Consider the following 142,420-nt stretch of genomic DNA (forward strand, 5'->3'; position numbering starts at 1 on the left):
GCTGCCAGCGACAGTGGTGGAGGCGGATACAATAGGGTCTTTTAAGAGACTTCTGGATAGGTACATGGAGCTTAGAAAAATAGAGGGCTATGGGTAACCCTAGGTAATTTCTTAGGTAAGGACATGTTCGGCACAGCTTTATGGATGAAGGGCCAGTATTGTCCTGTAGGTTTTCTATGTTTCTAGTAATCTCTCAACTTATGGCAATCACAAGTACTCACTATCCCAAAACCTTAATCCATGAGTAGAAGACCAATGCATGTAAAAAAATATACAACTTTAAATCATGCATGATTCTCACAAAATGAAAGGAAGGTTATAAAATAAAAAGGGCAAATGAATTTCACCCATCTTCTGTTCAGAATGGCCTACACTCTCAGATGTTAGACCAGCCAAGAGGATTTGAATAGTCACATTTATTAATTTCAAATACCATTACATCACCAATTTTCCCTTTCAACATTTCAACTTACTGCCTTGTTTTTGGTTAAATGCTTCAAACTTTTTGTAATTTAAATAACTGCCCTGCAAAGTAAATATAAACATCCTGTATACCAATGAATGTCATGCCTGGGAAAGCATCTACTGGCAGAGATGTAAGCTGCTCAACAATAAACCATCGCGTAACTGCATCCAGTTGGACTACAGTGCTTAAGACCGCTTGGTAGCATACCCAGAATAAGGCTACTGAAGATTTCTCCCCTCTAACTTGTGGGTAACTGATGTATTTCTCTCGAGCACAGATTAGTTTCCCTCTTGCGAATGACTGCACTGCTGTGCAGTTAACTTCTAAAAAAAACAATGTACCTATATCCAACTATGCCCTGTGCTGATGGAAACAGGTGAGCTAGTGTCACATAAGAAATCACAGTGCACACCATGTATTGAACGTTTAAAAGTTGTACAGGTTGAGGAAAGGAATATTGTCACTGTTAGGAAGATACAGGAAAATGTATGTGAATCTGTAGGAGCAGCAACTCTGATTTTGTACTAGTGTATATCTCTATCTCAAAACACAAGATAAGGACAGGGCTCCTTTTTCCACTTAACACACAGGGTAGTACGATCATGTGAATCTCACTACCTAATATTAAAAATAAACCCAATTGAAAAATTGCACCATTACCTTCAAAGTGCAAATCTCCTCCCCACCACACCCAGCTTGTTTCTCAATACTAAATGCACACATTTCTGTGACTGTTCTGTAAAAACATTGTTGACTTTACTCTCATTTGGAACCATCTTCCCACTATTCTATTAGATTGTATTACTGTAATTCATTTCTACAGGAAGGACATTTCATGTCAGGAAGCAGCTGTCAATAAAAATCCTTCTCTCTACAGAAGGATCCACATTTATCCAAATAATACTCGACCTGATGATTAAGTTTACTGACCCTAATATTGTGCTAACTGTAATACCACCTGCTCACCACAACACAGTACGAGATTAAAATAAAAGTTGTGCGTATGTTTTAAATTTCAAATGGCTGCTTAATTCTCAGAGGATAAGGAAATTCAGTGCTCAGGAAACAGGATTTGATTTGAACAGAATATGCTGTTAGCAAAGTGGATTTGTATTAAGCTGGTCCCATAATGAAACATTTGGAAATATAGACTAACATCAGACTGAACAAACTTGGTAAGATAGTGGCATGCATGTAACTTGACATCAGCTAGACAATTTGGGCTGTGGAGGTGACGAGAGAGGGAACAAGAAATGAGCCCAGTAGAAAGACGTGTCAATGAAGAACAAACTAAAACCTGTAAACACATTTCCACATTGTAAATTCATACCCATCTAAAATTAATAGTAATCACCTTGCACTGTTAGTTGTACTCCTTCTGCATTTGTTGTCTATTTTAGGACGCCAAATTGGATTGTTTAGGCAAGAGTGGTTTTATTGAGATACAGCAGAGAAAAGGCCCTACCTGTCCTGAGTTGCACCACCAAGCAATCCTAGCCCAATCACGGGACAATTTACAATGACCAACTAACCTACCAACTCGCAAGTCTTTGGACTGTGGCAGGAAACCAGAACACCCGGAGGAAAGCCACATGGTAACGGGAAGAGTGTACGAACTCCTTACAGACAGTGGCAAGGATTGATTCTTTTCATCATCTGTCTTCAACAGCCAAGATTGGAAGCAGATACTTGAAGCCTGGTGTTATAGCCAATTTAAAAACAAATGGCTGCATGCCCCCTGTTCTCCAAGTGATAAATGTGAAACTTTTGCAATTCAAAGTTCTCAAAACAACTTTATAACAACAAATTTGCTGCTACCTAGCTGGATAGGAAATAACATTGCAACAGTACTCTTTCAGTCAGTGTGTTTTATATCAAGATAAAGATATTAATGCTGGAGGATGAAATACGTTCACAGATGTGAAACATTCCGGAATCAAATATACCATTTGTTAGATATCTGCCTTGGCAACATGTCTCACTATGAGTATCAGATCAGGTATTCGGTATTTCCAGCTCCCACACTAGTCAATTCTCATTTCTTTCGCTGTAATTGCCGGTTTCATAATACTAAATTGTGAATGACACTACTTAAAGCTGCTCCCTCAATGTAACATATCAGTAATGACTTGCAAAGTTAGTTTGCTCACAATATAAATTAGTTATAAAGTCTCTGACATGCTACACCCTTCCATTATAAACAATTCCTACAGAATTGCATAATCGCTTTGTCCATAAAACATTCATTTATATTTCTTTTAAAACATCAAAAAGGTAGAACAATTATTTAATATGAAAATGCATATGACATTTTGTGTATGTGTGTTTCTCTTTAGATAATTGTAATGGGGCTTAAATGTCAAGCAGCAGCACGCGAGGGTCTTCAACTGCAGATTTAATTTTTCGGAGGAAAAATACTGCTTCTCTTCCATCAATCAAGCGGTGGTCATAGGTTAGGGCCACATACATCATGGGGCGGATCACCACCTGTAATAAGAGGAAAACAAGCATGAGAAGTTGTATCTAAATCAATTAACAGCGTACTTAGCCAACACTCAATCTCCAGTGCAGGCCAGTTCTCCTACACATTTAGAACCAATGTAGAATCACACCACTTTCCACAAGAGTGTACCAGGACAAGGCATTTAGTTAAAAACCCACTGAAGCCTCTCAAGTCTAAAAGGAAATGAGATCAAAATAAAAGCAGGAGGGCACAGTAGCGCATCACTTTACAGTATCAGCAATCGCTGATCAGGGTTCAATTCCTGCCACTGTAAGGAGTTTGTATGTTCTCTTTGTGACTGTGTGGGTTTCCTCTGGGTGTTATGGTTTCGTCCCACATTACAATGATGTGCAGTTAATGTTAGGGTTAGTGACTTTGTGGGCATGCCGTGTTGCCACTGAAAGTGTGTTGACACTTCGAACTACTCCCAGCACAAGCTTTGGACTGTGTTGAAAACAATGCGAAAAACGATGCATTCCTCTATATGTTTCAATGTATGTGTGCCAAATGAAGCTAATCTTTATCTTTCTTACAAATATCCTAAAAAATACATTATACCTGTAATATCAAGTTGCAATTCATTTTGTAACACGAGCAGCAATACTTGAAATCCATCCAAAACCATTCGACTGATAAACTTTAATGATGTTATTACTTACCTGACCCTTGATTGCAACTGGCCTCTCAAAGATTCCATGCATACCCAGGATGGCAGACTGGGGTGGGTTGATAATTGGTGTGCCAAACATCGAGCCGAACACTCCACCATTACTGATTGTGAAAGTACCTCCATCCATGTCTTCTATAGCCAACTCATTCTTACGTGCCTAGACCAGTGCAAAATGTGCCTGTTAGGTTGTTCAATTGCGCCAAATTCTTTTCTCGTCTTATCTAATCTCACTTTGAATCACTCAAGGTTCTAACAGTGTAATAGAATTCATCCATGATTTTCTCCCCCTCCATACAAAAACTTAGTTCAACCATGAACTGTTTCAGCTGCTTCCATCTGGCAAACGGTACCACAGCATTAAAGCTAGGACCAACAGGCTACAGGACAGCTTCTTTCTACAAGCCATCAGATTTATAAATTCACATGTCTGTACATTGCGATGAATCATAGCGAAAGGATTTTTACTCCCTCACGTTGTGGGATGAATGCAAAATTTAAGGAAATTCAAATTCCTATCTGATGTTTTAAAACTTATTTCAATTCTGTAAAAAGTACGTTACTCCTTAGTAAGGATCTCGTTAGAAGATGATTACTTCTAGCTGAAACATTTCATTGTCCTTCCAAAAGGGCTTTGATTTGTTATTTCCAATTCCCACTTATTCAAAAGACCAAAGTATCATGGCTTACACTGAAGCAATTCAGACACAAAAATCAAACTTTTAAAGCATCTAATATTTTCTGGAAACTTAGTCAGGGAACAAGAGTTAATTTTCACACCTGGGAAGCAGAAGTTAAATAACAAAATCAAAATATTATGAATTTTACATTTCTCAGATATAAAAGAAAAAAGCAAAATGAAGAGTTGATTGGAAATATAGATGGGAATTTGGGGAGAGTAGGCTTCAGGGAAATTAGTGGGGGGAAAGGGGCTTTTTCTGTGTGTCAGAATAGACTCAGTTGGTTAAATGGCCTACTGTGTTGTAAGGAAATATGCAATTCGGAAGTATGTTCTCTGGTTCCTGATACTTCCAGTGAGAACAAATGTTTACACCCCTTTGTCAGGACAGCTCTGAATCCTCTCCAGACAAAGAACAACCACCTTAGCGTCTTCAGTCTTATGCAAGTTCCTTATTCGCTACTTCTTGCCTGCACCCTTGTCAAGATTTTGATGTGTATGCATGGTTCCCAGAAATGAGCTCAGTGGTTGAATTTGTGTTTCATGAAGGTGTCGTATGATGATTTGGAGATGGTGTAAATGGGATAAATGGGGTCAGTGCCTGATAGTACTTCAACACAAACAAGCAATAATGTTTTGACAATCACCTTGTCTCCTAGCTCATTGATTGCTTTCTCAATATCAGCATAGTTCATTGTTTCAACATTTCGGATTACAGGAACCACCAGACCCTATGGAATGGAAGAAAAAATAAGATTACACACTGTTCTTACATAATGCCTATAATTTAAGTAAATTTCTCAAGCCCTTTCTTTACAGGAAATATAAGAAAATGAACCGATCACATTTATCAGGGAAAATGTATTTTGGCCTGAGCAAACCAAAAGCCCATTTCTATAAATATAGTAATGATTAAATTGAAACTCAAATCTACAAATAGATTTAAGATATTTTAATAAAAGCAGGGCTAGGTTTATCAGATTTCAAGAGGAACATAGGGACACTGAAATCAGAAACAGTAGAAGCAGTAACACAAAATGCTGGAGGAACTCAGGTCAGGCAGCATCCATGGAAATGAATAAACAGTCAATGTTTCGGGCTAAGACCCTTCATCAGGATAAACAGGTAGAATCAGTAAGATCAGGACTGATCTGAATTTGCTTCAACTCCATTGTACTGCCTTGCAAAAGAGGGGAAGACGCACAAAACGCCGGAGGAACTCAGCAGGTCGGGCAGCATCCGTGGAAATGAACAGTCAACGTTTCGGGCTGAGACCCTTGGTCAGGACTGTAGAGGGAGGGGGCAGGGACCCTATAAAGAAGGTGGGAGGAGGGTGGGAAGGAGAAGGCAGGTAGGTGCCAGGTGAAAAACCAGTAAGGGGCAAGATGAAGGGGTGGGGGAGGGGAAGCAGGGAGGGGATAGGCAAGAGGGGACTTGATGCTTCAAAAAAGATCACCCCACATTTTTCACAACTCCAATGAGAAAAGCCGAACCTGCTAAATCTTTCCTCATCATTTATTCTAGAAAGCAATCTTCTCTATCGAGCCTCTAATGCAAGCATACCTTCCTTAAATAAGGAGACCAAAACTTCAAAGGTGGTGTGGTGTCTTGTCAATGCCATGAACAGTTGAGGCAAAACATCCAGACATTTATTGCAAGGAATATGAAGTTGAAGGTTGACCTTCCTAAATACTTGCTACAACCCTTGTAGTTTCAATGAACAAGATCTCTGTTTCAGGTAGTGGTCGGGTCAGAGACTACAGTACATAAGCGCAACTGTCAACCCACCACATCCAAGCCTATCATCAAGTACAAATTATATTAACCTTGTTCTGTGGCCTCCTATGCACCATGATTGAAGTACACATCTCAAAGCTTCTTGTAAGTATCTGCCATCACCAAAACCCTCAGGCAATGTTCAAGATTCCAACCACCATCCATATATTTAAGAATTCTATTAAGAATATATTTAGTTATTTTATATATTTAAGCAATCTTCCACTTTTCTATTCTGTGCATCTCCCAATATTCTATTCTATGTACCAAAATTTTCTCTAGGCACTTAACTTATAATAACCTACTGACAATTTGCTTTCCCACCCCTACTTGCAGTCGCCAAATATATTAGCAATAAAATCAGTTCCCTTAGTCAGGGCCAAGTACTGATCCCTACGACATCACAGAATACCAACATGAAAGTTACGTGCTTATCCTACTTCTGCTTTCCATTAATCAATTCTCCATGTATGCTATCACTTCAAATCCAGCAAGCTCTTACCTTGGGCAATCACCTTTTAAAAAAGGACACCTTCCTGAATTTGTTCCGGCAATTAAAACACAGTATATCCAAATATGTACTATTATCCACCCTGTTTGTTGCATTCTCAAAAAAAAACTATTAAGATTGTTAATGCAATCTCATGTTTATAAAGCTCAGCTTGATTTTACCATAATTTTGAAATATCCTGCCACAAAATCCTTAATAATGCATTCCAGAATGGAAAATAATTAATCTATAGGTTCCTGCTTTTTGTATTCCCTCCTTTCTTCAATAGCAACATAACACTTCTGGCTTTCCTCAGGAACCCTCTAGGACAGTGAATCTTTTAACAATTACAAACAAAGCATTTGCTATTTCTGCAGCCACTTCGAAGACCAAAGAAAGCAGCTCATAAGATCTAGGGCACTAGCCAGCATTTGGAGACAATTTTTTTTTTAAGTGACCTTGCCTCATCATGTCCATGATGACATTTTACTCACATTTGATCCATATCTTTCTATTTCTTACCTATGTGGATACTAGTCTAAATGCTTCTTAAAACATAGCAATTATGTCTGACTCCACCACCTCCTCCTAGAGCTCCTTAAATCCCCTTTTAAAACTCCTTCCTTTCACCTTAAGCATGAGCTTTCTTCTTTTGTGATACCTCTATGATGGGAAACAGATATAGATTTATCAACTCTATCCATGCTAATATTACCCTTATTAAGTTACTGCTCAGCCTCGTTAGCTTCAGGGAAAACAAAATCAACCCATCTATACTCTTCCCAAATATCCTGGGGAAGTTATTTGCATTATTTTGCCAAATATATTGTTCCACTTGCCCTTGGTTTTTCAGCACTTTTAGGATGTACTTAATGTATTCTACTATGAAGACACTTGTAAGATTTTGACAATGTTCTATTCTTACCATCTAAGGGACCAAAATTTTTAAGCTATCTTTTGTATGTCAAAGCTCTAACTATCAGCTTCAACATTAACGGCCAGTTTATTCGCAGTCTATTTTCACCCGTAACCTTATGCTGGTTTCCAAAACTTTTTCAAATGTTATCTTATCATTAATTTTCATAATATTTTGTTTAACTTTGAAATCCTCCTCAACTTCTTTAAATAGCAAAGATAGTTTGTCCTTCTCACCAAGTTTATTCCACAATCGAATGCATTTTGGCTGAGAATTGTGACCCTTAAGTCTTGTAGCTTATCCACCATTTCACTTTTTAAATAATTTTTCCAGTCCTGTTCTACCTTCATAACTTTGTAACTATTTTTATTCACATTCGAGACATGTGCTTCAAAGCCAGGTTTCTCATTCTCAAACTAAGTCATACAAAATAGAAGCAGTCTATTTGGGCACTGATCCACAATCTTCTAGCACTTATCCCCACAGTCGTCTGTACTTGGGCAATTTAAAGTGCCTTGTCTACACACATCAGTGTTGTTAGTGACTGCTTCCAGCACTCTCACAGGCAATATATTTCAGCTATGCATGCTTCAGATCCTCTCTAAATCTCTCACCCCTTAACCTAAATCTATGATATGGGGAAATGTTTCCTACAATCTACTCCAAGTATGGCCCCCATAACTTTGTATATGCCAATCACATCCCCTTTTAATTTCCTCCACTCCACGGATTACAGACAAAACCTCCCCAGTCTCTCATCATTCCAGGCATCATCCTGGTAAATCTCCTCTGGAATCATATGAGAGAACTGAACTGCAGAAAAAAAGGCCCTTACTATGACAACCATCATGCCAATCTATGCTCTTTGCATTTACCGGTAATGAGACTATAAATCTCTAATCCTTTCCTATCTAAATACTTGCCCAGATTCCTTTTTAACTTTGTATTTGCCCCCACTCCTCTTCTAGCAGTTCATTCCAGTGAACCAACACCCTTTGTGTGAATCTCCTATAATTTTTCTCCCCATTCACTATTAACATGTGTTCTCTTGCTCTACATTCCCCTGCCCTGGGAAAAAACACTATTAAACCTATCAATCTCCTTCAAATTTACAAACAAAATAAGATCACCACTGAAACTGCTATGTTCCCTTGACAATAAAGCAAACCAAGTTTATAGCCCTCCATTCCAGTAATGTTGTGGTGAAATTCTATTGTACTCTCTCTATCACTATTACATCCAACAATATTCCAAATGCAGCCAAAATGTTTTCCGTTGCTTTGCTTTTATGCTCAGTGACTCAACCTATGAAGGCAAGCATGCCAACTGCCTTCTTCACTACTCCAGCCACCTGTGTCTCCACTTCCAGTGAGACATCCCTCTGTACATCAATGCTCCCAAGGTCCCTGACACATCACTACATGTTTCATTAGAATTTGACTTCCCACGATAAGGTTAGGAGCACTGCATGTAGTACTCCAGCTTACATCTGATCTAAGTTTTCTAAAGCCAGAGCAATCTCCTTAATCTTATATTCAATATCCAAGCAAATGAAGTTTAAGAATACCACATGCTTTCCTAACCCAGCTGCAGTAGGTTGTAGACTCAGCCAGCTCCATCACTGGCACAACCCTCCCCACCATCCACGACATCTTCAGGTGGCGGTGCTTTAAGACTCTATCCATTAAGGACCCTTACCATCCAGGACATACCTCACTAGTTTTTGTTTGCACTATTTGTTTATGTTATCATTCACAGTTTTTTCTTTGCACTGTACACAAACCAACAAACTTCATGTCGTACAAGTGATTCCGATCTCCAAATTTACTGATCATGCAAACGACTGACATACACTATTAACAGCAAGGGTCCAAGCATTAAATCCTGTAGAATATCACTAATGATTAAGAAAACCATCAAGCATTTATATTTACTAATCATTGGATAAATTGCAGAAAAGATTTTACCCAATGTTTTGGATTCCAAAATACCCAAGGTTAGAATAATTACGAAGTGCAGTGGATTCCAATTAATTGGTCCATCGGTTAATCTAGGCATTCACTTATTTGAGACGACTCTTAAAGAACAAATCCTAATCGAGAAGATAGTAGGAATTTCCTTCATTTATTTAGGACACTATGCTGCTTAATTAGGACAGGAGACTTGAACAGTTTCTTATTAGTGCCAGTCACGTGACCTTGTGTGGCCACTAGACACTACACCGTGCTTAGAGTCAGCAATTTTTAAGTAGCCAGGGTTACATGTGTTTGTGTTCAAAAAGCAGTGATTTTTGTAATGATACTTGGCGAGCAATAAGTAGTAAGGCAATTTAGAATTGTTTTGGTCACTATGGTTTCAAGCATTCAGGCTTGGAGATGCGAAAAATAGTCAGGAATGAAAATAAAATGATTTCACTACTTCAACAAATTACCAACTATGAAAATGTATGCTGTATATGCCTTGTGCTGTGTACGACTGTTGATACTGTATTTTGCACCTTGGACCTGGAAGAATGTCGTTTGGCCTGGCTACATTCATGGAATTCTTGTATGATTGAATAATAATTAATCTTGAACTTGAAATTTAAAGGTATCAACAAATATCTTGAATTTTACAATGAAATTGAGATTTGGAGGATGTAATCATCAAAAACATTGTATGAAGACATTCCATTATCTGCACCAGGTGTCTGCGCTAATTTCATTCACTTACAGTCAGTCTAAGCATAGAACATAGAACAGTACAGCACAGTACAGGCCCTTCGGCCCACAATGCTGTGCCGACCCTTAAACCCTGCCTCCCATATAACCCCCCACCTTAAATTCCTCCATATACCTGTCTAGTAGTCACTTAAACTTCACTAGTGTATCTGCCTCCACCACTGACTCGGGCAGTGCATTCCACGCACCAACCACTCTGAGTAAAAAACCTTCCTCTAATATCCCCCTTGAACTTCCCACCCCTTACTTTAAAGCCATGTCCTCTTGTATTGAGCAGTGGTGCCCTGGGGAAGAGGCGCTGGCTGTCCACTCTACCTATTCCTCTTAATATCTTGTATACCTCTATCATGTCTCCTCTCATCCTCCTCCTCTCCAACTCAGAGGTCAGAGTCCAGTAGTAGAAGTAGTCGTCAAAAATTGGGGTCTGCCTCGGTAGCAATGGATAACCATGACTTCTCCTGTGCCTCATCATGCCCTTCGCTCTCCACAAGGCGTTGCAGAACCGCCTTGTTGGCTATTGGATCTCACTGTTGATCTCGTCTATCCAGTCCGTCGGAGCTGACTTCAAACGCTAGGACAAGCATGTTCCTATTTTGCCGGGGTACAAGGCCAGCCGGCTACCCACACCTGGCTTAGCCTGCCTGTCGAAACAGTGTGCCAGGGTGTGGCTGCTATCACGTGCAAATAGCTACCTGAAGCCACAGGTGACAGCTAAGCGTCCAGCGGAGAACAAAGGTGAGTGAGCTGCCGCAGAATGGACACGAGTCCCTTCACCAGAGGTTTTATAGTACTGTAGTAGCATTGCTAGTGTTCTAATTTGTTGTGTATTTCATGTAAGTACATAATTTATTAAACAGTAGTTAGTTCTTTTTCTACCTTGTTAATTATTTCCATTAAACTTCAGCTATCCGGGTCAGCCACTTAATTGAGCCAAAATATACTGGTCCCAACATTTCCCAATTAACCAGAATCCACTGTACTTCACTGTGCACAAATATTTATCTTGAAATGAAATTCAGTGATGACATTTATGAAAATTTGATCTTGATCCCAGAATCTCTATCCCACATTGATCAGAATGCAGATGATAACCTGGTTTGTACTGGTACTGTAATAGGTACTGGTTTGTAAAGCCTTCAAGGTTAAAAGTAAACTCAAGTCATGCAATATATTAAATTGGTTTATTATTGTCACATGTACTGAGGTATAGTGAAAAATTTTGTTTTCATGTCATCCACATAGATCATTTTATTACAACAGTGTATTAAAATAGTACAAGGGAAAACAACAGAATGCAGAAATTCAATGATGCTCATTCTGCCCAAAAAATAAGAACTACCCAAAACATTTCAGCATAAAATTTGCGAATGAGCAGAAGGCAACAGCTATTCTATCCTTCTCTTGCGAATACCAGCGGCCAATTCATAGCCAATAAATGCTTACCTTTGGCGTTGCTACGGCTACACTGATGTCGATATAATCCCTGTAGATGATTTCTTTGGTTGTATCATCAATAACTAGAAAGAAAAAAATAAAACCACTGACATGAACTGAAGTAATTGTTGAATTTAGAAGTAACTAGACAACTGGGTGACCTGTTGGGGCACCCTTTGACAGAAAGGTAGTGCAGTCTGATGTGACGTGCTTTGGAAATTAAAGAAGAAAAACTCAGTTTATTAAAGAAGAAAGACGCGTAGCAAGACAAAAATAGCTCCTCCTCACTTAACGAAGGACACTTTTGATGACAACATTTCTGGTTGATCTGCCACTCTTCAAGAATACTCTAACGTTTTCATTTCTTTTTCCCCGGCTTAAAGTCACATACAGCTGACCATGCTGGAATACTGGTTTCTGCAAATAAATCAACACATTCCCTATGGTTTGGCCTTGCGCCTTATGTATAGTCATATGTATAGCCTTATGTATAGTATAGCATGACTGTATCGGGAACCGGCTCTGCTGAAGAGGGACATTTTCCCCTTCTGATAAATTGAGAGTAATTCTCGGGATCATGACAATGTCGTTTTTGAACAAACCGATGTTTATTGATGAGATTGTTGTGCAGTTCTTCCACCATCATTCGCGTTCCATTGCAAAGCCTTGGTGGATCCAAGTTCCTCATTGAAATGATGGGAGATTCCCTCTTCAATTCCAGTTTACGTGGTGGCAACTCAGGAAGTTTGACCGAATCAAGGAATTCTGTCGGAAAATGAATGGTGCTAGCTCCTTCGCTTACAGCAGTGAAGGAACAGTATTCTTTCATGATTCCAGGGAAGCGTCTAATGCATGCGAAGTTTATTTTCCGCAGCATTTCATTGAGAGGAACCAAGATAGAATTCCTCGAGAACACTTCTGCAGAATTGTCGAATATCGGGTAGACGAAATCAATGCACTCTTCCATAGTTTTTGCTGGCAGAATCATATCTTCAGGTATTTCCATTTCATCGTTTTCATTTTTCTCAATCTTGTCTTCTCCAACATCCAATAATAACTCAGAATATCATCCTTCTCCCTCACTCAATCGCATGTTTCTCTTCAACTGAAACTTGATGAAGCTTCTCCACAAGTAGGATTTTTTATGCATGAATTCTCCATATCGAGACTTCTGGTAGAGCTCATGGAGTGAAGTCGTGTTCTTGACTTGCTCCATTACCTCTGAGTTTTTTTTCCTATGATCAGCTACATGTAAGCTAACCATTAAGGCACCAACTTTTATAATACTTTGAAACAAATTGTGTTTTTTGATATTCCGATGTTTTTAAGGTCTGCTATGTCTAAGAACAGGAAAGACGGCAAACCTCTGGTTAGACCAAAAGGTACCGATCTTCCTCCGACTGAACCACCGTTAACTTTGAAAGCTATATCGGATCTAATTCAAACGGAAATTTCAACGTCTATAACGGAGCTGATTCGTGCGGAAATTTCAACTAATCTCCAGAAAATTGCCGATGCAATTGATAAAATGCAAACATCTATCACGGAACATCAGTCTGCTATATTTAATCTTCAAAAATCCACGCAACAAAATGAACTTAAGATGGGGAAAATTGAAGAAACAATTAGTGTAATGAAGAAAAAACTTGACTTTCTGACTTTTAAAAACTCTGACTTAGAATCCAGAATGCGACGGCAGAATATTCGAATTATTGGTATTCGTGAAGCCGCTGAATCTGACAACCCTATAAAGTTTTTTTCTCAACTTTTAAAAGATGCATTTCCTACCGTATTTCCTGACCAACCACCATTATTGGATCGGGCTCACAGAGTTCCATCATATTCGTCTAAGTCAGATAAACCTTGGCATGTCATTTTACAATTTAATTACTTTCAAGACAAGGAGAAATTGTTTCGATTCGCTCGACCTAAAGGTTACATTGATTTTTTGGATCTTCATTTTCGGTTTGTGGAAGACTTAAGTAAACAGATTCGGGATCAACGTGTTCGTTACAGATCTGTGATGTCGGAACTCTACAAGATGGATTTAAAACCAGTGCTGCTTTACCCTGCGCGTTTAAAGATTGGCACACCTGATGGGGCTCCCCATTTTTTTGATTCTCCATCGGATGCCCAGACTTACCTAGATCAATTTTCACCTTCAACATCTTAATCGCAATTTTTAATTATCTCCATTTGATCGGAGGCTGTTAATCTGTTGAGTTTAATTTTTTTTTTCTCGCTTTATACGATGGCAGAAAAGTTTATTTTCGGTTTAATTAACAGGATTGTCAAACTTTTTTTTCAACTGCGTCATTCCTTCTTTTTCCCTGGGGATTCTGGGTGGTTATTCCCTCAGCATCATTTTACGTATTTCCTTTGAGGCCTTAAACTTTGTAGTTTTCAAATGTACTTTTTGTAGTTTTTCTTAACTAGTCTATGTTAATCATCTCATTTCTTTTTTCTGTTTAATCATAGAGTCTGTTGTTCATTACGGTTTTCTTTATATTTACTGGCTTTTTCTTTGTATTATATCGTGTTTGTCTTAATCGGTCTTTTTTTTTATTCCTCTACTGTTTTATAACTAGCGGATCTTTTTATACTTACACTTTTTTAGTGAGCGTCTATCAGAAGTCATGGGGGTAGTTCTAGTGCTTGCTTCTTTCTGGCTGGTCTGTTTTAGATTTAGCTTTGGGGTCATGGGGTGGGGGTGGTGGGAGGGGCTTCACTTTTTGTTTTTTTCTTCTTGGGCTACTTATACTACCGAAGCATTGGTTGCGTTCTCCTTCCCGTTATCTCTTGTTTGTTCTGTTCCCTTTCCGGGTTCGTGGGTCGAACCTATTGTCAATCCTTTTTTTTGCGGGTTGACTTTAGGGTTTATGGAGTCTACTATTAATTTTGTCTCTTGGAATACCAACGGTCTTAATCATCCAATTAAAAGGAAAAAAGTTTTTAAAGTATTCCGGAGACTTAAAGCACATGTTTTATTCTTACAAGAGACCCATGTGCGGAGTGGGGACAGACTACGTTTTTTTTAATTTTGGAAGGGTCAACAGTTCCATTCGAACTCTAACACTAAGATTCGAGGTGTCTCTATTTTTATAGACCCCTCAGTTATTTTTGTAGAACATGATATTATTTCTGATCCGAATGGTAGATTTCTATTGGTTAGTGGTCTACTCTTTAATAAAAAGGTAGTTTTGGTTAACATTTATGAACCCAACATGGACTGTCCGGAATTTTATAAGTCATTATTTAATCTGTTCCCGAATTTGAATGAGTTTTCACTAAACTGGGACGGAGATCTTAATACTTGTTTATCTCCAGCTTTGGACCGTTCGGCTCCTTTACGGACCTTACCCAATAAATCTGCGACTTTGATTAACTCATTCCTCTCTGATTCCGGGTCGACGGACATTTGGTGTTTTTTGCATCCTCAGGAAAAAGATTTTTCTTTTTTTTCACATGTTCACCATTCCTATTCAAGAATTGATTATTTTTTTTTATTGACTCTCGTCTTACTTCTTCAGTGGTTAAATGTGAATATGACTCTATAACCATTTCGGATCATGCTCCACTTAAGCTTTCTATTAAAATTCAGGCCAATACACAAAATAATAGACAATGGCGTTTTAATTCGCTGTTGCTTCAGGACTCGGATTTTGTTAACTTTATGAATGAACAGATTGATCTCTTTTTTACAATCAACTATACAGAAGATATTTCTATGAACATCCTTTGGGATACTTTTAAAGCTTATATTCGTGGTCAGATCATCTCGTACTCTGTTGTTTTGAGGAAGAAGCTGAAGCAGGAGGAGCTGGTAATTGTGGACAAGATTAAGGAAATTAATAAGAAATATGCTACAGCTCCCTCTGAGGAGTTGTATAAACAAAGAACTGAACTTCAAATGGAACACAGTTTATTACTTTCGTCCTCGATTGTAAATCAATTAAAGAAAACAAGAAGTGAATTTTATGTACATAGTGACAAAGTTGGGAAACTGTTGGCTAATCAGTTGAAGACTAATTATACTAAATTTCAAATTAATCAGATTTATAATCAAAATGATCAACTGATATTTGATCATGCTGAGATTAATGAATCCTTTTTTGATTTTTATTCCTCCTTATATCAATCAGAGTCTTTACGAGACTCTAAGTATATGAATGACTTTTTAGATAACCTAGATTTCCCTAAGATCTCACAGGATACATCTTCTATGCTAGATACTTCCATTAGCACTGATGAGATTAAGAATGTTATTTTTTCTATGAACCCGGGGAAAGCTCCTGGCCCTGATGGGTTTACCGCGGAATTTTATAAATTTTTTGCACCTTCATTAATCCCTTGGTTATTTAGGGTTCTGGAGGCTTCATTAAAACTTGGTGAACTTCCCAAATCCTTCTATAGAGCGTCAATCTCTTTAATATTAAAGGAGGATAAAGATCCTGCTCAATGTGCATCTTATAGACCAATATCTTTATTAAATGTTGACTCTAAAATTTTTTCTAAATTATTAGCAAACAGATTAGAAAAAGCACTTCCTTATATTATTTCGGAAGACCAAACGGGTTTTATTAAAGGTCGTTACTCTTTCTATAACATTCGCACACTGTTAAATATTGCTTATACTCCTTCACAAAACATTCCTGAGTGCATTATTTCTTTAGGCGCTGAAAAAGCCTTTGACAGAGTAGAATGGCCATACTTATTTAAGGTGCTTGAAATGTTTAATTTTAGCTCGAAATTTATATCCTGGATTAAATTGTTATATCATTCTCCTATGGCCTCAGTTCGTACTAACTCTTTAAGTTCACCCTTTTTCCCTCTTTCTCGAGGTACTAGACAAGGTTGTCCTCTTAGTCCTTTATTATTTGATATTGCATTAGAACCTCTTACAATTGCTATTCGAGAATCTCCAAATATTATTGGGATAACTCGGGGCCTAAAGTCCCATAAAATATCACTCTATGTTGATGACTTACTTTTATATATTTCTAATCCTCAAAAATCCATCCCTGCTGCTTTAGATTTATTAGCACAATTTAGTCTCTTTTCCGGTTACAAGTTAAACCTCAGTAAGAGTGAACTTCTCCCGATTAATAAGCAACTTCCCTTGTATCATAACCTTCCGTTTAAATTGATTAATAATTATTTTTCATATCTTGGGATTAAAATTACTTGTAAACATAAAGATCTATTTAAGACCAATTTTTTACCCTTAATTGATCATATTACTCAACTTTCATTTAAATAGTCTCCATTATATTTAACTTTGATTGGTCGTATTAATGCAGTTAAGATGTTTATTCTGCCAAAATTTTTATATGTATTTCAGGCATTACCGATTTTTGTTCCAAAATCTTTTTTTGACAAAGTTGACTCTAAAATTTCTTCATTTATTTGGCAAATTAAAAACCCGAGACTGGGTAGAATACATCTACAGAAAGCTAAGAGAGATGGAGGTTTAGCATTACCTAACTTTAGATTCTATTATTCGGCAATTAATATTCAACATATGAAATTCTGGTTACTTGACCAAGATACACTATCCATTCCTAAATGGGTAGCATTGGAATTACAATCTGCTCAAGGTTATGCACTTGGCTCTATTTTAGGTTCTTCTCTTCCTTTTGATTTGAAATGCCACAAACAGGTCTGTAACCCGATAGTTAAATATACCTTACGTATTTGGTTTCAATTCAGAAAATTTTTCGATCTTAACCAATTTGGGCTTGCGATCCCTATTTTAGGTAACATTTTTTCCTCCCTCTTCCACGGATCATGCTTTTCAAATTGGGAAGACTAAGGGTATTTCACGGTTTTTGGATTTATTTTTAGATGGTTCCCTTATGTCTTTTGAACAATTATCTAATAAATATAACTCACCAAGAATACATTTTTTTTTAGATATCTCCAAGTTAGAAATTTCTTAAGTACTATACTTTCTTCCTTTCCAACGCTCCCTCCTACATATATTTCAGATACTATAATTAACCTTAATCCATGTCAGAAAGGTGCAACGGCTATTATTTATAATATTATTATGAAACTTAGGAAAGCTCCATTTGATAAGATTAGGTCAGATTGGGAACAGGAATTGGGTTTTAGTATTTCGGCGGATGACGGGGTGCAGATTTTACAACTAGTCAATACTTCCTCTATCTGTGCTAAACATTCCCTAATTCAATAGAGCACATATGTCCAAAGATAAATTAGCTTGTTTCTATTCTCATATTAATCCTTTTTGTGACAGATGTCAGGGGGAGATAACCTCTTCAACTCATATGTTTTGGTCCTGCCCTACTCTGGAAACTTTTTGGAGAGACATTTTTAATATTATCTCAAAGGTATGGAATATAGATATCTCTCCCCATCCTATTACTGCCATCTTTGGATTACCTAAAATTTCCAGTAATCTTTCTCCTTCAGCCCGTAGAATGATTGCATTTCTTACTTTAATGGCGAAAAGATGTATTTTACAACATTGGAAAGAGACTAATGCTCCAACTACGTTCTTTTGGTTTTCCCAGACGATATTATGCTTAAATTTGGAGAAAATTAGAAGTAATCTTTATGATTCTTCAGTTAAATTCGAATAGACCTGGAGATCTTTTATTCAACATTTTCATTTAATGTAATTTTTTTTCTCTCAGTCCATATTTATATTCCCTTATTGCTTTTTAACTGTTTTTAATGGAGGTCGGGTTTGAGGACGTGATTGTTTTAAGTTGTTTAACTCTACTTGATTCCTAGTTAGCCCATTGCTTTGCTTTTTAGATTAGTTGCACGGTGGGTTTTTTTTGGGGGGGGTTTTCTCTCTTTATTGATATATATAAAATCAGTATACTATTATATTACCTTGTTATTTTATGTTTAAATTGCACTTTGTATTAATTTTTTCTGTATTAATATTTCCTGTAATATATTATATTCTAACAGTGTATGAGTGCCTATATGGTTTACCTTTTGTGTACTAATTCAATAAAAAGATTTAAAAAGAATTCTCCATATCAGCATCATTTCCACCTTTCACAACTGCTAGAAGCTGATGGAAATCACAACAGCAAATGGTTAAAATACCCCCAAAGGCCTCATTCTTGCCGCATACACCACGAAAATACCAGTCCACGGCTTCGAAACTCTCCCTCCTAATTATGGGGCACTCATCCCAGACAATAATCCTCACATTTTGGAGTAAATTTGCAGTATTGGTGTTTTAAAGCTATGTTACAAAGGGCATCTTCATTGACTTTGAGGAGTATTTTGGATCTTGAATGCGCTGTCCTACCACCAGGCATCAATGTTGCTGCAATACCTGATGGTGTTACAACAATAGCAACACCTCCGTCATCCCTAACTTTAGTGAGGATCAAGTTGATGATAAGTGTCTTGCCCGTTCCTCCTGGTGCATCAATGAAAATCATTAAAGAGAGTCCTTTCCAAGCAGTCGCACACGTATTCATATATTTCTCTTTGCTCATTATTCAATAGGGTACTCTTTGCCGCATATTCTCAAGTTGATCTTTCCTTTTCTTCTCTGTCTCTTCCTCTCTCCTCCTCCTCTGCCTGCTTTTGCCATTCTGGAGACGTGCAGCCCTTTCATCCTTCGTCTCTTCATCTCTTCTACCATCTGTTCTTTCTCTCTGGTCCTGGAGTCGTGTGGCCCAGGCCTGATCCGATTCTTGTTCTCTCCTCCTTCTGTGCCTGTTGTTGTCATTTTGGAGATGTGCATGCCTCTCCTCCTCTCATCTTTTTTGTCCTGATTCTTTGATCCTGGAGTCGTGCGGCCCTGGCCTCATCCGATTGTCGTTCTCTCCCTCTCCTTGCCGCTTCCTGACAACGTTTGGTGTCATCTCTTGACCATAATATCCCCCTTCTCTTTCCACTCGGCATAATTAGGCTGTCCATATTTTTTTACCCTAATGCTTGATGGAGGATACGAAGCAGTAACACCAAAGCCTTCAGGATGCTGATTTTTCTTGATGATGTGGTTGGCACTCTCCTAAGTGGACGTAATAGCCCTGCCCTATTGTTGCGGTTGGTGTCGCTGCTGTGAGCATCGTGAGGCACTGCTGGGGCTGGCCGTGCGCATGCGTTGTGGTGTTGCGTCGCCATTTCCATGAAAGGTGGAATCGGCTCTGTGAGCATCGTGAGGCGCTGCTGGGGCTGGCCGTGTGCATGCGTTGTGGCGTCGCATCGCCGTTTCCATTAAAGCTGGAATTGGCTCGGGTTGTGGAAAGTGGGGCCTGTTGATTGACGAGTGAGCAATTTTATACGAATATATAACCCTGAACCTTGCATACATTCTGTAAGTTAGCGCATTTTAAGTCAATTTAATCAAAAAAAAAGTGCTGCTGTAATGCACCGTTTGGGCTAATTGGAGGTCACAAACAGAGCATGAGAATTTTAGTAGTATATACATAAGGAGTTTCAGTGGAATAAAATACTGTGGGGATGGTTTTGCCAAGTTGATGAAGAAAATTCATACTTACAATGTAAGCTAAATACTTAAATTCTTAAGTGGACAGTTTACTGGTGTTGTTTCCCAAATACATTGTTTCAAAAGTTTCCATTTCCCTGACCTTGGGTAATTAAGAGTTAGCAAGTTGTGGACATGTTGTATTGACATCAGAAGCATGGCAACACTTGCAGGTTACCCCCAGCACATACCAAGACTGTTGATCAGTGATGCAAAACAACACGTGACAAACAAAGCTAATGTTTAAATTTTCTTTAATTATCCCCTGTGGCACTATATTTGAAGCTCTACTCATTACCACAGAAATAACCTTGCCTGTGTCTTGGCCTTTGATTTCCAGTGTAAAGCAGGAAGTCTGGGAACACATCACTCCTTTCACCCTGGAACAGGATTTAAAATGGAGTAGCCTATGCAAGTAAATGGGTAGAGAATATATTTTATATGTGGGGGGAAAAGCTACTGCCATCAAATTCATTTGACACATCGCGCATCATCCACCCAAACGAGATTTCTTAAGTTTGGCCAGGCCGGGGGTCATCACCCACTATATTAAGCCGCTAGCCGAAGCAGGAGTTGCAATTGTGGGGGCTCGTCCGGGATTGATTCCGTTGGATGCTGTGTGATTAACCCTGAGCAATGAACCAGTGGGGCAGATATTTGTATTCCGGATGAATTGTTAATTCGCCTGTTAAGTACTGTTGAAGTTGCAATTATGGGCAGAGGTTTGATAAAATGGCTGGCACAGCTCTCGTTTTAATGCAGACCAGCACTGAGGTAGCTGGGTGGTGGAGATTTCAAAGACAGGTTCTCTCATTTCTGAGGAGTGAGGGGAAAGAGTGGTCGGATTTGGAATGTCTAATTAGTCCACATCCCCCGGTGAAGAGTGAGAATTCTGAGTTAGTATCCGTCCTTACTTCTCTGGTGAATAAATGGAAAAATCAGATTCAAAGTCCTAGCTATGGCAGGCTCCGCCTATTCTCTGGAAAAAAGTCCATCCCTAAAGGGCAGGAGGAGTACGAGACTTGGGCGGAGCTGCCCTCTTAGTTGTTAGATGAGTGGCAGTGCTTTGATGATGAAAAGCGACAGAGATTGGTTGAAAGTTTAAATGGGCAGGACGCTGACATTGTGAGAGCTGTCACGTTGAAGTCTCCCGTAGCGACAGCTGTCAATTATCTGCAAGCACAAGCACTGGACAGTGCTTTTGGTCCGACTGGAAGCCCAATGGAGCTCCTGGTGGGGTTTTAGAACATGCTTCAGGAGAAGGGGGAGAAGCTTTCTGCTTTTATTTTTCAGCTAGAGAGGCAGCTAAATTGCTTGCAGCGCAGAGGGGTCATTTAGGCAGCTGAGGTGGATCAGTTATGAATGGACCAGAGAGCCAGGAGCGCCCAGTCCCATGACCTGATTGCTTGGGGTCTCCGACAGTCTCGTAAGACGCGCCCCCAAAAGAAAGTAGTGACCCAAAAGAAGAATGGGAAGGTATGGATGTGTGTGGACTATAGGACTCTGAACAGGCGCACTATCCCTGACCAGTGTACGCTGGCCTGCCTGAGTGGTGCAAAGTAGTTCAGTGTGCTGGACTTGAGGAGTGGATATTACCAGATCCCCATGAGTGAGGCCGACAAAGAGAAAACGGCATTTATATGTCCCCTGAGATTTTTCCAGTTCGAAAGGATCTCGGGAGCTCCTGCAACCTTCCAGCGGATCATGGAGAAGACGGTGGGGGATATGAACTTGCTTGAGGTATTGGTACATCTGGATGACCTCATAGTATTTGGATCCACCTTGGAAGAATACGAAGTGAGGCTGCTGAAGGTGCTAGGCCGCTTGAAAGCTGAAGGGTTAAAACTTTCCCTGGACAAGTGCCAGTTCTGCCAAATGTCTGTTAGCTATGTTGGGCACATAGTCTCATGGAATGGGGTAGTTATAGACCCAGCTAAGACCAAGGCAGTTACCATTTGGCCAAGACCCCAGACTGTGAGCGCTCTGAGCTCATTCCTCAGGTTCTGTGGTTACTATCGGAGGTTTGTGAAAGACTACGCAAAATGAATCACCCTTTGAATCAGCTTCTGTGCGGTTACCCTCCCTTGGGGAAGAAAGGGAGGGGGTAAAAGGGACAGGAGAGTGGAGAGTATCTTAGCCCATTGGAGTCCTTTGGACCTAGGTGGGATGCAAAATGTGAGAAGGCTTTTCAGTCACTGAAGGAGCTGCTGACCCAGGCACCAGTGCTGGCTTTTGCGGACCCCCGATTACGGTATGTACTGCACATGGATGCCAGCTGAGAGGGTTTAGGGGGCGTCCTGTATCAGGATCAGGGCTCTGGGTTGAGGCCTGGTGGGTTTGTTAGCCAGAGTCTGTCGCCCTCCGAGAAGAACTATCCCACGCACAAGTTGGAATCTCTGGCATTGAAGTGGGCGGTGGTGGATAGGTTGAGTGACTACCTCTTGGGGCCAAGTTTGAGATGAGGATGGACAACAACCCTCTAACTTATATCCTGACCTCAGCGAAACTGGATGCCACATGCCATCGGTGGTTGGCGGTGTTGTCTGCCTATGATTTCAGCTTGAAGTACTGGCTGGGAAGCAGGAACATTGATGCTGATGCTTTGTCCCAACGGGCGCATGAGGGAACTAGACAGGGACGAGGAGTGGGAGAGCGTTCCTGCCCCTGGGGTGAAGGCCATGTGTCAGTTTGCCATCACCGTGAAGGCAGAGGAATAGGGGAGGCCAGATCAAGCAGTGGATCAATTGAGGGCTTCTGATGACACCATCCCCCAAGTTTATTGTAACCTGAATGCTCTGAAGACAAATCAGCTGCCGGAATTGAGTTCTGGGAAAAGTGGCTGCTGCTCAGCAAGATGATCCGTGCATTAGTACCATTTGGGCAGCGTCCGTGCCTCCATTACTACGAGAATGGCCTTGGTGGAGTTGAGAAAACAGATCTTATACCGGGTCACATCACCCCCAGACCGACCCCGGTGTTGCCAGCTGGTTCTGCCCGACAGTATCGGAGGATGGCGTTGAAATCACTTCATGATGATTCAGGACATTTGAGGGTGGAAGAGACCTATGGATTGCTCAGAGACCGGTTTTACCGGCCCCGAATGAAGTCGGAGATCGAAGAACACTGCAAGTCATGCATTCGATGCATACGACGGAAGACACTGCCTACGCGGGCTGCTCCCTTGTCCCATCTGGAGGGTGCGGGGCCTCTGGACCTGGTGTGTATGGACTTATGGATTTCCTGTCAATAGAACCCAAAGCCAGCAACACAGCGAATGTCTTAGTCATCTCGGACCATTACACCAGATATGCTCAGGCTTTTCCTACCAAAGACCAGAGGGCATCTACAGTGGCAAAGGTGTTATGGGAGAAGTATTTCATTTATTATGGCCTTCCCAGGCAAATACATAGTGATCAGGGATGAGATTTCGAGAGCAGACTCATCCGTGAGTTACTGGGCATGCTTGGAGTCCAGAGGTAGAGGACCACGCCCTATCACCCTCAGCCAGAGAGGTTTAACCGGACCTTGCTAGACATGCTCCGGACCCTGGAGATCAGCAAGAAGAGCAGGTGGAGTCAACATATTGGGCATCTGGTTCACAGTTATAATTGTACGAGAAATGAAGCTACTAGGTAAAACAAAGGTCAACGGGCAACCTTGCCTCGCAATATTATCTGATGTTTGGGCACAAGGCAAGGTTGTCCACTGACCTTAGTTTTGAGACTGACGGGAGTGACTTACCACTGAAGACTTAACTAAGTATGTGTCTGACATGAGAAGAGAGTTGAAAAGGGCTTATGAATTAGCTGGGGTCGCGGCTGCCCAGCAGAATCAAGGAAATAAGAAAAGGTATGATCGAAAGGTGAGGTTCTCCCAACTCCTGTCGGGAGACCGGGTCCTTATAAGGAATTTGGGGCTACCTGGAAAGCACAAGTTGGCTGACCGCTGGGTGGCTACGCCCTATGTGGTGGAGAGTCAGATGCCAAACCTATCAGTTTTCTGGGTGAAACCCGAGAATGGGAAGGGCCTGGGAAGATTCTCCATCGGACCCACCTGTTGCCCCTGGGTCAAGAGGTGCCGGTAGACCCAGAGCTCAACTTGGAGCCTACACCTAGTAAGAGGACTCTTTGGACACGCGGGGGGACTACCGGGCCCCCAACAGGCGAGGTTAGGCCAGCCCCCACCCCTGAGAGGGATACTGATTCGGAGGATGAGGACTTGGACGTGTGGTATATGCTGCCTTTCGCTAACTCCCCAGTGATTGAGGAAGAGACTCCGGCCCTTCTCCCGCTGAGTCAGGTGAAGTCGGGGGGGGGGGGGCGTCTATCTGTGGGCAGCCTGGGTTAAGCAGGACCCTGAAAGGAGAGGAAGCGGGGTCTGGACACGGGACAGCGGGCTCCGAGTCACGGGGGGCACGAGTGATAGGTTGGGGGAGGACTCACCAGGTAGACCAGAAGTATCCCCAGTAGCATCTGAGCCTGAAGAGTTAAGTAAGGAGGTACAGAGGTCTCAGGGAATTGGGAGACCACTGGATAGGCTGGCCTATGTAGCACCAGGGGAATAGGGCGTAATCTCTACCGTTTTTTGGAGCTATGTCACTGCCTTTTGCACCTGGATTGGGTTTTGTGTTTTGCAGGAAGGGTCGACTTGACGAATTATTTCAACATCATGAGGACATGACTAAATTTGGTGGGGGCGGGGGGGGGAGTGTAACACACTGTAACGATTCACTGGTAATGTAATGGCCTCTCTGTAATGTTCACTGCTGAGGTATGGTTTCTCTGTAGCAGCAATGTTTGGGTTTTGGCTGGAGATAGTAGGACTGTGGCATGCATGTTAGCCAATTAGGAGATCATTGCTCTGTCTTGTGAAGCTGGAAGAGAGATCTTCGCGGTCTATTTGCCAGGGAGAGATGAGGAGAGAAGAATGGAGAGATTTGGTAGACCGCCAGATGGGGTGGACTTGCAGTGAGGGTCCGAAGGGCAGTGACGATTGGAGGAGGTCAATGGTGGAAGATCGACCTATTAGTGAGCTCCAACTTTGCGCAACAGATTGTTTTATAAGATTGGTCCTTTTTTTCGTTTTCTATACTAACCAGACAGTCAAAGTAAGAATTATCAAGCTTAATCGTTTAATCGCATATTGTGTACTGTTTGTTATTTCGGGGTGCTGAGTTGTAACAAGGGACAACCACCCAAACAAGATTTGTTAAATTTGGCCGAGGCAGGGGTTATCACCCCCTATATTAAGCCGCTAGCCGAAGCAAGAGTTGCACATTTTTTCCAAAATAAAATACAAAAATATTAAAGATTGACATTCCATTTTATAGCAATGAACAGGAAAAATAATGAAAATATGCTGGTGCATGGTGCAGGTTGCATATCAAGTTTCAGCAATAAACTGAACATTATAGCTGCCTGAAATAAAAACAAAATATGCTGCAAAAACTCTGGTGTGGCAACATGAGTGGAAAGAGAAATAGTTAATGTTTCAAGTCAAACATCATTGCCACCAGTGGTGGAGGCAGATACACTAGTGAAGTTTAGGAAACTACTAGACAGGTATATGGAGGAATTTAAGGTGGGGGGGGGTATATGGGAGGCAGGGTTTGAGGGTCGGCACAACATTGTGGGCTGAAGGGCTGTACTGTGCTGTACTATTCTATGTTCTATGTTCTATGCATTCATCAGTACTCTGACATTTGCTGTTTTTACCATAGATTTCCAGATTCTACAGTTTATTTGACTTCAATATTAGTATCTTGTTGAGAGTTAATCCTGAATCAGTACATTACCACTGTTCACTTTCATTCAAGGTTTCTCAGTGTCAAATACTGGCAGCTTTTTGTTTGAATGGAGAGAATGGGGAGTTTTTTTTAAACTTACATTTATCCCTATGTAAATAGCTGGGAAGATTTCAGATGACTATTAATGTCATTTTCTGACTAATTCTTTCTTAAATTCTACTGACCAAGAGTCACCCAATTGTTCTTCATTTAAAACCACTGAATCAATAATCCTTCCTGCTTTACTACTCAAATATGTGCACCGATATATGGTCCCGTCAATTACAGGTCGCCCTTCTATAATCCGGCACCATTGGGGCCTGAGGAGTGCCGGATTAGCAAAAATGCCAGATTACAGGAGGATCATATTAAGCAATAGCTAATCGCCTCATTATAGCTTTAAAATATCAAAGGATTCGAAGGTTCATTTAATGTCAGAGAAATGTATACAATATGCATCCTGAAATGCTTTTTCTTCACAACTATCTACGAAAACAGAGGAATGCCCCAAAGAATGAACAACAGTTAAATGTTAGAACCCCTAAGATCCACCCCCCAACTCCCGTCCCTCCTGCGCGTAAGCGGCAGCGAGCAACAATCTCCCCTCCCCACCGGCAAAAAATAAAGCACCTCCACTACCAGCAGTCAAGCATGAGCTAAGCGATAGCAAAGACACAGACTTGCAGTTACCCCAAAGACTATATTGCACTCGCAGTTACTGAGGGAATCCTCATTAGTTTCTTTTCCTCCACTTAGTAAAATGCTTAAATTCAGCGGGTCACCACATCTGATCTGAGGTCATGGACAGAAGAGAATGGAGCGCTGGCCGGGCGATGCTGGAGGGTAGTGCGTGACTGCCGGCAGGCGGGTGAGAAGGTGGAACCGGACCGATGGGCAGGTGCTGGGCGGCCGCACCTCATGCAAGTGTTATTAATAAATTCAGGAAAACAAGCAGCCTGTCTGTGCTTACAAGCGCGTGCCAACACGTGAACCAATCAAGCTCAACCAAAACAATGCGCAGCAGATTGGTATGGTGGCCCGGAAAATTTGAAATTACAGTTGCGCGGAGAATTTGAAATCAGTGCGGATTATCGAAGGAACCGGATTACAGGTAGTCGGATTAGTGAAAGTCAACCTGTATTTTTCACTCACCAGCGTTTACCACTGGCTGAGTCTGCAGTGCAAAACTGGCTGCCTTAACAAATGCAGACATGAAACCCAGCTTCAAGTTGTGCTTCTTGAGGAAGGTTTCTTTATGCAAAGTTCTCATTTCTTGGATGTTGCTGCAAAGAAAAGAAAAACAATTTTCTTTCAACAACAACATAAACTACAAATAGTGCTGACCAGAGTAAGCTGCTACAAAATCACAGGAGGCAAAGCTCTACTAACACAAGATATGCATGAAGACATATAGATATATAAGATATTCAACCATATAAGATATTCTTGATCATCAAACCAAAGTTTAAACATTCTCCATTTTCCACGTTTCTTATACAAAAATGCCAAGCAGTGAGTGCTATTAAATATTTATAAACAGTCAGTCAATGTGGGCATTTTCCTAAAAGAAAACTGCTACGTTTAAAAACTGCTAGGTTAATACACAGTAGGGGAAAGTGAACAACCCAATTAACAGATCCACAAGAAACCAACCTAGAACTGAACAAAATCGTGAAAAAAATGCCATTTGTTACAAACAACCTAGATGGAAACAACAGTAAAAATATGTTGTAAGCATTTCTGGAAAGAATAGCCAATATTTTAGGTACAACGACATTGTCAGAATTCACTTCAAGTCAAAAGTGAAAGCAGTGTGTTCAAAAAAACATTACAAATACAGATTTATTAATAATTCCACTAGGTTAGAGCACCTAGTTTTTCAGAATTCAATTAGATTTCCAAGACATCTCTAATTGTGTGCAATCATCCTTACTTTTATCTGAAATGTTGATTACATGTTGAGCAATTATGGAACTTTCTCTGTGAATCGTATGAGCTTTTTGAAGAAAAAAAATCAAGGATAACATTACTACAAATGGAAGGTTAGACAAGAGTTTACAAGCATATGTGGAGCAGAAAGACTGAAATTAGACGGAGTTTCCTTTCTTCCCTCAAACCTCAAAAGTAACAAATACTTGGAAATGGCTTCTAAATAAACTTTAAGGTTTATAAAACTGAGATAAAACAGACTATACATTGTAGAAATAGGTCTGTCACCCCTAAAGCCTACTCCTTCATAGATATTAGCAATCTCTCCCACCTTGAGAGGTGCTAAATTTTTATTTTGTTTTGTCCTTTGTTATATGAACCTTAAGACAATAATAAATAGAATTGAAATATTTTCTGGTCTCAAGCTACACTGAGCTGCTCAATATAAAGCATCAGATCTTCTGCCTTCATTCTCTACATTTATTTTAATAAACTTATTATCAACTTTTATTTTTCACTAATGACTTTCAGCTTAACAATTGCTCAGCGCCAATCCTACATTAACAAACTACACATCACAGATCTTGTGTCACAAAATCTGGTGGCATGCAAAAGTTTGGGCACCCCTGGTCAAAATTTCTGTTACTGTGAATAGCTAAGCAAGTAAAAGATGACCTGATTTCCAAAAGGCATAAAGTTAAAGATGACACATTTCTTTAATATTTTAAGCAAGTTTACTTTTTTATTTCCATCTTTTACAGTTTCAAAATAACAAAAAAGGAAAAGGCCTGAAGCAGAAGTTTGGGCACCCTGCATGGTCAGTACTTAGTAACACCCCCTTTGGCAAGTATCACAGCTTGTAAACGCTTTCTGTAGCCAGCTAAGAGTCTTTCAATTCTTGTTTGGGGGATTTTTGCCCATTCTTCCCTGCAAAAGGCTTCTAGTTCTGTGAGGTTCTTGGGCCGTCTTACATACACTGCTCTTTTGAGGTCTATCCACAGATTTTCGATGATGTTTAGGTTAAGGGACTATGAGGGCCATGGTAAAACCTTCAGCTTGCGCCTCTTGAGGTAGTCCACTGTGGATTTTGTGGTGTGTTTCGGATTATTATCCTGTTGTAGAAGCCATCCTCTATTCATCTTCAGCTTTTTTACAGATGGTGTGACGTTTGCTTCCAGAATTTGCTGATATTTAATGGAATTCATTCTTCCTCTACCAGTGAAATGTTTCCCGTGCCATGGGCTGCAACACAAGCCCAAAGCATGATCGATCCACCCCCGTGCTTAACAGTTGGAGAGGTGTTCTTTTCGTGAAATTCTGCACCCTTTTTTCTCCAAACATACCTTTGCTCATTGCGGCCAAAAAGGTCTATTTTAACTTCATCAGTCTACAGGACTTGTTTCCAAAATGCATCAGGCTTGTTTAGATGTTCCGTTGCAAACACCTGATGCTGAATTTTGTGGTGAGGACGCAGGAAAAGTTTTCTTCTGATGACTCTTCCATGAAGGTCATATTTGTGCAGGTGTTGCTGCACAGTAGAACAGTGCACCACCACTCCAGAGTCTGCTAAATCTTCCTGAAGGTCTTTTGCAGTCAAACTAGGGTTTTGATTTGCCTTTCTAGCAATCCTACGAGCAGTTCTCTCGGAAAGTTTTCTTGGTCTTCCAGACCTCAACTTGACCTCCACTATTCTTATTAACTGCTATTTCTTAACTACATTACAAACTGAGGAAACGGCTACCTGAAAACGCTTTGCTATCTTCTTATAGCCTTCTCCTGCTTTGTGGGCATCATTTATTTTAATTTTCAGAGTGCTAAGCAGCTGCTTAGAGGAGCCCATGGCTGCTGATTGTTGGGACAAAGTTTGAGGAGTCAGGGTATTTATAAAGCTTTGAAATTTGCATCACCTGGCCTTTCCTAATGATGACTGTGAACAAGCCATAGCCCTAACAAGCTAATTAAGGTCTGAGACCTTGGTAAAAGTTATCAGAGAGCTCAAATCTCTTGGGGTGCCCAAACTATTGCATGGTGCTCCTTTCCTTTTTTTTCCCCACTCTAAAATTGTACAAAACAAAAATAATACATTAATCTTGCTTAAAAATGTTGAAAAGAATGTTTCATCTTTAACTTTATGACTTTTGGAGATCAGTTCATCTTCTACTCACTTAACTATTCACAGTAACAAAATTTTGACCAGGGTGCCCAAACTTTTGTATGCCACTGTATCATTAAACTTTCAGAAAGCTCAGTAGTACGATCTACACAAAATACTTAAGCTCATTGCAGAAGTGTGCTTTTGATAATAGTGTAGTAAACCCAATAAAAAGCGGCTAAATTGCAACCCCCTGAAAAACACAGAAGCAAGAAGTGAGTTTCGATGCACCCTAGCTGAGAAACTACGGGAGTTGGAACCTTGTCTGAGTTCAGAAAATACCATGGAACAACAGTGGACCTATATCAGCTCTGCGCTCTATGAGGCAGCAGCCCTATCCATCGGTCATAAGAGCAAGAACCACCAAGACTGGTTTGACAATAACTCAGACACCATCCACAACTTGCTTAAGGACATGCACAAAGGACACCGGGCAACTTTAGACAACCCGTCATCTACCAGTATCAGACAGCATTGGCAGGCAGCTTGGAGGAAAGTGCAAAAGGCAGTACGGGCCATACAAAATGAGTGGTGGACTGAAAAGGCACATGAAATCCAGTCCTTTGCCAATAATAATAACATGCATAATTTTTACAATGCTGTCAAAACCATCTACAGCCCAATAAATCAATGTGTTACTCCCCTGAAAACAGCAGATGGTCTAACACTTCTGAAGAATCAGAATACCATTCTGCTGAGGTGGGCAGAGCATTTTAACAGCCTTCTGATGCAGACCCCACCATCCTGGACGAACTGCCTGAACTTCCTCCTATCCATGACCTCAGTCTACCACCAACCTTCCAGGAAATTCTGTCAGCTGTCCATTCCCTTAAGAACAAGTCCCCTGGCACTGACAATATCCCTGCTGAGTTACTGAAGAACGGAGGGTACATGTGTATGCGTACCCTCTACCAGTACATCACCAAGGCCTGGACTGATGAGAACATCCCACAGCAATGGAGAAATGCAAACATCGTTGTCACTTATAAGAACAAGGGTGACAAGGCCATCTGCGGCAATAGTAGGGGCATATCACTCCTTTCTGTTGCTGGAAAGGTCCTGGCTAAGGTGATGCTTCAAAGACTCATTAGCAACATCACTGAGTCAATGCTGCCGGAATCGCAGTGTGGACTTAAGAAGAACAGGAGCATGATCGACATGATCTTTACAGCCCGGCAGTTTCAGGACAAGTGTCAGGAGCAACATCAGGACCTATTTATGGCCTTTGTCAACCTCTCCAAAGCATTCGACACTGTGCAAAGAGAGCTCTTATGGGATGTCCTCCTTAGGTTTGGCTGTCCCAATAAATTTGTTAACATCCTCTGCCAGTTCCACAATGGGATGACTGCTCGGGTGACCATAGGAGGACAACAGTCCAAACCCTTCCTTGTACACACAGGGTTGAGGCAGGGGTGTGTACTAGTGCCAGTGCTCTTTAACATCTTTCTCTTGTGTGTTACCAAGCCTCTCCACAACAAGATTGAAGACAGCAGCAGTGTGGCAGTGAACGTCAGATTAGATGGCAACCTCTTGAACATCAGGAGGCTCCCCGCAACCACCAAACTCCATAGAGAGCGGGTCCTGGAGCTGCAGTATGCAGACAACTGTGCTCTTGTGGCCCATACTCCGAAGGATCTTCAGACTGTCCTTGCTGTGGCGGAGAGCGTACAGCAGGATGGGGCTGTCAATGCCACCAAGACAGAAGTGGTTTGCCAATGGAGTACCGGTGTCCCACCCACTCTACCTACCTTCACTGGTGGTGATGAAAAGCTGACAGTAGTGCCATCTTTCAAATGTCTGGGGAGCATTCTCTCTGCGGATAGCAGCATTTTTGACAACAATATCCAGAGCCACATTAAACAGGCATCAGCTGTCTTTGGGAGACCTCGGTGTAGAGTCTTTCAGAACAGGAGCCTTCGTCCCTCCACAAAGGTCGCCATATACCAAGCAGTCTGTGTCACCACCCTCCTTTATAGCTGTGAAGTTTGGGTAATCTACAGCCGTCACATCAAGTCCTTGGAGCGCTTCCACATAAGCTGCCTCCAGCACATCCTGGGAATTACCTGGCGTGAGCGGGTGCCTCACACTGAAATACTTGTAAAGACCAACTGAAGAAGTATTGAGGCCAATGATCACCCAGCGTCAGCTGCAGTGGCTGGGGCACGTGATAAGGATGCCCCCATGTCAGCTACCCCACAGAGTGCATATGGCCAGCTACATCATGGTCAATGTTCAGCTGGAAGGTCGAAGGAGCACTATAAGGATCAGATGAAGAATGCTTTAAGGAAGTGCAAGATCAGACCCGAGGACCTGGAGGATGTTGCTGCTGACCGTACCACTTGGTAACAGCTGTGTAGGGACGGGGTTCGTGTTCTGGAGATGGAAAGAACAACCAGAAGACAGAAGAGAGTCAGGAGAAATGCAGCCATGGTTGCCACCACTACCACATATACATGTCCCACCTGCAATAGAGCTTGTGGGCCGAGGATAGGACTGTATCTATGTACTACTAAAACTCTCATGTTCTGTCTGTCTGTTTGTCTGTTTGTGACCTCCAATTAGTGCAAACGGTGCATTACAGCGGCATTTTTTTCGGCTCAATCGAATTAAAATGCACTAACTTACAGAATGCAGGCAAAGTTCGGGGTTATATATTCGTATAAAATTGCTCATCCGCCAAAAGTCAACAGGCTGGCTTTCACCTGAGACCCAATCGGCCATCATGGAAATCAGGACGCGACAGCCCGACGCATGCGCACGGCCAACCTCAGCAGTGACACCTACCGGAGCAAAAGGGCAGGGCAGCTCTAATTCGAGGGGTCACATTCTGCTAATCATCATCAGCATGTGCAGGATTGGAGCAGATCTAACTGCCACCCGTCAATAAGAGATAATTAGATCTTTGTAATGACATACTTCGAGACACCCATAAAACCCTTTGCTACAGTCAAAGGACAACGGTGACTATATCACATCCATTTAGGAGAGCGCCAACCATATCATCAAGAATAATCAGCATCCTTTGGTGTTAGTGCTTCGTATCTTCTATCCAGCATTAGGGTAAAAGAAAAAGGTCAGCCTAATTTTGCCGCGTGGAAAGGGAAGGGGGACATTATGGTCAAGAGATGACACCAAACGTCATCAGGAAGCGGCAAGGAGAGGGAGAGAACAAGAATCGGATGAGGCCAGGGCCGCACGACTCCAGGATCAAAGAGTCAGGACAAAAGAAGATGAGAGAAGAACAGACAGAGGAGGAGAGGCATGCACGTCTCCAGGATCAGAGACAAAGAACAAACCGCAGAAGAGATGAAGAGACGGGGAATGAAAGGGCTGCATGTCTCCAGAATGACAACAAGAGGCACAAGGGTGGCAGATAAACTAGAAATGATGCCATCAAAAGTGTCCTTCGTTAAATGAGGAGCAGCTATATTTGCTTTGCTACACGTTGTTCTTCTTTAATAAACTGAGGTTTTCTTCTTCAATTTCCAAAGCAAAGCGATACCAATAGCATTCAGGAAAATTTAATGTTCATTCTGGTCACATCAGATTGCACTACCCTTCTCTCAAAGGGTGCCCCAACAGGTCACCCCGTTGTCTAGTAGTCAAAGATCTCACCGTTAAAGGAGTGGACGTCGTCATTGGATTTCGTGGACAACCGAAGAGTTCATTATCACCTGAATGCCTTTTATAATTGTTCAGGACCCTTACTTTTTTATGTGGCTGCACGGAAATTAGCTTTAGGCTTTCAATGAACATATAGTGACTCCAGCACTGCAATTTCATTCCATCTCACCCAAGCAGAATCATTCCTTTTTTGTTTCCTCTGCCCCACAGCAAATTGCACTGCCCTTCACATTTTCAGACTCAAAGAGAACTTGTGTCATTACACTGATGACAGTTGTGATACACCTTTACAACTCATGATTTTATTTCTCCTCCCTCACCATCTGCAGGGCACAGAGTTAGCAATCATTAAACTGTTCAGCCAACTTAATACTATTTATTTGCAAAACAGACACCCTGCAATGCAAGAAAAATGTCTGGTGGTGGGGGAGGGGCAACTGAAGATGGCAATCTGTAATATCACATTATATTTAAGATTATGGGAAAAAACTAATCCTCTATATCCATTACAAGAGACTTTATTTTACAGATCAATAGAATCAGGTACACCAACCAAGTCATGATTAAAATCTAGATTTGTCTATATAATTCAACTACCTGAAAGACTCTTTATATAGGCACACAGTCCTATGTGGGAGGGAGGCAAGTATGAATGAACCCTGAAATTTCTGACATACATAAATGATATTGAGAACCTATTCAACTATCAAACACAATTTTGATAAGATTTTTATGCCACTCGTACACAGCACAATTTCTAATGGATGTACAAATGTCACATCAAACCGTAAGAGTGAGGACTGGACAGAGGCAGCATGGAAATCCCAGACGACATTCATGGAGGTTTTTATCCTCTCTTGGCTCAGTAGGACATAGAAATAGAATTCTGGGAAACAAAGTCCTCTCATTTCAACAGTTTTCATCTGTCCAAAAAGATACACAGCTTGGCCATGCCATAAATCATGAATTTCTAACCACACCCATAAGCAACAACAAAGAATTGGTATGCTACAAATGCAGAAAAATATGGACCTGCTGGCCTCACAATGCGGTGTTGAAAAATTTGATGCTGCTGTTTCACATAAATGGTGCAAAGGTGTTCCAAACAAAGTGAAATCTATAGAAGGCAGAGTTCCCTGCAGAAAGTACATGTGTTTTCTCACTGGTTAGATATTTCAAATAAAACTAGCAATGAAAGAGTTAAAAGCCAGTGAAAGTGGATAGTGTGCTCACTGACCAAATAAAAGGCATCTATATCTGTGTTTTCCCCTTAACCCTGTTTGTTTTCCTGCACTTAAGCTCATTATATCTAGGATTACTTAACTAACACTATTATGCATCCCCAAGATGCAAGAACACAAGAAAAGGAGCCAGAAATGATAAAATCTTTTAGTCTAACAATATCAAAATTCCATTGCCTCATCATTAAACTGCTTTTATTTGAAGACCGAGCTTCTCCCTTGGGGGTTTATCTCTCTCCTTCATCTCTTCCCTCCTTCTCTTCAGTCTCCATGCAGATGTTAGTCTTACAAAATGCATTCTTCACTAATCTGTTTAAATAGGTTGTTACACAACACGATCCTGAAGAGCTGTAACCAAAACTGGCTTATTAGACCCTTAAAAGAAATGCTAAAAGCATTATTTCTAACACAAGAGACAAATATTTTCTCAAATTAACATGGGGCAGTCGGTGCAACTGACAACAAAAAGCACTTTAGGAACAAATATTTACACGTTTGTCATTAAGTGGAGATTATTTTTCAGTTTGGCATAGGGTTTACAGACATTGGAAGAAAATTCCCTAATTACATTTCAAGATGTAGCAGAGTTACTTTCAATTTAAAGCCAACACATTGTCCTGTAACCTTCTGTGTACAACCTTTCCACAAGACTCATAGGAAGACAAAGGTCAAGAAAGGGGAGAGAAGAGGACACAGCAGCAAAATTGGGGAAGACAACACTGTTGTGCCCTGAAATGATAAAGCATGGATTTGATACAATGATTAACAATCTACAACTGTTAACCTCAGCTATTTCATGAGACCACAGAAATAATGGAGTGTCCCAACAGCATCCAGCCGGTCACATCAGCAAAGGTTAAGCTGGCTATGAACAGTTGAAATATGAGGTATCAATGGGTGTAAAGGTATAGACACATCACTCACTACCACTCTTGCCCTTCAACACTGGATGACAAGTTTTCTACATCTGCTTCCAGAAGCAAAACATAAAAAGGTTTTAGCAGTTCTGGCTAACACTTATTGAAGAGTCGCAACGTACTGGTACTGAGCGTCAATGTGAATAGTGCAATGGAATCTCACAACTCCAATATTCGAGAGGTAGGAAAATTTCCTGTGTTTAACACAAGTCAGCAATGAATCATACAGTAAACACTAGGTTTTCTCATCAAACAAATAAGCATATCAAATAAATGACAATTACAGCTATATGCTTATACCACTGATGATGATTGTAGGTACAGAATCCATCTTACCTCATATCAATCTCATTAAATGTCGTCAGCATGGCACAAGTATTCTGAGCCTCCTTTAGTCGCTGTGCAATTCGCTGTCGCATTCTATTCATTTTAACCTAATAATTTGAAAGTTATTTACTGAATTACTCCATTTTAATTAATCAACAGCTTGCACATGCAATAGAGCAACTTTCCTGATCTATTTCATCCCATGTTGCTTCAAGGGAGATGTAACAAACAAAATTTGATACTGCATCATATAATATCATTAAGGCAGACAATCAAGTGCTTAGTAAAATAAGTTTTATGAAGCATCCCGAAAGAGAAAAGATATGGTGCATTCCAGAATTTAGAGCTAGTGCAGGGCCAATGCAGGTGAGAACTGGAGGGTTGCAAGGCTGGAATTAAGTACCAAAATTGGCAGGCCAAAGGACATGAAGAGAACTGCAAAGAATGTCAATAGAAGCCAGGACACACAGATGTGATGTGAACTGAGACTTCATCATGTCAGGATGTGAGCCTTGTTGGCTATACTACCGTCTCCTGCTTATTCCTAACTGTCTGTGAGAAAATGGTGGTCAACAACCTTCTTGAATTCCCTAGCTCTTTCCATCAATCAAAGTAGTTTTAGTTACAAACATCCAGGACTTTAAGTCAATGATGATAAAAGAACAGTACAATGTTTGCAAAGTCAGGGTGGCATGTTAAAAGGAGGAAAAATTACAAATGGAGGTGCTATGCTCCCAAGTGACTACAGACCAACCCTTCTTGCTGGTAGACACTGTGGGATCACCATATTTCCATATTACAAAGGAAGCTATTTCAATCATCGGCTATGCCACTTTGCAGAATAATCCTATTTGCTATTTCTTCTCGAAACCTATGCACCTTACATTCTCATTAACTCATCCCAGGTTCTGCCGCCATCTGCACAAACCTATCAAGACTAAATAACCTTTCAATCCGCATGGCCTGGAAAAGTGGGAGAAAAATGGAGCACCCTGAGGGACGACTTGCAAACTCCACACAAACTGCAGAGGTCAGGAGTGAATCCAAGTCGCTGGAGCAGCAGCTCTACTAGTTTGGGAAGTGCTGCTGGAGGAACTTAATACAAGTAACAACTATGCTATTAGTGGAGTGTAAGAATGTGTAGTGTGGGAGGTGTGGCGGGGGGGAGATGTATGGAAAAAGGACAGAGAAATGAATGGGGTGCCAGTAAAATGGCTTACTTTGCCTTGGATGTTGGGATTTTTTGGGCATTGTTTGTACTGCACTTATCCGGACAACAGCATTCCATCATGCTCTTCACTTGAGCCTTGCTAATGGTGGAAAAATCAGGAAGTAGGCCATTCACATGACACCCAATTAATGTGGGCTCATTAACACAGTATGTACTTGACAAAAAAATTAGATCCTTGTCAATTATGAACCCACCAGAGCAGTAAAAGTGCAAATGAGTGTCAACGCCATGTGTTCTTTTTCTGAGATGAACAATTCCAGCAACATGCATGACACAAGTGTTTTTGCCATTTATTAGCTCTTGTTTGAATACCATAAACAAAAGAGACTATGCAGCTGTTGGAAATCCAGAGTAACACACACAAAATGCAGCAGCTCAGGCAGCATCTCTGGAGAGGAACACACAGTCGATGTTTCGGGCTGAGACCCTTCATCAGCACTGCGCATGTTTGAATACTGCCTTGCTTTGATGCACATAGACAAGGTATAACCATCTTCAACTTTGTGTAATTATAAGCACAACACATTTGCATTTTTTCCATGTTCTGCTGTTACTATCATGAAACGGGGCGGGCAAAGCATGCTAAGTTGAATTAGAAGGAAGTACATGCTGGATAGAAGTTCTCCACTTTTGACTCTATTTCAGAAGAATGAGTCCATAAAGCAGATGAAGTGATGCTTCCAGAAAACTGTGTTAAAAACCTCTTGCAGTGATTCCTTGTGACTGGGCTAATCCATTTCCAATTAATGGCCTCCTATGTGCACCATCTCTCTCCAATATTGTTTACCCCTCAATGTCCAGTGGTTTTCATTTTACCAAGACTCATTAATGCGACAGTCAGTGAAATACTAAACACAAGAGATTCTGCAGCTGCTGGAAATATGGAGTAACACACACAAAATGCTGGAGGAACTCAGCAGGTCAGGTAGCATCTATGGAGGGAAATAAAAAGTTGACTTTTTTGGACCAAGATCGCTCAGCAAGAGTGGAAAGGAAGGGGCAGAAGCCGGAATAGGAAGATGGGGGGCGGGGGAAGGAGTACAAACTGTAGGTGATGTGTGAAACCAGTTGAGGGGGAAGGTAGATGCGGGGGAGGGGGAGGATGAAGTGAGAAGCTGAGAGATAATAGGTGGAAGAGGTAAAGGTTGAAGAAAGATTCTGATAGGAGAGTGGGCCATGGGAGAAAGGGAAAGAGGAGAGATGCTCGATGAAGCGGTTCCCCCAATCTACATCAGTTCTCCCTGATGTAGAGGAGCCTGCACCAAGAGCACTGAATACAGTTGATGACCTCGACAGACTTTCAGGTGAACTTTACCTGTGTGCCTGTTGGAGTTGTTTACTGTATCCATCTGAAGGACCTGTTTCTGTGATGTAATGCTCTAAGAATAGAGAGCCACAAACTACTAAGATGATTTTTTTTTCACTGAATAAATGTACAGCCCATTTTTCCAAGTTAGCCAGGCAATAATTTCATGATTATCAAAGAATTCTACAAAAAATGAAACTGCTTCACAGGAAAAGTTTCATCTGCTAGCTGATAAAATAGCATTTAGAGTTTCAATCCAAGTACATCAACAATGCAATCACTCATACTATTTGTATACAATGCCAAATACTGTATATAACATGCAATTGCTATGACAGCATTTTATTATACCTACTCTATGCTCTGATCTGACACCTTTGAATTCCACGTCTGAAGTTAACTGTCCAACAGGAGCTGCAGTAGGTTTCACTGCTGATACTGGAACAAAAATAACAGTACAACAAGGCAATATTAGAAATTACGTATATGCTATACCCTCAATTATATCCTGGGCATATCATCTCATATTTTGCAGATAACACTGCAAAACTCCATTTAAAGAAACAATTGTAACCATGCTGCCATTAGCAAATTTACTAGTTACAAGTTAGTGATCCATGATTGCAAAGAGTGTTATGAGTTACTAGATACAGCAAAAGATTTGCTAAAATTAACAACCTTTTGCTTTCACTGCTTTATTACATTATCTTGTTTCAGTCAATAGTACAGTTGCTTCATTTGAAAAGCTGGGAATTCAAGCTTCACTCTGGCTTGAGTGCATAATCTTAGTGGCAGTTCAAAGCAGTAGTAAGGAGAATGCTGTATGATAAGGCACGGGATTGGGGAAAAAGTGAACTCATTATATATGGTTCAGTGTTGTTCCTTTGATGAATGACACCAAAAACATACATTGTAAAAGGAAAATAATGCTTTGCATTAATAGAGTAAGTTTCAGGAACTCAGGACATTCCAAGACAAAATATTTTTGAAGTGTGATCATATTTGAAAAATAGAATATGAGAGCTCTAATTTGCACAAAATTCTGACCTCTGCAAGGGATTGGCAGCTGTTGGCAGACCCCGAAGGGCAGCTGAAGTTCCCCAACCATATCGCAGCCACCACCCTGCCACCAGACATTGTCCTAGTGTCTGAGTCTACTAAGCAAGTGGTGCTGCTGGAGCTGACAGTCCCATGGGAAGATAGCAAGGAAGAGGCCTTTGAAAGGAAGCTCTCCAAGTACGCAGGACTGGTCAGCAACTGTCAGCAGGCTGGATGGAGAGCGAGGTGTCACCCAGTGGAGGTTGGTTGTAGGGGATTCGTAGCCCATTCTTTAGTTAGAGCCTTCAGCATTTTGGGCATCGAGGGAGAGAGGAAGAGGAGAGCCATCCGCAGTACCACCGATGCGGCAGAGAGGGCCTCAAGATGGCTGTGGCTCAAAAGAGGGGAGCCATGGAGTCATAAGTAGCTAGCCATCTGGACACAAGCTGGGGTCTGATCAGACCCGGCTGGGTCACCTGGAGGAGGTTGTATGATGTTGAAAGACCTGAAACACCCGATGATTTCAGGAACATCACTGAAGATGTGGCCAGAAGCATCAATAGATGTATGTACACAATAGAAAAATAGAATATGAGAGTTCTAATTTGCACAAAAATCACAACAAAATGTGACAATTAACCAGATAATCTTGATTTTTAATGATGTTATGTGAAGGATGGTTGACAATCTTGACAAACTGGATCACTCTGCTACACCCTGACATAATGTCACGATATTTGTTTTTAAACATCCACTTGAGAGATAAGCATTAGTCTAACATTCTTTCAAGCACCCAGCCCTCTAACGTCATAGCATTCTCTCAGGACTACACCAGAATGTCACTCTAATTGACTGTGCTTGGGACGCTGAGTGGAACTTGAAGTCACAACCTTTAATCTCAGGTGTGTGTACAACCCACTGAGGTAAGTGCATAGGATCTCATTGTGCATCTTATGGCAAGACACCGTTTAAGAAATGACATTAATATAAAGTGGAGTATGAGATTTTTGAGGTATGAAATTACTGGTGTTTTTTTAAAGCTTACCGGGTTTACTGTCCATGGGTTGTGCATGTACAGGTGGCACGGGTGGCATTGTGGTTGGAATTGCCCCTGCTGTGGCTGCTGGAGGTGGCGGTGGAGGTGGAGGCGGTGGCGGCGCTGTGGTTGGAGGTGGAACTGGAGCTTCTGCTTTAGCAGCAGAGGGGGTTGCTGGCTTGGTCTTTACAGCACCACCTGGAAAAACAAAAATAAAAATTTTAACATATTTCAACCTATGATGTTTTTCAAACATTGTGTAATATAAAGGATACTCCACCTTCTGTCTTCCTGAGTTTAAACAGAGGCGTTCCTCCTTCCACTTTACCGCCGTCAGGGACCAGGAGCTCCTCAATGATACCAGAATGCGGTGCAGGGACCTGCACTGATGTCTGTAAAGAAAAAGTATTTATTGCAGAAATTATACCCTAACCAGATCAGATTCTCAGTGTTAGCACGGAAATTCTCTGCAACCTTTTTGATTCTAGCAGTCAACTAAGAAACAAAAATATCTTTACGTTCAGTATTCAAGACGGGGGTGGGGGGGGGGGAGGAGTTGGTTCAGAAATCAGATCCAAACTAATAACACAGCAGACAGATCTTCTAAGCTTGTTTTACAAACGACAATAAAATACTCAGATGGCAAATCCACAGATAATCAGGAATTCTCAGAAAAACTGGCTTGTGGTCTCTGATAAATGAAACATTGACTCTTTATTCCCTATCACTCTACTGGCTCTGTCATCTGAACCCCTACTAAGGAGCCTCAGTCCGTTATTCAAACCTTCATAATTCTTGGTTTGAAGCAATCTGGGAATAGATTAAAGCTTTCCCCACTAGAATACTGGAATATTAAGGAACAAATTATTTGTTAGCTGACAGTTATATTGAAGAAATCTCAGAGATTTAATTTTAAAAAACAGGGAAAAAGCAATTTACAAAGAACAATCAAAAATATTACTAACTTTATCAGTTTCAATTTCACAAACTACTTCATCTTCACCTACTTCATCACCAACACCTGCAAAGAAAAACAGGAATTAATGCATATTTTGTGAGGGAAAAGAGATTGCAAGTGTCATTCTCTGAATTAAAATCAAAACCTCATACTAGTCTTAGAAATCTTCTAAAACACCAATTGATAAATTTGTAAATTCTAGTTCCAAGAATACACATTAGCTTCTTGATCCTTTTTTTTTTACATACAAACTTAAGAAATTGGAGAAAAGGTAGGTAATTCAGCTCCACGTTTCAATACGATCATGGCCAATCTAACTTAACACCATATCCCTCGGTTCCTCTAACATCTCAAAATTCATCATCTCAAATGCAATTAATGACTGACATTTATAGTCCACGGTAAGAGAAGAATTCTTGAGATTCACCATTCACCGAGTGAAGAAATTCCTCATTTCAATTCTACATTACTTGTACCTCATTTTAAGACAGTTGCAGACTCCACAGCTAGGGGAATCATTCTCCAGTTACCGAGTTCTCCAATGGAGAACTCTAAACATTTTTACATGTTTTAAACGGGGTGAGCTTGCCCTCCTTTGATTACTGGAAAATAGAAGTCTAGTCTACTTAATTTCTCTTCAAATGTCAGACCTGCCCTGCCACAAATTGATCTGTAAACTTCTGTTGCATCCCCACATAATAAATATATCCCTTTTAGGAAGAGAACAAAAAGTGTACATGACTCTGTATGTGGTGTGGTCTATCCAAGATCCTATATAATTGTACTCTAATAGTTTTAAACTCAAATCCTCTTATAAAGGTCACCATTCTCGTAATTGCTTTACTGGATTGTCTGCCCCACCATGGCATTTTCCCTGTATACTTTTATTACTGAGTTAAATGCATAATGCCAAAAATGACAATGATCTCAAGACACAAATACCAAAGAAACTGGTTCTGATTATCAGTAAAGAAAACTTCTGCTCATCCACAGCTAGCTATCGGACAAGTTGACAAATGAGATGTAGCAAATAGATGGAATGAAGCTGCTGCAAGGTAAAACTAAAATTCCGTGAGTTTACATGCAATCTAATTATTTTTTACAATGGTGTCACTGTGAGGAGGCACGCCAATGAGAAATAGAGGGAAGCCAATCATAGAAGCTACAGAGGAAATAGAGTGGGGACAGGACAATTTAAGCCAGAAAATCGTTTAATGGCTATCTCAGCAAACGTAAGAATGTAAATAGATAATGCCACCCAGTTGTAAAATCAAAGAACATTGGAAAAAGATCGATGTCGAAGGAGGATGAAGAAGTTGTCTTTAAGGAAAGATGTAAATAAATTTCACTATTTCTATTTAATATTTTAATTAGCTTCCAGCATCCCAACATGCTAGAAATTTTCCACAAAATCTCTTCCAACTAATTGAGAAAAGAACTGCAATTGCTGGAAATCTGAAATAAGAACAGAAAACATTAGATTGAACAACAGCAAGACAAAATTTGCACTTCAGATCAATAACCAAAGTCAAAATTGCATCTTCTGGCATATGCAGTTGCAATGAGAAGCCTACTTGCAGCAGTACATATGCACATGGCAGTAGAGACAGCAGTCATGAGAAAACCATGAGCTAAGCGTTAATTATACAAAGTTATACAAGAAAGAACATGAGTAGAACAAAAAGTGGTAATGGTGTTGATATACAGAGATAATGATTCCTTAATGGCAGAATGAATAAAGGCAATGCTTATGATAAACTGGGGACTAAAAGTGACTGAATAACTAAAAATGATGGGGGTACCAGCTGAGAGAGGTGTGAAGTCATTAATTAAAGGTGATCTGTCTGGAGGATATCAAGCAGAAGGAGATGAGCGAGGATATAAGACAGAGTAAACAAATTAAACAATGCTAGAGTATGAGATAAAATACTGGAAATAGTCAGTAAGTCAGGCAGATAAAGAAAAATAAGTTATCATAAAAGACTAAAGGCCTTTCACCAAACAGGCCAATTCTAATACAAATTGGAAGAGCTATATAACTCTGAAGTTGTTGAATTCATGTTGAGTTACTTGAGCTATTGCAAGTCTAGTGAGAAATTGTCGTTTCTCAAGCCTATATGAGGGGTGATTGATAAGTTCATGGCCTAACGTAGAAGGAGTCAATTTCAGAAAACCTAGCACATTTATTTTTCAACATAGTCCCCTCCTACATGTACACACTTAGTCCAGCAGTTGTGGAGCATACGAATCCCTTCGATGAAGTGGTCCACAGCAGGGGTGATTAATAAGTTCGTGGCCTAAGGTAGAAGGAGATGAGTTATACAGCTCTCGTTACATGCACGTGCAGTTCAACTCTGAGTGAAAATGCAGAAAGTTTGAAGTGAATAACACATCTCCTTCTACCGTAGGCCACGAACTTATCAATCACCCCTGCTGTGGACTACTTTCTGGATGTCCAAGACGCTGACTTCTACAAAGAAGGGATCTGTGTGCTCCACAACCGCTGGACTAAGCGCGTAAATGTAGGAAAAATAAATGCGCTAGGTTTTCTAAAATTGACCTCTTTCTACTTTAGACCACGAACTTATCAATCACCCCTCGTATTAGGATTCCTTTGAAATGTAAAAGGTCAGTGGAATTTTATAAGGAATGCATCTGACAGTGATAGATATTAAAGATCTTTCAAACACTGAATCTAGTGGACTTCAACATCTTTCAACTATTCAACACTACATATAATGAAGCAAACATTCATATTGCTCTAAAATATACTGTACCTTTTTCCCACCTGACATCTCCCTCTGTGACAGACTCTGCAAATGCTGGTGTATTCACCGTCATCACTTCATCATCTATGAAAGTAATCAGAATCAGATTTATTTTCACTGGCATTAGTTATTTTGTGGCAGTAAATCAGGAACAGATCAAAAGTGCATTAACTACAAATTGTGCAGATTGACATAGTTTTGCTCTTTAAAGTTATCACTCAACAAAGAAATTTCCAGGTATAATCAACCATACATGAATACAGCCAAACGAGACAGCATTACCCTGGGTCCAAGTGCATAACACAGTACCAACAATTATACACAGCACAAGGCACATACAGCACGAAAAAAAAGATAGCAAGCCCATACAAGATATCAGTAAAATACCGTCACACAGGAAAAAAAAAACATAGTCCAAGATCCTGAGTCCATAAATGCTGCAGTAATCTGCAGTCGAACACAATTGTCTTCTGCCAAGCGAACACTGGGTAGCAGAAACTCCAGCTTGGATGCCACGCCACCCCATCTCCAGTGGTGTGCATCGGAGCACGTCGATTCTAATGCCTCTCTCCTGGGCGGTTTTAAACAGGCAACACCTCAGCATGAGGCCTAGACCTCGCTACGACCAAGGCAATGCTGCTCCACTGCTGTCAACCAATAAATCAGTGAATCGGACTTGCAGCATTCCACAGTAACAATGTCCAACAGGTTCTTGCGATGACAAGAAAAGCAACTAAATCGATCACTCGCTGTTAGACTGCACACTCCCCTTACGCACCAACTCTGTCACAGGCAGCAGCATGATCCAACTTCTTCAGTTTCTCCGTCAAAGAGCAACTCACTGACGGGGGAGACCTGCAGTACACTATGTCCAGCAGGGTCTTGCAATCGTACAAAATATATTTTAAAGAAGACAATAACACCCTTTGTTCACCCTGTAGAAGCTGCTGCGACTGAGCCTGTCGCCATCTTAGCAGAATCAAACAAAGATGGCAGAAGCAAGCTGTATGCAGAAGATTCAAAGCAACTGAATGAATAAACGTAATACAAAGCATACTCAGACTTCGTGCTAACCCAGCATGTCAAACACCCAAATAAAATGTTTTCCTTCAAGAACAGCTTGCCAAGAACTCTACACAGTGAGAAACTATATAAAAAGATTTTAAAAACAACACTTTCAACTGACTGCAGTTAAACAATGCAACTGAAGTACAACTGAAATACATAAAATTAAGTAAAACAACTCATGACCATAAACTATTTATTTAGTGTGCTTTGTTAAAGCAAATGATCAGATATTGTCTTTAGGTCACATTAACTGCTCCCCATTTTGAAGGCTGGAAGGATATCTGATTAGAATAAATAATAATTGTGGATCAGAGTACACAGATGGCCTCTTCCGAATAGCCCTTCACATAAAATAATTCAATACTTACTGAAAACTGCTGAGGTTCTGAAGTGTCGTATATGGAAGATGCTAAATTTGGAGCCATTTTCACTACAAATAAATGAACATAATTAGAAGTATGCTCTATAAAAGGTACAGATCCATTATACAATTAAAGTTTGGAGTATTGTGACCGGTTCTGCTCGCCTCATCATAGGAAAGATATGGGAGCTTTAAAGAGGGTTCAGAGATTTACCAAGATACTGTCTAGATTAGACACAATGTCTTATGAGGAACAGATATGCTAGCAATGGCTTTTCTCCTTGGAGCGAGTGAGGATGAGCTAAGACTTGATAGAGGTGTATAAGAAGATAGAATGAACAGCTGGCAGCTATTCCCTGTCACGGCAATAGATAATACGAGAGGGCATAATCTTAGGGTGATTGGAGGAAACAGTGGGGGGGAATGTCAAAGTGGTAAGTGCATGCACATTGCCAGGGGCTGGTGGTAGAGGCTGATACATGAAGGACATTTAAGAAGCTCTTGGATAAATACATGAATGAAAGAAAAATGGGGTCTATGTGGCGAAGGGTTAAATTTATCCTGGAGTAGGTTAAGAGGTCAGTACAACATTGTGGTTCAATGTTAAGATTCACTCACAACAATGGAAATTCAACATATTTCATAACCCCAAATTTTATACAGGGCTCATCAGGAGTGCAAATTATATTGCTGGACACATGTGCCTAGAATAAATTAATAATTTTTAAAGGGTTTTGATAGATACTTGCTTATGCATAATCATATCTTAGGGTTTTAAGAAAACAATGTCATGTACATCAATTGTAGGTATAAATTTAAAAAGTACCAGCTGCTCTTTTACATAATATAGCTACTTAAAAAATTAAATCTCTCCATACAGCTGCAGTCATTGTGCTTCCTCTGAATGTTCATGATTCATAAGACCATAAGATATAGGAGCAGAATTAGGCCATTTGGCCCATCAAGTCTGCTCCGCCATTCAATCGTGGCTGATTCTTTTTGCCACCCCTTCACATCTGTTTTAAATGGACGCTGCTCAATCCTAATTATACCTATCGTCCTAGACAGCCCCACCATGGGAAACATCCTTTCCACATATACTCTGTCTTGGCCTTTCAACATTCAAAAAGCTTCAACGAGATCACCACTCATCCTTCTAAATTCTAGTGAGTACAAACCGAGAGCCATCAAATTTTCATTCCCAGAATCAGCCTTGTGAACCTCCTCTGAACCCTCTCCAATGCCAGCACATCTTTTCTTAGATGAAGAGCCCATAACTGTTCACAATACTCAAGGTGAGGCCTCACCAGTGTCTTATAAAGCCTCAGCATCACATCCCTGCTCTTATATTCCAGACTTTTTGAAATGAATGCTAACATTGCATTTGCCTTCCTTACCACTGACTGAACCTGCAAGTTAACCTTAAATGTATTCTGCACAAGGACTCCCAAGTCCCTATGCATCTCAGATTTTTGGATTTGCTCACTGTTTAGAAAATAGACTGCACGTTTATTTCTACCACCAAAGTGCATGACCGTGCATTTTCCAACATTATATTTTACCTTTCTATGCATATAAAACACTTAAGAAACATATGTTTCAGTGCCGAGCCTCAGGAATAGAAATTCCCGAGTTCAATCCAGTGACAGATCGCTCCTGAGCACGCTTTCCATCCGTGCTGGGTTGATGTGGAGGATCAAAAACCCAAAACCCCAAAACCCAATAATTAAACCACTGCGTTGCTGAGTAATAATTGTAGCTTTCATCGGGGCAGGGCCTTTCTCACTTTATCCTTTACTTTTTCAAATGACTGATGGCGTTTCACCTCTTTCCGATCACTATTATTACTTTATTTTAAATCGTGATCGTGATTATTTTCGTGAACAGAAATATTGCCGATTCAGAGCTCCCGCCGCCGGGTCCTAATGTCCACCACACTGAGACAAGGTTAAATAAGGTCCGGGGTTCCGCTGGGTCCTAAGATCCACCAAATTTAGACAGGTTGAATAAGGGACTTGAGCATCCGCGTGTTTTGGTATCCACGAGGGGTCCTGGAACCAATCCCTCACGGATAAGGAGGGCCGACTGCATTTGCTACCCTTTTTGATTCTGCATCCCTAATCCATTGATTAGGCAGGCTGCAATTTTGTCCTATCATCTGCCTACCCTTCCTGACAGTCTGACTGCACACAAGCTTTACTTTTTTACCACCCATCCTATTCTGAGTCTCTTCAGTCCAGTAGCCATCCTCCTGCCAAGTTAGTTTAAACCCTCCTCAACAGCTCTAACAAACCTGCCCGTGAAAATACTGGACCCCCCTCAGGTTCAGGTGCAACTCATCCTTTGTGTACAGGTCATACCTCCCCCAGAAGCAATCTCAGTGATCCAAGAAGCTGAAGCCTTGCCCCTTGCAGCAGCTTCTCAGCCACACATTTATCTGCCAAAGGGTCTACCTGACGAAGGGTCTCGGCCTGAAACGTCGACTGCGCCTCTTCCTATAGATGCTGCCTGGCCTGCTGCGTTCACCAGCAACTTTGATGTGTGTTGCTTGAATTTCCAGCATCTGCAGAATTCCTGTTGTTTGCATTTATCTGCCAAATTATCTTGTTCGTATCTCACTGGTACGCAGCACAGACAGCAATCCAGAAATTACTACCCTGGATGTCCTGTTTCTCAGCTTACTACCTGGTTCTCTAAATTGTCTCTTCTGAACCTTTTTGCTTTTCCTTCCTATGTCATTGGTACCAATATGTACCAAGACATCTGTCTGCTTTACCTCTCCCTCCAAAATGTTGACGCAATTCACTTTGTTTGAAAAAATACATTTGCAGTGTTAATAAACAGTGTAACATTCTTCTCCACGATCTCTGAACAGACTGAACGTACAAAGATTACAAATGGAAGTCCTGTAACTAATGCTAATGTATCCATGCAAAGTATTGTTATTTTGTTATTCCATACATGTACCAATTGCTTTCAGAAATTTGTACTTCCTGCCCTGCTTGTTTCTTTTGGTAAATATTTTCTCTTGTTTATGAGTGGGTCGGTGGACAATATGTGAGTAGCAGTGCAATAATTATCTGGATTTTTTTTGTGCGTAGTACACAGAACTAAGCTTTTATTACAGGGAAAATATCCAACAGCATTCTTATTACAAAGAAAAACATCCTCTTTAATTTAGAAACCCAAGGAAAAGATCCAATATCCCTTTGGGCAGACCACATGACAAAAGTTAATAACAAATAATCAGTTCAGAGCTTGCTTCATAAATGCCTGACAAATGCAGCTGATCGGAAGGAACATTTTAAATTTGGAATGGGGGTGGGGGGGGGAGAAGAGAGTTGGTAAAAATAGAATCAGAAATTTTTAAAAAATCACTAAAACTGAAAGCAACAACATTCATTTTCAATCTATAATATTTTTGTACTTACGGAAGCTGCCTGCTTTTATCATAAATGGATCGATGACATACTAAAAGACCTAGAAAAGACACATTTAATTGTGGCAAACATGCAATATGTATCAAAGCACAAGAAAGAATGGAAAACTATTGTCAATGGATATTTGTCTACTCACTTCAGCAAGCATCTGTAAGTACTTAAAGGTTTGCCACATTTTAAATGAAAGTAGAATGCATTATAATGATATACAACTTCATATCACTTATGATTTACAGAAAGATGAGTGCAATCTGTGAATAAGAGTAGAAAATAATGGAGACCAGTGCTACTAGAATATTATCAAACTTTAAGCGTAAACAGCACTGAAAAAGGCTAAGATATATGCTTCTGTTTATGCTCTGAAAAGTTCCCCATCATGCTATTTGATTTCCCTTTGGGTAGGGTACATGACAAAACCTGACTGTCATTTTTTTGGTTACTCTCACACTCTCGTCATAAGGCATTCATGCATTTTACCTCAGTTTATTCCCATACAGTAGCATATTTGGCTTTCTAATTTTTGAACAATTAATTTTTCATCTGACTTAATGAAGTTGAACTCTCTCCACACAAATGAAAATCCTTCAATAAATTCTTTATGTGAAGATGCATCACTTTGATGGCTGCAGCTCAAACTGTGATATTTTCCAGAATGCAATGTGTAGTAGCCAGGCTTTTATTCACTGTCATTCCCAATACAAAGGGAGCGAGAGTCACCTGTGCCACATGCTCAGATTACACCTTACTCAAGCTTGGTATCTTCTTTAATACCAAAAGCTGGAGCAATCTTCACCCAATTGTTAAGATAGAATACAAGTATATTCAGTTATTTGACAGAAACATTACACAACTCATTATTACACTAACTCTGAAACTAAGAAGAAATTGTTATGGATTATCAGAATATCTCAATCATTACAACATAGAAGTTAAAATTTCGAACCAGTTACATCAAAGAGGAATAAAGAGTTAAGAAAAATATCAAAACCTACAATGCAAGTCATCATCTGAAAATTCAGTAAGAAATATACAATACAATAGCTTAACTTATGAAGCCATATCCACTTTCCGCTGTCTTATTAAAAAGTAAGCATTTAACTTCCACTTATTTCCATTTAAATGCAACCAGCTCACCTTCTAACTTCCAGATCTTTATAACCTGCAAACATGGAGTCATACTTCCAAAGACTTTCCAAGAATCATTGGATTCTCCTGCTACCTGGGGGGAGGAGAAGCTGGCAGTGCGATGCAACACACGCGGCCGCTCCAAATTGATATCGTATTTGTGAACTAGGATGCCGTGCACAATCCTGATTTGATGGAGACAGCCATGAGAAGCACAGAGGAACATCTGGAGAAACTTCTGAAATGCCTGCTTCGCTGCTGTTACTACTGTGCGATTGAGAATCTCCGGAGGGGAAGGTCCCAAATCCTCGGCTTTGCTATTGCCGGGGCCGGGGTCGAAGCACTCGGCAGAGATGGTGCTCGGTGCTCAGTGTCAGAGAGCTGGTCGGAGGCTCAAAGTTTTCGGACGGACTCGGAGTTGGACTGTGGTCGGGTGCTTCCAGGATGCTGCATCGGCAAGTTTGCGGCGCTGGAAGCTCATGGCAGGAAGTTTTCTTCCTTCAACCGTCTGTGTGAAATGATGGGACTTTCAAGAGACTTTGAGACTTTTTACTGTGCCCATGGTCTGTTCTTCTATCAAATTACGGTATCGCTTGCACTGTTGTAACTATATATTATAACTATGTGGTTTTTGTCAGTTTTTTTAGTCTTGGTTTGTCTTGTGTTTCTGTGATATCATTCTGGAGGAACAAATTGTATCATTTCTTAATGCATTCATTACTAAATGACAATAAAAGAGGACTGCATGTCCTCATAATCTAACCTAATCTAATCTACCTTTCGTCCTTTTTGAAAATACTGTGAGACAGATGACTAGTTTTTCAAGACCGGCACAACCAACCACAGTGCTGGCGTCAGCTAACACCTCAGATGAGCGCCACTACACTGATTATGAACATTCAACCAACATAGAGGGAAAAACTGAGCCTTTGTTCTGACACAGGATCTTCAATCAGAAACACCATGTCTTTGTCAAGAGCTAGTTCGACTATATCTCTTCCCACCCTATCACTTGAAGAAAAAAATTCCCTTCTCTCAGTTCCTCTATCTCCCCCTCATCTGTTCCCGCTTTCTACTCCTGATCCCGAGATGTCATTTTTTTCCTGCAGAAAATGGAGATTCCCCCCACCTCATCTAACTGCATGAAGGGTCTCAACACAAAACATCAAGCGTCCATTTCCCTCCATAGATGCAGCATGACCCGCTGAGTTGCTCCAGCATTTTGCTTTTAACTCTTTCTTTCTACAGATACTGACTGATCTGCAAACCATTTCTAGAAATTTCTGTTTTTAAACCAGGCCAATAGAACTGGTTGGTTCAAGCAATACACATCAAAGTTGCTGGTGAACGCAGCAGGCCAGGCAGCATCTCTAGGAAGAGGTACAGTCGACGTTTCGGGCCTCGACCCTTCGTTTCCAGCATCAGCAGAATTCCTCGTGTTTACGTTTTTAAAAGAACTGGTTGGTTATTGTGCACCTTTAAGAAGAACAGTCATTTTACTCAACTACACTAAATCACAATTTTTTACTTTAGCAAACCTTTCTATATTGAGGTTTTTGTTTACTCTAATTAGTGGTACAAAATACAAGTTGGGACATTGACCAAGTAGGTGAGAAAATATCAAAATGTTATAAATGCAGAGTCAGCATAATTTAAGGAATGCCAGGTAACTGAACTATAGACACATTTACATGCAGGAATACAAAACTTACCAGAAACACCTCTTGGTCCTTGTGAACCATTACCCTGTGAAGAAAGATAAAGAGAAACAATACAGCTTATTCTCAATACAAAAATTAGTTCATTATAGCCATCTAAAAATCATTTTAGTCAAAGAGTAACACTGCCCAGAAACAGGCCCTTCAGCTCAACCCACCCATGCTAACCAACGTCCATCTGAAATAGTCCCATTCTGCACCCCTCCAAAGCCTCCACATCATTCCCGTAACATGGTGACCTGGACTACACACAATACTCCAAATGTAACCTAACCAAAGTTTAATACAGCTGGATTCTCAAGTTAACCTATAAAGGAAGGTATGCCATTCACCATCTTTATCACCCTATCTACTTGTGATAGCAATTTCCGACACAGCTATGGTCTTGCTCCCCTCGTGATTCATGAGAGTTTGCATTCAATATCCATGATATCTTTTGTTTTTCACTCTACCGATGTCCTATTATTACAAAAGCACCTCACTTGCCAAAGGGTCTATATACAAAATACTCCTCTTCACCCTCTCCGTTCCATCAGCAGGCTATTTTTTTGCTGTTTAACTGCAAGTCTAATTTCCCTTATGATAATGCTGCAAATCGTGATGAGAAGGTTACCAGGAATTGTGGGTTTAAAGGCTGGTCTCCATTTACCATAGTAACAATCAACTCTTAACCTGCTGCTGAGGCTGAGATGTCTTAGAGTGCACCTAATGTTTCTTATCTCATAACAACCAGATGGCTACTGTAATGTTACTTCCAATTTATTAGATCTCAAAGACCCTAAGTCTTAATAAAACAAGTTAACTTCTCAATTTATAGTTGCTGCTTAGAGAGTGCCACATTGAGGTGTTGTACTCTATCTCATACCAGTTGGTCATTCTGCGATCAATCAACAGCAGCAATTCAGTCCCTCAAATAAGACCATAAGACAAAGGAGCAGAAGTCAGCCATTCAGCCCATCGAGTCTGCTCTGCCATTTTATCATGAGCTGATCCATTCTCCCATTTAGTCCCACTCCGTCGCCTTCTCACCATAACCTTTGATGCCCTGGCTACTTAGATACCATCAACCTCTGCCTTAAATACACCCAATGACTTGGCCTCCACTGCCTCCCGTGGCAACAAATTCCATAGATCCCCTCTGGCTAAAAAAATTTCTTTGTAGCTCTGTTCTGAATGGGCGCCCTTCAATCCTTAAGTCATATCCTCTCGTACTAGACTCCCCCATCACGGGAAACAACTTTGCCACATCCACTCTGTCCATGCCTTTCAACATTCGAAATGTTTCTATGAGGTCTCCCCTCATTCTTCTAAACTCCAAGGAATACAGTCCAAGAGCAGTCAAACATTCCTCATATGTTAACCCTCTCATTCCTGGAATCATTCTAGTGAATCTTCTCTGAACTCTCTCCAACGTCAGCACATCCTTTCTCAAATAAGGAGCCCAAAACTGCACACAGTACTCCAAGAGAGGTCTTACCAGTGCCTTATAGAGCCTCAACATCACGACCCTGCTCCTATACTCTATTCCTCTAGAAATGAATGCCAACATTGCATTCGCCTTCTTCACCGCCGACTCAACCTGGAGGTTAACCTTAAGGGTATCCTGTACGAGGACTCCCAAGTCCCGTTGCATCTCAGAACTTTGAATGCTCTCCCCAGTTAAATAATAGTCTGCCCATGTACTTCTTCTACCAAAGTGCATAACCATATACTTTCCAACATTCTATTTCATTTGCCACTTCTCTGCCCACTCTCCCAATCTATCCAAGTCTCTCTGCAGACTCTCTGTTTCCTCAGCACTACCGGCCCCTCCATCTATCTTTGTATCATCAGCAAACTTAGCCACAAAGCCATCTATTCCATAGCAAACTTAGCCACAAAGCCATCTATTCCATTAAGTCACAATCAATCTACTTGCTTGTATTTTCTTTACATTCTCAAAGCCTTTAACAGACTATTTACTATCCCTCATGGTTGGCAATATTTCCTTAAGGCCGTATACTCTGTCAATACTTCTCTTCTACAATAGCTTTTTAACCCTCTAATCACAGTACCCCGAATTATCTACATGCACGTTGAGACTGATAGCTTTTGGGGCATTAAGGAATCAGGAATATGGAAAGTAACACCAAAGTAAAAGAACAGCCATGGTGTTACAAACTTGTGGAGCAGAGTCAAACAGCTGAATGACCTTGTGCTACTTCTATTTGTTCTTTAGGCTGACAGAAAAGTAATACAATTTCCTTAATGTCTGCATCCAAACCTATGACTTATATTCATCAATCTTTCATAGTACTGCAAATAGTGAATTACTAGCAAATTTAGACTTTATCTGTGTGATGGCATTGGGTTTGCTGACTGTGGTGGAACAAGCAGGTATGGCACCCTTAATCATACAAAAATTCATCGCCATGGCCAGAATTGAGGTACAAGGGGAGAATCTAAGCCAGGCTGAAACGCAGAGTGATGTGCCCCCACACAACATTTTGCTAGCAAATGGGCAGTTGCTGCAGAACAAAATTGAGGATCTGAGGGCAAGATTGCTGTATCAGAGATTACTGCTCTGTTCTATGTCTGAGCAAAACTTGGCTCTCTCCCAGCATGCTAGATACAGCAATCAAACCAGAAGGCTTCTCAATTCTCTGTATGGACTGAACTATTGAATCAGAAAAGACAAAAGGTGGAGGCGTGTGTTTCAGGATAAACTCTCAGTGATGCTCCATTGTGGTGGTTTTGACAAACTCGTGTTTCCCCGTCCTTGAACACCTAACGGTCAAATGTCATCTGTTCTATTTACCTCAGGAGTTTTCCTCCATGATCCCAACCGCAGTTTACATACCACCAGCGGCCAACTATAATCAAGAGCTTGAGTTAATGCACAATGCCTTCTCCAAACAAGAAACACTCCATCCCAATGCATTTCAAATCATAGTAAGGGATTTCAATCAGGCTTGTTTGAAGAAAACCCTGCCCAGTTACCATCAGCAACTAATCTGTTGCACCAGAGGTCCCAAAACACCAGACCACTGCTGTACGAAGATAAGGAATGCCTACTGTTCTATGCTCAAACCACATTTTGGTAAATCAGATCACTTGGCTGTACTTCTCCTACCTGAATACAGGCAGCAGCAAAAGAGTAAAGCTCCAGAGATTTGGACAACAAAGAGGATCACAGGAGATAGAGAAGCAGCTATTGGATTGCTTCAAGTCAGTGGACTAGACTGTGTTCAAGGACTAGTCTATGATCTGAATGAATACACCATGATTGTCATGGACTTTATTAAATCAGAAGCCCTGGATTAACCATGAGATCTTGAATCTGCTGAGAGCCAGATCAGAGGCGTTCAAGTCTGGTGACCAAGAAAGCTACAAGACGTCTAGGTATGATCTCCAGTCATCTCTCTGGTGAAATGGCAATTTCGAATTAAACTTGAATCAACGAAGGATGCTCAACAGTTGTGACATAGATGACAACAGGGCTTCGCTTCCAGATGAGCTCAATGCCTTCTATGCTCATTGTGACCCTCAAAACATGGAGGAACCATCACAAACTTGCACAGCCCCTGATGATACTATGATATCAGTCTCTGAGGACAACATGCGAGCAGCCTTCAGGAAGGCAAACCCACAAAAAACAGACCACCCCAGACAGGGTACCTAGATAAAGTGTTCACTGAGATCTTTAACCTCTCACTTCAGCAGTCTGAGGTACCCACCTGTTTCAAGCAGGCTTCAATTATAAGAAGAACATGGTGACCTGCCTCAAAGACTATCGTCAAGTAGCACTTACATCCACAGTGATGAAGTACTTTGAGAGGTTTGTGATGAAAAATATCATATCCTGCCTGAGAAACAATTTGAATCCACTGCGATTTGCCAACCACAGCAGATTCCATTTCACTGGCTCTTCACTCAACCCTGGAACATCTGGATAACAAAGATGCATATCTTTGCATCTTTATCAACTACAGCTCAGCATTCAATACCTGTACCATCATCCCCTCAAAGCTCACCAATAAGCTCTACGACCTTGGGCTCAATACTTGCTTGTGCAACTGGATCCTTAAATTCCTCACTTGCAGACCCCAGTCAGTTCAAATTGGCAAAAAACATCTCCACAAACTCTATCAGTACACATGCACAAGGCTGCGTGCTTAGCCCCCGTTCAACTTTCTTTACACTTATGACTGTGTAGTCAACCACAGCTCCAATGCCATAATCAAGCTTGGTGAAGACACCATCACTGAATCAAAAGTGGTGATGAATCAGTATATAGGATAGAGAACAAAAGTCAAGCTGAGTGGTGCCACAACAACCTCTCAATGAATGTCAGCAAGACCAAGGAACTGAGTCTTGACTTTAGGAGAAGGAAACCAAAGATCCATGAGCCAGACCTCATCTGAGGATTAGAGCTGGAGTGGGTCAGTAACTTTACATTCCTTGGTGTTATTATTTCAGAGGACCTGTCCTGGGCCCGGCACACAGGTGCAATTACGAAAAAAAGCACAGTTGCATCTCTACTTCCCTCAGAGTTTGCAAAGATTTGACATGACATCTAAACTTTGACAAACTCGTATAGATATTTGGTTGAGAGTATATTGACTGACAGCATCACAGGCTGATATGGAAATATCAATGCCCTTGAACAGAAAATCCTACAAAATACAGTGGATAAGGCCCAGTCCATCACAGGTAGAGCCCTCCCCATCACCAAGAACATTTTATACGAAACACTGCGGCAGGAAAACAGTATCAATCATCAAGGACTCCAACACCCAGGACATGCTTTCTTCTCACTGCTGCCATCAGGAAGAATGTTCAGGAACAGTTATTCTCAACCATCAAGCTCTTGAACCAAAGGAGATAACTTCAAACAACTTCACTTGTCCCATCATTGAAATGTTCCCACAACCTACAGACTCACTTTCAAGGTCTCTTCATTTCATGTTCTCAATATTTATTGCTTATTTATTTATTATTCTTTCTTTTTGTATATCCACAGTTTGTCTTTTGCACACTGGCTGGACACCCAAGTTGGTGCAGTCTTTTAGTAATACTATTAAGGTGATTATTCTATTATGGATTTATTGAGTATGCCTGCAATAAAAAGAATCTCAGGCTTATATATGGTGACATATGTATACGCTGATAATAAATTTACTTCGAACTCAAAGATCTTAAGCCCTATCAGATTTAAATAGCCATGAATACTCTCAATGAAGCAGGGGTTCACAACCATTTTTTATGCCATGGGCCAATACCATTAAGCAAAGGGTCCACAGACCCTGCACTAAAGGGGGATAATATTGAAGAGGAGAAGATGGCGGCGCGCGGCCTCTTCTGTGGTGATGTCTGTTATCTGTCAAGCAGGGGACCGTGCACAATCCTGATTTGATGGAGACAGACGTGAGAGCACGGAGGAACATCTAGAAAACTTCTGAAATGCCCGCTTCGCTGCCGCTGCTACTGTGTGGTAACCGGAATCTCTGGAGCAGAAGGCCCCGAAATCCTCGACTTTGAGTGTTTCAGCGGCCGGGGTGAGGTTGAAGGTGCTCGGCAGAGGATGGTGCTCGGGAGGCTGTATCGGAGAGGCTGGTCGGAAGCTCAAAGTTTTCGGACGGATGGACTCAGTGTCGGCTGGGGTCGGCTGCATCTAAGGCATCGGCAAGTTGACGGTGCCTGCAGGTTTATGGCAGGGAGTTTCTCCCTTTGGCCGCCACTATTGGGGACTCGGGAGTCAATCAACTCGGGGACTTTTGAGACTTTATTTACCATGCCCATGGTTTGTTCTTCATCAAATTATGGCATTGCTTTGCACTGCTGTAACTATGTGTTATAATTATGTGGTTCTGTCAGTGTAAGTCTCTGGTTTGTCCTGTTTTCTGTGATATCACTCTGGAGAAACATTGTATCATTTCTTAATGCATGCATGCATGCATTTCTAAATGACAATAAAAGAGGACTGAGTGTTCTCATAATCTAAATATTCTAACTACCCAGTCTTCAAAGACTAGTCTACTTCCCTGTTTCTTTTCTGCAGCAAGTCTTAGCTGCCAATACCCACTATTTGAGTGGTGGGTTCCCTTTCCCTACCAATGAGAAGGTACTTCCAGCTAACAAAGTAGGTTACATCGCAGTTCATTTAATCACAGTGATGCACATTTGAATCCACACATTCCTGAAACACATTTAAAACTCTGAGGATTTCTATCTTAAATGTTTATTTCCCAATTACAAACAGTTTCTAAAACACAAAACACTTTTTAAACTCAAAGGATTTCCAAAACACAGGAACAATTCCTATAGACTAAAAGATTTTTGTTTTATCATCTGGGCTACTCAGTATTAAAATTTATTGAAAAACTAATATTTGTATAATTTATGATACTGTTAAATCATAATAGCTATTATTTCAATTATTCCTACTTTCTGTTTGGATCAAGAGTTTCATAACCAATAAAGTTGAATTCAAACATAGTGGATGGTGTCACTGAAGGGAAACTCATGTCCAAATGCTTAGGGAATTTTACTCACTTTCATTTTAACCAAGCAAAATGAAAATTATGCAAAATCTTATGAACGACTTAAAATATTCAATTCAAAAGTTTTACTCTGCTTAACTTGACCAACATTGATAAATTCATCATCCTGAATTGAGAGAGGTACCTCCAGAATGCATTTCTTGCACTCTGCCCATGCAAGCTTGACATGAAGGTTATACACAAGATACTTCAGGATATGTCTGACAAGCTAGAGTATTATTCATATCTGATCATTCTCAGGATAGGTAAGGAACATGTAATATTCACAACTCATTTGAACTTTAGCTCATCACACACCATATGTCTATTTCCAAGCTTCAGGTATTGCTTCGTTCTATCCCTTGTGATACTCTGTTACTTCCAAACTACTCTCATGTCTTTCCACTGATAATACAAATTTCAAGCCAATCATCAACCCCACACATGCCAAACAATACTAACTAAACAATCTGTGTTTCAAACAAATACACAAGACTTAAAGACAACTTTTGTTTATCAGCAGTTTGTCATAATCCTTTATCAGTTAATTATTCCATTAGAGCTGCGTATTTCAAACATTTTTTTTTAGTTTCAGATTTTAGCATTTGAAGATGTTTGTTTTATCTGGGGAACTCAGTATTAAAATTGTATTGAAAAATTGTAATATTTGAACATGCATAATTTACGATACTGCTGAAACATTTCAATTTCATACTTTCTGTTTGGATCAAGAGCTTCAAGGCTAATAAAGGTGAATTCAAACATAGTGGGTGCGTGTCATTGAAGGGAAAGAGTTATGTTTAAATGCTTTGGCAGTTTACTCACTTTCATTCAAACTAGAAAAAAAGCCAAATTTTATTTTAACTTTTTTATAAAATTCAAAATACATCATCCAATCCCATTTGTCTGGCATGGCTTTTGTATGCATCATTATCAAAATTGTGTACCTTGAAAACACTCCAATTCTAACCTCCTTAAAACTATTATTGTCAATGTATAGTATTGAACAGATAAATTAACTAACAAAAAAAGGTAACATAAGTAACAACAGGAACAATACTCCTGGCAGAGTGCTTAGAGGATGTGCAGACCAGCGAGCAGATATTCTCACTGACATCTTCAACATCTCCCTAAGCAGCGCCATCCTTCCTACGTGCTTCAAGGCCGCCACCATCGTCCCCGTGCCAAAGAAGTCTTCACTGTCCTGCCTCAATGATTACCGTCTCGTTGCACTCACATCCATCGTCATGAAGTGTTTCAAGAGGCTCGTCATGAGACACATCAGGACCCTGTTGCCTCCCTCACTGGATCCCCTGCAGTTCGCGTACCGTCCCAACCGTTCAACAGAACATTGCCATCACCCTCCACCTGGCCATAACCCACCTGGACAAAAAAGACACGTACGTTTGAATGCTGTTCATTGACTTCAGTTCAGCATTCAACACAATCATTCCTCAGAAACTGATTGGAAAGCTGAGCCTACTGGGCCTGAACACCTCCCTCTGCAACTGGATCCTAGACTTCCTGACTGGGAGACCTCAGTCAGTCTGGATTGGAAGCAGCATCTCCAACACCATCACACTGAGCACCGGGGCCCCCCAGGGCTGTGTGCTCAGTCCACTGCTGTTCACTCTGCTGACACACGACTATGCTGCAACACACAGCTCGAACCACATCATCAAGTTCACCGATGACACGACCATGGTGGGTCTCATCAGCAAGAATGATGAGTCAGCATACACAGAGGAGGTGCAGCGGCTAATGGACTGGTGCAGAGCCAACAACCTGTCTCTGAATGTAAACAAAACAAAAGAGATGGTTGTTGACTTCAGGAGGACTCTCCGCTGAACATCGACGACTCCTCCGTAGAGATCCTTAAGAGCGCCAAATTTCTTGGTGTTCACCTGGCGGAGAATCTCACCTGGTCCCTCAACACCAGCTCCATAGCAAAGAAAGCCCAGCAGCGTCTCTACTTTCTGCAAAGGCTGAGAAAAGTCCATCTCCCTCCCCCCATCCTCACCACATTCTACAGAGGTTGTATTGAGAGCATCCTGAGCAGCTGCATCACTGCCTGGTTCGGAAATTGCACCATCTCGGATCACAAGACCCTACAGCGGATAGTGAGGTCAGCTGAGAAGATCATCGGGGTCTCTCTTCCCACCATTACAGACAGTTACACCACACGCTGCATCCATAAAGCAAACTATGAAGGATCCCACGCACCCCTCATACAAACTCTTCTCCCTCCTGCCATCTGGAAAAAGGCACTAAAGCATACGGGCTCTCACAACCAGACTTTGTAACAGTTTCTTCCCCCAAGCTATCAGACTCCTCAATACCCAGAGCCTGGCTTGACACCAACCTACTGCCCTCTACTGTGCCTATTGTCTTGTTTATTATTTATTATTATTTACTGTAGTGCCTGCACTGTTTTGTGCGCTTTATGCAGTCCTGGATAGGTCTGTAGTCTAGTGTAATTTTTGTGTTTTTTCTTACGTAGTTCAGTGTAGCTTTTGTATTGTTTCATGTAGAACCATGGTCCTGGAAAACGTTGTCTCATTTTTATTATGTTCTGTACCAGCAGTTATGGTTGAAATGACAATAAAAAGTGACTTCACGACTTGAGCAGGTCACTTACCCTTTAGAAATTGCCTTGGCATTCTATAACATAGTTCAGTGCCACATCCCTCTAGTCTAGTCCCTTACATCCTAAAACCACTCATCTCGCAACAAGCTTCCACGGACCTCAGGAATGCTTACGATCTACCATCTGCTGGACAAAGGTTCTCTCAACTCAGTTTCAAATGGCCGTCCACTAATTTTGTGTTTGTGGTTCGAGACATCCCAGCCACAGGCAAACATCACTTCTTCATTTAAACTGTGAAGCCCTGTAGAAACATTATTTCTTTATGAGAGGTTCTCTAATTCTTTTGAAATTCTATGATGTAAAGGTCCAATTGATGAATCGTTCCTCATGCAATCCTCCCATTTCAAGAATCAGTTTGATCAAATAGTACTACAATCCCTCCATTTCAAATGTACAATTTTCTTTTTAGACAGACTACGGATATAATTGTCCAAGAGAGGTATAATCAAGGCCCTTACATGTTTTAAGATTTCTTTACTCCTGAACACAAATTCTCTGAAAAGGCCAAAATGAGTCTTCTTTCCTAACAGCCTGATATTCGGAATCAGGAAAAATCCTGAAAATCAATTTGTGACAATGAAGATTTGTGAAATAGACATGACCCCAGGTTGGAATGACACGAGCAGCCATAAAGGATGAGAGATAATATGCCCACTGTTACATCCTCTCATCTTCACTAAGATGCAGCAATAAAACAGAAAGTCTGCATGTCTCACTGAGACCAAGATCTAAGGACAGCAACAGATAGTATGCCCAGCTGGCTGTTGTGAGATAAGAAATAATGGGTCCACTTCAAACTTCTCCACTGGCACGTGAGATCTCAGAAACACTGAGGAGTCATGGAGTTAGCTACTTCCGTGGTAGCTTATAAATGGAGGCTAAACCAAGACAGCGAGACAACTAGTGATGAGGCTTGACACCACCGGACCCACAGGAAGAATAAGGAGCAATTCCACAGTCTTCTGAACACCATCGATTCAAGCACCAATAACTAAGGTGCTACACACTGAATGTCAACCAAACATCCAGCTGCTATAAAACAGAGAGCCTAAATGCACTGGATTTAGACTGATCTGTCATGTGAATCGGTCTTATCAGAGAAGAACAGAAGGAATTTGATACAGATGGGCCCTGGAATCAGGATTTAATTCTTTACTGAACCTTGGAGCAATACGAGAATCCGAAGCCAAAAGACTAGGATCAACCTATGCAATGAGGTTCTCTGAGGTATGTAATTCAGAAAACAGTGGATACTGCAAGTTGGAACAAGGCTAATTACCTCATGTCTTGGCAGGTGGTACACTGTGTGTAAAGAAACAACTTCTACATTGACTTTAGAGTAAAGAAACTGAATAAACTGAAGGCTTTTTGGAAATTCTTCATTGTCCCTCTAATTAAGTACACAAATTTCGTGAATCAGTAGATTGCATAATTTTCCATAAGATCCCATCTGTCTTGTCCTTATCTGCTCAGCCAGAGTATCTGCATGTCTGTGCAGCACTTCAATATCCTCATCATAGCATACACCACCAACATGAATTAGTAAAACACCATCTTTTCATTTTTTTTACTTAAGAAAGGTATTACAGGTTATAAATCTTACATTTTTGCTATTCATGTATTCTCACATAAAAAAATTAAGAACTTCATAAACCTCTAGAATTCAATATGCAGCCATAAAGGTTTCCAATTACAAGTTAGTTTATCCCACAAAGGTGGTCTCTGCCAATGTCAATTGTCAAGTTCATGGACAAAGAGACAAACACAAGCAGAAGCCCCAGAAGCCATCATGTCATACTCAATATTGTGCAGCACAAGAACAAAAGTAAATTAATATAAACACTTCTACAATCGAGCAGAAACGAGGCCCTCCATTGGCTGGGGTAGACCATAGATACTGCATCCTAGCTGTCTACATGATATGCAAGCCAGTACACCAACCAGGACAGTACAATATGGAGAACAAGCTGCTGCCTATGCTGCAGCCTCCCCCTCTTCATGCAACTGACAAATCCAAAGGTACGGCAGAAACCAGTGCGGTTTAGCACCAGTGATGTCACAGGAGTTACCAGTCAAGATAGGAATGTCTTAGGGACTCCAGCTCTGGAATCTCCCTCAAGATTTACTCTGAAGCCTTCTCCATGAGTGGGTAGCTTCAGGGCAGCAGAGGTTTGAGATCAGTTTTTTCTCCTCTTGGATGAGCTGCCAACTATGGCTGGTGAACCCTATCTACCCAAAGTAACTGGTTTTAAGGCGCCAGTAAGCTGCCTTTGCCCCTTCTCCCACCAGTAGAAAAATTTCCACCAGGTTTAGTAGCTAAGCTACACGTGAAGGCTAGGATCTGGACTTCGTTGTCAAAGACTATTTGAGACACGCACCTTTAGGAGCATTTAATAGGTAGTGGGAACTTATCCCCATTCCCTCCCCTGAGGATAACAACCTTAAGGAACCTCAGATATGAAGTAACACCGACAATTTAATGAATGGATAAGAAAATTGGTTTTGGTTTAAGTTAACTACTTCAATGCAAATTATACAGGTAGAACCAGTACCGTTCACAAATGTTGGTTATGCGACCACTGATGACAATCTGAAGAGTATTGATACTGGCTGGGGTCAGACACTGCCCAGAAGAAGGCAATGGCAAACCACTTCTGTAGAAAAATTTGTCCAGAACAATCATGGTCACTAAAATCACCCACATGGGATATAATAATGACAATGATAATGATGAATATATAGCTTTATACAAGCAAAGTATTTCATTTTACCCTGATGTATATTATAATAATGTAAACCTGAATATAACGTCCAATGCTGCTTGGAGCGTGCATGATATTTTCTGTGACCACTATGGTGTTCTGGTTTCCTTACACATGCCAAAGACATTATGACAGCCTAATCTACTAATTTACGTAGGCACACGGAGGAATTGACAGGGAATATGAAAGACGATAGATGACAATAAGTGAACGAAGATATTGATTGCTTCGATGGCAAGGTTAGCCTTCCATATATTGAAGTAAATCCCACCTTTGTTCTTCCCTTCAAGACTTTATTTGCGTCCTTTGAACCCAGGATCAAGGGGCGAAGAGTAAGTTAGGCTTGGAGGCTATAACGAGGGAGTCTTACAACATGGTGGAAGGGAAGGGGAAGGGTGCGATGCTTCAGGCTACCGTGGATAACATCTCACCGGCGGGTGTGGAGCCGGTCGAAAGAGACACTCCCCGCTCTCAATGTCTGTCCTTGAGCAAGGCTTCGGGCCTATCCCTCCGGCAATCAGGAGGCCCCCGTGAAGGTGAAAGCCCCCATCTTCTTACACCCGCCCCCACATCCATGTCGACGTTTTGCTGCCCTCCGACTCGCTCACCTGCAGGGCCGCGGCCAAGCGGCTGAGGCTCCGGGGCAGCCACCGCGAACGGGCGAACATGATGAGACTGCGGCGCGAGCGCACCCCGAGCGGAAGTCAGCTGGGGCACGCCACCAGCCCGGAAATAGGGGGGGAGTGGAAGGGCAGCAATCAGCTGCTCTCTTACTACCTACACCAAGCCAAACTACAACACTAAGGGAGAGATATCATTATAAAGCATATCTGGGAATTTAAGTCGTCTCAGTAATTAATCTTAAATAAAGGAAGAATTTACATTTCAATCTCTTTACGGTTGCCATAAATAAGGTTTTAATATTTCAAAATAAAGGGTACCTAAAAGTATATTGACTCATATAAGTGGAGAATTAGTTTGAAATTTCATTCTGGGCTCTACTTCTCCCTCTCATCTTAATGGTTTTTCCGAACCGGGCAATTAGTGTCTATACCTGTCAATCAGCTGTTTTTCCTCTATTTCGATTGGTTGCCGGCGCAACGCCCCTTTCTATCCTTTTATGGTTCGAAGGGGAGTGACGTCTGGTGCAATCGATGCTGACAGGTGCTCAGATAGGTTTGGTGCTGAGTAACTGGGGTTCCTTCCCAGAGGGAAGTACAACGTGAATGTGAGTTATTATCTTCAGTCTATTTGCCACAATTAATATTAATCATTACTTCTTGTTTTTCTCTAGCAGAAAGAACAGTTCAAGATTTTTTAAAGCTTATATTTATTGAACCTTAGATTTTCATCATATGTTTCTCTAATCTGGCAAGTTTAAAGAAGCGTGAGAATTTGGCCTTTTTACATTCGATTGCTTTTTACTATCTATTTTTCTGCTAATAATTATGTTAATGATAAATTATTATTTATCATTTTAAAATAATTCATTTTGCAAATGGATGATTTCAGCCAGTGAAATATTCGGTGATGATTTATATACAAGTCAATTAACGTTAACTTTATTTCCGCTTTGAACTTATTAAATTCTTTTAATTAGCTCGAGAGTAGAAGATTCTTTTCCCTTTGTTTTTTTTATCCAGTTCGTGTGAGTTGATCGTTCACAAATTATTCTTCGAACATATTCATCGTTCTGTTTTCAGAATATGTTTTCAGATATGTTTTTAGAACGAATCGTCTTTGTGCGATGGCATTCGATTCGATTCAAAGAAAATAAACTTGATTATCATCTGGTTGTCACTGACAGTGTTAATCGCTCTGGTCAGTACCGATCTCTGTTTGAAAGTCTTGGTGGCAATGAGTTTATGAGGTAGTCCTTGTAATTTGGAATGTTGTAAGCAGGTCTGCGATGTTATTTGGAAGAAGGAAATATTCGATACCTGCAAAGTATCAATATCACGGTGACGGGTTGGTGCACATGGGCACTGGTTAAAGAGGCATCTAAATTATTTTGGTGCTTCTTCTACCTGCTGCGGGTTTTGGGTTTCTGATGTAATGAACTGTTACTTCCTCTTCCCGAAGGATTCAAAATTTCTCTTGCGTTTTACAAATAGCTGTGTGGTGGTTTCTAGAATAATTTGATTATATTTAAATTTGGATACCTCGACGGCACATTAAGACGTGTAGCATTTTCAGTTAAGGGTTTTGAAAGGCGAAATGCCTCTCAGCGGGGTATATGTTGCAAACAAGGATGTACTATTACCTAAAAGTTTGGGAAATCATATATCGTTTTTTTCCACTTTTTGCATGATATAAGTCACTTGTACATAGCTATGCATATGCAGTTCTATTGTGTTATCTAATTTGATATGCAGGATAGATAGGCACAATATCCATCAATTGCAATCCCCTTTAACCTGCACTGCAGAATTCGGGTCTAAGTATGGGGTCAACTATTTATGTTCAATTAATTCTTCCAGTTTACTCCCATTTTATAGAGGTGATTGGAATGTTATCTTCATCAAATTATATAAAGCAGGGATAGTGGCTTGGCCGCTTTATATGACTAAGAGCGCGTTTGCCATTTTTACCAACCACCTCCCTTATCTTTCTCACGGATTTAATACTACACGGAGATTTCATGGCTTTCTGCTTATCTCGAGGCAAACTCGCCACTGCCTTCTCAAGAGCAAACGGAGATGGCTTTTAACGGTGAGTGGTCACAGGTTATTTGAACCTGCATGCTACGGCGGAGCGTAGTCAAAGTTCAAAGTACAATACACTTATTATCAGTGTATACCATATACAACCTTGAGATTCTCTTCTTACAGGCAGCCACAAAACAAACACAATCGAATCCACGTAAAAACACACATAACAAAGACCAACAAACCGGCAAAAAACTGCCCGTTTTGCCCCCAACCAACTATCTGAACTCCAAGCGCTTCAAGCTGAGGTCAATGAACAACTACGACCGCACTTTCTAAGTGAAAGCCTTCAAAGTTCGAAGTAGTTCGCCCGCTCGGCCAACTATTCTTTGTGCAGGGATCACCCCTAGGCGAGGTAAATTGCTTAAACCAAGGTAGGGCTGGATTATCTGAGGACAATCGCGTTCTTCAGCAGGGAGGAAACGACTTAGTGTGTTTTCCAATTAGTTTACCAATTCATTTTGTTTTATTGGCATACAATCTGGAGCTGTAAACGACCACAACGCATTACCTTCAATAGAGAGCAACACACAAAATGCTGGTGGAACTCAACAAGTCCGGCAGCATCTATGGAGGGGAATACGCAGTCAACAACATCTCGGCATCTCGGCCTGAGCTCCTTCGGTATTTTGTGTGTGTTCCTCTGGATTTCCAGCGCCTGCAGAATCTCTTATGCTACGATTGGTAATAGCTCCTCTTAAGTGGTTTCTCCTTATCCTGGTCTCACTGGGACACCCCTTGGTTATGGTCAAGAGAATTGTGTTGGTTTCAGCATTGAAATGAACAACATTGAGTTTCTTCACTGTACCAAGGTCGGAGTCTAAGTCGAATTTATCGCCACATGCACGGGTGTGATGAGAACCAGGAGTGAGGCAGAAATGTGGAAGAGAGAGAGAGAGAGATAGAGAGATAGGGATAGGGATCGGGATAGAGAGGGGAAAAAATGGTTTCTGAAGCAGATTAGGCCGCTGAATATTGAAGAAGTTCCAGAGTGGAAAATCAACTAAAGTTAGTATAACTGAAATATTTACTATTATTAACATTCAAAGAAATGAAATCAATCATGATTTGAGTCTTTGAGGTGTAAAGAGTAGATTGAAGATCAATCTGAGTGGAAAGGAGATGATTGGTCAAGTACTGACTATATTTAGGAGAACTGGATAATGTACATATTTCACTAGCAGATGATATGACATGGAGGCTAAATTCAAAGGCATTTTGATTTAACCCTTTATCACAAAAATGTGTGGGTAAGTCCAATCAACATTTTTACCAGCAGCAACTGTGGAGAGAGAAAAAGAATTCAGGTTTTAGGTTGAAGACCCTTTCTGACAAAAGGTCTGTAACTTTAATTCTCTTTTTCTTTTCCACAGATGCTGTCTTACCTGGTTAGTGTTTACAGAGCTTGCTGATTTTTTTTTAATATATAATTTGGGTTTCCAACATCTGCTTGGTGATACTGGGTGCATACGGCCTTGCTGGCCGGGTACTTGCCGGCCGGGTACTTGCCTATATTAACTCTCATCTGAATGAGAGTTGCTGAATCAGAAGTCACTGTCATTATCAATCGAATATTACAGTTTGCGAAATAACTATGAAGCAGCAACACACACAAAAAAATGCTGGTGAACGCAGCAGGCCAGGCAGCATCTATAGGAAGAGGTACAGTTGACGCTTCGGGCTGAGATGAAGGGTTGACTGTACCTCTTCCAATAGATGCTGCCTGACCTGCTGCGTTCACCAGCACTTTTTGTGTGTGTTGCTTGAATTTCCAGCATTTGCAGATTTCCTTGTGTTCATGTGATGAAGCAGCAGGCTGTTTTATTCAGAATCAAAACCTTTTCAAATTTACTAAAACAGGGTAAGGTTGTACAATATGTCTTACTTCACCCTAGAGGGCCAGTGACCCAGGTTCATTTCCTGCTGCTGTCTGTAAGGAGTTTGTGCATCCTCCCTGTGGCTGAGTGAGTTTCCTCTGAGTGCTCCAGTTTCCTCCCACATTGCAAAGGCATATGAGTTAGTAAGTTAATTGGTCACACTGGTGTAATTGGGCAGTGCAGGCGCATTGGGCTTGTTACCATTGTCAAGGATGGTCACTTCTTGGCCAACAGGCAACTTTCCCTTTCATGGTTGTTTGCTAATCTTGCTTTCTAAACACAGCAGCTGCCACTTGTAAGATCACAAACGGATGGAAGTAGACTTCCAACTAACAGTTGTTTGGCTTCTGGTTGTAAAAGGGAGTCAGTCTTCAGTTCTTGAAATGTAAATGGAAAGCACTAATCACCTTGAGGTTAAAACAAGTATTGTCTGAAGACCAGCTTTGTAAACAAGCTTTGTGGATAGTAGGCCTTCTGTCCGAAGTAAGGTTCTGCTCACTACACCTGCTTTATTACTGCTTAAGATGCAGTATAAGACAATGGGTTGTTCACTTCAGGTTGTTTCAAATAGACAAGCTGACTCCTAAGTTCTTTGTTTCAAGGAAGCTTGCAGAATTGAGGAATAATATTATTTAACACATCAATAACTGTGATGTGTTTACAGTTGGAAGATTTTATGTGCTCAAGAAAGTTATCTTCACAGCTCTACAATATTAATGGTAGGTAGCTGAAGAACTGTCTCCAAAATGCTTTTAGACTGTTTGTGGTGAAAGGACATCTGAGGAAATACCATACGCATGTGAAGACACCCAAGTGGTAAAAGAAGGGTATAATTGTAGAGAGCAGATCAGGCTTATTAGGAGGGGTTGAAGAACATCAAGAAGAATGATAGTAAGACCAGATGAATAGAATCCATTCCTCGTCCACATCATGGTATGTCTTTTTACTTTATAAGAACCTTACCTGTGTTGTGGAAATCCTTTGAAATGCTTTGTGTTTTAAAAATGATTTGTAATTGGGAAGTAAGTGTTTAAGATGGAAATCATCTGAGTTTTAAACGTGTTTTAAGAACATGTGGATTCAAACGTGTATCACTGTAAATAAATGAACTGTGTTTTAAGCTACTTTGTTAGCTGGAAATGTCTTCTGTTTGGTAAGGAAGAGGGACCCTCCACTCAAGTAGTGGGTGTTGGCATAGAAACATAGAAATCTACAGCACATTACACACCCTTTGACCCACAATGTTGTGCCAACCATATAACCTACTCGAGAAACTGCCTAAAATTTCCCTACCCAATTTTTCTAAGCTCCGTGTACTTCAAATATGTTATTGTATCTGCCTCCACCACTGTCGCTGGCAGTGCGTTCCACACACCCACCACTCTCTGTGTGAAAAACTTACCTCCGACATCTCCCTTGTACCTACTTCCAAATGCCTTAAAACTATGCCCTCTCGTGTTAGCCATTTCAGCCCTGGGGAAAAGCCTCTGCCTATCCACATGATCAATGCATCAAATGGCAGCTAAAACTTGCAGCGGAAAATAGCAGGGAAGTAAACTAGTCTTTGAAGTTTGGGTAGTTACAATATAATCTCCCTTTAGTGAGAGTACTCATGGCTATTTATATCCAATAGGGCTTAAGACCGTTGTATGAATTTAGAACCTTTGCAGTCAGCAAACCCAATACTATCATGCCACGATATATGTCTAAATAAATAATAAATGAATCTGTGGTGCTTTCAATCCGATTACCCCATCCCCCAATTAATTTTTCTGTGAACAAATCCCTTCAAGTGTCCATCAAAGCCAATGTAAAAGGTAAACTTATTATCAAGCTACATATAGAATGTGTGGAACCATATTCTGCACTGAGGTTCATTTTCTCGCAAACACGAGGAAATCTGCAAATGCTGGAAATTCAAGCAGCACACACAAAATGCTGGTGGAATGCAACAGGCCAGGCAGCATCGATGGGAAGAAGTACTTCATCCTATAGATACTGCCTGGTCTGTTGCGTCCCACCAGCGTCTTGTGTGCCTTGCTTCATTTTCTCGCAGGTTCTTTCTCACTTCACCCCTGATTCTTTGGCATCCACCTACTCAAGGGTCAATTTTCAGTGGCCAATCAGTAGTCATGCATGACTCCAGGATGTCAGAGAAAATACGTGATCACCCATGTGTGCAGATGGTAGTGGGTTCAAGCCCAGGCACTGGAGCTGTGCAGTACTAGCACCAACTGCAGGTGCAACCAAGCTGCCATATTGATCTGGGAATGCCCAGTTAATAATGATCCAGTTTACTGTTCTGGAGGGTAAACCGTAAAAACTGATTTCTCGATCTGGTAGCATCGGTGTAGGCAAAAGGTGTAAGAGGTGAATGTGTGGAGTTTGTTGCCACAGGCAGCTGCGGAGGAAAAGTCAGTGGGTACATTTAAGGCAAAGATTAATAGATTTTGATTAGTCAGGGCATGAAGGGATACGGGGGGGGGAAGGCAGGAGATTGGGGCTGAGAGTGAAAATAGATCAGTCATGGTGAAATGGCAGAGCAGATTCGATGGGCCAAATGGTCTCATTCTGCTCCTATATCTTCTGGTCTTACCTTAAGTCACTGCTGCGGTTCAAGACTCTGCATCAGGATTGAGAAAGAAGAGAATTTATTTCCGGAATATTAGAGGTATGTAAAGGGTGGGATTGGGGCTGGTGGGTGATGTCGAAATGGGGTGGGGATGATGGGCAGATGGAAGTGGGAGGGAGAGCAGAGTACAGGAGGTGATTGAACATAAAATGTCACGGCACAGGGACAGGCCCCAATGTCTGCGCCAAACATGATAACAAATTAAACTGAACCTTTCCTGCCTGCACATGATTCATATCCCTCCATTTCCTGCTCGTACATGAGGCAATCTAAAAGCTTATTAAATGCCATTATTGTAGCTGTTGTAATGCTGGAGGAGCTCAGCAGGTCAGGCAGCATCTATGGAGAGGAATGAACAGAAGACGTTTTGAGCCGAAACCCTTCATCGGGACCGTATCTGCTTCAACCATCACCCTTGGCAGCTCGTTCCAGCAGGCATCCACCACTCCCCGATGTAAAAAAACACTACCCTGCACATCTCCATTGAATGTTCCCCCTCTCATCTTAAATGCATGTCCTCTCGTATTTGACATTTCTACCCTGGCCTGGAAGGTGACAGGTAGACATAACTTCAGAGTGCTAGTGTTACTGGACCACCATTTAGATCTCTAGATCTGGAGATCACCACCACAACGGTAACACCAAATAATTAAAATAAAACAGACTTAATGTCATAAAATCCCATTTGGTTCACTAAGACCTTTCAAGAAAGGAAATCTGCAATATTTTTCCAAGTTTGTCTTATGATTTAACTACGCTCTGAAATTTCCAAGCAAGCTGCTCAGCAGGCAGCAAATACAAGCGTCAGTAAATGCTTATTTCTTAAAACTATAAGACAGGAACAGAATTAGGCCTTTCAGCCCATCGAGTCTGCTCTGCCATTTGATCATGGCCGATTTATTCCACCCCCCAACAACCCCATTCTCTGCCTTCTCCCTGTAACCTTTCTATTCAAGAACCTATCGACCTCCACTTTAAATATAACCAATGACTTGGCTTTCACAGTCGTCTGTGGCAGTGAATTCCTCAGATTCACCACCATCTGGCTAAAGAAATTCCTCCTCATCTCTGTTCTAAAAGGACATTTTTCTATCTTGAGGCCGTGTCCTTCAATATTCAGTAGGTTTCAAAGTCTCCCCACCATTCTTCTAAACTCCAGCAAGTGCAGGCCCAAACTTATCAAAAGCTCCTCATACGTTAACCCTTTCATTCCCAAGATCAGTCTTGTTGTGCATTTAATATTTCAATAATATTTGAGTAATTTTGTTTGATTTAGCATTCTCATTCATTTAAATAATTATGGTTATATGTAAAAATATGTTAATTGCATATGTTATCACATTACCACGTGATGCGTGTGCGCCTTGCTTAAAGTAACCTTGAAGTTTGACCCAATTTTGGACTCCCGTGACTTCCTTTGAATTAGTTTATTGTTCTGAAGTCACAAAACATAACTATTCTCATAAACCTCCTCTGAACCCTCTCCAACGCCAGCGCGTCCTGTATGGGGACCAGAAATGCTCACAATACTGCTCCAGTCTGACCAACGCCTTACAAAGTCTTGTGAATGAATAGTTAACCCAAAGCTCAGCAGATTCAGGCCTGGTTAACATATGGGTGGGAAACCATTCAGTAATGCCCTGTGCAGTACGATTTATTTGCAAGGATCAAAAAACAAACTGGTGGAGAAACTCAAAGGGTCAGGCAGCAACAGCTGTCATCAGTTGCAGTGTCTAAGTTGTGCTGACTCAGAAAACAATAGGGACAAACGATCTTGTTCAGGGTTTTCAGAAAGATTATGCACGTGTGGAGATAAATAAACTGCAGAATAAAGCAAATGGAATAAGCACCCAAAGAATGATGCACTCTCAAGTGACCATTTGTAGATAAGGAAATAAGGAAATGTTTTTTAAAGAAGGCCTAACAGTAAGAGATTACTGAGAGTTGTGTAATGGATTTATCTAAAGGAATTGTGTCACTGCTAACTATCTTGATAAGGAAAGCCATTCCTGGTTTGCAGGGATGTACAGGACAGCAGATAGATTTATCTGAAGTGTGAAATGCTCAAGTTGTAATGAAAAATGCAAGAAAATTCCAGCTACGGTCTGAAGAGAAAATGGTTAAGTGCAACAGATGCTGGAGGAAGTCAGCGGGCCAGGCAGCATCTGTAGTGAGGAATGGAGTCAACATTTTGGGTTAACACCCTGCATCAGGATCCAGCGTCGGCAGAATCTCGTGTTTATGATCAAAAGCAGAAAAGGCTTTCAATGTGGTATTTTTTGTTAGAATGACCATCATACTGAGTTATATAACATCCATCATGAATTTTAGCACCGTCTTGACTGAATGTAGGGTAGGCTGGCTAACTGTATACACATATGCTCTATTTCTATGCAAATACAAAGGTTAATTTTTCAACGTTTTCAGGAACCTCCCCCTTGGATACAAACAAGCTATTAATTTGGATTTACTACACATGATTTTCAAAGCACCACAAAACAATCTGCAGTGCAATGCAGCTGCCAACTTAATGAAATGACAAGTTGCAAATGGGACTTCCAAGCAGAGAATATTACTAGGAATTCAAGTTCCTTACTGATGAAGGGTTTTGGCCCAAAATGGCAACCGTTCATTCCCCTCCATCACCTGATCTGCTGAATTCCTGCAGCATGTTCTCCAGCAAGATTCTCAGCATCTGCAAAATCTTTTTTTACTAATGCTGTTAGTTCCACATGGAAACATTAAAAACAGACAATATTTTTGACATCCTATTGTTTAGCAAATACAGAAAATTAAAAGTCAAAAGAAATAACTGCAGATGCTGGAAATCTGAAATAGAACAAAACAGAAATTGAAGATTTTAGAAATTTTTTATCTTCCCTGGACAGACAATCTTCGGTCAAGGAATAATATAACCCTGAGACCCTGTTATTGAATGCAATAAACACAGAAAGCCATTCATTCCTGTTTGTTCCAGGACTGGCCAGCTCTGATAACATTAACTCAGTGCTTTTTCTCTCTCACAGATGCTGCTTGATCTGCTGATTATTTCCAAACTTCTCATTTATTTTAGATTTCTAGTAGTTGCTGTGTTCTGCATCTCTGCTTCCAGCATTGTATTTTACCATTGTATTTTTCTCTTTATTGCTGTCAATCGTATTTGTACTATTTATACTCTTCCAGACAGATTAACAAGAATTCATCACCTTCTCAAAGTTGGCAGCAACATCTTTTGTTTCAATTAAACCATCCTGGTCTCCACCATATCACAAATATGTTTCACTCCAGGCCTCTTTCTCTCTGCAATTTAAAATTTCCTTTCAGAACATAAAACATGAAATGATACAGCACATTACAGGCCCTTTGGCCCATGGTGTTGCACTGACCTTTAAACCTACCCTAAGATCAATCCAACCCTTCCCTTCCACATAGCCCTCCATTTTTCTATCATCCGTGTGCCCATCTAAGAGTTTCTCAAATGTCCCTTGCTATGTTTAGTAATTCCAAATCATTCATTTAACTAATCAAAGGGAAAAGACAGGAGTCCGAAATGAGAGTCTAACTTGCCTTTCTTTCAGGCGAGGTGCACATATCGTATGATGGTGTCATGACGTGCAATTCATGCATTTTTACATATAACCTCTAATTAATTATTATATGTGTGGGGACGTGGCCAAGTGGTTAAGGCATTCGACTAGCGATCTGAAGGTTGTGAGTTTGAGCCCCAGCTGAGGCAGTGTGTTGTATCTTTGAGCAAGGCACTTAATCACACATTGCTCTGCGACGACACCGGTGCCAAGCTGTATGGGCCCTAATGCCCTTCCCTTGGACAACATCAGTGTCGTGGAGAGGGGAGACTTGCAGCATGGGCAACTGCTGGTCTTCCATACAACCTTGCCCAGGCCTGCGACCTGGAGAGTGAAGACTTTCCAGGCACAGATCCATGGTCTCGCAAGACTAATGGATGCCTTTAATTATTTAAATGAACAAAATGCTTAAGCAAACAATATATTTACAATATTACTCAAATACTCTCCATCAGCATCCGTATGTCTCAAGAGACCATGGTGTGACATTTTTTCTGATGGTTCTTGGGGTTGTAGACTTGGGGCTATTTGCACTTTCTGGAGTGGCTGTCCAGCCCCACTCCAGAGTGACAGTCTCTCTCACAGCGGCTGCAGGTGACGGAGGAAGGGGCTCTGGGTGATGCAGCTCTGGCTTTTCTTCTGGCTCTCATCTTGATGAGCACGTTGGCCCTTACTATCTCAGCACATTGTACACCACTTTTGACTGTGACTCTCCTGTTGTCTGGCCTCCAGCTGTTTCCTCCCATGTGTTGAGGTCAACGCTGCCAGCTTCATGTCACGCTTGCGGACTTCCCTGTAGCGGAGGCATGGTCTTTCTCGTGGGCAGTGACCCTCACTCCGCTCACCATGCAGCACATCCTTGAGAATGCGTTCTTGGTCCATCTGTTTGACGTGGCCCAACCATCCGAGGCTTCCGTGGTTGAGTAGTGTGTGTGTCAGCCCACTGCACAGCCTCTGTGCTGGTGATTCTGTCCTGCCAGGAGGTGTGCAAGATGCATCTGAGGCAGTGTAGGTGGAAGGAGTTTAGTCTCTTCTCTTGGCTTAGAGGAGTGTGCGGAGCACGCATGCCTGGTACACACGTCTAGTCTTCTTTGTCAGCTGTCTGTTATTCCACACTCTCTTGTTCAGTCTGGCCACGACAGCCGCAGCTTTGGCAATCCTGCTGTTCACCTCTGCTTTGAGGGACAGGGAGCTGCGGCCGCTCTACCCAAGGTGATGACTACATCAAGAGAGCAACCATCAATGGTGATGTTTGGTGGAGATTCTACACCCTGGGCCATGAAGTTTGTCTTCTTCAAGCTGATGGTTAACCCAAGCTCCTTGCAGGCAGTTGTTGGAGGCCGCCTTCAGTGTGTGACGTCAATGCCGCGTCATCTCGCGGATGAGGGCTGTCCTAACTTTGGTCTTAGGTTGCAAGCGAGCGATGTTGAATGGCTTGCCATCAGCTCTTGTGCAAAGGGTCGATGCCTTCAGCGCAGTCTGCTAAAGCACAGTGAAGGAGCACAGAGAAGAAGGTTCCAGAGAAGCTCAGAGACAAGACACAGCCTTGCTTCACTCCGCTGCTCACTGGAAAGGCATCGGAGGTTGCTCCATTGAAGCAGATGGTGCTGTGTGTGTCCTTATGGAAAGATGATATGATGCTGCGCAGTCTTAGGGTGGGAGGGGGTGACAGCCAACCTCTAGCAGGTGTTTGAAGAGTCTGCTTTCGCTGACGAGGTCGAACGCCTTGTCCGATCAATAAAGGCTGCGTACAGAGGCTTCTGCTGCTCTCAACGTTTCTCCTGCAGCTGGCGCAGTGAGAAGATCATGTCCATTGTAGAGTTGCCTGCTCTGAACACACGCTGGGACTCTGGGTAGACTTTGGATGTAAGGCTCTGAAGTTGTGCCAAGATGACGCTGGCAGACACTTACCCCAAAATACCAAGGAGAGAGATGCCATGGTAGTTGTTATAATGACCACGGTCGCCCTTATTTTTCTGCAGTGTGACAATGTTGGCGTCTCGCATGTCTTGGGGGATGTTGCCTTCCTCCCAGCAAAGTCACAGAAACTCGTGTAGATGATGCAGCAAGGCAGGTTTCCCGCTCTTTGAGACTTCATGGGTAATTCCATCTTTCCCTGGGGCTTTCCCACTGGCGACACAGTGGATGGCTTTGCTGAGCTCCTCTATAGATGGCAATGCATAAAGCTCTTCCATGACCAGCAAGTCGGTCAGTGCCTCCAGCGCAGCATCGGTCACCACGGTCCAGGTTGCAAACAGCTCCAAGTAGTGTCCTACCCAATGGTCAAGCTGCTCGCTCTGGTCCCTGATCACTACCCCATTTTTTTGACTTCACTGTCTTGGTGGCTGAAGGGCCTGTTGCTTATCCGATGCTGTCAAACATCCCTCTTGCATTCCCGCTGGCGGCAGCTGATTGGATTTTGCTGCACAAATTCAGCCAGCAGTTGCTTGCACACCATTGGGCAGTTTGCTGCACCTTGTTTCCAGCAGCTCTGAGGGCATCGCGTGTGCTGGTGTAGGTGATTTGCTTGTAGGCCAACAGGGCTTTTGTCTTGGCCTCAGTCATCTGTTCCATTGCTCCCCAGTGCGCTTCATACCCACCTGTGTTCTTGTGCCCCTTTTATCCAAATGCTGTCATGGCTGAGCTGTAAACGGCGTCATGGAATTGAGACTACTTAGAGTCAATAAAAGTAGAGTCACCAGAATTGTTCTTCATTGCAGCTTCAAAGGCATCTGCGAACTGCTGTGCTCTGCCAGAGTTTGCTGCACAGCAGACGTTGATGCAAGATCAGCCCTTCGTCTTGGTATGGTGGGGTCTCCTTGGCATTAGCACCAAAACAAGGGAGTGGTCTGTGTCGCGGTCTGCATTGTGGTAACTGCGAGTGCCAAGGACACTGCTCAGGTACCTGCGCCTGGTGATGATGAGGTTGAGCAGATGCCAGTGGTGGGACCATGGATGTCTCCAGGAGACCTTGTGCCACTGAAGTTATGTGTGGTGATGCACAGTCCATGATGGCAGCACAGCTCGAACACTCTCTGCCTATTCTCGTTCATCTTGCTGATGCCGTGACAGCCCAGGCAAGAAGCTCATGCCTTGTGGTCAGCTCCAAATCTAGCATTGACGTCTCCCAGCAGGTACAATCCTTCAGTGTTGGGATTCTGGATATTGTGTCACCCGGAGCCTCGTAGAACTGGTCTTTGGTCTGTGGTGAAGAACAACGTTAAGGCATCGATGCTCGGAAGTTTACGGGGCTGGAAGGCGGTAAAAAGCAGAGAGCAAGGGTATTTTCTGTTCTACCTGTTGGTGTTCTATTTTTTAGATTTTTAGATTAGATTAGATTATGAGGACACTCAGTTCTCGTTTATTGTCATTTAGAAATGCATGCATGCATTCTATGGTGGCGATGATGGAGTTCTTCACTGCAATACCTACACCATACTGCCTTGGGTCTTCATGAGGTTGACTCTGCCAAAAGGTGGTGTAATTGGATGCTCTGATGGAACTGCTCTCAGACAAGCAGCTCTCCTGGAGGCAGGCAATGCTGATGTTCAGTCCAGTGAGCTCCCTGTCAATGACTGCTGTTTTGTGGGCATTGTTGATCTGTTGGAGGTCGTCAGTTAGTTTGGGACACATGGTCCGGATGTTCCAACTTGAGAGGCGACGAGCTGGCATCTTCTTGGTTTTAATCCTTCCGCCTGGTGCGGACGCACAGCTTGCTCGTCGAGGTGAACTCTGAGGCCCATGCTCCCAGTGAGGCAGGCAAGCAGTGGCGGGACAGCACCTTACTGGCTGGGGGCTGCCCAACTTGGGGCGGGCGGTAGATGTCCAGTGACATGCCATGATCTCTCCCACTGTCAGAATTGGCCCCGGCGCTCATTTCCTATGCCAAATCGGGTGAGCTTATAACTGGTAGCTGCCACTTCCCGTGTTGTGCCAATATCTTACGACATCGATGGAGTGACCTCTCCGTAGCGCCACGGGCCTGCATGAGGGGATATGGAGGTCGTGGCCTGCTCTGATGTCAAAACCACCCTCTCTGCTTTGCTGGCAGAGTCCAACGGATAGGAAGAACTAGTGCAGTTGGTGCCAGCCCAGCGGCAGAAATTGCCAGAAGGTGACGTAGTAAGCCATCCATCCGCTTAGGACTCCACTCCAGATTTTCTGTAGGAGCTTACTCCCTTTTCCAAGGCACACACAAGGCAGTGCAACTCAAATACTACTGAAATATTAAATACACAACATCCCTAATGTATCTTCTTCTACCACCACACAGAATGGCCGTTCCATGCACTCACCACTCTCAGTGTAAAAAAAACCAAACCCCTGACATACCCCCGTATCCTTTATTCCAATTGCCTTAAAATTATGCCCTCTCTTATCAGGCCATTTCCACCCTGGAAAAGAGCCTCTGGCTATCCACTCAGTTTCCTCTTAGTTTTCCTGTTCTGATGAAAGGTCATTGACCTGAAATGTTATCTCTTTCCGCTAATTTCTAGGATTTTCTGTTAGATGTCAGATGTAATTGTAGCAGGTCTTTGAAAGGCCATTTGTCGAGATGGCTCTATTTCAGAAAATCTTGCCCTGAGGATTGATAAAAGACTTGGGACAGCAGTTTACTGCAGGAAAATATGACTCATTCAAGTGTGGAGCTGGATGTAGTTGTGGCTAATGTTCCCTCTCAGGTGTGCGCATATGCGTGCACACACTTCTTTTGCTACTAGCACATAAAGGAATTTAAATTGTGCACAAAAGTTGGTCACCCTTTCTCTTGTTGGCATGTTAAGTATATTTCATGATTGTACACAATTACATTTCCTTTTCTGGTTTCTGATGCAGACGGTGTTGACAATGTGGAGTTTGTGATAATGTGTCTGCAGATTTTAGAACTGGCTTATTTATACTATTTTTATTGAAGAAATTATTGATCCACTATGTTGAATTCCAAAGAAGCAAAGGGCATGAAGCGCAAAAGAACTGCTAGTTCATTTAAAGCGGAATGCCTTAACAAAACAGCAGAAGCTGCTACACAGAAAGTTCATGAGGTCAGGAACGTCCAGCTACGAGAAATATTTATGTGCATTACAGAAACTGGTGTTACCTGCATGTATTGTCGTGATGCAAAAGTTGCTGGAGAATTTGCATGTGGGAAGAGTGGAGTTATACTTGGAAACTTGACTTTTAAGGTGTCATTCAGCAAGCAAATCTTATTTGGACGGTGTGCAATAAGACTCACTGATGTGTATTGTGTTTTTTTTTAAATGGGCGACAAACTGGACTTGGTAGTTTATTATCTTTAGAATAGCTTCAGGTTTACTTCCACTTAAAAAATTCAGTGCACACATGTTGCTGTAACTGGGCAAAAAATAGCATAGCACAAGATTTTTTGCACATACCAGTCATTATAAATTAGAGGGAACATTGGCCGTGGCAAGTTTTCAATGCCATTGTCATCTTCTCTCCTTAGGTGGGGTTGACGATGACTTGTTTCCATTCCCACTGTGGATTTCCTGAGACAGACTTTGTGATTCTTGGGGGCAGATGTTTGGTAGAGTAGGTCAGGAGGTAGTATGCATCTTCTACTATTTACACTGTTTTTTTGTAATGGACTCTGAGATCTCAGTGCCAACCCATTCCAAAACCTCAGAGTCATACAGCACTACAGTAGAGAAACAGGCCCTTCTGGCCCTCTGGCCTGTGCTAGTCTATCATTCTGCCTAGTCCCAGTGACATGCACCTGATACACGTACATGCATATAGAGCAGTTTTCCACTTTGTCCAGTCACGGGCCATTGATTCCCAGGAATCAGTGAGGACTTGAGAGCATTATTGAACCTTTTTCTCTGCTCAGCTGTTGATGTGAAGACTTGACAGAGCCTGGAGTAGATTGTCAGTTGAGGGACTCTAGTATTGATCGTGCTACTGTCACGGCTTGTTCACCGGGCATGACTCAGCTTCAACATTGGAGACGTAGGCCTGGGCGAGGTTTAACGTTGGATTGCTTTTTCTCCTAGTAGATTTGGAAGATTTCGTGGAGACAGAATTTGAGGTGTCTGCAGCAGGTGGTCCATACCTCAGGAGATCAGGGGCCAGCAGTAGACCAGGCTCTGAGCTTTTAACCGTCAAACAATTCTTCAGTTGACTAAAGGCTGTGATCATGCATTGAAGGCAATGGTTAATTTTATCGTCAGAGTTGCACAGTGGCTGCCAAGATATGGGAAATTGCTTCACATTTTCCGTGGATCATTGCGGATCTTTACTATTTTCTAAATGGGAAAGAAGTTCAGAAATTTGAGATGCAAAAGGACTCTGGAGTCCTAGTTCAGGATTCTCTCAAGGTTAACTTACAGGTTGCATCAGCAATAAGGAAGGCAATTGCAATTAGTATTCATTTCAAAAGGACTAGAATATAAATGGGGGAATGTAATGCTGAGGCATTATAAGGTCAGGTCACATTTGGAGTACTGTGAGCAGTTTTGGGCCCCTTATCTAAGAAAGATTAGAGAGGATCTAGAGGAGGTTAATGAGAATTATCCTGGGAATGAAAGGGTTAACGTGTGATGAGTGTTAGATGCCTCTGGGCTTGTACACACCAGAGTTTAGAAGAATGAGAGGTATCTCATTGCAACATAGTGAATATTGAAATGCCTAGATAAAATGGACATAGAGAGGATGTTTTCAACAGTGGGGGAGTCTAGGACCACTGGGCATCAAAGATTAAGGAGCGGAAGCAGGAGGATGGGGTTGTGATGTAAAATTAGATGCCATGATCAAATGCTGAAGCAGACTCGATGGGCTGAATGAGCTGGTCAGCTCCTGTGCCTTATGGTCTTTACTGTTGGAATCGGTGCTGTGTAATGGGGCAGGTTGGAGGAAGACCTATCCTTCGCTAATGCTTCGTGCAAGGCCAATTCTCTGGCTACAACTAGTGAACAAGACAATGTTGACTTAGAGATTGAACTCAAAGTAGGTTTTCACCAGTATCATCTGTGTACTGGAGGAAACTTGGTGATGTACAAGCGTTTGTAAATTGCACAGTTATCATTTGTCTTAGACACTACTTGCGCTCTGGAGGGAAGATTACTGGAGATAAAATTTAGCAGTGGAAAAAAATGTTGGGACTCTGACTGAGTTTGACTTTATACCAGACTCTGCTGAAAGTGGCCCTGTTACCAATGAGGATAGAGATGTTCTGGGAACCTCATTTTCAAGTAAACTGCTTAATTGTCCACTGCCACTGACAACTGGAGCTTAGATCTGGTCAATTTGCTATGAGATCACTTAGCGCCAACTATTGCATGCTGCTTTTGTGGAGTAAGCCTGCTATTTCTGAGCATAATTGTGATTAATATTTGAAGTGTAGTTTTTAGCTTGCATGCTGAGAGATACCTGCCCCTTTGAAAAGAACTGAAGAGTGCAAGTATTATATTCAGGAAGTTGTAGACTGTGAGACTATCACCCATAAATAAACTATTTTCAATTTGTGCATTCTTTTGGCTTGTCTAAAATGACATTCAGGGTAGGTTTAATTGGCACCACATCACAATAAAGCTGAGGAATTCACTGAGGATTTTTGTATATTGAACAGTACGCATTCGATAAACAGGGTATGTTAGCTGAGAATCAGATGAGCCTCAAGCATATATATTGAAATTAGTGGAAAATGCATTTTAAACAGCTGCGCATTTGGATGAGTTTTGAACGTGTGGGGTGTGGGTGGATAGGTTTGTAATCTTTTGTCTATCAAAGCAAAAGAAATGTAATTTCACATTCAAGGAAAACAACAAGGATTTCCTGTACCTAGCACACTTTACGTACAGTACATATAATCAGTCTATGTATATCAACTAATCTTATGTATTTATATTTATCATGTTTTTATGGTGTTCTTTATGCTTATTGTGTGTTTGATACCGCATCAGATCTGGAGTAGTAAGCGTTTTGTTCTCCTTTGCACTCGTGTACTGAAGAATGACAATAAACAATTTGACTCACTTATGACGCTGGGTTGATGAGTGTCACTAAGTCAAACACAAGCGTCTTGTCCCTTCCCATTTTAATGGCATCAGGATCAATTTGGTAGAAGGTCGCACTTGGCAAACAAGACATTGACATTGAAGAGGAGTTAGAAAAGCTGTTGTAAAGTGGGTTGAAAATGAAATCTGCACGAGCGTGGCAATTCGAGGGGAATTAAACTCCTTTTTGTTTGTACTGTTGACCATAGCAAAGAATTCTGGGGCATAGCATTGTTTGTTTCCATTGCATTACATCATAAGCAGGTCCTGCAGAAAGTGCTGAGTGGAGCTTCCTCGACAAAAAGTGTGATTAGAGGGGCTCCCATCCATTGGCCAAGTATTACTCTCTTTCTGAGATAGAAGAATTCCGGAGTTCATCAGTTGAACACACACAGCCAGGGATTACATGGTCAAAAGGGAAACTGATTCTCTGCTGAACCAAGGACCACATGCTGATTAATCCTCTCCTGTCCTGTTTCCAAGCCTGCTTTCTTCTTTTACTATAGTTGTAACACTCTATCATGTGGCATGGCACCTAGAATTACAAAATTCTTATACTCTTATTTAAGACCATACGACATAGGAGCAGAATTAGGCCATTCACCCTTCGAGTTTGTTCCACCTTTCCATCATGGTAGATTTACTATTCCTCTCAACCCCACTTTCCTACCTTCTCCCTATAACCGTTGTCAGCCTGTCTAATGAAGAACCTATCAACCTCCGCTTTATGTATACCCAGTGATACCCCTGGACACCCCTGGCTGCATCACCATCTGGTACCTGGTTTGCAGAGGGGCGGGTGGGAACTACTGCACAGAGTCAGAGTGAGCTGCGGAGAGTTGTAAAATTAGTCAGCTCCATCATGGGCATTAACCTCCATAGTATCCAGGACATTTTCAAGGAGTGGTCCCTCAGAAAAGTGGTGTCCACCTTTAAGGACCCCCACCACCCAGAACATGCCCTCTTCTCATTGCTGCCGTCAGGAAGGAGATACAGAAGCCTGAAGGCACACACTCAACGATTCAGGAACATCTTCTATCCCTCTGCCATCAGATTTCTGAATAGACATTGAACCCATGAACTTTACCTCACAAACAAGAGAAAATCTGCAGTTGCTGGAAATCCAAAGCAACACACACAAAATGCTGGAGGAACTCAGCAGGCCAGGCAGCATCTATGGAAAAGAGTACAAAAGTCAACTGTACTCTTTTCCTAGATGCTGCCTGGCCTGCTGAGTTCCTCCAGCATTTTGTGTGTAACACTACCTCACTACTTTTTTATTTCCTTTTTTTTTGCACTACTTACTTAATTTAACACTTACATACATATAAAAGTATATACAGTATACACACTGTATTTTTTTCTATATTATTATTTACTGCTGCTGCAAAGTTAACAAATTTCACAACGTATGCTGGTGACATTAAACCTGATTCTGACTTGGCCTGTGTATTTATAATTGGCTTCGCCTGTGTAAACACAAGACCTCTTTTGCAAAATTTACCACCAAGTTCTAGAGCTAGAAGTCAGAGAAATTGAATTTCACCAGCAGAATTATTATACAGTTGTTCATTGTAAACAACTGAGATGACAATTTCTATCAGCTGATTTTCATCTTGTGTAATGAATATAATGCTGTCTGTACAGGTACAGAATAATTCACAAGGAGCACACGGAACGGGAAAGCCACAACAGGAAGAAAGGTTGCAGATTGATGTAGGATTAGTGTATAAAATTCGAAGGAATTTTATTATTAAAGTATGTGTGTGTCACCAGAAACTACCCTGAGACTCATTTTCTTGCAGGCATTCACAGTAGAATGAAGAAATGTAATGAGAAACAAATAATAATAAATAAATGATAGATAAATAAGTAAACGAATAAATATTAAATACTGAGTTGTAGAATCCTTGAAAGTGAGTCCATAAGTTGTGGAATCAATTCAGTGTCGAGGTGAGTGAAGTTATCTACGCTGGTTCAGGAGCCTGATGGTTGAAGGGTAATAACTGTTCCTGACCCTGGTGATGTGGGACCTAAGGCTCCTGTACACCCTGCCTGTATTAGTGAAAACAGGTCCTTGAAGGTGTCCATGGACCCTGTGACTTGTAGGGCCAGTTTCTGTGCTGTATCTCTCCATGCCTCTGACTCTTAAGAAAAGTGAGGACTGAAGTGATGACCTGGTAGAATTCTTTAAGATTGGATATAGGCATGTTTCCATTGCAAGAGTGTTCAAAATCTTCATGTTGGCAATGACCACCAACATTCCAGTAAGAAATCCAGGAAGAAGAATGGGTATGACCTCAGTACAGACTTGTTAGCTTGAATGGTCTTGATATTTGTAGTTGCTGTAAATGCAAAATACATTCTCTAAGAAAATAACTTTCTTTTCAAACTATTCAGGTCTCCTGGTCTTCCTCTTCCTGACTTTGAAAGGATGTATCCGTAGTGCTTGAATCTGTGGCAATGCAGGAATACCTCAGTTCATCTCTCCTGTCCTTGAAGCCTGTACAAAGAAGCTTCAACTTGCAAGTCAGAACTCCCTTTAATCATTGTGTCCCTAGGCAAGGTGGAGAACCCTCAGCTTATGCAATGAACCTCAACGTACCTGAACAGAATGCAAGCAATTCCAACAACGGCTACGTGGAGGGAAGTCAGACAAATCTGCTTCATGCGCACCTGAAAAGGAACACCTTTGAAGATCCAGTGTCATCCTACTCCAGCAGGGATATTATTTCGCAGTTTCTGGAGAAATCCTCCAAGAAGAAGAACTCAGCCGATCATGAGCTAATCTTCTCCGCAAAGAACCTGTCCCGCTCCACTGCTGACTCATTCCAAGAGGAGAGCAACAGTAACTTCTCCAAAGACGGCGGGCAGGACCCTGGCTTGTCTTTCGCTCAGCATCCCTCAACAAACCCAGGTGAAGGGGATCGATTGTTTAACGAACATTTGCAAGCAAAGAGGGCGAGAGTGGAGAACATCATCCGCGGAATGAACAGTTCTCCGACTGACAGCCTTCACCACAGTGAGCTCGAGAGGGAGGGGGGTCAAAGGCGAGGAAGCCTGAACCTGTGCAAGGAGAACAAGCGGAAGCAGAGGCTCCCACAGCAGCAACAGCAGGAGCAGAATCCCGGGAAGAGCCCTGGTCTAGTTTCGTCCCTCAAGCAGCTTAGGAGAGAGGAGTGCCATAGGCTGAAGCAGCAGCTTCAGGAAATGCAGGGCAGGCTTCATGAACTTCAGGAAAAGTTTTTCCAGGTATACGATACAAGTGAATCCGAGCACGAGGACCAAGAGGACGCATCTGACTCCTGTTTCCATTTGGCTAGTACTGAGTACGGAGAAAATACCATGGAAAAGTATCACAGTGACCTTCCAGACATGGACCAGAGTCCCTGTATTGACCACATTCAGACAATTGGCCATGAGAAAGAAATGACACCCGGAAAGGAAGCAAGTAAGCATCATGATGCGGGCAAAAAATTCAACCGTTGTAATAGTTATGGTTTCTCTTCAGTGGAGAGTGGATATCTCGCAGAATCTCTGAAATATGAGCTGACCAATGCAGTGGCTCACATCGTAGACTCGGCCGTACAGTTGTTCTCTGTAACACCTTCCCCCACTTCTTCTCAGTCATTTCAAAGTTTGCCGGCCTCCAGGTCCAAGAGCACCCCACAAAATGGTAATACAACCCTGAGGATGCCGAGTCATGACTTCCAGTGTTCCTCAGACCCAGTGACGATGCATCAGTACTTTGACAACTGTCAAAACCCTTGTACAATCCAAGCTCATGATCAGACGGAAGCAATACCACTGGTGGTGAGAAAGTCACCCCAAAACCAGTCTAATCTTGTTGGTCCAATTATTAAACAGGGCTGTCAAATGCCGCATAACAAACCACCATTAACATTGGTTCTGGACTCCCAGATGTCTCTGACTGAATTGCCTGACCCCATTTTGAGATACAACATGCAGAATTACATAGGACATACCTTCGCTGTAACTACAAAAGACAATGTTGCTTCTAAGCCAACGTGCCTTTCATGGGACACTGTCAAACTGAGGTCAAAGGTTACCTCGCACCACACAGCCCACCAGTTGTATCCAGGTTTCCGGCAAAAACCACCACAGAATCTCAATCTTTCTCACATCAAGTCCGAATGTGGGGAGCCGCGATCCATGGTGGACATCACTCCATACTCATCGGCAAACGTATCCTTTCCAAATGTCGTCTTGTGAAGTTACAGAACGTTAGAAAAATCTTGCATGTGTTAGAACATGGTTGGAATTTCACTCCATGCATGCAAACTTCACCACCATCACAGGTAGATAGGGACGTAAAGAGAGTTTGATACATTAGCCTGCATGAATCAGGGCGCTGAGTACAGGAGTTAGGATGTTATGCTTATGTTGTACAAGACATTAGTGAGGCTGAATTTAGATTATTGTGTGCTATTCAGTCACTTACTCACAGCAAAGTTATCAGTAAGCTTGAAAGGGTGCAGAGAACATACACAGGGATGTTTTCAGAACTTGAGGACTTGAGTTACAGGGAAAGGTTGAATAAATTTGCATTTTAATCCCTGGAATGCAGGAGGACACAGGGAGATCTTATAGAAATATACAAAATGATGTGGGGTACAAATAGGGTAAATATAAGCAAGCATTTTTCCTCTCAAGCTGGGTGAGACTAGAACTAGAGGTCAGAGGTTTACGGTGAGAGATGAAATATTTGAGGGGAATCTGAGGGGAAATCTTCACTCAGAGAATTGTGCAAGTGTGAAACAAGCCTCCAGCAGATGTGGTAGAAATGTGTTCAGTTGTAACACTTAAGAGGGGTTTGGACAGGTACGAGGATGGGTGGGGTTTGGAGCGATATGGAGATATGGTCCAGGTGCAGTAAAATGAGACTAGGCATAAATATGGGTCAGCATGGAGTAGATGGGCTGAAGTGCTGTAGTACTCTATGACTCCCTCGTGATTACTTCTTACGGTGTCAAGGAATCCCATTTCCTTTTCCTCTGGCTTCCCATCTTCTCAGAATGATTTTGATACTTCAGCAATACTGAAGCAATACTGTTGCCTCACAAACTCCAACCAAGTGCATTAGTTTTGCTGAAATTAATTTCAATTACATTATTTATAACTGTGGTAATCAGTACACCAACCTAATAAATTCATTCTTGGGTATTAGACCTAGATGACGTGACTGGGCCAATGGTGCAGAACCCAGGTCAAACTACACGACTAATAAAATAAAAATAAGAGCAGCTATTTTTACGCAGCATCTTGCACTGAAGCTTCAGATAATGCTTTGGCCACAAAATGAATCATACCACTGCAAGCATTTATAAATTCTGAGGAGCTCTAACCGATAACACTTATATGATGTCAGATAAGCAGATATTGGGGTAAAGGGACTGAGGCACTGTGGTTATCTTATAACCATATAGCAATTACAGCACGGAAACAGGCCATCTCGGCCCTTCTAGTTCATGCTGAACTCTTACTCTCACCTAGTCCCACCGACCTGCACTCAGCCCATAACCCTCCATTCCTTTCCTGTCCATATATCTATCCAATTTAGCTTTAAATGACAACATCGAACCTGTCTCAACCACTTCTGCTGGAAGCTTGTTCCACACAGCTACTACTGTCTGAGTAAAGAAGTTCCCCCTCATGTTACCCGTAAACTTTTGCCCTTTAACTCTCAACTCATGTCCTCTTGTTTGAATCTCCCCCATTCTCAATGGAAAAAGCCTATCCACATCAACTCTATCTATCCCCCTCATAATTTTAAATATCTCTATTAAGTCCCCCCTCAACCTTCTACGCTCCAAAGAATAAAGACCTAACTTGTTCAACCTTTCTCTGTAACTTAGGAGATGAAACCCAGGCAACATTTTAGTAAACCTCCTCTGTACTCTCTCAATTTTATTGACATCCTTCCTATAATTCGGTGACCAGAACTGTACACAATACTCCAAATTTGGCCTTACCAATACCTTATACAATTTCAACATTACATCCCAAATCCTATACTCAATGCTCTGATTTATAAAGGTCAGCATACCATCTTACCTTGTGAATAAGCCAGATGGCTAGACACTTGCTTCTAATGACTGAGTTTAAAAAGAATATTTTGATAAATGTTACAACTGAATATTTTATATAGGAAAGAAGCCACGGCCTTTTATAGATTGGGATAGGCCTGACACAAAATGACTATTTGATTAAGACAGTACTACTCGAGCAAAATGCTGTCCCAGCTTCAATTTGAATGACCACAGGTAGCAATTGTCCCAGTGACCTTAAACCTCATCAGAAACTTTCCGCTAGCCCTCCCTTGCCTGTCCTGCCTCCTAACCGTGGCTCCTTCTGAACTTGAGCTCTTAACAAGCTTCGAAGTTGATATCTCCATCTTACATGTCTGACCCCCTTCTCCCAACCGCTTTTGCAGAATCAATCAGCCACACTTAACTAGCGATGGTCAAACTTCAAAGTATCTATATCTTACCATATACAAGATTCACTTTCTTGCAGTCATTCGCAGTAGAACCAAGAAATACAACAGAATCAATGAAAAACTACACAGAGGTAAAGACTGACAAACAAAAGAAGACAAGTTATGAAATTATGAAAAGGAACAAATAGTAATAAATAAATAATGCTAGGAACATGAGTTACATGGTCCATGAAAGTGAGTCCATAGTTTGTACATGATGTCAGAGTTGAGGTGAATGAAGTTGTCCACACTGGTTCAGGCTAATTCTGATCTGAAATAAGATGGTGGTTGCTTGGTCAGTCAGTGGTGAGAATATTGAAAAAAGGCAGCACAAGAAGATGGGTGGAATAGAGGCACAGTCAGAAAGGACAAAAGCAGCGGCAACAGGAGTGGATGGGACTTGCTACCCACCTTGCCTCAGTCCAAGGTCGCTTATCTTTGAGTGAGTGCTACGTCTGTTCCAGTGTGAGTTCGATTACTTGGCAGAACCAGTGCTGGTAGCCGTCATCTACCTCAGGAATGTAGCCAGGATGCACTGCGTGGACTTGCTCCTACTTGTCACTGCTTGGCATTATTGCCAGTAGAGCTCAAGGAACTTAAAAATAAAATTTCCCTAAAATAAGGTGGTACTTACGACAGCTAACAATCTGGAACTGATTCAGTCCCAGCCCGCAATACTCTCAGTGCTGAGGGCTTGTCTATAGTGAAATCATCATTTGGGTTGGACCAGAACACGTTCCACACACACCGGAGAGTTATGCCATACTCCTCAGTTATTTTATATGGTACATGACTGACATTTTCCAGTTTGAGAAGGAGCTCACCTCTAAAGAAATGGAGATGTGAAGGGTCTCAGTAGCCACCACTGAAATGACTCTTGAATATTCAATGATAACTGTCCATCTATCCCTTTGCACGGCGGGGTGGGGGGGGGTGCTGGAATATTCCTGGGACTACCCTCTGCATTATGTTGCTACAATCAGCAACCTAGTGTAAGAAGGTGGTTGATGTGCACCAAGTGAGAACACAAGAAACAGACATTAAGTTAGACCATTTCGCCCCAATGAGCAACACCTCATATTCCGTCTGGCTCGACTCCAACCTAATGGCATGAACATAGATTTCTCTATCTTCTGGTAATTTCTCTCCTCTACTTCTCTCTTTTCCCATTTCCCATTCTAGCTCCCTTCTTACCTTTCTCTTCTCCTCTCCTGCCTCTCACCTCCCTCGAGGTAGAGATTTATACACTTTAGGATATTAAGGGATTCAAGGGTAGTGCAGGAGAGTGTCATTGAGGTATAGCTTCAATGGCAATCTGATGGAACGATGAGCTGGCATTGAGGACTAACTGGTCTAATTCTGCTTATGTTTCTTGCATTCTCCCTGGGGGAGTGGCGTGTATGAAGACTTACCCTTTTCAGCATTCCTGGAAAATAGGAAGCTGTTTATTTCAGTCCATAAAGCCATAAGGTATAGGAGCAGAATTAGGCCATTTGGCCCATCGAGTCTGCTCTGCTATTTCATTATGGCCGATCCATTTTCCCTCTCAGTTTCAATCTCCTGTCTTCTCCCCGTATCCTTTCATGCCTCAACCAACCAAGAATCTATCAAACTCTGCCTTAAATATACCCAATGACTTGGCTTTCACAGTGACTTGTGCTTCTATTATTAAAATGATCATAAATGGGAGGAGGTATGGAACATGGCTACTATGTGAAAGTTAGTGCTGTCTGATCTCTAACTCTTTTCCTTGCCTTTTGTATCGACAAAAGAGGCATTTTTCCTAAATTGGCATCCTTTAAGAATGCTTTGGAGGGTAAATCTTTCAGTTACTTGTTTACAAATGCCAATTTAATGAGGCAAATTCCATTGCAGATGCCTGGCCACATTTCTGGATCCAGTGTTCATGTCAAAAAATACGAGGCACTATTTATTTGGTGTCACAGGTACATCAGGTGAAAAGGGGCAGGAGAGGCGGAAATGAAGAAACCCCCTGCAGGGATGGGTGGAGCACAGCGGGCAGTTACATTTTAGTCTAGTGCTTAGGTGAAATTTAGTACTTTATACTTTATTGTTGCCAAACAATTGATACTAGAACGTACAATCATCATAGCGATATTTGATTCTTCCTGCTCCCTGGATTACAAATTGATAGAAAATATTAAAAATTTAAATTATAAATCATAAATAGAAAATAGCAAAATGGAAAGTAAGGTAGTGCAAAAAAAAACCCGAGATGCAGGTCTGGATATTCCACAAGCTTATTCCACTGGGAAATAGTCATAGTCATAGTCATAGTCATACTTTATTGATCCCGGGGGAAATTGGTTTTCGTTACAGTTGCACCATAAATAATGAAATAGTAATAAAACCATAAATAGTTAAATAGTAATATGTAGATTATGCCAGGAAATAAGTCCAGGACCAGCCTATTGGATCAGGGTGTCTGACCCTCCAAGGGAGGAGTTGTAAAGTTTGATGGCCACAGGCAGGAATGACTTCCTATGATGCTCTGTGTTGCATCTCGGTGGAATGAGTCTCTGGCTGAATGTACTCCTATGCCCACCCAGTACATTATGTAGTGGATGGGAGACATTGTCCAAGATGGCATGCAACTTGGACAACATCTTCTTTTCAGACACCACCATCAGAGAGTCCAGTTCCATCCCCACAACAACACTGGCCTTACGAATGAGATTGTCGATCCTGTTGGTGTCTGCTACTCTCAGCCTGCTGCCCCAGCACACAACAGCAAACATGATAGCACTGGCCACCACAGACTCGTAGAACATCCTCAGCATTGTCCGACAGATAGACAATAGACAATATACAACAGACAATAGGTGCAGAAGTAGACCATTCGGCCCTTTGAGCCTGCACCGCCATTCTGAGATCATGGCTGATCATCTACTATCAATACCTGGTTCCTGCCTTGTCCCCATGACCCTGGATTCCCCTATCCATAAGATACCTATCTAGCTCCTTCTTGAAAGTATCCAGAGAATTGGCCTCCACTGCCTTCTGAGGCAGCGCGTTTCACACCTCCACAACTCTCTGGGAGAAGAAGTTCCTCCTCAACTCTGTCCTAAATGACCTACCCCTTATTCTTAAACCATGCCCTCTGGTACTGGACTCTCTCAGCATCTGGAACATATTTCCTGCCTCTATCTTGTCCAATCCCTTAATAATCTTGAAGGACCTCAGTCTCCTCAGGAAATAGAGACGGCTCTGACCCTTCTTGTAGACAGCCTCAGTGTTCTTTGACCAGTCCAGTTGTCCAGACCAGACAAGGTTTCATCTGGAAACATTGATAATTCATTTCCATCCACAGAGGCTGCTCGACCTTCAGAGTTTCTCCAGCGCCTCAGAGGCAGCTTGCTGATTATGGGAACAGGTTCAGACTTTTCAGATAGTCAGTAATTTCCTGTCCGGAGACCTCAGCTAATTGAAAACATCACAGCAGATTCAGCCAATTCAATGACATCCTCTACTGCCTGGACAACAGTTCTGCATGCAAGAAACATGCCCTTTGGATATACTTTCCATCCACCTTGATACTCCTGCGCCCTGGTATGTACCCATCCCAAGTCCTTGGAGAAGAAAACAAAAGCAATAATATATTTGAGAGGAAAAGAACAGCAACTTTAAACAGAAATCCATTAAGTGAATTGTATTCTGAAACTGAATTGCAAAGTCTTTTGTTTTCTTGTTTGCTTAATATGTAAATAGACATCATTTCATTAAAGTGGATTAGGCATCTGTAAATGAATGGAGTGTATTGCTATATAAAAGAAGGTTCTCTGGTACTCACAAGGAGATGTGAGTGGCTGTGAGCCTTTCATTGCTACTTGGTACTCCAGGCCCACTATTGTTCCAGCCAGTTTCTGATGCTAATGCAGGCAACATCCGCTCCTTCCCAGCTGCCAATATCCCCTTACATGCTCAATCACAGAGGAGCAATGAAAAATATACAAGGTTATATTTTTCTTCATTTAACAGGCAAACACACCTCTCAAATTATAATTTCAATCAAGGTTTACAGCATCACAGAAAGGGTCAAAAATCTTAAGTGGGTTACACAAACAAAATGCTGGAGGAACTCAGCAAGTCAGGCTGCATCTGCAGAGGGTCCAGTCCTGTAGAAGGGCCTTGGCCCAAAACGTCGAAGTTCAAAGCAAATTTATTAGCGAAGTATGTATATGTCACCATGTACTCCCCTGAGATTCGTTTTCTTGCAGCCATTTATAGGAAAACTAAGAAACACAATACCAGGGGTGATTGATAAGTTTGTGGCCTAAGGTAGAAGGAGTCAATTTTAGAAAACCTAGCACATTTATTTTTCAAGCAACACACATAAAAGTTGCTGGTGAATGCAGCAGGCCAGGCAGCATCTCTAGGAAGAGGTGCAGTCGACGTTTCAGGCCGAGACCCTTCGTCAGGACTAACTGAAGGAAGAGTGAGTAAGGGATTCGAAAGTTGGAGGGGGAGGGGGAGATCCAAAATGATAGGAGAAGACAGGAGGGGGAGGGATGGAGCCAAGAGCTGGACAGGTGATAGGCAAAAGGGATACGAAAGGATCATGGGACAGGAGGTCCGGGAAGAAAGACAAGGGGGGGGGGACCCAGAGGATGGGCATGGGGTATATTCAGAGGGACAGAGGGAGAAAAAGGAGAGTGAGAGAAAGAATGTGTGTATAAAAATAAGTAACAGATGGGGTACGAGGGGGAGGTGGGGCATTAGCGGAAGCTGGAGAAGTCGATGTCCATGCCATCAGGTTGGAGGCTACCCAGACGGAATATAAGGTGTTGTTCCTCCAACCTGAGTGTGGCTTCATCTTTACAGTAGAGGAGGCTGTGGATAGACATGTCAGAATGGGAATGGGACACGGAATTAAAATGTGTGGCCACTGGGAGATCCTGCTTTCTCTGGCGGACAGAGCATAGATGTTCAGCAAAGCGGTCTCCCAGTCTGCGTCGGGTCTCGCCAATATATAAAAGGCCACATCGGGAGCACCGGACGCAGTATATCACCCCAGCCAACTCACAGGTGAAGTGTTGCCTCACCTGGAAGGACTGTTTGGGGCCCTGAATGGTGGTAAGGGAGGAAGTGTAAGGGCATGTGTAGCACTTGTTCCGCTTACACGGATAAGTGCCAGGAGGGAGATCAGTGGGGAGGGATGGGGGGGACGAATGGACAAGGGAGTTGCGTAGGGAGCGATCTCTGTGGAATGCAGAGAGGGGGGGGGAGGGAAAGATGTGATAGGGAGCGATCCCTGCGGAATGTTTATTTTTCCTACATTTACACACTTAGTCCAGTGGTCGTGGAGCATACGTATCTCTTCTTTGTAGAAGTCGGCGTCTTGGACCTCCAGAAAATGGTCCACAGCAGGGGTGATTAATAAGTTCGTGGCCTAAGGTAGGAGATGAGTTGCTAACTCAAACTTTCTGCATTTTCACTCAAGGAGTTGAACTGCATGTGCATATAATGAGAGCTGTATAACTCATCTCCTTCTACCTTAGGCCACAAACTTATCAATCACCCCTGCTGTGGACCACCTGGAGGTCCTAAGTGCTCTCGTTACATGCACGTGCAGTTCAACTTTTTGAGTGATAATGCAGAAGGTTTGAAGTTAATAACTCGTCTCCTTCTCCTTTAGGCCACAAACTTATCAATCACCCTTGCTGTGGACCACTTCTACAAAGAAGGGATCTGTATGCTTCACAACCACTGGACTAAGCGTGTACATGTAGGAGGGGACTATGTTGAAAAATAAATGTGCTAGGTTTTCTAAAATTGACTCCTTCTACCATAGGCCACGTACTTATCAATCACCCCTCATAGAACCAATAAGAAGTTATACATAAACGAAGACTGACAAACATCCAATGTGCAAAGGAAGACAAATTGTGCAACTATAAAACATAAATAGTAAACATGTAACACTGAGAACCTGAGTTGTAGAGTCCTTGAAGTCCACAGGTTGTGGAGTCAGTTCAGAGTTCAGGAGAGTGAGGTTGTCCACATTGGTTCAGCAGCCTGATGAATGAAGGGTAATAACTGTTCCTCAGACTGGTGGTGTGGGACCTCAGGCTCCTCTTACCCTCTGGTAAGAGAGCATGGCCTGGATGATGAGGGCCCCCGATGATGGATGTGCTTTCTTGTGGCAGGGCTCCTTATAAATGCGTTCAATGGTCGGAGGGCTTTGCCTGGGATGAACTGGGTTGTATCCATCACTTCCTATAGCCTTTTCCATTCTTGGGCATTGGGGTTTCCATTACAAGCCTTGATCCAACCAGTCAAGATGCTCTCCACTGTGCATCTATAGAAGTTTGTTAAAGTTTTAGATGACACACCGAACCTATGCAAACTTCTAAGAAACCAGAGGCGCCGTTGTGTCTTCTTTGTGATGGCACTTATGTGCTGCTTTTTCTCCGCCACAGGGTGCTGTCAGACCTGTTGAGCTCCTCCAGCATTTTGTGTGTGTTGCTCAAGTTTTAAAGCATCTGCAGAAACTCTCGTTTTTAAGTGGGTGACAGTCTGAGTTCATATATGGATTCTTCAAAAGTGTTTTGGATCCCGCATGATCCTATAATGATTACCTCAAAAATCTCTAATGAGTTAATTAAATTTTAATGTGTAGCCAGGATAATGGTCACCAGTGTGAAGATGATGGATTGTGTGAGAGGTGCTGAGTAACGGATACAGAGAGTTGGGCGGCATTTACATTAAAAAAGACTCTGAAAGAGGAATGGAGGATTCCATTTATAAATGGAGGCAACACCCCCTTCAAGATATTTCAAAATGCTTTAAGGTCAATTAAATAGCTTTAAGTGTTGTAATGTTGGTAACACTGTCAATTTGTACACAAAAGCTGTGATAAACAACATTGTGACAATTACTAAAAATGTACTGTATTGCGCAGTCAGTTGAAGGATAATTATCAGCAGGACCCTGGAGATAAACTTCTCCAGCCTCCTTCAGCATAAGGCCATGAAACCTGTTCTGTTCACCAGGTCACCAGAGGGGGAAGATGGATTTTGGGTTGAATATTTCATTTGAAAGACAGTGCAGCATTTCTTCAGTGATGACTTGTGGTAAGAATGCACAAAGCTTATGAGCAGCAGCTGAGGTTTAACTCGACAGAAAAAAATGAATGCACCAGGTGTGTGTGTGTGAAACTACACAAACTGAGCTGAGAGCAATTTCACTTTCTGTGTGTCTGTATTCTGTAATGCAGGAATATTCTAAAACTAGTGATTAAATTCCTTTCCTAGAGTTCTGTTTGAACTGTTTCATCATTCCCAATGGATTATCAAGTCAGGTGCAGTAAACCCCAATGTAGCCTCTTCTGGTGAGATGACCCATTCCACTTGTGCTGTCCTTGCAGTAAATATGGTCCAACTGTGTAATGTACTTCACAGATCATTCATTGACAACAATGCATTAGCCAACAGGTTGGAGGAGGGGTGGGATGAGTGACTCACTGGAAACAGTACAAAGAACTACAGGAAATAAAACTTACTCAAAGAGCAAACTTTGAAGTACAGTATGAGTAGAAATTTACAGTAATTCTGTCAACAAAAGCAGAGTAACTTTTGACAAAAACCACAGTGGGTAGACGGTGACTGCATTCAAGTTATGTGCTCAAAATTAATCTCTGTCAGTAATGGCAGCCTGGTCACCGAGCTGGTCTGACAGGGGAACTACTCAATCATCTCTACTTTTTTTATGTTTGCCACAATGGCTAAGTTCAGTGTAATAACATCTTTATATTTATTTATTTATTGAGATTCCGCGTGGAATAGGCCCTCCCGGCCTTTCGAGCCACGCCGCCCAGCAATCCACAATTTAACCCTAGCCTAATCATGGGACAATATACAATGACCAATTAACCTACGAACGGGTACATCTTTGGAATGTGGGAGGAAACCAGAGCACCAGGAGGAGACCCATGTGGTAACGGGGAGAACATACAAACTCAACACAGGCAGTGGTGGGAATTGAACCTTGGTCTCTGGTACACTACTGTACCGCTCCAAATAAAAAGAACACTAATAATTTAGTAATTAGACTAAGTAAGAGGCTATTTTTAGTTGGCGTGCCTCCCATCTTCTGGAGGGTAACGATAACAAGATAATTACAACAAAGGTTCCCATCGTGAACTAAAATCTACCCTTACATTAGTTCTAAGCTCTTCTCAACAGAATCATCTCACAGAAAATGACAGGGTCTGTTATTTTCTAACCTGTCATTATAAAGTACACTTGAGAGTGTGCCTGAAATATACTCGACTCACTTTCAGAGGAGATTAAGTCTCGTGCTTTAAGTCCACATTCATAAAACCCATCTCCATCCATACATACACTCAGTAGCTACTTTATTAGGTATACCTGCTTGTTAATGCAAATATCTAATCAGCCAATCATATGGTGGCAACTCGATACATGAAAGCATGCAGACATGGTCAAGAGATTCAGTTGTTCTTCAGAGCAAACATCAGAAAAAGAGGAGGAGCTTAGGAGGATTAATGGCTCCTAATGGCAACTCCTTTGCTTGTGTCTTTGGAAACAGCTCTACTTCCATCTTTAATATCTCTATTTTTCCCTTTCACGGTTCTTTTGAAGATCCTGACCTGGAGTTACACACTGATTACGGTTCTTTGCGGGAATGAGACCCGCTCTCGGGGTTTCACGCCTGGCCGTTATTCAGCACGCCAAGTGCTCAGCTCGTCTTCGGAGGGCTGAGATTTCGTGGCTCTGGAGACGGGGGGGGGGTGGTGCGGTGGGAATCAAAGGTTGGTGTCACGGCAGGAGATTGGTGTGTTGTGGGAGATGGAAGATCTAAGGCTGCATGCCCGGAGACCTGAGATCTTTGGGCACAGAGCTCGGAAAAAGCGACGCAACGGACTTTTAACATTGTAAACCAGAGAAAAGTTTGTTATGTCTCCCCTCTTGCTGTAAAACAGAGACACCCTTTTCTCCCTTATTAGGGAGAGAGAGAGAGCTTGTGGTATGTCGAATGCCGGGTGAACAAGTAGTCTTTGGAGTACTGCAAGTCTGTGTCTTTGCTGTTGCTTTGCTCACGCTTGAGTGCTCGGTGGCGGGTGCCGATGCTTTTATTTTTTCCGGTGGGGGGAGGAAGGATTGTTGCTTGCTGCCGCTTATGCGTGGGAGGGAGGGGAGCTGGGGGGGGGGACTTCGGGGTTCTAACATTTAACTGTCATTCATTCTTTGGGGGCACTCCTCCGTTTTCGTGTGAAGAAAAAGCATTTCAGCATGTATATTGTATACATTTCCCTAACATTAAATGTGCCTTTGAAACCTTTTAATGGGGAAGAAATGTGACTTTGACTGTGGAATGATTGTTGGTGCCAGATGGGGTGTTTTGAATATCTCAAAAACTTCTGATCTCCTGGGATTTTCACATACAACAATCTCCAGATATTACAGAGAATGGTGTGAAAAATGAAGAAAAAATTCCAGTTAGCAGTAGTTCTGGGGGTGAAAATGTCTTGTTAATGAGAGAGGTCAGAGGAGAATGGCCAGACTGGTTCAAACTGACAAGAGGGTGACATTAACTCAAATAACCACAACAGTGGTGTGTAGCAGAGCATCTCCGAATGCACAATGCGTCAAACCTTGAAATGGATGGGCTACACCAGCAGAAAACCATGAAAGTACACTCAGTGACCACTTTATTAGGTACAGGAGGTATCTAATGAAGTGGCTACTGAGTGTATATTCTAGAATATTCTATATAAAGATTCTGAATGAATAGTATCTCCAGACCACAGCAAGATTCTGCTGCAGACTCTCAGTCTGGACACTCCAATTCTGTAAGTCTAAAAGATGGCTTTTGCTGGTGCATTAGAACTGGAATATTCTGGCCTTTTTTAATTACACCTATCAAGTGTGTTGAGGATATCAATCGTTTCAGGCAAGAAGGGAGCATAGATGGAAATTCAGGTGACAACAGGAGGGAATTGCAAGCAATTCAGGTTTTTTTTTTAAAAATATAGATGCGTCTTCTAGTTTTTAGTCAGTCTTAGTAAGAGACTTAAATTCACATTATAAAGCTGCACATAAAAAACTCAAGTTGATGTTTCAATCAAAATGCATATGTCAAGTTATTTATACTTTATTTATTTATTTATTTTTATTTATTGAAATGTGGTGCAGAACAGGTCCTTCCAGCTCTTTGAGGCACGCCACCCAGCAACCCCCCGATTTAACCGTAGCCTAATCACGGGACAGTTTACAATGACTAATTAACCTACAAACTGGTACGCCTTTGGACTTCGGGAAGAAACTGGAACACCCGAAGGAAACACACATGGTCACGCGGAGAACGTACAAACTCCTTACAGAGAGTGGTGGGAATTGAACCAAGGTCGCCTGTACTGTAAAGCTTTGTGCTAACCACAACAAATATGGCAAGAACAGCGCATCAAACATTTCACAGCGATCACACCCAAATGAGACAAAACAAATGAAAAACATAATTTCCAACAGAACCAAGTTTCTTGGGCTAGACTAATAAAGTTCCAGGATTGCATTTGAATGTGAGAAAGATGCATACAACCAGTAATGATGCATTATTGAGATATTGGGTGTTACATAAAATCTTCTAACACCCTTAGTAATGGCATCTGTTAGTCTTGCGAGACCATGGATCTGCGGCTGGAAAGTCTTCACTCTTCAGGGCGTGGGCCTGGGCAAGGTTGTATGGAAGACCGGCAGTTGCCCATGCTGCAAGTCTCCCCTATCCACGACACTGGTGTTGTCCAAGGGAAGGGCAAGGGCCGATACAGCTTGGCACCAGTGTCGTCGCAGAACAATGTGTGGTTAAGTGCCTTGCTCAAGGACACAACATGTTACTTTGGCTGGGGCTCGAACTCACGACCTTCAGGTCACTAGTCAAATGCCTTAACCACTTGTCCATGTGCCCACACCCTTAATAAGCCCAAGCATTATAAAGAGTTGATTACTGTGCTGTGCCAATGGCTTTTAGGACTGCCTGGTAAAGGAAGCCATTGAAATAAATCTAGAGGAAAAGAATTTTAACAAAGACGAAGGTCTCGCTCTTTGTAAGAACTGGAATTTGATGTTACACAAGGTGGGAGAGCAGAAACCTGCTTAGATGGGGACTAACAAATCAGGAGGGATAGACTACGGGGGTAGAATATAAATGGTAAGACTTTTCCAGTGTGGAAGATCTGAGAGATCTTGGGGTTCGTGTCGGGCTTGACATGCCAAGGCATCATCCCTGACGAAGATGGCAGAGTTTGTCATAAAAACTTTGGTTATAATCAATACTTGTACCTGGCTGGAAGCCTGAGAAGAATTTATTTGCCATATACGCTGGGAAAGCACTAGATCCTTTTCTGATTGCTGCCTGTTACACTGCTGGCATTTAGGCAGCAGTGAGGGTCCTCCATCTCTGTCTGTCCTTGGCCATCTTCTCCATTGTGCCCCACATGTGGTTCAAGGTCCTCATTTCTGCCTCTATGGTATGGCACCAAGTTGTATTTGGTCTCCTGCGTTTCCTCCGCCCTTCGGGCATTACAGGACACTCAAGAACATGATATGTTGATTTACCTGAAATGTTGTCTTCTGGTTTGACTCTTGAATTCTAGTAACATGAAGCAGAGTTATATGTGTCCCGAGTTTTGAAATAATACCTTCTAGACTGGGGGGGCGGGGCTGCAACTTGAGGTCCACAGACTCCTTGGTTAATGGTAGGGGTCCACGACAGAAAGAAGTTTGGCAACCCTGTTCTGGACTCTTTTACTTTTGGATGTGGGTGGGATGAAATCTTTGAAACAGGTATAAAAAAATTATAAATCATTGTCAGTAGATAGAAGGGTCATTTAATGCTCTCTTGTCAAATTGATTATGATCGAATAACCTTAACCAGTCTTCTGATTCAGGAGGGATTAACACCTAATCACTTGAAAAAAGCCAAGCTGATGTTCTTCTATACTCGATACCCCAACTCTACCACACTGAAAACGTACTTCTCCGATGTTAAGGTAAGGAAAAATCTTCATGGCACTATCCAGTTAAGAACAATTGAGAAGAATGTAGCACATTTGAAAGAGACTTGTGTTTTAGAGATTTACATGATAAAGGACAGTGGGTTGGAGACAATGCGTTTTGGAGGAACATGTCTGTCTGTGTCATATGTTGTGCTATGCATGAATCTCCAATATTTAGGTGTGTGGCAGCCTTTAGTTTGAAAGCCAAACATCTTTAAAGCTGGGATGACTTTGCTGGAAATATACTGAGCCTCATTTGTTTCCAGTCTCAGTGAGTGACTGAACCACTCAAAGTTCCGATGAACCCTTAGTTTACTGGTGGCATCAGCTAATCCCTTTTCCTTCTGTGTGACTTGTCACCTTTTTGAAAGATGGTCACTTCATCTACAGCAGGACAAGTGGCAAGATCTCTGCTGGAGCACTCACATTGCTGGGCAAAACACACAACGGGGATGGGCACGATGAGACAAATTCTCAGGTGCAGAAGGGTGATATCCCTAGCAAAGGGACAGAAGGGTAAGGGATGCAAGTGCTTGCAATACTGTGAATCATTTAGAACAGGGATTCCCACCATTTTATGCCATGGACCCCTAACGAAGACCCCAGGTTGGGAACCCTTGACTTGCAGTGCCTATAAAAAGTAATCACCCCCTTGGAAGTGTTCATGTTTTATTGTTTTACAACGTTGAACCACAGTGGATTTAATTTGGCTTTTTTGACATTGATCAATAGAAAAAGACTCTTTCGTGTCAAAGTGAAATCGAATCTCTATAAAGTGATCTAAATTAATTACAAATATAAAACACAAAATAATTGATTGCATAAGTATTCACCCCCTTTTAATATGACACACCAAATCATCACTGATGCAGCCAATTGGCTTTATAAGTCATATAATTAGTTAAATAGAGATGTGTTTTTGGAGACCTGTGTGCAGTCAAGGTGTTTCAATTGATTGCAGTAAAAATTCACCTGTGTCTGGAAGGTCCAACTACTGGTGAGGGTCTCGGCCTGAAACGTCGACTGCGCCTCTTCCTATAGATGCTGCCTGGCCTGCTGCGTTCACCAGCAACTTTGATGTGTGTTGCTTGAATTTCCAGCATCTGCAGAATTCCTGTTGTTTGAGTCAGTATTGTGTCAAAATTTACGCTGCAAAGACAAAAGAACAATCCAAACAACTCCACAAAGGTTATTGAAAAGCACAAGTCAGGAGATGGATACAAGAAAAATTCCAAGTCACTGAACATCCCTTGGAGTACAATTAGTTCAGAATATGGCATAGCTGTAAATTTGCCTAGAGCAGGCAGTCCTCAAAAACTGAGTGACTGTGCAAGAAGGGGACTAGAGAGGGAGGCCACCAAGAGACCTATGACAACTCTGGAGGAGTTACAAGCTTCAGTGGCTGAGATGGGAGAGACTGTGCATACAACGATCGTTGCTTGGCTGCTTCATCAGTCGCCACTTTATGGCAAAGAGAAAGCCACTAATGAGAAAAACTCACATGAAATCTCAGCTAGAGTTTGCCAGAAGGCATATAGGAGTCTCTGCAGTCAGCTGGAAGAAGGTTCTATGGTCTGATGAAAGCAAAATTGAGCTTTTTGGCCATCAGATTAAATGCTACGTTCGGCATAAGGTAAACACCACACATCATCAAAAACACCATTCCTACTGTGAAACATGGTGGTGGCTGCATCATGCTGTGGGGATGCTTCACTGCAGCAGGCCCTGAAAGGCTTGTCAAGGTAGAGGGTAAAGTGAATGCAGCAAAATACAGGGAAATCCTGGAGGAAAACCTGATGCAGTCTTCAAGTGAATTGGGAGAAGATTAATTTTCCAACAAGCCAATAAAGCCAAAGCTACACAGGAATGACATTAACAAAGTTAATGTCTTAGAGTGGCCAAGTCAGAGTCCAGACCTCAATCCAATTGAGAATTTGTGGCTGGACTTGAAACGGGTGTTCACTCATGATTCCCATGCATCTGACAGAGCTTGAGCAGTTTTGTAAAGCATAATGGGTAAAAATTGCAGTGTCCAGATGTGCAAAGCTGATAGGGACCTATCCACACAGAGTCAAGGCTGTAATTGCTGCCCAAGATGCATCTATTAAATACTGACTTGAAGGGGGTGAGTCATTATGCAATCAATTATTTTGTATTTAATAATTGTAATAAATTTAGACCAATTTGTAGAAATGTGTTTTTTACTTTGACACGAAAGGGTCTTTTCTGCTGATCAGTTTCAAAAAAGCCAAATTAAATCCACTGTGACTCAATGTTGTAAAACAATAAAACATGAAAACTTCCAAGGGGAGAGAATACTTTTTATAGGCACTGTAGAACAATAAAGTTCTACACTAAATATTAGAAATGCTTGAAAAAAAAATCACATTATCGTTTTATTGTGGTCTCTTCCTTTTGACCTCCAGGCTGTTAGTGCGATCTCTGTTTTCCTGCATCACTGATTCTGGAGGTCAATGCCAGGCCATGTGTTAAACTCACTTCCCTTCCTCATCCCTGCTATTCAGTGTGAGAGAATCTTTGAGCACAATGGGAGACTAATCTCGGGTGTCTGACTCAATTCCGTCATGGCTAATTAACATTACTGTTTCTTTGTGTAAAAAAAGAAGACTTTCATGGCTTTATTTTCAAAATGAATAGCTCACCTTGCATTCTCAAGTAATGAATTTTTAATAATTCATGCCTGGATAGTTGCAGGTAATTTCCCACTCTGGACAGCAGATGGTGCTGTTCTAGGATTTCTAGGTTGAAAATTCATGGTTTGCCATGCGGGCAAGCAGGGATCCATTACAACCCCTCCCAACATCTGCTTGCGTTCTGGGCCATTTAAATATTGTGGTAAAAGTACAATGGCACACCAACAGTGGGGCAGCTGCACTGTGCAAATATTAATTCTTTTATCTACACTGCTTTAGCACAATGGATCAGACCTTTCATATTGCAGTAAGACTAGGTCATTCAACATTGTGTCACCTGTTGCTCTTCGTCTGTGCACCGCTAATTCACATTGGCTTCATATCCCAGAGAAGTTCTAGGACTTTGCCAAACAGGAGATGCTTTTTTCAACCGACCAACCGGCTCACATTTATGATTCTCTTGTGCTTTCCCATTAGACCATAGACATAGGAACAAAATTATACCATTCGGTTCTTCGAATCTGTTCTGCCATTCCATCAGGGCTGAGTTATTATGGCCTACTCCCCCTAATCTTTGACGCCCTGACTAATAAAGGATCTATCAACCTCCACTTTAAATATATCCAATGACTTGGCCTCCATAGCTGTCTGTGATAATGAATTCCACAGATTCACTACTCTCTGGCTAATGAAATTGCTCCTCATCACTGTTCTCTGGCTAAAGAAATTCCTCATCATCTGTGTTCTAAATGGTCGTCTCCCTAAACAGGAGTTCCCAACATGGAGTCCAGGGACTTCCTCAGTTAATGGTCTTACCATTGGCCCATTAACCCAAAAATAGTTGGGAACCCCAGCTGTAAAGGATGGCCATTTTCCCGCTAATCCTATCAGCATAATTTTTTGTCAAGCGTAATATACAAACTTGTAATCATCTAGCTCCACTCACATCTTCTTCATTAACACAAATTAAGCCAATTTGAAATATTGACATTGCTAGTGGTGTTGCGGCAAATATGTGAATAGAAACACGGCATGACTGCGCAAGCGCATGGACATCAACTAGTTAGATCGGCGGGAAGAGTTTAAAAAGAAGACAGCTTTATAGAGCGGGCGTCAAAGTAGGAGGGCTTTGGCTCAACGGGGCTTTGACGATAATGAGTCGAGGTGAGGTAGGTTACTTGTGAAGAATAGGAATAGGAAGTATGTCTGTGAGGCCGGTGTTCTGTACTGGGTATCAGATGTGGGATGTTCAGGAGATTCCCAGCCTCCCGGACGGCCACATCTGTGCCAGGTGTGTCAAGCTGCAGCTCCTTAGGGACCGGGTTAGGGAACTGGAGATGCAGCTCAATGATCTTCATCTGGTCAGGGAGAGTGAGGAGGTGATAGAGAGGAGCTATAGGCAAGTAGTCACACCGGGGCCTTGGGAGACAGATAAATGGGTAACAGTCAGGAGGGGGAAGGTGAAGGGTCAGATACTAGAGAGTACCCCTGTGGCTGTCCCCCCTTAACAACAAGCACTCCTGTTTGAGTACTGTTGGGAGGGAATGACCTACTTGGGGGAAGCAACAATGGCCGTGCCTCTGGCACAGAGTCTGGCCCTGTGGCTCAGAAGGGCAGGGAAAGGAAGAAGGCAGCAGTGATAGGGGGCTCTATAGTTAGGGGTCAGACAGGTGATTCTGTGGACGCAGGAAAGAAACGTGGATGGTAGTTTGCCTCCCAGGTGCCAGGGTCCAGGATGTTCTGATTACATCCATGATATTCTGAAGTGGGCAGGTGAACAGCCAGAGGTCGTGGTACATGTTGGTACCAATTACATAGGTAGGAAAAGGGAGGAGGTCCTGCAAACAGGGAATTAGGAAGGAAATTGAGAAGCAGGACTTCAAAGGTAGTAATCTTGGGATTACTGCCTGTGCCACACGGCAGTGAGTATAGGAATAGAGTGAGGTAGAGGATAAATGTGTGACTGAGGGATTGGAGCAGGGAACAGGGATTCAATGGGACCTCTTCTGGGGCAGGCGTGACCGGGACAAAAAGGACGGGTTGCATTTGAATCTGAGGGGGACCAATATCCTGGCAGGGAGGTTTGCTAAGGCTTGGGGAGAGTTTAGATTAGAATTGCTGGGGGTTGGGAGCCAAACTGAACAGACGGAGGAAGAGGCAGTTGGCTCACAAATAGAGAAAGCTTGGAGACAGTGCGAGAGGGAGGATAGGCAGGTGATAGAGAAGGGATGTACTCAGACCGATGGTTTGAGATGTGTCTATTTTAATGCAAAGAGTATCATGAACAAAACAGATGAGTTTAGAGCGTGGATCAATACTTGGAACTATAATGTTGTGGCCATTACAGAGACTTGGATGGCTCAGGGACAGGAATGGTTACTTCAAGTGTCAGGCTTTAGATGTTTCAGAAGGGACACGGAGGGAGGTAAAAGAGGTGGGGATGTGGCACTACTGATCAGAGATAGTGTCACAACTGCAGAGAAGGAGGAAGTCATGGAGTGATTGTCTACGGAGTCCCTGTGTGTGGAAGTTAGGAATAGGAAGGGATCAATAACTCTACCGGGGTTTTTTTTATAGATCACCCAATAGTAACAGGGACATCGAGGAACAGATGGTGAGTCAGATTCTGGAAAGGTGTAATAATAACAGGGTTATCGTGGTGGGAGATTTTAATTTCCCAAATATCATAGAAACATAGAAAACCCACAGCACAATATAGGCTCTTCGGCCCACAAAGCTGTGCTGAACATGTCCTTACCTTAGAACTACCTAGGCTTACCCATAGCCCTCTATTTTTCTAAGCTCCATGTACCTATCCAGGAGTCTCTTAAAAGACCCTATCGTTTCCACCTCCACCACCGCCGCCGGCAGCCCATTCCATGCACTCACCACTCTCTGCGTAAAAAAACTTACCCCTGGCATCTCCTCTGTACCTACTTCGAAGCACCTTAAAACTATACCCTCTCGTGCTAGCCATTCCAGCCCCGGGAAAAAGCCTCTGACTATCCACATGATCAATGCCTCTCATTATCTTGTACACCTCTATCAGGTCACCTCTCATCCTCCATCGCTCCAAGGAGAAAAGGCCAAGTTCACTCAACCTGTTTTCATAATACATGCTCCTCAGTCCAGGCAACATCCTTGTGAATCTCCTCTGCACCCTTTCTAAGGTTTCCACATCCTTCCTGTAGTAAGACGACCAGAATTGAGCACAGTACTCCAAGTGGGTTCTGACCAGGATCCTATATAGCTGCAACATTACCTCTTGGCTCTTAAATTCAAACCCACGGTTGATAAAAGCCAATGCACCATATGCCTTCTTAAGTACAGGGTCAACCCGCGAAGCAGCTATGAGTGTTGATTGGCATTTCCCTAGAACAAGGGGTTTAGATGGGTTGGAGTTTTTTAGGTGTGTTCAGGAGGGTTTCTTGACACAATATGTAAAAAAGCCTACAAGAGGAGAGGCTGTACTTGATCTAGTATTGGGAAATGAACCTGGTCAAGTGTCAGATCTTTCAGTGGGGGAGCATTTTGGAGATAGTGATCACAATTCTATTTCCTTTACCATAGCATCAGAAAGGGATAGGAACAGACAAGTTAGGAAAGCGTTTAATTGGAGTAAGGGGAAATCTGAAGCTATCAGGCAGGAACTTGGAAGCATAAATTGGGAACAGATGTTCTCAGGGAATTGTATGGCAGAAATGTGGCAAATGTTCAGGGGATATTTGCGTGGTGTTCTGCAAAGGTACATTCCAATGAGACAGTGGAAGGATAGTAGGATACAGGAACCGTGGTGTACAAAGCCTGTTGAAAATCTAGTCAAGAAGAAAAGAAAAACTTGCGAAAGCTTCAAAAAACTACGTGATGATAGAGATCTATAAGGCTAGCAGGAAGGAGCTTAAGAATGAAATTAGGAGAGCCAGAAGGAGCCATGAGAAGGCCTTGGCAAGCAGGATTAAAGAAAATCCCAAGGCATTCTACAAGTATGTGAAGAGCAAGAGGATAAGATGTGAGAGAATAAGACCAATCAAGTGTGACAGTGGAAAAGCGTGTATGGAACTGGAGGAGATAGCAGAGATACTTAATGAATACTTTGCTTCAGTATTCACTATGGAAAAGGATCTAGGCAATTGTAGGGTTGACTTGCAGTGGACTGAAAAGCTTCAGTATATAGTCATTAAGAAAGAGGATGTGCTGGAGCTTTTGGAAAGCATCAAGTTGGATAGGTCACTGGGACTGGACGAGATGTACCCCAGGCTACTGTGAGAGGCAAGGGAGGAGATTGCTGAGCCTCTGGCAGTGATCTTTGCATCATCAATGTGGACGGGAGAGGTTCTAGAGGATTGGAGGTTTGCAGATGTTCCCTTATTCAAGAAAGGGAGTAGGGATAGCCCAGGAAATTATAGACCAGTATGTCTTACTTCAGTGGTTGGTAAGTTGATGGAAAAGATCCTGAGAGGCGGGATTTATGAACATTTGGAGAGGCATAATATGATTAGGAATAATCAGCATGGCTTTGTGAAATGCAGGTCATGCTTTACGAGCCTGATTGAATTTTTTGAGGATGTGACTAAACACATAGATGAAGGTAGCATAGTAGATGTAGTGTATATAGATTTCAGCAAGGCATTTGATAAATTACCCCATGCAAGGCTTAGTGTAGGTATTCTCAATCCAAGGGGACCTTGCTTTGTGGATCCAGAATTGGCTTGCCCACATAAGGCAAAGAGTGGTTGTAGACGGGTCACATTCTGCATGGAGATTGGTGACCAGTGGTGTGCCTCAGGGATCTGTTCTGGGACCCCCTACTCTTCGTGATTTTTATAAATGACCTGGATGAGGAAATGGAGGGATAGGTTAGTAAATTTGCTGATGACACAAAGGTTGGGGGTGTTGTGGATAGTGTGGAGGGCTGTAGGAGTTTGCAGTGGGATATTGATAGGATGCAAAACTGGGCTGAGAAGTGGCAGATGGAGTTCAACCCAGATAAGTATGAGGTCATTCATTTTGGTAAGTCAAATATGATGGCAGAATATAGTATTAATGGTAAGACTCTTGGCAGGGTGGAGGAGCAGAGGGATCTTGGACTCCATAGGACACTCAAAGCTGCTGTGCAGGTTGACTCTGTGGTTAAGAAGGCATACAGTGCATTGGCCTTCATCAATCGTGGGACTGAGTTTAAGAGCCGAGAGGTAATGTTGCAGCTATATAGGACCCTGGTCAGACCCCACTTGGAGTACTGTGCTCAGTTCTGGTCGCCTCACTACAGGAAGGATGTGGAAACTATAGAAAGGGTGCAGAGGAGATTTACCAGGATGTTTCCTGGATTGGGGAGCATGCCTTATGAGGATAAGTTGAGCAAACTCGGCCTTTTCTCCTTGGAGCGATGGAGGATGAGAGGTGACCTGATAGAAGTGTATAAGATGATGAGAGGTATTGATCATGTGGATGGCCAGAGGCTTTTTTCCCAGGGTTGAAATAGCTAACACGAGAGGGCACAGATTTAAGGTGCTTGGAAGTTGGTAAGAGGAGATGTCAGGGGTAGGTTTTTTACACAGAAAGTGGTGAGTGCATGGAATGGGCTGCTGGCAATAGTGGTGGAAACGGTTAAGATAGGGTCTTTTAAGAGACTCTTGGACAGGTACATGGGGCTCCAAAAAATAGAGAGCTATGGGTAACCTTAAGTAACTTCTAAAGTAAGTACGTGTTCCGCACAGCATTGTGGGCCAAAGGGCCTGTCTTGTGCTGTAGGCTTTCTATGTTTCTAGAAAGTTCTCAAAATGGGTAACATGCAATAAGTGTATAATTTACTTCAGTAATATTGGCTAAGAGATCAGTGTTGACCACGACGGGGGGAGGGGGGGCGGTGAGGGGGTTATAATTGCCCCCACTGAGCACATTTACAGGGTGCACTGCCATACCATCCTGGCCATGCTCTCTTCTTGCTGCTGCCACCGGCAAGTAGGTACAGGAGTCTTTGGTCCCAACAACCAGGTTCAGGAACAGTTATTATCCTTCAACCATCAGGCTCCTGAACCATCATGGGTAACTCCACTCACCTCAATGCTGAACTGATTCCACAACTTATAGATTCACTTTCAAAGTCGGCAACTTATGTTCTCAGTATTATTTATATATTTATTGTTATTTTCTTTCTTTTCGTATTTGCAGTTTGTCTTTTGCACATTGCTCATTTTATTAGTCTTTGTGTAGTTTTTCAATGTTTCCATTGTACTTTTTTTGTTCTACTGTGAATGCCCGCAAGAAAATGTATCTTAAGGTAGTATTTGGGTGACATAAACTTTGATAATAAATTTACTTCACATTACTTTTCCTGTCCTTGAAATGGTGTCATTGAATCTGTGGCCTTAGTTTAACATCTCATTCATATGCTGGCTCCTCAGCGCAGCATTGGAGTGTCAGACTAGGTCTCTAGAATGGAGTTTGAACCTAAAACATTGTGTCTGAGATTCAGGAGTACTATTCACTAAGTTTCAGTTGAAGTTTACCTTCGGGAACAGCACGGTAGAATGGACTTTGGTCAAGTTTTAAAAAGTATCGTCCTCACACGAGAGGAGCTGACAGCTGAGTGTGGAGTCAAATCAAAGGGTGGCTAGGGAGTCGAGCTCTAATTTATCCCTTAATCTCCTCGGAGGATCTCCCAGGATAGAAAGTCACTTTGCTCACTCACCCACAAAGGCAATGGTTTCTTTGAAGTGCAAGGTTGTATTTGGACTCCTCAGCCACTGTTTAATCCCATGTGAGAGATGATCCAGCTCAACTGCAGACAGGGTGACAACGCTTCTGAAAATGGCGGGGCTGCAGCAGATCACAGTGTGCTGTTCCTCCCTTTACTCCTCTGCTCCTGTACATCGGTGAGACCTAAAGTAGATTGAAGGATCGTTTTGCCAAGTACCGTCGCTCCAGCTTTCCCCATGGCCACTCATTTTAATTCTACTCCTATTCCATTCCGACACGACATGCCATGGTTTCCTCTCCTGCCACTCCCAGGGTGGAGAAGCAACACTTCAGATTCTGTCTGGGTAGCCTCCAACCAGATGGCATGAACATCGATTTCTCTAACTTCCGGTAATATCCCACTCCCCCTTATCTCTTTTTCCATTCCCCTACTCTGGCTCCCCCCAAACCCTTCTCCTCTCTTCATATTCCTTCTCCTCTCCTAACTGTCATCTCCTTTTGTTGCCCTTTCTCCTTCTCTTTCTCCCATTGTCCATTCTCTTCTCCTATCAGATTCCCTCTTTTTTAAGCCTTCTACCTCTTCCAATCATTATCTCTTAGTTTTTCACTTTATGACCCCCTTCCCCATTCCCAACCTTTTCCCCTCACCTGGTTTCACCAGCATGTACTCCTTCCCCCACCCCCACTTCTACCCACTTTCCAGTCCTGATTAAGGGTATTGGGGTTACTCTAGGGCCAAGGGCAAGACACAGTACCACGCAGCACAACGTACATACAGTATTTACTGAAGGTTTACACAAGGCTTACTGAATGTTTAGTGTCTGTCTTGTCCTGTGAGTAAATAGTTAACTTGTCTTCTGTCAAGTAAGTAAATAGTTAACTTGCCTTCTGTCAAGTAAGTATAGTTAACTTGTCTTCTGTAACTTGTCCCACTCATCAAGACATTGGTGTTTGTAGGAGCTTATAGTGAGCACATTGTCTGCAGTGTTACAGCAGAGACACTTCAAAAAGGTGCTACACAATTGCAGGGGTGTCTTATTTATTTTACTTAGACATTTAGAGATACAGCACGAAAACAGCCCTTTCTGGACCAATGAGCACGCACCACATGTGATCAATTACCCTAACAATCCATACATCTTTAAGTAAGGGAGGAAATCGTAGTATCTGGAGGAAACCTGCAAGGTCATGGGGAGAATGTCATAGGGTCATAGAAAAATACAGCACAGAAACAGGCTCTTCAGCCCATCTAATCCAGGCCAAACCATTTAAACTGCCTATTCCCATCGACCTGCATGGGGACCATAGCTCTCCATATCTCTACTATCTGTATACCTATCCAAACTTCTCTTAGATGTTGAAATCAAGCTTGCATGCACACTTATGCTGGCAGCTCATTCCACACTCTCACAACCCTCTGAGTAACGAAGTTTGCCCCCATGTTCCTCTGAAACTTTTCATTTAACCCATGACCTCTAGTTATAGTCCCATCCAACCTCAGTGGAAAAAGCCTGCTTGCATTCACCCTGTCTACACCCCCCATAACTGTGTACATCTCTATCAAATATCCCCTCAATCTTTTACGTTCCAAGGAATAAAGTCCTAACCTATCCAATTTTCCCTTATAACTCAGGTCCTCCAGTACCAGCAACATCCTTGTAAAATTTCTCTCTACTCTTTCATCCATATTTACATCTTTCCTGTATGTAGGTGGCCAAAACTGCACACAGTACTCCAAGTCAGCCCTCATCAACATCTTATACAATTTCAGCATAAAACCCATCTCCTAGACTCAATACTTTGATTTATGAAGGCCAAAGTGACAAAAACTTTCTTGTACAAACTCCTTACAGACAGTAGCAGAATTGATCTCGAGATAACCACTACACTATCATGCCACTCTGAAACAAATGACGTTTCCGCTCAGCAGTTTCACATCCAGAAACCAATTCTACGATAATATCCCATTTATATGAACCTGTTGTTTTACCCTCACCATAAGTATTATTAACCGTGAGTTGCTTCTGCTGGTGACTTGAGCTGATGGTGAGACGTGACCCTGTGTTGTGCTTATGAAGGCTTTGGTATGTCAGGGTGAAATTCACTGGTTAGCACCTCATGAAAGGGACATCTGCTTATGAGGAGGAAATTGGCAAATTGGTATATTATTGTTACATGTACTGAGGTACTGTGGTGAACTTTGTTTTGCCTGCCATCCATATAGAATATTTCATTATGACGGTGCCCTGAGGCAATACAAGGGAAAGCAACAGCAGAATGCAGAATAAAGTATTACAGTGCAGTGAGACAATAAGATTTGAGGAACATTTGGAGATATTGCCTACTGTTCTGGTCGCCCCACTAAAGGAAGGATTTTGAGGCTTTGGAGAGGATGCAGAAGAGATTTACCAGGATACTGGCTGGTTTAGAGGGCATGTGCTATCACAAGGGACTGGACAAATTTGGGTTGCTTTCTCTGGAGCATCGGAGGCTGAGGGGGGAACAGATAGAAGTTTACAAGATTATGAGAGGCATAGATAGAGTGTCTGCTTCCCAGGGTTGAAGTGTCTAATGCCAGAGGGCATGCATTGAATGTGAGACGGGGTAGGTTTAAGTGGGATGTGAGTGGTAAACTTTTTACTCAGAGAGTGGTGGTTGCTTGGAATGCACAGCCAGGTATGGTGCGAGAGGCAAATACATTACAGACTTCTAAGAGACGGTTAGATAGGCACATGGATGCAAGGAAGATGGAGGGATATTGTCATGGTGTAGGTAGAAGGGATTAATGTTTGGGGATTTTGATTTTCCTTATAGCTGGTTTGGCACAACGTTATGGGCCAAGTGCCCTGTTCCTGTGCTGTACTGTTCTATGTTTTATGTTAAGAGTCCATCTTCACTTGAATTTAGGAGTGCATGTTTACAAAGTTCAGACGGTTTATCACAGTTGTGCAGTTAGTTGTGCACAAATCTCTCGTGCGGAGATTTTGCATTCCTCCAGCTGCTCCAGTCTCATCCCACATCCCAAACGTGTGTGGGTTGGTGGATTAAAGGTCCAATTTAAATTGCCCCCCGCCCCCCCCCCCCGTTTGTAGGTGAGTGAGTAGAATCTGGTGGGGAGGGTGGAGCTGATGAGGCTGTGGAACAAATAAGCAAGGCAATTAATATAAGATTAGTGTAGTCAAGGGTTCCCAACCTGGGGTCGATGGACCTCTTGGTTAATGGTATTGGTCGAAGGCATAAAAAAGGTTGGGAACCCAAGGAGTAAGTGATGGTTGATGGTCGTTTCAGACTCAGTGGACTGAAGCACCTGACTCTGTGCTGTATCTCTCCATGACTCTGTGACAAATTCCTTTTTAATTGGGGTGAAACAGCATGGCAGCAATCGATGTACTACTGTTGTGCCATTATTTCCAGACTAAAGATCTCCTTTGCCGGCTGCTGGCGTAGTGGCATCAGTGCTGGACTTCGGAGCGAAGGCTCCCGAGTTCGAATCCAGCCAGCTCCCTTGCACGCTTTCCATCCGTGCTGGGTTGAGCGTCCAGCTAGCAACTCTGCTGCGTAAAAATATGAAAGCCTGCTAAAAAAAAATGCGGTCATGACGGTGTCCCAATGACTCCACTCAGAGCTAAGGGCTTTCTTCTTCAAAGATCTCCTTTTTAGTTTTCTATCCAACCCTCAGATACATCACTCCATTGTTGCAAGGTAAAGCTATCTTTATGATCCATCAGCTAAATTAGTGGCATGGCAACTAAGATCAATAACTCAGGTGGATGATAAGGAATAAGCCCTCCTCGGATTTTTGTTTATCCGGATGCTGGGTTTTGACCAGTCCTTTCCTCTCACAAATGCTGCTTCAACCGTTGAGTTCCTCCAGCAGATCGTTTGTTACTAAAGAAGAGTAGCCTTTTCCCCGAACATGAAGAGAGATATCAATCATCTTCATTGGTAACAGTGGATAGAAAGTAACTTCTTCCCGTTTGCCTTTGAGTTAAACGCATGTGAAGCCCTCAATGCGCTTCATGGTTTCCTTCCACAATCCAAAGTCATACAAGATAGGGTTAGTAAGCTGTGGGCATGCTATGTTGATGCCGGAAATGTGTCAACATTTGCAGGCTTCCCTGATGCATTTCACTGGATGTTCAAAGTTCAAAGTAAATTTATTACCAAAGTGCACATATGTTACCATAAACAATCCTGAGATTCATTTTCCTGTGAGCATACTTAGTAAATGTGAAGAAACAAAAAGAAAGTGAAGTAATATTAATAAATAAATAAGCAATATTTTGAAGAACAGGAGGGAGTTATCCTTGGGTTTTCACTGCATAGATGCTGCCTGCCCCGTTGAGTGTTTTCTGTTTTAATTCTGGACTTAAGAACTTTTACAGCTTCTCAATTTTCATTTACCTCTATTGTCCCATCCAATGCCTATCCCTTTTCCAGTATAGTACGGCCGTGTCCGCACTGAAGTTTTTGGGAGCTTGTTGTACACACCTGGTTACTGCATTACAACAAAAGATACAGCTTCACATAAAAAACGCATCTGAACACTTTCACTTGATTTCATCCATTTCACTAATACTTTGAAGGTTTAGTATGGCAACTACTTTGCCCATGACTACAAGAAACTGTAGAAAGTTGTGGACACAGCTCAGCACATCATGGAAGCCAGCCACCCCTACACTGACTCTGCATTTCTCACTGCCTTGGTAAAGCAGACAACATAATCGAAGACCCCATCCATCCTGGACATCCTCTCTTCTCCCTTCTCCCATCGAGCCAAAGATACAAAAGCCTGAAAGCACACTCCACCAGGCTCAAAGGCAACTTCCATCCTGCAGTAATGAGACTATTGAACGATTCCCTTGTATAATAAGTCAGGCTCTGTACCTCGTTGTTACTTTACACCTTACTGTCTCACTGCCCTGCACTTTCTCTATAACTGTCACACTTTACTCTGCATTATTTATTTATTTATCTATCTATGTATAAGCTTCTCCCCAGGCTTGTATACAAACTCAGCTCATTAGCCAACTCTGCTAACAGCCACGTGACTCAGCGGTGAGCAGACCACCTTTCATAAACAATACATGTCTAGGGTTGGTATGATTTGGGGTTCAACCAAACAGGAAAGTTATGATGTTCCAAACAAAGAGCATAGGTCATAGCAAATGTGTGTAAATACTGCCCATATGCAGTTATTGATACCCCAGAAACGACAGATCGTACACTAGTATAAAATTAGAAAGGAAGTATAATTACCAAATTTTCAACTTTAATGAACAGTTACAGAAAAATAAAAGAAAAAATAAAAGGGCCCATTACAGTTAAAGCAGTCCAATGTGCACATGAACGTTGGAGCTCATTTCTGGATTAGTTGGGGGCATATCACTTTACTCACGTGCTGGACCCACGGTCTGTGTAAAAGGATCCACCACATTCTGAATATCCCTCAAGGACCATCTCAAACACACAGGCTAGCTCACGAGTATTGGCCCTCCCACCTTGGAGCTGTTCATCTGCACAAAGCACTTCTTGCAAGGGGGAGTCTCATTCCAACAGCATTCTGCAGCACCTTCTCTTGTACCCCGCTCTGCGGCTCCAGCCAAAAGAGCCCAAAACCAGACTACTGACCTTCAGAAAGCTGATCCCGTACAGCTCTGCTGAATCATCCACTGGGCTGAAAGTTACAACTGGCTGACACAACATTCTGAAGTTGGACAACATGGCTCCTTATCTTTAGCCAAAGCCAAAACACTCTTTCCAGCAGGATACACTGCTTTTACAGAAAACTGTTAAAATACCTCACAGCATAGCAGTAGAAATCTTAACCAGGGCATGACATATTTATTGATTGATTCATTGATACAGCGCGGAGTAGGCCCTTCGAGCAACGGTGCTCCAGCACCCCTGACAAACCTGATTAACCATAACATCATCATGAAGAATTTACAATGACCAATTAACCTACCTGGTACATCTTTGGACTTTGGTTGGAGACTAGTGTACTCAGGAAAACCAAATGCTTTCCATGGGGAGGACGTACCCCCTCTCACTGAACTCCAAACTCCAAAACGCTCTCAGATGTAAAAATTTCACACTCACCACTACACTAGTGTAGCACCCTTTTTGTTCTATCTTGTACTATGTTAATGAATTGATGTATATGGATGGCATCCAAGACAAGTTTTTCACTGTATCTTAGTATATGTGACAATAATAAACCAATTTACCAATTTAACTTTCCCAGTCTGATAAAAAGCCCCTCATCTGAAATATTAAGCATTTCACTTCCAATGAATACAGCCTGACTTGCTGAGAGGTTCCAGTATTTTCCATTTTCTGCTTCTTTTTCGACATGTCAATGAACCAGAATTGGTTAGCGAGCTTAAGGTAAAAGAACCCTGAGGGGAGTGTGATCATAATATGATCGAATTCACCCTGAAATCTGAGAAGGAGAAGCTAAAGTCAGATGTGTTAGTATTACAGTGGAGTAAAGGGAATTACGAGGCTTGAGAAAGGAGTTGGCCAGAATACATTGGAAAAGAACACTGGCAGGGATGATGGCAGTGCAGCAGTGGCTGGAATTTCTGGAATCAATTCGGAAGGTACTGGATATATACATCCCAACGAGGAAGAAGTATTTGAAAGGAAAGGTGACACAATCGTGGTTAGCAAGAGAAGTTGAAGCCAACATAAAGTCAAAGAAGGGCATATTGCAGTGCAAAAATTAGCGGGAAGTCAGAGGATTGGGAAGCTTTTAAAAACCAACAGAAGGCAACTAAAAAGTCATTAAGAATGAAAAGATGGAATATGAAAGTAAGCTAGCCAATAATATTAATGAGGATACCAAAAGTTTCTTCAGAAACATAAAGTGTAAAAGAGAGGTGAGAGTGGATAATGGACGACTGGACCACTGGAAAATGATGCTGGAGAGGTATTAATGGGAAACAACGAACTAGAGAGAAGTTCTTGGGAAACTGAAAAGTCTAAAGGTAGATAAGTCACCTGGACACGATTGTGTACAGATCAGAGTTCGAAAAGAGGTGGCTGAAGAGATCGTGGAGGCATTAGTAATGATCTTTCAAGATTCAGAGTTCTTGGAGGCACATGATAAAATAGGTCGTAGCCACCATGGTTTCCTCAAGGGAAAGTCTTGCTTGACAAATCTGTTGGAATTCTTTGAAGAAATAACACACAGGATACACAAAGGAGAATTGGCTGATGTTGTATACTTGGATTTTTAAAGTCCTTTGACAAGGTTTCACACATGAGGCTGTGAGCATATGGTATTACAGGAAAGATTCTAGCATGGATAAAGCAGTGGCTGATAGGCAGGAGGCAAAGAGTGAGAATAAAGGGAGCCTTTTCTGGCTGGCTGTTGGTGACTAGTAGTCTTCTGCAGGGGTCTGTGTTGGGACTGATTCTTTTTACATTATATGTCAATGGTTTGGATGATGGAATTGATGGCTTTGTTGCAAAGTTTGCAGGCTATATGAAGATAGGTAGAGGGAATGTAGTTTTTGAGGAAGTAGAAAGGCTACAGAAGGAGTTAGACAGATTAGGAGAATGGGCAAAGAAATGGCAGATGGAATACAGTGTTGGGAGGTGTATGGTAATGCACTTTGGTAGAAGAAATGAAACGGTTAACTATTTTCTAAATTGAGAGAAAATACAAAAAAAAAACTGAGGTGCAAAAGAACTAGGGAATTCTTGTGCAGGATTCCCTAAAAGTTAACTTGCAGATTGAGTCTGTGGTGAGGAAGGCAAATGCAATGTTAGCATTCATTTCAAGAGGACTAGAATATAAAAGCAAGGATGTAATATGGAGACTTTATAAAGCACTGATGAGGCCTCACTTGAAGTATTGTGAGCAGTTTTGGGCCCCTTATCTTAGAAAGGATGTGCTGAAACTTGAGAGGGTTCAAAAGAGGTTCATGAAAACGATTCCAAGATTGAATGGCTTGTCAAATGAAGAGCGTTTGATGGCTGTGGGCCTGTATTCACTGGAATTCAGAAGAATGAGGGGTGACTTTATTGAAACCTATCAAATGGTGAGAGGCCTTGATAGAGTGGATTTGGAGAGGATGTTTTCTATGGTGGGAGAGTCTAAGACCAGTGGACATAACCCAGAACAAGAGGGTGTCCTTTTAGAATGGAGATAAGGAGGGAATTGTTTTGCCAGAGAGTGGTCAATCTGTGGAATCTGTGATGCAGCTGTGGAGGGCAAGTCTTTATATATATTTAAGGCAGAGGCTGTCAGGGCATGAAAGGATACATGGAGAAGGCAGGAAATTAGGGCTGAGAGGAAAAGTGGATCAGCCATGATGGAGTGGTGGAGAAGATGTGGTGGGTCAAATGCCCTAATTCTGCTGCAATATCTCATGGTCTTATGTCAGTTCAGTTTTTCTTTCTTTATCCTGCAAGTTTCACCTTCCTGCTTGCCAGGTCCCACCATTACACAGACCGGAGGCTTAATGTGCTAATAACCACTGTCATTAAGCTATTTTGACTCATCCTATCACACTAATTCTACATACTCCACTCCCACCTCCTCTCTACTGTAACTAAATTGCACCTCTCTTTTACCCCAGTTCTGATGAAAGGTTGTAGATCTGAAATGTTGACTGTTTTCCTTTCCCACAGATGCTGCTTGATATGTTAAGTTTTTTCAGCATGCTTTTTTTTTACTTCAAAACATATTTTCTTCGATTTAAGCATCTGGGGGTGTTCTGAAGTAGCCAAAGCTGTAGTAGAAGTCTTTTTCTGCTCTATTAGCATCCCAACTGAAGTCTTGTTAGAATAAAAAGGCTTTCATACCTACAGTGTCTTTTGGAACTTTGCTTCGTCCCAAAGCACTTATCAAATACTGATGTACTTTAGAACTGTTGTAAAGATGGAAAACACTGTGGCCAAATGCTACAGCACCACATGATTATTTTAAGGCGGAGGACATGTCACTGAGTATATTTAAAGCAGGCGTTGAAAGGTTCTTGATTAATCAGGGTGTCAAAGGTCAAAGGGGGAGAAGGCAGGAGAATGGGGTTCAGAGGGATAATAAGTCAGCCATGACAGAATAATGGAGCAGACACGATAGGCCGAGTGGGTAATTCTACTCTTACGTCTTATGGTTATTTTAGTTGTTAGTGTTGAAATCATCTCGTAAACACTAAAAGATGAGCTTTTGATCTCCCCGTCTACCTCAATGTGGGCCTTGCACCATGCTTTCTCAGTAACTGTTGCATGTTGTTTTTCCTTTTTATTACCTTGATGTACATACATATGGAATGCTCTGTCTGAATGGCACATAAGCAAAAAGCTTTTTACTGTATCTCGGTATATGTGAAAATAAGAAACCAATATTCATGCTTCACCTGTGCCTCCTCTCACTATACTAGTTCGCCTTCTCTATGTGTCCTTCTATTTCCTCACCGTGCATTCACCTACGTAAAAGCATGGTCATCACTTCTAAACGACAGCATCTCCAACTCTGCGGCGTCCCTCAGTGCTGGAGCATCAGGCCAGGTTTTTGTGGCTGACTGCTCAGAGGAGGATCCAAACCTAGAACCCTGTGAGGTAACCCAGAAAAGCATGACTGCAAGCCGTTAGAGTGTTTCTGTGATGGGCCTGGTGGGGCGAAGGAGCTCAGTGTTCCAAGCAACTAATGGTTTCTCTCAAGTAAGACTGTCAGTGATGCCTACCATCAGTTGGAAACATGTTCACTCTCCGAGCCTTTGACCCCATGGTCATTTTTACAAGGCACCTTGCATATGTCTGAATCCCTGGGGAAAAGAGGCAAGCGTTCTATTGTTTAAACACTTTCTCTTTTGAAAACGACTCAAGATCAATTTACACTGAAGGGTAAATGCCGAAAAGCGAAGAGTGCTCTGGAGTCCATCCCGACTGCGGAGCTAACGGAACAAGACGGTTTTGTGCTGTTTGATTCTGAAGCCCTCAGACAGTCGCAGTGCACCAACTATTTATTTCACATGAGCATGTGTCCGTGACAACCACAGACCACAACACTCACTCATCCTGTGCTGTGTAGCCACCGCATGCCGTTGTCCAGTACTGGTAAGTGGCTGTAATACCCACATCTAATAAGAAGCAGTATAGGGCAGTGGGTCACTTTGTACACTCTGGTGTGATGTGTATATTTTTAAAATGTGAAAGAATTTATTTTTGTAGCAGTAATATTGATACAGACTGTGGTACTGTATTCTGAGGCAAACTTAGTTTACGATAAAATTAAACCACAAAGCAGACTTAGCTTATGAGGTTGCCAATTAGACCTGGACAAAGGAACTAGAATCATGCAATCATTCACGTTTCACATCGCATTGAAACAATGAGGCAGATCTTCTGTTGACCTGAGCTTGTCAGACGCTTGACCTTGGACTCTGCTAACGTAGCCCTGGCCTTGGCTGCTGAGGTGGCTGTAAGTAATCGAACAGCCCAGTGCAGCAAGGCACACTTTGACTTGCAGCTTTGTTATAAGTTAAAGTTTGATGGAGGGTTTCAGAATGGATTCCTTCTTCTCTTCATCCCTGAGATACTGGCATAAGACAAGTCAACTTGGGTTTTTCATCATGTACATAACTACAGTGAGCTGCAGGTAAAGTGAAAACCTTCAGGACAACACACACGATATAACATATACAATGGACTCACACTGGAATATTCACAAAACTTCATAAAGACCCAATAAACTCATAAATAAAAGTATGATTTACAAAGCACTAAAAACTTCCAGAGTAACACATCAAAAATGCTGGAGGAACTCAGCAGGCCAGGCAGCATCTATGGAAAGGAATAAAGAGTTGGCATTTTGGGCCAAGACTCTTCATCAGGGCTCGAGTCTCAGCCTGAAATGTTTACACTTACATTCCCATCCATAGATGCTGCCTGTCCTGCCATGTTCCTCCAGTATTTTGCATGTGTTGCTGTAGATTTGCAGCATCTGCAGAATCTCTCTTGTGTTCCTAAAATCATTCACTGAAGTAAAAAAAACTTACTGCCTTGATTCAAATTAAAATATCTTCTAGTCCTTCTGCTCGCAGCTGTTTGTTTCAATGGCACCACTGTAACCGCTCTAAGATTAATGGCTTAGTGGGCCTGAGAACTGGGAAACTTGCACAAGTCTGTGTTGCACAATAGATTCACATATAACAGGACAAGTCTCTGGCACCAGATTTAACCCATGCTGTAATTCTGAGCTGCAGCCAGGGTAAGTGTTTAAAAATATGCAGGTTGTCAAGCATCTTTTTGCTACATCTTACAGCAAACAACAATTAACTCAGAGTGGATCAATCATAAGCGTGTTTATTTTACTTGCAGCAAGGGAAGATTAGCACCGCACAAGAGCCAGTAATAGTTTAAAAACAACAGCATAGTCACTCCTTTATACACAAGTGTTAGTTACTGTACCTCAGTTCAAGGGCAGGGTGCATTCAGTACATCTACTTAATCAGGTGGACCTTATGAAAATGTACTTGTAGTAACAAGATGACATTTTGTTACTTCCAGTAATGCATCTGCTCGTTTGCAGTTTGTTAAGGACTCAGGTTCTGTTGGCATAATGTTGCATAAACACTTTTAGCAAAGCATTCTGGTACAATGTAGGTTCCATTTTGTTACAGACAAAAAATATCATTTTGTTAAAGTACATTTCATAAGGTCCACCTGATTCAAAGCAAATTGAGCTCTAAAGACAATGACATCCTTGAGATACTCTTTTAAAATTCACAGGAATGGTTTCATCCTTATGACCCTGTTGGGACAGGGTGGTGAGAAGTAATGGATGATCATCAGGGCAACAACATCTTGGAGAAAGCTAGCAATCTGATTGTCAACAAAACTGCCCAATCTCAGTGGAGAGTCACACCTATGGCTTCCTTTCCAGAGAAGAGAAAACAATTAATGTGTGGCCCATCCATAGAACCTAAACCGGCCAATTACTTGTCATCAGAGTTGGGGTTGTTTTAGAGCAACGCAGGAACAAGGCTAGATATTATGCAAATGTATCTATTGATGATGTTAGCTCAATGAAGTTTAAACCACCCCAATAAAAGTACTTACCTGGCTTAGCTCAGACTCAGGCTAAGATCCTTATCAAAAAATTCATTTATTCCCAGAAACTTGGACGAGGGTAATACACTGACTACATGTAATATTTCCAAGAATGTTGCATACGAAAAAGTATCAAAATACCCATATCTAAGAGATAAATCACATGTAACTTGCATCAGGGCGTTATCCACAAGTGCTACAGAAAGCCCTGATACAACCAACAATAAAGAGATCAGATATCTATCCACAAAAGAAGCAGGAGCAGTGACTCTTTCAACCATCAGGCAGGAGGTAGCATAGCATTAGTAAAAAGATTGTTAGGATGGGAAACAGCTTCTTCCCCAAGGCCATGAGACTATCGAATTCCCTTCCATCATGTATGAAGCGACAATAATGATATGCTGTTTACTTTTTAACTTGTGTCGTAAATACACCTTATTATTTGTTATAGTTGTGGCTCCCCATTGATCAGGCTCAACTGTGGATGGTGAGTCCCAGTTGTCTATGTGATAAGCAAGCCTGGGCCGTATGATATGGAGAGCAAGCTGTTGCCCATGTATCAAGCTCCACCTCTGCACGCAGCTGATGAACACAAAGGAACAGTAGAGACCAATGCAGTTTGGAACCAGCACGTCACAGGAATTGCTGGTCAGCATTGAACTTCATGTAGGACTGCTTTAGGGACTCTAGCTCAGGATATTGCCTCGAGGTTTAATCCCAAAGCCTTGCCTGTGAATGCGTATAGCTGCAAGGCAGCGGAGGTTTCAAATCGAAGTTTCTCTTCTCCTAGATGAGCTGACAACTATGTCTGACTAGCTCCATATTCCCAAAGCAACTGGTTTTAAGGGGACAGTAACCTGCCTTTGCCCTTCTCCCATCAAGCTGGGCTTGTTGACAGACTATTTAAGACGCTCGCTATTGAGAGCATTTAATAGGTAGTGGGAGTGTAACCGCACTACACTGCCCCCACCCCATCGGGCTATGACAACCTTAATGAATGTTAAGTTATTTGTGATAATATTGCTTTCTGTGTTCTGTGTGAATTATACTTATTGTTTTGTGCACCTTGATACGGAGGAATGTTGTTTCGTTTGGCTGTATACATGTACATGGTTGATGACAATAAACTTGAACTTGAAACTCAAAACCCTTGAGCCTGCTTTGCTGTTCAAGAAGATTAGTGCTGAACTGTTTCCTCAATACTTCCCTGCCCTTCAATATAAGACCATAAGATATGGGAGCAGAATTAGGCCATTTGGCCCACTGAGTCTGCTCTGCCATTTCTTCAGGGCTGATCCATTTCCCTGTCAGGCTCAACCTCCTGCCTTCTCCCTGTATCCTTTCATCTCCTGACCAATCAAGATAAGAAATAGCAAACAAGAGAAAATCTGTAGATGCTGGAAATCCAAGCAACACACACAAAATGCTGGAGGAACTCAGCAGGCCTGGCAGCATCTATGGAAAAAAGTACAGTCGATGTTTCAGACTGAGACGTCAACTGTACCTTTTTTCATAGATGCTGCCTGGCCTGCTGAGTTCCTCCAGCATTTTGTGTGTGTTGCTAAGAAAGAAATAATCAAGATTATTGGAAAGTTTACTAGATTAGATTAGATTATGAGGACACTCAGTCCTCGTTTATTGTCATTTAGAAATGCATGCATGCACTAAGAAATGATACAATGTTCCTCCAGAGTGATATCACAAAAAGAACAGGACAAACCAAAGACTAACACTGACAAAACGGCATAATTATAACATATAGTTACAGCAGTGCAAAGCAATACCATAATCTGATAAAGAGCAAACGATGAGCACGATAAAAAAAGTCTCAAAGTTCCGATCGACTCCTGATAGTCCCCGATAGCAGGCGGCAGAAAGGAGAAACTCTCTCTGCCATAAACCTCTAGGCATCGACAACCGTTGATGCGTTAGAAGCACCCGACCACAGCCGACTCTGAGTCCATCTGATAATTTCGAGCCTCCAACCAGCTCTCCGACACCGAGTACCGAGCACCATCTCTGCCGAGCGCTTTGACCCCGTCCCAGCCGCTGAGCAACAAGCAAAGCCGAGGACTCGGGGCCTTCCCCTCCGGAGATTCTGGATCACACAGTAGCAGCGGCAGCGAAAAAGGCATTTCAGAAGTTTCTCCAGATATTCCTCCATTCTCTCACGTCTGTCTCCATCAAATCAGTATTGTGCACGGCACCCTACTTGACAGATTACAGATATCATTCACCGGAGTGGCCGCGCAAGCTGCGTCGCGCCGCCATCTTCTCCTCCTAGATATATAATATTCACGATATAGCTTTGTTAACTCCAATACTACACATTTAATAAAAAAGAATGTTTTCCACTGCACAGCCGACCCAAATTTAATAACCAACAGTTTTTGTATCTTTTTTCCACTACCAGTTTAACAGATGCATCACTTCTCAACTTATCAAATGGTTCAGCAACTTCCGTGAATTTTACTACATCCAGATGGAGAAGTTTGCTCGGCAGGCTGTAAACGACGGCTTGACCGATGCCAATGACCTAAAGGTGACGAGGGACTCTGACCTTTACCGAGCTCTCAATGGACATTACAACAAGGCCAATGACTTTCAGGTCAGTCTTTTACTTTCAGCATTTTTGTCTTGATTTGAACTGTCTGGAAAATTATAACCCATAAGTAGAAATCATGTCTGATGAGGAAAGGTTGAGTGAGCCAGGGGCTTTCTCTTTGGAGTGAAGGAGGATGAGGGGTGTTTGAGATTGAGAGGCCAATCCTCAGGGCGCAGAGGACATCTGTTGAAGGTGAGTGGAAGAGATCTGAGGGGAAATGTCAGAGGCAGGTTTCTATACAGAGGTCGATTGTTACCTGGAATGCACTGCTGAGGATGCTGGCACAGACTGATATCATAGCTAAATCTACAAGACCCTCAGTTAGGCAGATGGACGGAAGAACAATGGAGGCTTACGGGCTGTGCAGGAAAGAAGGGTTAGGATATTTGTAGAGTTGGTTTAGATAGCTCGGCACAACATTGTGGGCTGAAGGGCCTGTACTGTGCTGTTCTATATTCTACCTGCTTCCCCATCACCCCATTCCACTGCCTAGTTATTCCATTACACCGTTCATTTCCTCAGTGAAGCACCCTGGAAACAGCAGTCAATGGATGAAAGATGGTAAGCAGGAAAGAACAATATCTCACATTACATTAACGTGCAAAGCACAGAGATGGGTCACTGATCCATGCAGTGTTGGCGTTCCACATAAGCCCACCGCCCTTCATCTCAGCCCATCAACATCCAAGCCCATCTCAGGTTGTGAATGACTGACACCCATAGATGCAAATGATAAATTCAAAATAGCAAAACTAGTTCCCTTCTCTTGCCACTTTAGTAATTGCTCTTTCTATAACAGTCTTTTTTTTTAAAAAAATCATTACAATACTGTGGAAGTTTGGTTACTGCTTCGAGCGATACTTTTGTGTATATTTTCTGACTTAAGGATGTCTGTAAATATGGAACTGCTTGATGGCCTGTAATCTTCACGTGTTTGTCAACCTTCTCTTTGGATGCATGTATGCTGTTGGCTTCACACAAGAAAGTAGCAGGAGTTGGTCAGCTGCTCCCTAAAGCCTGTCCTGCCATACTTCCTGATCCATACTCATCCATGTCAGAACTCGTCTCCCCTGCCTTCAATCCATTGATCTTTCAACAAAGTATCTGCCTCTAATGCATCCAACAATCTATCCTCTGGGGTCAGAATGTTCCAGAAATGCACTGCCCTCTGCAAGAAGACATTCTACATACCTTGCTATAAAAATGACCAGTCTCTTATTTTTAAGCTCCGTCAACTCGTTCAAAGTTCTCCCACGACTGAAAGCATCTCAACATCTAATCTGTCATGCTCTCTTAGAATTTTATATGCTTCAATAAGATCACCGTTCATTCTTCTAAACTCCAAAAAATATAGACCTGACCTGTGTTTTAGACTCTCTTGCACACACAGAATGCTGGAGGAACTGAGCAGGTCAGGCAGCAATTATGGAGAGGAATGAGAGTTGATGTTTTAGGCCCAGGCACTTCTTCAGGACTCGAAAGGAAGGGGAATACGCCAGAATAAAAAGGTTGGGGAAGGGGAAGGAGGGCTAGCTAAAAGGTGACAGGTGAAGCCAGGTGGATGGAAAAGATAAAGAGCTGGAGAAGAAGGAATCTGGTAGGAGAGGAGAGTGGACCAAAGGAGAAAGGGAAGAAGGAGGGGCACCAGGGGTTAGTGATGAACAGATGAGGAGAAGAGGTAAGAGGCCAGAGGGAGGAACAGAAGAAGAGAGAGGGGGAGGAAACAAAAAAATCATGGGAAGGAAAAATCGATGTTTATGCCATCAGGTGAAAAGCTACCTAGACGAAATATGAGGTGCTGCACCTCGCCCCTGAGAATGGTTTCATCATGATAGAAGAGGAGGCCATGGACAGACGTGTCGGAATGGGAATGGGAATCGGAATTAAAATGTTTGACCATTGGGAAGTTCTGCTTTTGGTGGATGGAGTGGAAGTGCTCGACAAAGTGGTCCCTCAATTTACGTCACCAATGTCAAGGAGGCCGCATCAGGAGCACCAGATACAATAGATGACCCCAACAGATCCGCAGGTGAAATGTTGCCTCTCCTGGAAGGACTGGCTGGGGTCCTGGATGGAGGTAAAAGAGGAAGTGAGTGGGCAGGTGTAGCATTTCTGTTGCTTGTAGGGATATGTGGCAGGAAGGAGATAAGTGGGGAGGGACAAATGGACAAGGGAATGACTAGAGTTTTGACTAACGACCAATTGGCATCTGGGATTGATTAGTAAGAGCAAATTAAAGGAAGGTGGGGTAAGCACAGTGGCCATTGACTGAGTGGACATAGTCAGAGTGGTGATCTTGAGGCTTTAGCTCTTCGAGGCTTCCACAAAGAGAGGCTTCACTCAGAGGAGGCAATGGAAAGGAAAGCTCAAGTTTTTTTGTTCTCTTTATATCTGCTCAGCTAGGAACAGTAGGGATGTCAGTCAGGGTAGTGAAATGCTTCTCTTGCAGGATGTGGGAAGGCAGGGAGACCTCCCGTGTCCCTGATGACTACAACTGGGAGAAGAGCATCCAGCTACAGCTTCTAACAAACCACATCAAGGAGTTGAAGCTGAAACTGGATGAGCACCAGATCATTCAGGAGGCTGAGGGGGTGATAGATAGGACATATAGAGAGATAGTTACACCCAAGATGTAGGACACAGGAAACTAGGTGACAGTCAGGAAAGAGAAAGGGATTAAGGAGCCAGTGCAGAGTACCTCTGTGGCCATCCCTCTCAACAATAGATTTATCACTTTGGATACTGTTGAGCATGGGGACAACCTAACAGAGGACGGTCACAGTGGTCAGGTGTCTGGCTCTGAGTCTGCCTCTGTGACTCAGAAGGGAAGAGAGAAGAAGAGGCATGGTGTGGTGTTAGGAGATTCATTAGTTAAGTGAATAGACAGGAGGTTCTTCGGGCGAGAACGAGCTCCCCAGATTGAGACGCCAGGATGCCAGGGTCCAGGATATCTCGGATCAAGTCCTCAGCATTCTTAAGCAGGAGGGTGAACAGCCAGAAGTGGTGGTCCATGTAGGTACCCAATGACATGTAGGATGAGTGACGAGGTTCTGCATTGGGAATTTGGGGAGATAGGTGCTGTTAAAGGGCAGGACCTCCAGGGTTGTGATCTTAGGATTGCTACCTGTGCCATGTGCCAGTGAAGGTAGAACTAATAAGATTATACAGTTCAATGCATGGCTAAGGAGTTGCTGTAGGAGGGAGGGCATAAGATTTTTGGATCATTGGGACCTGTACAGAAAGGACGGTCTGCTCCTGAAATGAAGGGGGACTAATATCCTAGCTTGTTTGTCAATGCTGTATGGTGGTGTTTGAACTATAGTTGCAGGGAATGGGAACCAGAGTGCCAGGACACTTAGTGGAGAGGATGTGGAGGCAGATATTGGTAAGACCTCAAACAAATTTAGGAATCAAAAGGTTCAGCATGGTGTGACTAGTGTCCTGAGCTGCCTAAATTTCAATACAGGAAGTATTGTAGGAAAGGCGGATAATAGTGCAGAAGATGAGGTAGGTGGTTTACAAATAGGGGCAATGTGTAGTGAGGAGAGGCTGCTGATAGGGCAAAATTGCAGTCAACAGGATACATTATAATGTGTTGTTGTTGTTCGTCCATCGTATGTCGATGAGGACTTCGACACCATAATGATGGTGTCGAGACTAGCGCGTGATTTGGATTTAAGTGAGGGAGAGTTGCGCAGCGTCAGCCTCACGCTCTCTTCCCAATTCCCATCTGGATCCAGTGGCAAGACAGAGTCGAGACGGCTGGAGATGGGACTAGGCGCAGTGGATGACCAGGACATCTTCTGTGTCTTGTCCTGCTCTACACGTTCCACAAGGTTTGCAGAGACCGCCTTCTTGACCGTTGGACCTTCCATTGGTCTCGTCCACTCAATCCGCCGGAGTCTGTCTTCACATGCTGGGATAGACAACTCCCTATCTCACTGAGGGTTTGAGACTCGTCGGCTACCCTCACTTGGTTTAGCCGGCTTGTCGAAGCCGTTGCCCGGGGTGTGGCCGCTGTCGCATGCAAACAACTACGGGGAGCCACAGGTGAGAGCTGAGTGCCAGGTGGGGACCAAAGGTGGACTAACCGCCTTGAAAAAGATGCGACATGTTACCCCACCAGAGGTGCTACCCCTCCCTGACACCCCATACACCCCAACATTATAATGTAAAAGGCAGTCAAAATCAAAAAGGCTGAATACAGGACTGAAGGTGTTGTATCTGAATGCACTAAGTATATGGAATAAGGTAGATGCACTTGCAGCACAGTTGCAGATTGGCAGGTATGATGTTGTAGGCATCACTGAATCATGGCTGAAAGATTATAGCTGGCAGCTTAATGTCTGAGGATACACTTTGTATCGAAAGAATAAGCAGGAAGGTAGAGCAGTGGCAGTGCTCTGTTGGTAAAAAATGAAATCAAATCATTCGAAAGAGGTGACATAGGGTCAGAAGGCGTTGAATCATTGTGGATAGAGCTAAGGAACTGCAAGGGTGAAAAGACCTTGATGGGAGATGTACACAGACCCCCTAACAGTAGTAAGGATGTGGCCTACAAATTACAGTGGGAGATAGAAAATGCACGCCAAAAGGGTAATGTTATAATAGTCATCGGGGACTTCAATGTGCAGGTAGATTGGAAAAATCAGGTTGGTGCTAGATTACAGGAGGGGGAAATTTCCAGAGTGCCTATGAGATGGCTTTTTGGAGCAGCTCGTGGTTGAACCCACCAGAGGATCAGCTCTTCTGGATTGGGTGTTGTGTAATGAATAGGAATTAATTAGAGAGCTTAAGGTAAAAGAACACTTAGGGAAAGTGATCATAAAATGATCAAATTTTACCTGAAATTTGAGAAGGAGAAGCTAAAGTCAGATGTATCAGTATTACAGTGGAGTAAAGGGAATTACGGAGGCATGAGAGAGGAGTTGGCCAGAATTGATCGGAAAGGAAGACTGGCAGGGATGATGGCAGAGCAGCAGTGGCCAGAATTTCTGGGAGCAATTCAGAAGGCACAGGATATGTATATCCCAAAGAGGAAGAAGTTTTCTACAGGAAAGATGACACAACTGTGGTTAGCAAGAGAAATCAAAGCCAATGTAAAAGCAAAAGAGAGGGCATAGTTTTAAGGTGCTTGGAAGTAGGTACAGAGGAGATGTCAGGGGTAAGTTTTTACACAGAGAGTGGTGAGTGTGTGAAACGGGTTGCTGGCAATGCTAGTGGAAGTGGATACGATACGTACATGGAGCTTAGAAAAACAGACAGCTATGGGTAACCCTAGGTAATTTCTAAAGTAAGTACATGTTTGGCACAGCTTTGTGGGCCAAAGGGCCTGTATTGTGCTGTAGGTTTTCTATGTTTCTAAAAGAGAGGGCATATAATTGGGCAAAAATTAGTGATAAGTTAGAGAATTGGGAAGCTTTTAAAAACCAACAGAAGACAACTAAAACAGTCATCAAGAAGGTAAAGATGGCAGACAAAAGTCAGTTAATCAATTATATTAAAGAGAGTATCAAAAGTTTCTTTAGAAAAGTAAAGTGTAAAAGAGAGGCAAGAGTAGAATTTGAACCGCTGGAAAATGATGCTGGAGAGGTAGTAATGGGGGACAACAAAATGGCGGATGAACTGAATAAGTATTTTGCATCAGTCTTCACCACGTAAGACACAAGCAGTATGTTGAAAGTGACAGGTGTCGGGGGCATGAAGTGTGTGAAGTTACCATTACTGGAGAGAAGGTTCTTGGGAAACTGAAAGGTCTGAAGGTAGATAAGTCATCTGGACCAGATGGTATACACCTTTGAGTTCTGAAAGAGGTGGCTGAAGAGATTGTTGAGGCATTAGTAATGATCTTTCAAGAATCACTAGATTCTGGAATGGCTCAGGAAGAATAGAAAATTGCAAACATCACTTCACTTAAGAAAGGAGAGAGGCAGAAGAAAGGAAACTGTAGGCCAGTTAGTCTGACCTCAGTGGTTGGGAAGATGTTGGAGTTGATTATTAAGGATGAGGTCTCAGGGTACCTGGAAGCACATAAAATAGGCCATAGTCAGCATGGGTTCCTCAAGGGAAAATCTTGCCTGACAAATCTGTTGGAAATTTTTGAAGAAATAACAAGCAGGGTAGACAAAGGAGATTTGGTTGATGTTGTGTGCTTGGATTTTCAGAAGGCCTTTGACAAGGTGCCACACATGAGGCTGCTTAACAGGCTACGAGCCCATGGTATTACAGGAAAGATTCTAGCATGGATGAAGTAGCAGCTGATTGGCAGTAGGAAAAGAGTGGGAATGAAGGGAGCCTTTTCCTGCTCTCTGCTGGTGACTATTGCTGTTCCACAGGGGTCTGTGTTGGTTCTGATTCTTTTTACGTTATATGTCAATGATTTGGATAACAGAATTGATGGCTGTTTGCAAAGTTTACAGATGATATGAAGATAGATTGAGGAACAAGTAGCTTTGGATCAGCCATGATGAAATGGCAAAGCAGACTCGATGGGCCAAATGGCCTAATTTTGCTCCTAGTGTATGGTCTTGGGGAATCATGGGAGGAGTGATCCCTGCAGAACACGGAAAATGGGAGGAGGGTAAAGATGTGCTTGGTGGTAGGATCCTGTTGAAGATGGTGAGGCTGTAGAGAATGATGTGCTGGATATGGAGGCTCATGGGTGGTAGGTAAGGGCAAGAGGAACACCATCACTTTTAAGGTGGCGGGAAGATGATGTGAGTGCTGATGTCTGGGAAATGGAGGCGATGTGGGTGACAGCAGCATCAATGCTGGAAGAAGGGAGGAGGTAGAAATGAGCAGTGTGGTGTGCCAGTGGATGGGATTTCTCTCCAGTTGATGAGATAAACGATGGTGTCATTGACTATTCTCTGATGGTCCTGGGTGGGGTCTTTCTTTAAGAGGGTAAGGAAAAGGATGTGTCTGAAAGGTTCCGCTTGGCTCTCGTGATAGAGCAATCCTTTCAAGTCAGGTCTCCCTGGTAACTGTCTTCTGTACCACCTGCCACATCCTTCCTTAGGTAAAAGAGATCAAAGCAGTACACAGCATTCCAAGTGTGTCTTCAACAGATGTAACTACTTATGAAGTCGTGGGCTCTATATTCTTATCACATTCTGTTGGGTTTCCTGTTTGGAATTATTAACTTAGGAATGAAGTGGCCATCTGGTCCTTCAGGCCTGCTATGCATTTTAATAAAACTACAGCTGATTCTCACGTCCATTTTCCTGTTTGATCCTTTGATTGCTGCCATGTTAAATATCACATATCTATCCCTTTTGGTTTTGATCTTCCTGATGACAAGCGTGCGTTTCTTTTCCCAGTTACATCCTCAGACAGTTTCACAGGTGTCACTCCTTTGCCTTCGTTCTGGCAGATAAAAGGGCTCGAGCCTCTCCATGAACTCAACCTTTCAATTCAAGCTTCAAAGTAAATTGATTATCAAAGTACATATACTGTGTACCGCTATATACAACTCTGAGATTCATTTTCTTGGGGGCATATTCAATAAATCCATAGAAAAATAACCAATGAAGGACTGCACCAACTGGATTCCATAAGATCATAAGATATAGAAGCAGAATTAGGCCATTTGGCCCATTGAGTCTGCTCCACTATTTCATCATGGCTGATCCAATTTTCCTCTCAGCCCCAGTCTCCTGCCTTCTCCCCATATCCCTTCATGCCCTAACTAATCATGAATCTATCAACTTCAACCTTAAATATAAAGATTTGGCCTCCACAGCGTACTGTCTCCCCCACCCCCACCCACCTTAGCAACGTCTTGTCATTCTCCACAGAAGGGGTTATTCGTGAGGATGACGATTGTTTGAGTTAAGCCTCCTTTTTATGGACCCTATCTATGTTTTTCATTGCCAGTGTAAAGCAGCCAGCATAATCAAAAGCCCAGCCACCCTGGACATTCTTTAATTCCCGCCGGTGTCTGGAAGGAACTTGCACATTCTCCTATGACTGAGTGTGTTTCCTCCAGGTGCTCTGTTTTATCCCCATATTCCAATCGCACACGCGTTGGTAGGTTAATTGGTCACGTGGGTTTAACTAGGAGGCGTGGACTTGTATATCTGGAAGGGCCTGTTATCGCTAAAAATAACTAACTAAATGTTTTTCCTCTCTCCCATTGAGTAGACGATGCAAAAGCCTGTAAGTATGTACCACCAGGCCCAAGGACAACTTCTATCCCCGTGTTAAATAAAACTATTGAATGGTCTTCTAGTATGAGGACATGAACTCTTGACCTCACAATCTACCTCATTATGATCTTGTAATTTGTTTGTATTTTTTGTACTTCACTCTGTTCTGTTATTGTTTTATCTTACTCTCCCTAATGATCAGATCTGTAAGAACAGTGTGCAAATCAGGCTTTTCACTATAGCTCAGTACATGTGGCAACAATAAACCAATTCCAATGCCAAGATCTGAAACGTGGAGAATGACCCACTATTCCACCCACAGCACACACTCACTCTGGAACCTTTGTCGACATTTACTGTCTTGCTGTTTAGAGGGATCAAAGTTCAAAGGTCAAATAAAATTTATTATCTAAGTATGTGTATGTTGTCGTACACAACCCTGAAATTCATTTTCTTGCAGGCATTCATGGAAATACAAAGAGAAAAAGAAAACAATAATAATATAAATAAATAAGCAATAAATATCGAGAACATGAGATGAAGAGTCCTTGGAAGTGAGTCCATAGGTTGTAGAAAAAGTTCAGTGTTGGGGTGAGTGAAGTTGTCCCCTCTGGTTCAAGAGCTTGATGGTTGAGGGGTAAAACCTGATGGTGTGGGTCCTGAGGCTCCTGAATCTCCTTCCAGATGGCAGCAGTGCATGACCCGGGCAGTGAGGGACCTTGCTCAAACCCCCACCCATTTAACAGCAGCCATCTCCCGCATTTACCCACACCACCACCACCACTATGTGTCACAGGGTTTGCATTGGATGTCCCGCTCACTGGTTTCAGGCTGGTTGCTCATAATTTGCTGCGATGCACTCTCTGAGCCAAGTGTGGGAATCGGAAGCCACACAATCACACTAAAACAACCTGGGATTAACAGATCCGCATGCCTGAGTGCGGCTGAAATAAGGGTTGGCACCAGATGCTGAGAAATGATTCCGTGCATTCTTATAGTGGGAAGATTGCAGGCACAGATTAGACGTGTTTGTTTTAGCTCAGGGCTAAGACATTCCATTCCCAGGCACTGCTTTGTAAGAACAAAGGGCAGACAGCTTTTTGCAACAAACGCAGTCTGCACATGTTAGAATGAATCCAGTGTCATAAGATGTAAGAAATAGCAGGAATAGGCCATCTGGCCCGTCAAGCCTGCTCCACCATACAATAAGATCACGACAGTTCTAGCTGTGGACTCAGCTCCACCTACCTAATTCCCCTGCTATGCAAAAATCTATCTATCCATCTGTCTGGATGTTGCCAGAACGCGAGGGTCAGAGTTATGGGGAAAGGTTGAATAGAGGAGGAGGATAAGGGAGATTTGATAGAAGTGGACAAAATTATGAGCGTATAGATAGTGTAAATGCAAGCAGGCTTTTTTTCCTCAGAGGTTGGCTGAGACTATAACGAGAGGTCACGGGTTAAGGGTGTAAGGTGAAATGCTGAGGGGGAATGTGAGGGGGAACTTCTTCACTTCGAGAGTAGTGCAAGTGTGGAACCAGCTGCCAGCAGAAGTGGTGGATGCGGGTTCAATTACAACATTTAAGGGAAATATGGATAGGCACATGGATGGGAGGGGTTTGGAGGGCTATGGTCTGGATGTACATAGATGGGACTAGGCAGGTTTATAGATAGGCTTGGACTAGATGGGCTGGACAGCTTGCTTCTGTGCTGTAGTGTTCTAGAACTCTACCAAATCCATTTGTGCTCGGCTCAGTACAGGACGTAATAGCCTGTTGATGACACTCAACAACACCGATGCACTTATTCCATTGATACCTAGAGGCAGCAGTTGTATGGCAGGAACTCACTACAACTCTATAGATAGCTCCTACATAGAACACTACAGCACAGTACAGGCCCTTTGCTCCACAATGTTGTGCCGACCTTATAACCTAAGCTAAGATCAATCCAACTCTTCCCTCCTACATAGCCCTCCATTCTTCTCTCATCAATGTGCCTACGCAAGAGTTTCCTAAATGTCTCTAATGTGTCTGCCTCTGCCACCCATGACCTTTAACAGCCAGAACAACAAGGATAGCAAAATCTTTGTCACACGACCTGGAAGTTGCCCTCCAAACCACACACTGTCCTGACTGTTCTGAAATATTTTGCTGTTCCTTCACCGTCGCTGGTTCAAAATTGTGGAGACCCATCCCTAACAGCTTTGTGGGTACACCCACATCTCAAGGACTGTAGTTCTTCAGTTCCTCACCGGCACCTTCTCAAGAGCAGTTAGAGGCGGAAAATTAAGTGGTGGCTCAGCCTGCAAAGCCAAAGTCCCTTGAATATGAATGCAATGGCTATTTTATTAGTTATACTGTATGCCTGTTCGTTAATGCAAGTATCTAATCAGACAATCATGCGGCAGGAACTCAATCCATAAAAGCATGCAGACATGGTCAACATGTTCAGAATGGGGAAGAAATGTGATCTAAGTGACTTTGATTCTGGAATGATTGTTTGGGAGTGGTTTGAGTATCTCAGAAACCATTAATCTCCCGGGGTTTTCATGCACAACGGTCTAAAGTTTACAGAGAATGGTGTAGAAAAACTTGCACTGAGCAGCAGTCCTGTGGTCAGAAATGCCTTGTTAATGAGCGAGCTCAGAGGAGAATGGCCAGACTGGTTCAAGCTGACAGTAACCCAAATAACCGCATGTTACAACAGTGGTGAGAAGAAGAGCATTTCTGAACGCACAACACATCAAACCTTAAAGTGGATAGGCTACAGCAACAGAAGATCACACTGTGTTCCACTCTTAAACCTAATAAACTGGCCATGAACAGTATACAGTAAAGTGTTGGAGTGGCGATGGGGTGGCAAGGGTAGGGAACACAATGAGCATCTCCAATATGCGTAGATTGGCAAGTAACTCTTTTCCACTCCACAACATCCTTGGACTGCCTTGGTTGTTTTTTGCAAGTGACACATTTCACTGTATGTTTCGATGTATATGTTACAAGTAACACTAATCTTTAGTCTACCAAACATATTGAAAAGAAAGGTACGTGGAAAAAGCCCCATCCTAGATACATAAGCGACAAAATACAGGTGGACCGTTTCAGACAGGACCGCGGGAGTACTGCAGTGTTAGTAGTGTCATCTTTTGGATGAGACGCTAATCTGAGGACCACTGCAACTAGTCTACTCTCTCAGGTAGATGCACTCGTAGGTTAATTATAAATTATGCTTAGTGTAGATAAGTGGAAAAAAAATCAGAAAGTAGAGGGCATGTGGGAGACTATCAGGTAGCAAGGATACATGGAGATGAGGAGGGTTGTATAGAGCTGATGGGATTGCTGCGCTAGGAGCCAGTACATACCTGATGGGCAGAATGTCTTCCCTCTGTGCTGTAGTAAGTTAAGAAAATTTAAGTGCTATTTTTAAAGAGGAATGAAAGAGTTATCCTTGAAATCTCAACCAATACTAGAGCTTCAAACAACATCTGATCATGGTGTGGGAGTCTATCATGCACAAATTGGGAGATGGTCTTCTAACACTTTAGGAAAACACTTCATTGGCTGTAAAGCAATTCTGGAGACGAGCAAAGAGACATGAAATTTAAGTGCTTTTGTACTGGAATTATGAATATGTGTTGATGTCTACAAGGAGCTCCTAAAAGTTCTTATTGTACAAGAAAAGTATCCTAGATATAGCTTTGAGCAGTCAGCTCTGCACATGGAATCACTGGAGCCACTGCTTGACAGCTCCAGTGATTCAGATTCGATCCTGACCTGCAGTGCTGTCTGTGTGGAGTTTGCATATGACCATATGGGGCTCCCCCAGAATCCGCTCGTTTCTTCCCATATCCCAGGTAAGTGCAGGGTGGTAGGTGAATTAGCAATTGTAACTTGTGAATGTAAACTCCAGGAAAGTGGCTACCCCGGTCGATAGCGTGGTTAAGAAGGCTTACGGCATGCGTTCCTTTATCAGTTGAGGCACTGAGTTCAAAAGTCAGGAAGTTATGCTGCAGCTTTATAAAACTCTAGTTAGGTTGCATCTGGAGTACTGCACACAGTTCTGTCATCCCTGTATAGAAAGGATGTTGAGGCTTTGGAGCGGGTGCAGAAGAAGTTTACCAGGATGCGTACACGAGAAAATCTGCAGATGCTGGAAATCCAGGCAACACACACAAAATGCTGGTAGAACACAGCAAGCCAGGCAGCATCTATAGGAAGAGGTACAGTCGGCGTTTCGGGCCAAGACCCGAAACTGCCTGGCCTGCTGTGTTCTACCAGCATTTTGTGAGTGTCACCAGGATGCTGCCTGGATTAGAGGTCATGCGCCATCTAGAGGCTGGACAAGCGTGTTGTTTTCTCTGGAGTGGCAGAGGCTGAGGTTTATACGATTATGAGAGGCATTGATAGAGTAGATAGACAGTATCTTTTTCTCCAGGGTTGAAATGTCTAATACCAGAGGGCACTTAAGGTGAGTGGGGGCAATTTCAAAGGAGATGTAAAGGGCAAGTTTTTTGCATAGAGCATGGTGGGTGGTAGAGGGAGAAATGTTTGGGACTTTTAAGAGATCTTTAGATAGGCACAAAAATGAGAGGAAAATGGACGGATATGGATATTTTGTAGGCAGGAGAGATTAGTTTCACCACCTGATTATTAATTTAGTTGGTTTGGCACAACATTGCAGGGTAAAGGGCCTGATCCAGTGCAGTACTGTTCTATGTGTGTAGATAACTGGCATAATCCGAGGAATTGAAGGGAATGCAGGAAGTATAAAGTAGATTTAGAGTCAATGTGTGCTTGAGAATTGGCATACACTTGGTAGGCTGAAGAGCCTATTTCTATTCTGCATTTGTATTGGTGTTGGTGTATTATACAATGAAAAGCTTGCCTTGCATACTGCTCATACAGATCAAATCATTACACAGTGCACTGAGGCAGAATGGTGAACCTGATTCAGCAGCTACTTTTCTTCTAAATTTGTTAACAACTGTGTGGACCAACCATTGCTCTGAGCAGGAAATTTTTACACAGCCTGAAAGCTGTATGGCACTTTAAATAGCTTTTTTTCGTAATAAGCATACTATAAATATACATGTGGGCACATGGCCAAGTGGTTAAGACGTTCGACTAGTGATCTGAAGGTCGTGAGTTCGAGCCCCAACCGAGGCAGCGTGTTGTGTCCTTGAGCAAGGCACTTAATCACACAGTGCTCTGCGACGACACGCTGTATGGGTCCTAATGCCCTTCGCTTGGACAACATTGGTGTCGTGGAGAGGGGAGACTTGCAGTATGGGCAACTGCCAGTCTTCCATACAACCTTGCCCAGGCCTGCGCCCTGGTGAGTGAAGACTTTCCAGGCGCAGATCCATGGTCTCGCAAGACTTGGCGTTTCACCCGGTATTCGGCATACCACAGGTGCTCTCTCTCCCTAATAAGTGAGAAAGAGGTGTCTCTGTTTTCACATGAACATTATGTTTAAAAAATTCCAGCTGCGTGGCAACGAAGGCTGTGTGCGCGGCAGCATTTTAGTTACAGCGCAGCTTCGAGACAGCAGTAACTTTCTTTTCTTTCCTCAGATCCCTCGAGAGTTTCTGGAAGTTGCTGAAGTGACTTTACGGGAGTTTTTTAACGCAGTCAAATTGGGCAAAGACTCAGACCCTTCTTGGAAAAAGAGCATCTACAAGGTGATCAGTAAACTGGACAGTGAGGTGCCTGAGATGTTTAATTCTCAGGGGTGCCTGCAAGACATTCTGTATGATTAGAGCTGTGCTTTGTACCAAATTTAGTGCTGAGCTTGAAGGAGGGGCGAGATTTGCTTTGTCATATATTCTGGTGCAGGGTTAGTTTTCATTCTGACATGTTAGTCCATGGCATCCTCTTGTGCCGGGGAGGCTACCCTCAGGGTGAAGGAGCAACACTTTATATTCTGTCTGGGTGGCCTCCAACCTGATGGTATGAAGATTGACTTCTCCTTCCAGTAAAAACATCCCTCCCTTCCTCTATCCCCCACTCTGACCACTTACTCTTCTCACCTGCCTATCACCCCCTGGGTCCCCTCCTCCTTCCCTCTTCCCTTTCCGTAGTGTTCACTCTCCTTTCCTATCAGATTCCTTCCTCTCCAGCCCTTGACCTTTCCCACTCACCTGGCTTTACCTATCACCTTTTAGCTCTCCTCCTTCCCCTCCCCCCCCCGACCTTTTTATTCTGGCATCTTCCCCCTTCCTTTCTTGTCCTGAAGAAGGGTCTTGGTCTGAAACTACGACTGTTTATTCATTCCCGCAGATGCTGTCTAACCTGCTGAGCTCCTCCAGCATTTTGTGTGATGCTATGTGACGAAGCAAATTCTTTTTGCAGCTTCAACTCTGAGATCAATGTTTTTGTTATGTAAAGGTAGCAAGGAGAATTGAAATCAGATTGTGGAAAGAGACCCTTTGCTGGCCTAGGTTCATTAAGCTTAGATATACTACCCTATCTTATTCTCATCAACCCTTTCGGATACTACCAGTGTCACTGACACACCAGTGACAACTTACACTGGCCAGCCGACCAAACTGCACATCCTTAGGGCGTGTGAACAAAGCAGAGGAATCTCACGAAGTCACAGGGAGAAGGTGCAAACTCCTCGAAGGCAGCAATGGAGGTCAGGACTGAACCCATGTTACCAGAGCTCTGAGGTGGCAACTCTGCCAGCTGTGTCGCCCTGTTGTTGTGGTGCATGGCGGACAATTGAATAGCGAGCACCAGCCCATCACCCATACCGGTGCACAGGCTACCAACAACAGCTCGTCAGACTCCTCCATCTCGGGCTAATCTTTCAAATTGTCCCCGGATGTAGCCCAATGTCTAAATCCTTCCTCCCATAGGGATGAGGCATTTGGAGCCTCTGTTGGTGTTTCTGCCACACTGGTTTTTTTCAGGATGGGTTTGCTAGCCCCATGCCCAACCCTCCTTCGTCCTCCTTTCGCAGCCGGGCAGCCGGGCTTGTGACCATCTATGGCGCAGTTAGTGAGCAGTTTGGAGGGGCTGAAAACTGTCCTCCTGCCACGTTAAAAGAATGCGCTTTTCTAGGGCGTAGCGGTTAGCGTGACACTATCACAGCTCGGGGTGTTTTGGAGTTCAATTCTAGTGCCGTCTGTGAGGACTTTCTGCGCTCTCCCCATGAACCGCGTGTGTCTCCGTCAGGTACGCTGGTTTTGTCCTACAGTCCAAAGGTTTGTGTAGGTCATTGTAAATTGTCCTGCGATTAGGCCAGTGTTGAATAAGTTGGTTGCTGGGTGGTGCAGCTCGTTGAGCTGGAAGGGCCTGTTCATTTTACCTTCCATTTACATGTAGGAGATTGTAACAGCAGGGATTTCTCCGTTTTACAAGACAAGAACTCACATTACAGAAAGACTGATTTTCTCGACTCTTTCAAGACAGGTGCTCTCAAGACAGGCCCGTGCAGTCTTCTCTGTGATAAATATTAAGGTTGGCGGGTTTCTTTTAATTAAACCTTCCAAGCTGTGGACAATGTTGTGTATTCAAATGCTAACAAATGGTGCTACCAATAGATTCAACATTCAAAGTTTAAAGCAAATTTATTCTCAAAGTACGTATATGTTGCTATATACTGCCCTGAGATTCATTTCCTTGCAGATAATTACAGGAATACAATAGAATTTTACAAAAAAAGCTAGACATAAAGATTGACAAACACCAATGTGCAAAAGCAGACAATCTGCAAATAAAGATAATACTGAGAAGAGTTGTAAAGAGTCATTGAAAGTGAGCCTGCAGGTTGTAGAATCTGTTTAGAACTGAGGTGAGTGAAGTTATCTGTACTAGTTCAGGAGGTGTAATAACTGCTCCTGGGATCTGGTGGTGTGGGAAAGGCTCCTGGATCTTCTGTCTGATGGTTGCAGAGAGAAGAGAGCATGGCCTGTAAGGTGGGGTCTTTGATGATGGATGCTGCTTTCTTGTAGCAGTGCTCCATGTAAATGTACCCAGTATTGGGGAGGGCTTTGTCTGTGATGGACTGGGCTGTATCCCCCCCCCCCCATCATGTTACGCTCCTGATTGAAGGCAAGCAAAGAAAATGTTCTGAAGGGGAGAGGGTAGCTGACAGGGATGGTTAGTAGCAGGTTGTGTGGCCCAAATCTCCAGGAAGCTCCAAACGCACAGGAGAAGATATAGGCCCTTCATCAGATACTCTTCCAAGGAAGCCAATAAGAATGCAGAAGCATGTGGACAATCCCTTCCTGGGACAAGGGGCCTCATCCAAAGACAAACTCCCAGCTTCTGCTTGAGGGTCTGCATGCACAACCTGGTGGCAGGTTACAGACGTGTTCAGCCAGAGGAGGAAGGTATGTTCCGAGTGTGGCTTCTTGGCAAGAGGAGACTGGATGCACCCATGGAAAATAACAAGTGCATTCTGATCTGAAATGTCCAAGTGAGATCTTAGAGAAAATACTGGGTCCCAAGAATATCATCCAGTGTGTTCAGTAGGAAGATCAAGCTAGAGCAGGAGAAGGGGATTGTTAGTAAAAAATAATTATCCCTCTTTCATCTACTCTCACTCATTCATTCTCTCACATAACCTGATGGTGCATTGGTTTAACTATTTAATTCTTATTCCTGTCAGTATTGCAGGGCAGAGAAAGTACTTTAGTTAGCAACCTTCAGATGCTCAAAGTTCAATGTAAATTTAGTATCAAAGTAGAACAAAGAAATATCATAGAATCAGTGAAAAACTACACACAAAGACAGACAAACAACTAATTTGCAAATACAAATAATAATAATAAATAAATAAGCAAATAATACTGAGATC

The 142,420-nt window shown here is 42.3% G+C and overlaps 2 protein-coding genes across 3 annotated transcripts; one reads left to right on the plus strand and one right to left on the minus strand.

Annotated features, from left to right (window-relative positions):
• Nucleotides 1-385: 385 nt before the first annotated feature.
• On the minus strand, nt 386-64,819 carry dlst (dihydrolipoamide S-succinyltransferase). 2 transcript variants are annotated; one of them, XM_063043913.1, is made up of 16 exons: nt 64,699-64,802; nt 52,155-52,188; nt 50,452-51,122; nt 49,309-49,357; nt 45,885-45,946; nt 44,458-44,532; nt 41,688-41,743; nt 41,003-41,114; nt 40,732-40,920; nt 39,004-39,086; nt 36,121-36,218; nt 27,074-27,204; nt 11,661-11,734; nt 4,963-5,046; nt 3,629-3,796; nt 386-2,953 (listed from the first exon to the last, which is right to left on the minus strand). In XM_063043913.1, the coding sequence occupies exons 3-16, from the start codon at nt 50,666-50,668 to the stop codon at nt 2,819-2,821; spliced, it is 1,533 nt and encodes a 510-aa protein (XP_062899983.1). In that variant the 5' UTR covers nt 50,669-51,122; nt 52,155-52,188; nt 64,699-64,802; the 3' UTR covers nt 386-2,818. The 2 variants fall into 2 exon arrangements, with proteins under 2 accessions (XP_062899983.1, XP_062899992.1); XM_063043922.1 differs by lacking the exon at nt 50,452-51,122 and having other exon boundaries at nt 64,699-64,819.
• Nucleotides 64,820-85,495: 20,676 nt separating this feature from the next.
• Nucleotides 85,496-139,373, plus strand: prox2 (prospero homeobox 2). The gene is made up of 5 exons (XM_063042967.1): nt 85,496-87,112; nt 99,107-99,115; nt 101,338-101,436; nt 125,275-125,469; nt 139,188-139,373. Exons 1-5 carry the CDS (start codon nt 85,496-85,498, stop codon nt 139,371-139,373), a joined length of 2,106 nt encoding a protein of 701 aa, XP_062899037.1.
• The last annotated feature ends 3,047 nt before the right edge of the window (nt 139,374-142,420 follow it).

The sequence above is a fragment of the Mobula hypostoma genome, chromosome 1 (assembly GCF_963921235.1).
Source record: "Mobula hypostoma chromosome 1, sMobHyp1.1, whole genome shotgun sequence".
NCBI classification, from domain to species: domain Eukaryota; kingdom Metazoa; phylum Chordata; class Chondrichthyes; order Myliobatiformes; family Myliobatidae; genus Mobula; species Mobula hypostoma.

What these genes read in the sequence shown, in the direction of transcription:
- prox2 (XM_063042967.1), top strand. Translation starts at nt 85,496, where the DNA reads ATGAACCTCAACGTACCTGAACAGAATGCAAGCAATTCCAACAACGGC. An exon ending in CGTACTTCTCCGATGTTAAG is followed by an intron (nt 101,437 to 125,274) that starts GTAAGGAAAAAT and finishes TTCCACTACCAG; the next exon opens with TTTAACAGATGCATCACTTC. An exon ending in ACAAGGCCAATGACTTTCAG is followed by an intron (nt 125,470 to 139,187) that starts GTCAGTCTTTTA and finishes TTCTTTCCTCAG; the next exon opens with ATCCCTCGAGAGTTTCTGGA.
- dlst (XM_063043913.1), bottom strand. Translation starts at nt 50,668, where the DNA reads ATGTTCCTCTGTGCTTCTCATGGCTGTCTCCATCAAATCAGGATTGTG. An exon ending in TCAATGAGCTAGGAGACAAG is followed by an intron (nt 3,797 to 4,962) that starts GTGATTGTCAAA and finishes GCACTGGTCTAG; the next exon opens with GCACGTAAGAATGAGTTGGC. An exon ending in CAGTTGCAATCAAGGGTCAG is followed by an intron (nt 2,954 to 3,628) that starts GTAAGTAATAAC and finishes CTCTTATTACAG; the next exon opens with GTGGTGATCCGCCCCATGAT.